At 40.2% G+C, this 113953-nt stretch overlaps 2 protein-coding genes and 1 pseudogene across 2 annotated transcripts; all 3 read right to left on the reverse strand.

Annotated features, from left to right (window-relative positions):
- Positions 1-9129: 9129 nt before the first annotated feature.
- LOC127645736 (zinc finger protein 135-like) lies at positions 9130-52104 on the reverse strand. Its single transcript, XM_052129398.1, has 8 exons — positions 51687-52104; positions 50406-51336; positions 46062-46174; positions 34631-34731; positions 34463-34526; positions 24085-24234; positions 23159-23308; positions 9130-12165 (listed from the first exon to the last, which is right to left on the reverse strand). The coding sequence occupies exons 1-8, from the start codon at positions 51778-51780 to the stop codon at positions 11147-11149; spliced, it is 2622 nt and encodes an 873-aa protein (XP_051985358.1). The 5' UTR covers positions 51781-52104; the 3' UTR covers positions 9130-11146.
- A 5180-nt stretch (positions 52105-57284) lies between these two features.
- Positions 57285-84170, reverse strand: LOC127644883 (zinc finger protein 431-like; annotated as a pseudogene).
- A 7301-nt stretch (positions 84171-91471) lies between these two features.
- On the reverse strand, positions 91472-109051 carry LOC127644910 (zinc finger protein 239-like). Its single transcript, XM_052128357.1, has 2 exons — positions 108678-109051; positions 91472-93895 (listed from the first exon to the last, which is right to left on the reverse strand). The coding sequence occupies exons 1-2, from the start codon at positions 108769-108771 to the stop codon at positions 92889-92891; spliced, it is 1101 nt and encodes a 366-aa protein (XP_051984317.1). The 5' UTR covers positions 108772-109051; the 3' UTR covers positions 91472-92888.
- Positions 109052-113953: the final 4902 nt, after the last annotated feature.

Below are 113953 nucleotides of genomic sequence, written 5' to 3' on the forward strand. Positions count from 1 at the left end.
GAAAACTGTTTTGCAGACCGCAGTACAGACCACGAAAATGACGTGCGCATGCGTTTTTGCATATTAAGCATGATGACATCATCAGTTGCACAAAAACAAACATGTGTTTCTCATTTATCCTAAAATCTTTTTATTTTTGTCATTGGAGTTATCTTGCATTAGGAACTAACCCTCCTCCACAGCGTTAAAGTCTGCTGTTTTAATCTTAATTAAGTTAATGTCAATGTTACTGGACACTTTTATTTCCTTTTTTTTTTCTTATTCTTTCTCAAAAAATGCTTGTCCTTCTGAGTCATGTGGCTGTCTTCAAGTTCTCTAGGGGAGGCTCAAATGAACCCAATTTGAAAACCCCTGTTCTTGACAAATTAAACCTACTAGATGTGCCAAACAACAATTTAATTGAACTGTTGCTGTTCTTATTTTTTTAATATTGCCTTAGTGAAGACATTTCCAAAACCAAATTTTATAAGTGACTCAAAAATAAACTGATGCTCTACGGAGTCAAAGGACTTACAGAAATCAAGAAAAAGAATAAACCCATTATCTACATTAAATTCAGGATAAATCAAAATATCTAAAACTAATCTTATGTTGTTTGTAATATGCCTATTCCTCATGAAGCCAGATTGTGTTTTTCGATAATTTAATCTAATACAGCGAGTCTTTTAGCAAACATCAGGGCAAATACTTTATAATAATTTTTCAGTAAACTAATTGGATGCCAATTATCAAGAAAGAGTAAATCCTTTTTTGGTTTGGTATTAATGTGTTTAACCCTTGATTCAAGGTGGATGGAAGTCATTGATTACTGATACATTCATTAAACATCTTGAGCAAAAAAGGGGCCAAATATTTAGTAAATTGCTTATAAAATTCTGTGGTCAAACCGTCCGTACCTGGCGATTTATTACTTTTCAAATGATTAATTGCCTTAATCACTTCCTCAACAGAAATGGGCATATCACAAAGTTTATTTTCGTCAATAATTTTCACCTCTGTGGAACTCAGAAAATCATCAGATACCATTTGAGAATAATTGGATGTAAATATTTTCGCATTCATATCTAATTTACTAAAACTGTTATTAGGATGGTGTCTCTCTAAACTAAAGAAGTATTGTGAATGTTGTTCACCTTCTTCGAGCCAACATCTCCTTGATTTGACAAATCCACAGCTTTCTTTCAATATAGTTCATCTAGTTTGATTTGCAGATATGATAATAACCGTAACGTTCTAAATCCATCACCCGACTCATACATGCCCTAGTTGTTTGTTCGCACCTGTCCATTCATTTCTCCATGTAAAGCATTTTGATTTTTAGTTTTTTATTTCAGCAAAGGCGGTTTGCACCATTGTTTCCAGGGCATCACTTCTTGTATTGATAAGATTAGCGAGAGTTATTACGATCTCATTGGGATTAGATATATTTCCAGCATGAACTTTGATGAATGGCAAGTGGAGGTTTGCTTGGAGATACAGGGCATGGCGGAAAATAGCAGGCACGCGTGAATCAGGTTTTCCGGCTCTTTTTTGTGCAGATTTAGGCATGTTTTTGGGTCAAAGATATCTTAGATTGGTTAAAAATACCTTATGATCTAAAGCATATATAAATTTAGCTGACAGCTACGTTAACTGCTTTCCTATTAGACGATTGGCACCGAGAGCTCGAAACTTTTGACTGTTCACCCCTCCATCTTGCAGGAACCTCCTTTCCTCGCAAACTTCACTCCATCTCATGAACTCGGATGTACATCACTGCTTATATTGCGTGAGTGTCCACTACTAGCGCAACCTGTGCAATGGGTTTAACTGGAACACCCTTAACGCTTGATCACTCGGAGCATGTTGAAGGCTGATGTCAATTTGTGGAATTATTTAGTGATTTTTACACCTGAGAAAAACATGTTTTTGGAGATTGATTTCAGAGGCTTATGCATAAATCTTGAATGTTTAATTTTTTTTCTTCATTAGAATTCATTGTTAGAAAGGATTAATCAAGATTTACACAAACGAAAATGTTAACATACCAATGAACACATAGGCTATAACTGTGTGACAAACAGTTTAAGGTAGCTACAAGTATTATGCTGTTTAATCTCAATATAACTTTTCTAAACTGCTTAATTGACCTAACTTCACTTTTATTATACATTAGAGTTGTGTGGGGGTGTGGTTTATTTAGTGCAGTCTGCTATCGTATCACAATCGAGTTGCATTATGGGATATCAGCTGCCTGTACGTACATCAGAATAGGCTCACTCGGGAGGGGGGTTTCAAGATGGCAGAGTGAGTCGCAGCACTTTTGCAGGCTCTGGTTAAAAGCTCTTTATTTAGTCCTTGAAATGTGATTAACTACACAACTACAACTTGATGGCTCTCCAAGAGGCATGTGATAATATCGACATAGATGAAGAAATAGAGGCGGATGAACATTCCTCCAAGGAACACAACATTAACAAAGAACATACACCAATTAAAGATCCGAATCCCAAGGAACAGGAATACCGAAGTGAAATTGAGGATGTGAACACTGGCGTGCAATTTTCCAACAGTAAAAGCTCTGACCCGAAAAATGGACGAGCAGACTGAACTTTGACTGATGTATTGAAGCTTACACAACCGCAACGAGGAAAAAATAACGAGAGGAAATCTGCATGCTTCAGGAAAAAATCGGAGACCTTCAGAGAGAAAATAACCTGTTAAAAGAAGCATGTGCTGAACAAACCCAGTACAAAAGAAGGTGGAATCTGAGGATGATTGGTCTCCCTGAGTAGGCTGGAGAGGACACGAGAGAAGTCGTCCTCGGGATACTTTCAAGAGTTGTCCCAATGTCTGTGGAGCAGCTGCGAGACACAGTAGACAAGGTTCACCGGCTGGGAAGAAAAGGTGATGTCGCTACATCAAATAACACACCGAGAGCGATCATAATTCAGTTTGGAAAGAGAACGGGAGGAAGTTTGGAAGAAGTCGAAGGTTTTTTTTTTCCCCTTTTGCTGCTTGCTGATTTTTATAAATGTTTTTCTTTTAAGTTTCTTGATATGGTAGTCTAACAGTAGGTGTATAGTTGCTACAAATAAGGAAAATACTACAATTACAAATCTATAGGCTTATGTTGAATTCATATTTAAATAGACATTTGCTACAATAACCGTTTAAGAATTTTTTCTTTATGGTGCTTAAAGGGTTATTTAAGTTACCAGTTACTCATTCCTGCACATCGTTATACTCTTTTTGCATTGTTTAAAGGTTAATTACTTACTACATAAATGTTGTCCTTTATATCTTTAAATACTAGGGGGTTGAAAGATAATGTAAAACACAAGGATATCTTTCTTTTCTGTAAGGAGCATATCATATCATATTCTTGATGAGGCAGACACTACATTTTGGAAATTGCAATGGGGAGATTCTATCTTTTTCAGTCATGGAACGTCACATTCAGCTGGAGTGATGATTTTATTAAATAGTTCCCTGGGAGGATTATTGACCACAAAAATTATTTCAATTGTTACTGGCTAATGGTCACTGCAGAATTAATGGGATAAACCACATTTTATTATGAATGTATGGTTACAACAGAAAAGCACAGAACAAAAATCTCTTCTCATTCTTGAGCAAGTGCTTAGAGGAAAGAAAAATACTTTATTGAACGGATAAAAGTAATAATTGGAGGGGATTTAAATTTGGTCCCTGATCTTTGGTTAGACCGTCTACCATCAAGGAGAAAGTGCCACTCATTTGATGACACAATAGTTGAATTGATCACACAGGCCAATCTGATTGATAATTGGAGAATGAAAACCCCAACTAGAAAATAATTTACCTGGTTCAATGCATCTAATAATGGTCAGTGCTCAAGATTAGATTATTGGTTAATTTCAGACAATCTGTATAATGAAGTAAATTGATGTGAAATTTCTGCGGCATCATTGTGTAACATCTTTGACCCTCTCTCCAGGCAGAAATGAGACTAACATAAATCATATATGGAAATTTAACAATAACCTATTGGAAAATACAGAGTTTTGTAATGAAGTTAAACAACTGATTAAATGGGTTTGGTTCAAATTCAAAGTTAAACAAAGAGCTAAGAATTGAGGAGTTAGACATAGCAGTTCAACAGATGTCTAAGGGGAAGTCACCTGGAAGAGATGGGATAACCATGGAATTTTTTTATTTCTTCTGGAGTGATATCAGGGAACTGCTCTATAACGCCTTCTTAGACTGTATTTCAAATGGTAGTCCTATTACGAAACACGGTCTCATCACTAATTCCAAAGCCTAATAAAGATAATCTTGTATTAGATAATTGGAGACCAATTACTTTACTATGTAATGACTATAAATTGATGGCACTTGTCTATGCTAATCGTCTGAATGAGGGATTATCACATATCATTGATGAGTGTCAATCAGCTTTCATAAAGGGCAGAAATATACATAATCACATCAGGTTGTTACTAGTGAAGGGTGAGGGTCGAAATCCCTTGTCTCTTCAGATATATCAATACATATATATATATATATATATATATATATATCCTTTTATATCAATATCTATCTATATTCTGTTGCTCAACTTCTTTAAAGGTGGGGTATGTGATTTGCAAAACGGCCGGCAGATTTTGAAAATACATAACTCATAAGGTCCAACCTTCTCTCCTCCAACGCTGGCCCTGACTCCACCCATTCGAAAAACATGGACGCGCAATCATGCACGAGCGAAAACTCAGATGCGCGAGAGCGAGCCAGGCTAGCATAGGTTGGAGTTTCTGCATGACGTCACCATGTACCTGCTAAGACCGTCAACATGGCACAACATTCAGCGGTAAATTGCACCAGATATTATTAACATTCAACAGTCACATAAATCATTAGTATTGTTAGAAAATTGATGTTTTTGAAACGTAAATATATATTGTATAAATATATATAAAATATATAAAAATATATTGGACGTCCTGGTTGTCACCGAAGTTTATGGCTAAATATAGGGCTGACCGATATAACGTTATCAGATGAGATTGTTATGCGCATCGCGTCAGTAAAGCACATAACATAAAGTGCATTCATTGATTAGTAAATCGCCATTAGCTGCTTTCAGATGGAGCGGCGTATACTACACAGAGCCGTAGTTCACTAACAAGCTGGGCCGTGATAATGAAGGGTAAATTGCCCAGCTTGTCAGTGATGAACTACAGCTTTGTGTAGTAAATGCCGCTCCATCTGAAAGCAGCTGATGACGAACGGGACACGCGCGCCAGGGTGGTGGGGGGAGGGGGGCATGGTACGACCGTTTGATTGACACATTTTCTGTCCAATGATTCTAGATGGTCTTGAAAATGATCGGCTGGAGTTTTTCGAGTCCTGCCCGTTCCACAGATGATTAAATTGCTTAATTTTCATTTCAGTGCTTCTAATTTACAGCCAAGTGGGTTAGGAATAAGATTTCAAGTTATTTTGAAAAAATGGTCAAAAAAGAAAATCACATACCCCACCTTTAATAAAATGATGAATTAACTATATGCATGATCACATAATCAATTTTGTTTTTCTTATGCATAACTGAAATATACGCTGAATCATATGTGTGTTAAGAGTTAATTTTGATTTCATGCACATTCCTTGAAGCCTCTCTCTCTGTTCTGCACGGAGGCTGACTTGAAGGTCGTCTTGGGAATAAGCTTGAGATGAGACACCGGGGAGAATGTTAAACATATGTTCCAGATGTATTCTGTGGTTGATTTTTACCTGTCCATGACTAATTATATGATTTAAAATCCTATGTGATAGCACTTGAATAAGTAGAAGTGTAAATTTTCTCTTATTATTTCTTTCCTCTCCTTTGCCTGAGGGGTGAATATTGCTTATCTCACTGTTTTGGTTAAAATGACCTGATCAATGTGTGCTCTGGTTCCCTTGTGCGCAGAGAAACACTGTCGTTCGTCAGTGTTTAGGTATGTGCGTATTGACCTTCTACCCAGGTTTTGAACCCAGGGAGACACAGCAGGCAGACTTCGAAGGCGCCGAGACCATCTGCGAGGTCACTTCAGATGTAAATCTCGGGCCAGGGCGACAATTGCGCTGATTAATGTTGATGTGCTATAGCTATCTATATGTTGTGACTTTATGCTCTGTTAGCCAATCAGGAGTGAAATAATAGAATGTACTCCTTGCAAATGGTATAATTGATGTAAGATTTTGTGTAATGTATGAGTTAGCTTTCGATCTCCTCGTGAGACTTTGCCGCTGGCTGTACCAATTTCACTGCAAACTATTCTTCAGTAAATTTTGGATTCTTTAATTGAACTTCTTGACTCCTGGTTTTCTTTCTCCATATCTGGTCTGGGTCATAACTGTTATACCCCTAACACTAGACATGCTTGATTATCGAGACCTTATTGATACTGATGCTTTTATTTTATTTCTTGATTTTTATAAGGCATTTGATACCATTGAATCCACAGAGAATCCACAGTAACTTCCAGGACAGCTGCGACACGCGGCGCATGTGGCAGGGCATCCAGGCCATCACCAACTACAGGACAACATCAGTTGCCTGTGACAAAGATGCCTCCCTTCCAGATGCGCTGAATGACTTCTACGCTCTGGATCCTGGTCCAGTCCGGATCAGGAACAGCATCTCCACCCCACCACACTGAGCACTTTGGCCCCCCAGGGCTGTGTGCTCAGTCCACTGCTGTTCACTCTGCTGACTCATGACTGTGCAGAAATTACTAAAGATCTATTGGCCGGATTGATCCAGGCAAATAGCCAATGTGCGTTCGGTAATACCTCTGGCTATGAATCACAGATCAAAGTGTTGGTGGGCTCAAAATACGTGGAAGAGTCCACAGAATAGGACAGACATTGATTTTGATAGCATAGAAATATATTAGTATCAATATTTTATTGACATTTTAATTACAGAAACAAAAATAGAGGATCGGTTGTTTTTTCCCCATTTTACCTGCTTTTTTAGATGTTTTGGATAAAATGGTTGAGTCCATTTTCATCAGAGGACCTTCAAAATGGAATGCATGCTGCTTCTTCAATCATTGGATCGGATCGTATGTAGAGAACATGAAATATAAGTACTGTTGCCCACGTTGCATGCTTTAAAAATGCACTCTTTTAACATTTTTAAATGTTTTTCACTGTAATGCTCTAATTGCAAAATAGACTGCAGAAGATTAAAGTGATTTTAAGCTTTAATTTTATATCAAGTTTGTGAACATTGATGAAGTTTTTGATATAAAACAAAGCATTTGTTTTACAGCCACACTCAAACTCTTGGGCTCATCATTGCTGCTTGCAGCTGTATTTAATATTATTATTATCATCCATAGTAAGGTGCATGTTAGATAAAATAATATATGGTTCAATGTTTCTGCAACAGCTTTAGGGCTCTCTACTTGTGTGTACTTCAATGTCTGAAATCGCTCTGAAATTGTTTACTCCTTGCTAATATAGTGCGCTCAGAAGTTTACATACACCTTAGCCAAATTAATGTAAACTCAATTCCTGACATTTAATCATTAAACTTTGTTAGTAACTGGTAGGTAGTATTGCCTTTAAACTGTTTAACTTGGGTCAAACTGTCAGGTTTTGTGGTGGAAATGACAAGATTCAAAAGCAGAGTAGAGTAATGGGCTTTTATTTAGCAAAAACTATTCAGAAGGGGGAAAAAACAGATGACGGGCTGGGGTGGATCATGGCTGGAACAGAATAGGACAATACAAGAACTGACAACAGGGAAACATCCAAAGGAAGATCCATAATGAACTGGCACAAGACAAAAAACATAATGGGGTTAAATAGGGAAGGACACAAGGAGATAACAAGGAGGGCAAGTGAAAACAATCAACTAAAAATCAGACAGATAACAAGGCAAATGAGAGGGCAGGGTAATCACTTAAGACAGACACAAATGCACAAGGGAATGAGACAACACAAACACAACTGCATCCACACAACACAAGACAAAACACAAGTGCCTGGATTCAGCCACAGAGCAAAGAAATCAAACCAACTGAAGTGGCCGAATCCAGACACAAGACATAAAAAAGACATAGAACATATACATGTCAGGGCTCTGCTACAAATCGGAAAAAACCCAAAACTAAGGGCAGAACCCTGACACAAACATTTTGGGTAGCCTTCTACAAGCTTCTCACAACAAGTTGCTGCAATTTTGGCCCATTCCTCCAGACAGAACTGGTGTAACTGAGTCAGGTTTGTAGGCGTCCTTGCTCGCACACGCTTTTTCAGTTCTGTCTACATATTTTTTATCGGATTGAGATAAGTATGTCCACTCAAATACCTTGACATTTTTGTCCTTGGGTCATTGTCCATTTGGAAAACCCATTTGTGACCAGGCTTTAACTTCCTGGCTGTCTTGAGATGTTGCTTTGGTATATCCACATAATTTTCCTTACTCATGATACCATCTATTTTGTGAAGTGTACCAGTCCCTCCTGCAGCAAAGCACCCCCATAACATAATGCTGCGGTTTGGATGGTAGTCTTCAGCTTGCAAGCCTCACCCTTTTTCCATTTTGAACCATTTTAATGAGCATTTTATTCAGTCTGGTTCTTTGTTTGACACTGCTTGTCCTTATACTGTGACACCTTGTAGAGATGTACCAGTTTCTACAAGTGTCTTCAATCTAACTCCATTCTTAGTGGCTGACGTTCAAAAAGCATTGAAAGGACTGGTTCCTGAAAAACCCCCAGGACCTGATCTTATAAAGCCCTATTTCTTAAAATTAGCTGCTGATTGTGTAGCACAGCCTCTAACGTACCCTTTTAACCTTACTTTAGAGAGCAATACTATTCCCAAAATATGGAAATATGCATTTGTTTGTCCATTATTGAAAGGGGGTGACTCGTCAAACTTAAATAATTACAGGCCAATTTCTAATTTGTCTGTTTTGGCCAAAACACTTGAATCCCTGGTGAGTGATCAGATGAAAGACTTCTTGCATTTACAGGACATTTTATCACCATTTCAGTCAGGTTTTAGGAAAAAACATAGTACCATCACAGCTGCAATGAAGGTGATAAATGACATCTCTGTTGCTCGTGACAAGAAGCAGCACTGTGCATCACTTTTTATTGATTTGACAAAAGCTTTTGACACGGTTGATCATGATGTATTAGAGATTAGGCTTCTTAATTCAGGGTTTTCAAAGAAAACTGTATCTTGGTTCTCAAACTATCTTAGTGACAGAACTCAATGCATTAAGCATGATTGTGTTCAATCTGGTATTTTACCAATCCTAAAAGGGGTTCCACAAGGCTCTGTATTAGGCCCTCTTTTATTTACTATTTATATAAATAATCTTAATTGGCATGTGTCTGATGCAAACTTTCATTTTTATGCAGATGACACAGTTATTTATTGCTGTGCACCCTCTCTTAAACAAGCCATTGCACATTTACAGAATGCCTTCAATGTGGTCCAAAACACTTTGCTACAGTTGAAACTTGTGCTCAATGCAGACAAAACAAAATGTATGCTTTTCACAGGACCTCGGAAAAGACCACTGAATGTTCCCTCAGTGATTACTCTTGATGGACGTGAAACACAGACTGTTACAACTTATAAATATCTTAGTATTGTTATTGATGATTGCCTATCATTTAAGCCTCATGTTCACTGTCTAGTGAGAAAGTTGAGGCTAAAATTGGGTTTTTACTTTCGAAATAAGCTGTGCTTTTCTTTTAAAGTTAAAAAACGGTTAGTGGCATCCACTTTTTTATCTGTGCTGGATTATGGTGATATATTATATATGCATTCATCTGCTCAATGCCTTCACATGATTGATGCAGTCTATCATGCATCGCTGAGATTTATTACTAATTGTAAAGCTCGCACACACCACTGTGAGCTGTATTCTCGTATAGGGTGGTCTGCTCTGGCCACACGGAGGCTTTGTCATTGGTATACATTTATATATAAGGCTATTCTTGGTGTGCTCCCATCCTATTTATGTTCACTTCTTATGAAAAAAAGAGCTGGTCATTACTCTCTCCGTTCTCAGGCTGTTGTCTTGTTTTCTGTTCCACATGTCAGTACTGTGTTGGGTAAAAAGGCCTTTGTTTATTCTGCTCCCTTTACATGGAATTTGCTGCAGAACAACTTAAAACTTAGTAAATTGATTCCTTTGAGTATTTTTAAGTTGAGAATGAGATGCTTTGAGTTGGACTCCCTCACATGTCAATGTTTTTATTGAGATTACATTGTAACTGCATAACTGGCTTTCATTTGTGTGGGGGGTCCTGACCCCCCGAGATTTCCGCCTATGTAAACAACTTGCCAAAACTATAGACTGCTAATATTAAATCTGTGGTGTATAAAACAATGAGTTTTAATGACTTCAATGCCTTAAGCTGGGTTGTTTTGCAAGTACACAGCCAAAATTCTAGTGTATTACGAGCTATGTAAATTCATGGATTCAAACATACAGTATGTACTACATTATTGAAGTATTAAAAACAAATTCATCAAAATATGGGAACGTGTTGGTACATTTTAAGTATTATACATGCTTTCTGCCATGCAATTCATATAAGCAATAAATGCTAAACAACTGCTTTCTAATGTAATGACAAATTAAAAATACAAACAAATGTTCCTCAATTATTAAATGATTATTTACTTTACACCACTGCCAAACATATGATCAAAACATGGTACAGATTGGAAAGTTCTTGCGTAGAATACAAAAAATATTGTGTCACTCACGTACCAAATACAGTATATATTTAGTAAAAGCCCAGAGAGAAAAAAAAAGCTGGTTTTACAAGTTATCTTTTTGTTGCATTTGCAAATGCAATGTGATATGAAGCACAGCTTAAAATAATCTTGGAGAAATGCGACACCACCTCTGATATATTTTTTTGACATGCTTGGGGACGGTCTCTGGTCATAAAGCAGACCAATCACAGTCGTTGTGGTCTGCGTTGACATAAAGCTTAGAAAATGTTATGTCAGGCTATGGAGTATGTTCGACACAGAAGTATAAATTGTCCGTTAGACAGAATGACAGCTCAATCAACATTGTTCTTTAAAGAGAAATTTGACCTTTTTTTTTTTTTTCTGCATTTCATCCAATTTACATACACATGAAGCTGAACTTTGCTTACTGTGACAACCCCGGACAATTCTTTTTTCTATGAGTTAGCAGAGATCCTGATTTGGTGAAACTCTTCCCACATGAAGTGCAGTGGTACAGCTTCTCTCCAGTATGCACTCGCTCATGTGCTTTCAAATTTCCTGAAATAGAGAAACTCTTTTCACATGAAGTGCAGTGATACGGCTTCTCTCCAGTATGCACTCTCTCATGTGCTTTCAGGTTTCCTGAATCAGAGAAACTCTTTTTGCAATATGAACATTTATAAGGTTTTTCTCCAGTGTGAATTCTTTTGTGGCGTTCCAGGCAAGAAGCTCTGTAAAAAGCTTTTCCACACTCAGAGCACACATGATCTCTCACAGTGGAATGAAATCTCTGGTGCTGTTTTAAATTCTGCAGAAATGAAAAACTCTTTCCACAAAGTGAACACAAGTAAAGCTTCTCAATTTTATGAATTTTCTTGTGCTTTCGTATGCCTGGTGCAGAAGAAAATGTTTTGCCGCACTGATCACAGCTATATGACTTTTCTCTAGAGTGCAAGAACAGATGACTTTTGAGACTCCATGACTCTCTGAAACTCTTCCCACACTGAACGCATTTGAAAGGCTTCTCTCCAGTGTGAATTCTCATGTGCTTAGTAAGAGTGTCTTTATGTCTAAAACTATTCCCACACTGATGGCATTTAAAAGGCTTCTCACCAGTGTGAATTCGCACATGCTTAGTAAGAGTTTCTTTATGTGTAAAAGTATTCCCACACTGATGACATTTGAAAGGCTTCTCTCCAGTGTGAGCATGAATATGACACTTAAGACCTGCTTTATGTGCATAACTCTTTCCACACTGATTGCAGGAGAAAGAAGGTTTTACTCTTGTACTTTTCAATCTCTTTTGTGAGAAATTATTTCCTGTCTGTAAGCCACTAAAAGACTTCGGTTCTGTTTTGAAACTATAAAGTGTCTGATCCGGATGGTGTTTCTCCTCCTCCACTTCATTCAGTTCTTGACTTTCCTCTTTCACCTCCATCAGATCTAAAATGAAAAACACAAAATGTTCTTTAATTTCAAATGACAAATGTTAAAATTAAGGAAATAAAACTGACCCCAAATCTTATAGCAGGAAGCTGCATGTAGCCAATCTTTTCTTTAATATGATCTGAACAGAAATGTTTAAGGAATTCAATGCTTTGTGCATTTTGTTTTACTTTTAAAGGTATGCAATTTACAGATAAAGTTTACTTTTAGGGCTGCGCCTAACAATTATTTTGATAATCGACAAATCTAATGTTTATTCAAACAATTATTTGATTATTCGTGCGATTATTGCAATGATTATGCATTAGTATTAGGGAGGTAGTTAGGGATAGTACTGACAAGCACATAAGGTGAAGCCCAGATGGCGTCATTCACCTGTGTGGAATAACAAAGGTGTGCATGCATCAGACATTGTGGCCGGTGGTTTGAGTGTGGAACTCGGCCTGTCAAGAGTGTGAAGAAATACGGCTCTGTGTGAATCACTCTACCTCTTTTCTTTTATGGTGATTGTTTTCGTTTGAGGAATATCACTGGTTTTAATACCACCACTAAGAAACGGAAACTTATTTCATTTTAAAACTGAACTTTACCGACCAACACCTGGGCTGGACTGGGGAAACCCGATCTCCTAGCCGCACCACACCGGGTCAGAGCAACACCAAGCCAACAGGTGAGTGGCCTCTCTCTGGGTGACAATTTTGCTTGTGCCTCAAGTTAAAATGTTGGATTAAACAGGCTTATGAAAAATATTAGAGAACAATTAAATAATTTAAAAATAATATTCACTGAATTACAGGATTTATTTAATTTTTTACAAAAAAAAATAACTGAGAAAAAAAAAAATATTATGAAGTGCTTTAGTCTAGATATCCATTTAAAAATATCTAAAAATCCTTAAAACAAGATACATTTACCTGAGAAGCAACATAAATTATATTTAGACTTGCTTTCAAATAATAAATCTTGAATATACAGTGCATCCATAATGTATTCACAGCGCTTCACTTTTTCCACATTTTGTTATGTTATAGCCTTATTCCAAAATTTATTAAATTCATTCTTTTCCTCAAAATTCTACAAACAATACCCCATAATGACAACGTGAAAGAAGTTTGTTTGAAATCTTTGCAAAAAATAAATCACATGTACATAAGTATTCACATCCTTTGCCATGACACTCAAAATTGAGCTCAGGTGCATCCTGTTTCCACTGATCATCCTTGAGATGTTTCTACAACTTGATTGGAGTCCACCTGTGGTAAATTCAGTTGATTTGACATGATTTGGAAAGGCACACACCTGTCTATAGAAGGTCCCACAGTTAACAGTGCATGTCAGAGCACAAACCAAGCCATGAAGTCCAAGGAATTGTCTGTAGACCGCCAAGACAGGATTGTGTCGAGGCACAGATCTGGGGGAAGGGTACATAAAAATTTCACACAGTGAAAGCACAGTGGCCTCCATCATCCGTAAACGGAAGAAGTTTGGAACCTCCAGGACTCTTCCTAGAGCTGGTCGCCTGGCCAAACTGAGTGATCGGGGAGAAGGGCCTTAGACAGTGAGGTGACCAAGAACCTGATGGTCACTCTGACAGAGCTCCAGCGTTTCTCTGTGGAGAGAGGAGAACCTTCCAGAAGAACAACAGTATATGCAGCACTCCTCCAATAATGCCTGCATGGTAGAGTGACCAGACGGAAGCCACTCCTCAGTAAATGGCACATGACAGCCCGCCTGGAGTTTGCCAAAAGGCACCTTAAGGACTCTCAGACCATGAAAAACAAAATTATCTGGTCTGATGAAACAAAGATTTAATCTTTTGGCCTGAATGGCAAGTGTCATGTCTGCAGGAAACCAGGCACCGCTCATCACCTGGCCAATACCATCCCTACAGTGAAGCATGGTGGTGGCAGCATCATGCTGTGGGGATGTTTTTCAGTGACAGGAACTGGGAGACTAGTCAGGATTGAGGGAAAGATGAATGCAGCAATGTACAGAGAAATCCTTGATGAAAACCTGTTCCAGAGCGCTCTGGACCTCAGACTGGTACAAAGGTTCATCTTCCAACAGGACAATGACCCTAAGCACACAGCCAAGATAACAAAGGAATGGCTACGGGACAACTCTGTGAATGTCCTTGAGTGGCCCAACCAGAGCCCAGACTTGAACATCTCAGGAGAGATCTGAAAATGGCTGTGCACCGATGCTCCCCATCCAACCTGATGGAGCTTGAGAGGTCCTGCAAAAACGAATGGGAGAAACTGCCCAAAAATAGGTGTGCCAAGCTTGTAGCATCATACACAAAAAGACTTGAGGCTGTAATTGGTGCCAAAGGTGCTTCAACAAAGTATTGAGCAAAATGTGTGAATATTTATGTACATGTGGGTTTTTTTTTTTAATACATTTGCAAAGATTTCAAACAAACTTCTTTCACGTTGTCATTATGGGGTATTGTTTGTAGAATTTTGAGGAAAATAATGAATTTAATCAATGAGGCTGTAACATAACAAAATGTGGAAAAAGTGAAGCACTGTGAATACTTTCCGGATGCACTGTAATATCAGTGGTTGAGGAAAATATTTCACCACCAGCTGATTTCACTGAGGGAATGGTAGAAAAACTCTCTCCATTTTATATATCTTGCCAAATATATAAGCTTCCCTGATTTGTCCACAGACTCAAAAGTATGACTGTCTTGCCCTCAATAGCCCAAACTCCACCTTCCACAAAAAATTGTATTACATCTGTATTTTAATTGGGTCAATTCCCTGAGGCTATTAGACGACATTCCACGCTTCAGCTCTGCCTCTGCACTTTTAATATTCCCTCAAGTTCTTGTGTTTTAGATTTTTTGGTGAATGTGGCATATATTATGATCTGGCCCCTAACAACTGCCTTAAGTACATCCCAAGCCATGCCCACAGAGGATACTGAGGACAAGTTGGTCTCCATATAGACATTGATTTCAGCCTTTAGCATTTGTTGGAATTCAGGATTTTGCAAAAGGGATACATTAAAGTGACAACTACATGATTTCCTTTTCCTCGTTGGTGGCAACACCTCTAAACACACCAGGGCATGATCTGAGACTAAAATGTTGAGCAATCAATGACAGATGAAATAAGATAAATCTTATGGACCGATGAAAAAAATCTATAGTCCCTACCAGATGGGTTTAAAAGTCTCCAAATATCTGTAAAATAAAGATTTTTACACATCCTTTGAAGCATCAGAGTAGTTCTAGGGGGCTTGCACACATTTGCTTCACTATGATTAAGGACCGAGTCCATCAAAAGATTAAAGTCTCCTCCCAATATTATATCATGAGGGGTGCCAGTGCCTTGCAACATCCCTTCAAGATTTATAAAAAAGTCCTGATCATCAACGTTAAGTGCATAAATATTAGCCAAAATAAGACTTTGTCCCTGAATTTCAGCTAAAACTATAATGACTCTTCATAATTTATCTTTACTCTGTTTGAGACATTTGAATTGTAGATATTTACTTATCAGTATAATGACTCCCCTGATCTTACTCTAGCCAGCACTATAAAAAAAATGCCCACTCCATACTTTCCCAAATTTTTCAGCTTCCTGCAGAGAAAGATGCATTTCTTAAAAAGAAAGGCTATATCATATTTCTTACGCTTAAGAGAAATAACCTTCTTTCTTTTTATGGGGTGCCCCAACCCATTCATAGTCCACGTGGAGAGAAACAATGCACTTAACATTTGACATTTTGACATGTATAAAAAATAGACAGTGTGTCAAAAACAAGATTATAAAGACCACATTCCAAAATTACTGCGACAATCAAAACCCAAACATCCCCCAGAACTAAACAAACAGAAAAAAGAAAAACAGCACCAACTGGCATCCATCCCTATAAACTCAGTCCAGGTACGACTACGAGAACCCCCACCACAACTCTGCCATCAGACTGCTCAAGTTTGATGTTTCTATAAACATTTTGTGATACAGAATTACACAGCAAAGATAATCTATAAAACAAACTCCAGCCAATAATGGAATAAGCACAAAGAGCATGTAGCTTCATCCATAAAACTGTCCTGAAGGTGTGACACTCTACAAAATAAACTCCAGATGCAAGGCGTAACCAGCACAAAAAGGGCGCACAGAATCCTCAAACAGTCAATCGAATATTCAGTGAGCCACTCGGCTGCAACATGAGTACAACAAGATGGCCTACTCACTCCATTGTCTTTGCAAAAAATACTCCACAAAACAAACTCCAGCCAATAGGATGAACAAGCACAAAGAGCATGTGGGTTCATCCATAAAAGTGTCCCGAAGGTGTTCCACTCTACAAAATAAACTCCAGCCACTAGGCGGAACCAGCACAAAAAACAAAACAAAAATGTGCAGAATCTTCAAACAATCAAGCGAATGTTCAGTGAGCTGCAACGTGAGTACAACGAGATTCCTTTGCTCATTGACTTTATGAAGGACATCGCTTACTGTGTTTGTTTTACGACCATCCTTAACATCTATTCGCAAAAGTGACCTGTGGCTCTTCCAAGAAAGCCTTCTTTTACTCTTCACGTAACATGAGATCTCAGAAATCTGTCCAGAATTGATCGGGGCCCTCCCCTTCTGCGGATTGACGAGCAGGAGCACTGTGAGCTTCCCTCCCTCCAGGACATCTATAACACAGGCAGTGTGTGAAAATATGTGGCAACATCTCTAAACACACCAAAGCATGATCTGAAACTAAACGTTCCCAATTGAGCAGTCGTTGGCAGATGGAATAAGTTACTTAGATATAAAAAATAATATTCTAGTTAATCTTATGAACTGGTGAAAAGGTGGTCGCTCCCAGAAGGATTCAGAAGTCTCCAAATGTCTGCAAGACCAAGACTTTTACACATCCTCTATAGCAGGAGTGTCAAACTCGTTTCCTGGAGGGCCACAGTTCAGTAGAGTTGAGCACCAATCCTAATTAAACACAGCTGAAGCAGCTAATCAAGGTTTTCAGGAGTGCTTGAATATTATGAGGCATTTTGGAACAGGGTTGGAACTAAACTCTGCAGGGCTCCTTCAGGAACTGACTTTGACACCCCTGCTCTATAGTGTCAGCTTTTCTCTAAAGGGTCTACGCACATTTGCATCACTATGATCAAGGACTGGATCCATTAAATTAGATTGAATTCTCCAAGTAAAACCATATCATGAAGGATCCCAGCTGCTTGTAGCTTTCCCTCGAGATCTATAAAAACGTTCTGATCATAAGCTTTGGGTGCATAAATATTAGCCAAAATGAGATTTTGCCCCCTGTATTTCAGCCAAAACAATAATAACTCTTCCTAAATTATCTTTAATCTGTTTGAGACAATTAAATTGATGAATCCCCTTCTCTTACTCGAAACAGCACTACAAAACACATGCCCATCCCATGCCATGCCAAGTTTTACAGCTTGCTGAAGATGTTTCTTGATGGAACACTATATCACATTTTTTATGCTTAAGAAAAGATACCACCTTCCTTTTTATAGGGTGCCCCAGCCCATTAACATTCCACATGGAGAGAAATATTTTACCTATATTAAAGTGTGACATATTGACATCCAAGTCATAACATTGATGTAACCATAAAATCCTTTATAACCCATAGAACAGAAAAAACATGCACTTCAACCTCATTTATACAGTCCTAAATGGTGTCTATCGCTCGGAAATCTGACGGTCCATGCACACTCACAAGCTTTTCCGTGAAACTATTGCTACCAGATTGCTCAAGTCCAGTGATTTTTACATATACTGTATAAATATACATATGTACAGTTGAAGTCAGAAGTTTACATACACTTAGGTTGAAGTCATTAAAATAAATTTTTTAACCACTCTACCGCAGGAGGGTAGAGTTTGTGTGAGGGGTGTGTGGGGTCGTCAACAATGCTGGTTGCTTTGCGGATATAATGTTTTTTGTAAATGTCTTTGATGGAGGGAACACCCCAATGATCTTCTCAGCTGTCCTCACTATCCTCTGCAGGGCTTTGCGGTCCGAAACGGTGCAAATCCCAAACCAGGCAGTGATGCAGCTGCTCAGGATGCTCTCAATAGTCCCTCTATAGAATGTAGTGAGGATGGGGGGTGGGAGATGTGCTTTCCTCAGCCTTCGAAGAAAGTAGAGACACTGCTGGGCTTTCTTGGTGATAGAGCTGGTGTTGAGGGACCAGGTGAGGTTCTCCGCCAGGTGAACACCAAGGAATTTGGTGCTCTTGACCATCTCCACAGAGGAGCCGTCGATGTTCAGCAGAGTGTGTTCACCTTGTGCTCTCCTTAAGTCAACAACCATCTCTTTTGTTTTGTCGACATTCAGGGACAGGTTGTTGGCTCTGTTAGCCGCTGCACCTCCTCTCTGTATGCTGACTCGTCATTCTTGCTGATGAGACCCACCACGGTCGTGTCATCTGCGAACTTGACGATGTGGTTCGAGCTGTCAACAGAGTGAACAGCAGTGGACTGAGCACACAGCCTTGGGGGGGCCCCAGTGCTCAGTGTGGTTGTGGTGGAGATGCTGTTCCCGATCCGGACTGGCTGAGGTCTCCCAGTCAGGAAGTCCAGGATCCAGTTGCAGAGGGAGGTGTCCAGGCCCAGCAGGTTCAGCTTTCCAATCAGGTGCTGAGGAATTATTTTGTTGAATGCTGAGCTGAAGCCTATGAACAGCATTCGAACGTATGAGTCCTTTGTATCTAGGTTGGTGAGGGCCAGATGGAGGGTTGTGGCGATGGCGTCGTCCGTTGAACGGTTTGGACGACACGCAAACTGCAGTGGGTCTTGTGAGGGGGGCAGCTGGGTCTTAATGTGCCTCATGATGAGCCTCTCGAAGCACTTCATGATGATTGGTGTGAGTGCGACGGGACGGTAGTCGTTAAGGCAGGACACTGAAGACTTCTTTGGCATGGGGATGATGGTGGTGGCCTTGAAGCACGTTGGAACTACGGCGCTGCTCAGAGAGATGTTGAAGATGTCGGTAAGAACATCTGCTAGCTGGTCTGTACATCCTCGGAGCACTCTGCCAGGAATGTTGTCTTGTCCAGCTGCCTTCCGTGGGTTGACTCTATGTAGAGTGGCTCCTGCTGGCCAGGTTTTCACCTGCTTCTGAAGCGGTTTTGTGCGTCTGGCGAGCGATCTGTATGCTGGAATTAACATAACAGTTATGTGGTCTGAGTAGCCGAGGTGGGGGCAGCGTTAAGCACAGTTGTTGCACATAGCGCTGCACTTTGCGCACTCTCGAAAATAGAGCCTGAAATCTCCGGCGAAAATAAACAGTCAATCGGGGTGAGCATTCTGCAGTTCGCTCATAGCCCCATACCGTTCACAGAGCGCATCCTTAGCATTAGCGCTGGGAGGAATGTAAACCCCGGTTAAGCAAACAGTGGTGAATTCCCGTGGTAAATATAAAGGTCTGCATCTAACAGTAACAAGCTCCAACAGCGATGAACAGTAGCTAGAGACTAGCATAGAGTTCTTGCACCATTCCGTGTTGATGTAAACACACAAGCCACCAACGTGAGTCTTACCACAGAAAGCTGTATTTCTGTCGGCACGAAACGAGGCGAGCCCGTCTAGCTGAATGGCGGCGCCCGGAACTCTGTCGCTGAGCCACGTCTCCGTGAAAACTAAGATGCAGCAGTCTCTAAACTCACGCTGCATAGCCTGCTGGAGTCAGATATAGTCCAGATTATTGTCCAGGGAGCAAACATTTGAGAGCAGGATAGATGGGAGAGCCGGCCGGCTAGGGTTTGTTTTTAGCCTAGCATGGACCCACGCCCTCTTGCCGCGCTTCCGCTTTCTCGCACACCACTTACGACGTCCTCTCCCCCGGCCACCGACATCAGGCTACGCCGAGGACTGGAGGCCTGGTCTCCGCAGCAAGCAGAGTACGCGTAGCGCCTCCTGCAGGTCATCATGCAGCTTGGTTTTTGCATGAGTCTTATATTTCAGTAGTGTGTAGACACGAACACCGGTTGCTACGATGTCCATGTGCCGCAAAAGTCGGGCTTTTTTAACAAAAAAAGCACCATTTTGGATCCAGAGTGGCCGCTGCGTGCTACCGCACCACCATCTTGGATCTGATGGCCATCATAGATGCCTTGTATGTCCTCAGCTGACAGTTTCATTGAATCCTACCCGCACAACACCCGTTTTGTTTATAACAGTATAGAGAAAACTAAAGGGTGCGGGCCTTATGGGAAGAATTGCAAAGAAAAAGCCACTTTTGAAGTTTAAGTAGTTCTGAAAAAACAATGTCAAATTGTAATAGTAATTATTCATGTTATTAATGTCCTGATTATACATTGTGATAAACTGAATGCCACTTTGGTTTATAAAAGTACCAATTTCTTTCCATAGGAGCAAAATCTGTACATTATTCCAAACTTTTGGCCGCCAGTGTATATATATATATATATATCAGCCACAACATTAAAACCAGCCACAACATTAAAACCAACTGCCTAATATTGTGAAGGTCCCTCTCATGCCGACAAAACGGCGCCAACCCACATCTCAGAATAGCATTATTATAATAGCATATTCTTCTCACCACAAATGTACAGAGCGGGTATCTGGTTTACCGCAGACTTTGTCAGTTCTATCCAGTCTGGTCATTCACTGTTGACCTCTCTCAACATCAAGGCATTTCCGTCCACAGAACTGCCGCTCACTGGAAGTGTTTTGTTTTTGGCACTATTCAGAGTAAATTCAAGAGACTGTTGTGTGTGAAAATCAGGAGATCAGCAGTTATAGAAATACTTAAACCAGCCCATCTGGCACCAACAAACATCCATGCAATTATCTAATCAGCAAATCATGTGGCAGCAGTGCAGTGCATAAACTCAAGCAGATATGGGTCAAGAGCTACAGTTAATGTTCACATCAACCATCAGAATGGGGAAAGAATTTTGATCTCTTTTGAGCATGGCATGATTGTTTGTGCCAGATGGGCTGGTGTGAGTATTTCTGTAACTGCTGATCTCCTGCATTACATGAGCCAATCTCCATCCAAATATGAAACTGCACTTGTCTCAAACACATGAAGACACATTGATCCGATCAAGTTGAACTCATAATGGATACATCGTGATTTTATTTGGATTTTCTACATCCTAGACACTTACATTGTCCACTTTCATTGTCAGCAAGCATCACAATAGCCTATCATTCTTACAATACGAATTTAACCTTTTATTGTGCTGCATTTCCCACAAAAAATTTTGCCGGCCAAATGGCGAGTAGATTACTCAAACTCTGGTCATTTTTCTCCCTTGATATAACATGTCTACAGAAGCAGAATATGTGTATGAATGAACAAAGTCAGAGCTGTGTGGCTTTCAAATAGATTTGTGAGTGCATATGACATGCACACTCTCTGAGCGAGTGTAGGGAGATTTCATAGAGCAGCGTATATTTGAGAGCACGCGTCCAGTTTTTAACAAGAGCCAAGGACATCCGTGTGCGAACGGAGAAATTCCCGCTCGCGCAGCCTGTACATTTCAGTCAGAGCAGATCACTGTTTCACTTTCACTATTGTCACATTTTTACCACAATGTATCGTGCCACCATACAGCGGTACACACTTAATTGGCACGCACTTCACTTCTACTGGTCGATTTTGAAAAATTACATTAATTTATTGAACATGAAAAAATTAAACAACAAATATTTCTAAATTCAAATTAAACTTCAAATTAAACGAAAATGTAAAACAAAGTGATGTGATTAAAATAATCATACCAAATCCAAAAATATTACCCACTCCAACTTCTTTCATCAGACCCTGTTACAGTGACTTAAAAATCAATCTATATGACAACAGGTGGAAAATTACCAATACAAATTAGATCAAAAATACAATCGTAAATACAAAAATAATAACAACAACTGAAAAATAAACCATGATCTATGGATAGTTTACCACAAATCTCATATTTTTTGGTTTCATAAAATAGCTACAACAGTGATTTTTAGGACATTATTTGATGTTTCAATATATTTTAAGAGTTTGGACATAAACTTTTTTACCACCTGATGGTGGAATCTCCAAACTGCAAAATGTAAGATCTGAATTTAGACTTTGTGCTGAAAACAGACATGCTTCTCAGACGTCTCAGCACAATGACCTATTTCTCAGGAAAACAGCTAATTGCCAACAGCTTTAAACCACTTCCTTAACATACAATAAACCCCCAGTTTGCATGCAAACACTTGGCCACTTGCTGGTACGAAAATTGAACAAGAAGTTAAGCACAGTTGTTGCACATAGCGCTGCACTTTGCGCACTCTAGAATATAGAGCCTGAAATGTTTTATCGTTCAGTGTTTTAAGAACGTTCCCATGTTGTCACTTTGCCATTTTAAATTCCCTGTTTGTGCATGGCCAGTCTCCCATGAGGCAGCAACTGAGGTAAATCTAGATAATTCACCATGTTTTTCAGTTATTGGAGAAAGGCAACTTCAACACGAGTTTCACACAGACCATTTTCATATTTATAAACTTTATAAACTTTAACTATAGTTCATTCATTAATCTGAATCACACACACGAGCAAAATTCTGAAGTTTTTTTCTTCATAATACTTCTTTTATTGTTGATTTTGTATCATATATCTCATGAAAACCACATATAAAATGTAGAAACATTTACCACATGATCAGTGGACTTCTCACAATGATGCTATTTTACTTTAAAATTACAATTGTGAGTTTAAATTACATCACATGACCTCAGGGACTCTATTTTCAATCATTCTCACTGAAATTTGGCCAACTTATTTATTGCTCTTCTCCCCCGCCTCTCAATTAATAATTAACCCACAGGATAAAAAAAAACCTTTGTGGTGTTTATAGACATCAGAAGAGTTATTAGTTCAACAGAAGGAAAGCAAACCAATCACATCTATATTACATTTGTTTTCAATGGCATGAACAACATTGATTCAACATGACAAAGAATAAAGAATGGACACAAACCTCTTTGTTCTTCAGTATCTTCATTTTTCATGACATTTGAACTGCATGATTCTGGATAACTCATGTCCTCACTCTCTTCTTTAATAAACATCATTTTACAATGTTTTATCCCGCAGATCTCAGTTGAAACACCTGGAGTTATTCCTGTTCCTGTAGAAACAAGGATCAGGATGATTCATATCCCACATTTTTTAGACATTCTAGTCATTAAAACTGCAAAACATAAGATTTATTTTTTTGGGTTAAAAATACAAATACAGTGTCCGCAAACACTAGAAAGAAGTACCGATTGTCACATGTTCCGTCTTCAGTTCAGCTCAGTTAAGTAACACTCACACAGTTCAGGATGGCATCGCTGCAGTCTAGATGGATGTTTATCTGTTATCCATTTGGCAAAGTTGTTTACCTGCTATAATGCTTGGATACAGTATTTTGTCGGGTAGGGTTGTCATGCTTTTATGAATCGAACATTACCCATGTGTTTACCATTTGCAATGTATCTACGTTGTTGGAGGAAGTTACTATGCATTGTAACTGATATGTAAGACTTTTTGTAATAGTTATATTGAATATATAAGCATATTATTTTCATGTTTAATAAAGTATTTTTTTATCCCCATCATCATAGCTTTTATGTTTTAGTTTACAGTGTTATTACAGATTCATGTACTTTATCAACTGTGGCTGTACCAGTGTTCACTTTTCCAGTTTATAATTTGAGTCATAGTTTGAAACTTTTGACGAAAAATAGTCAATATTTTTCATGCCATATTTATTAATTCATAAAAAAAATATTTGCTGTTTTCGTCTGATTAAATATAAATTATTAATTAACTACAGACATCAAATGAGTTGAACTGGTTGATATTTTATCACTTCAATCTTAATGAACAGACAATAATAAATATTAATAAATGGACACCAACCTCTTTGTTCCTCAATATCTTCATTTTTCATGACATTTGAACTGCATGATTCTGGATAACTCATGTCCTCACTCTCTTCTTTAATAAACATCATTTTACAATGTTTTATCGCGCAGATCTCAGTTGAAACACCTGGAGTTATTCCTGTTCCTGTTGAAACAAGTCTTCGTTTAGTTTGATGAGAATATTGGCGACATTTATAAACTTGAATCCAAACTTACATATTTATTTAATGCACCGTTTATCCTGTATGCAGTTAGCTCATATTATTCAATGTGGGATGCTGGATATTTCTATTTGATCCAGTGTTCAATCATGCGGCGGTCTATTGTCCTATAATGTAGAATAAACAAAACAACAATGCCAGCTGTTTCTGCAGGTTTACAAGGAACAATAAAGACGGTCATTTACAGGTTTGAATGTCTCTGCAAACGTACGTGTGCTAAACATTATCTAATACGGAAACCTAAAGTGAATGTTTATTATAACTCTGCAAATCTCTCAGAGCGCCGCCATGTTTGAGTGACGTCATACAACAGCATCTCGGAGGTGACAGTCTGAACAGCTTGTCGTGAAAAACGCTTAAAGGGGTCATGACATGAGAAACCAAATTTGCCTTGATCTTTTGGTATATAAGAGGTCTTTGTATCATTAAAACGTCCTGCAAGTTTAATATTTTAAGACGTCCTCCCCATTCTAAACGAATCATTTATTTAATCAAGCTCAAAATACAGCTCGTTCTGGATTCATGGTTAGAAGTGACGTGTCGGTTAGAAGTGACGTAACAGCGTTTGCATATGACCGCCTCCAGCACAAGATAACTACGCTTTAAGCGCAAGACAGCTACGCTCATTTCGTATCGCCGTGCGCCTCACAAGTGTTCAGTCGATGGACAGCGAGCTCTGACAGAGACTACTTGTGCACAGGAAAATTACGATGCCACACAGATGTGCTGTTCCTGGCTGTGGTCAAACAAAACCTCTGAATAAGCTGCCGAAAGATCCAGACGTCAGGGAAAAATGGATGCAGTTTATTTTTTGCGGACGTCCCAGTCACGGCAGTGTTAACTTAAGCGTTTGTTCTGTACATTTTAAGGATGACTGTTTTGAGAACAAATCTCAATATGATGCTGGCTTTGCCAGAAAACTGTTGCTCAAAGATAAGTCCGTGCCGACTATTCTGGGAACAACGACGACGCAAACTGTAAGTAATCTATTTTAAACTTTAAACTACTTTTTAAAGCGCAATTTCATTCATTATGAATAATCACAGTGTTTTTACTTAGTTTACATTGCAAGAGCCATCGCTTCGCATGCATCACTCGCTACTAAACAGTTACGCTGAATCCGCAAATGTTCTGGCTGGGGGCGTCAATAATTGATACATAGGCACTGACGTTAGCCAATCATAACAGTGGGCGTTAACACTGAAGTCTTAAATGGAAAACGCCCCCAAAACAGACTGTTTGAATCAGAGGATGAGAAACAGGGTGGGAAAAGGTCATAAATCACTAGATTTTAAAAGTTTTTCTTAAAAAAAAAATATATTAATACTATAATTGCACCTAAGGGAACATAATAATACAATAAAAAAACCCATGTCATGACCCCTTTAACATGTACGTACTAGAGGGCATGGGCCTTACAATGAAACCCGACCCGAGACCGTATGGCCCGGCCCGAACAATACAGTCAGATTATAAACCCGAATCTGAAATATCTTTATCACTATCTTTATCATTTCTTCTCCTAGCAAGTGCTATTGCAATAAGCTGTATTTTATGAAAGCATATAGGCAACATTCAAAATAGTATTTAAAATGCAAAGATACAGATTTACCAAGACAAGGCAGATCCTCAGTACACTAGAACATAACGGAAAAAAGCATCACCTTACCGTTTATGTGCTGAAATTTCACCTGCTGCAGAACAATCTGGAATCCTTTGAAACAACTGAACAGTCCTCTCTATGTGATTTGAACGTGTTTAAATGTTGAATCTTTGTGACAACTGTGCAAAAAAAAAATCTAGATGCAGCGCAAATAATGAAACAAAGCGCAGCTGTCTCTACATGCTTTGTTTTTTTGAACAATTTGAAGTTCTTCTTAACTTGTCATGGTGTTTAAAATATGCCAGTCCTGCGCGAGATGCTCAAAGACATTCATCCAGAATGTGTTTAAACAATGGGGAAACAGAACAGACGTGCGAAAAACACGTTTGTTGTGAACGGCCCCTAACTCGCGCATGTCTGAGTGAGAGTGCATGAGTGAAACAAGTTCAGTAGGCCTGTTTATTTTTCACATCATATCTCTATCAAAATATCTTTGTTTGTGTTCCACAGAAGAAAGAAAGTCACACAAGTTTCAGTTGGCAACCCTGACTCAGGCTGTCATATGCATTAGATGCACATGAAGTGAAGCTCTTCTTGGTTCATAAAGAGCTCTTATCTTGATGGACCTTGATTTGTGCACAGGGTCATTGTCATAGCACACAATGGACTAAAAGCAATTCTAAATTTTTTTTTTTTTACATCACACAGCTCAAGATGAAGCTTAGAAAAATGACCTTTTACTACAGTAGCCTGCTGTGGCAGTATCATGGTACAGTGATGGTAAAACTACGGTACTTTGGCAATATACCATGGTATTTACACGTTGCTCCAAAGTACATGTCTAATAAACATGGAAGTGCCTTTTTAATTTTTATTACTTTAATGTGCTTTTGAGTAATTAAGGGCATAGCCAGGAAATTACTTTTAGGTGGGCCTCAATTAAAATGGATGGGCCAAATTTTCCAGGTGAATTTTCTCTGATATTCTGCCCACCCAAAGTAGACCCAGACCCACCTTGGCCCATCCTTGGCTACTCCACTGTGTGTAATGTAAGTATTTTGATTCACTTTTGGTTGAAGAATGTCTTTACAGATGGTATTCATTCACACGCATATGTTCATGACAAATGATAAACGCATTTGCAGTTTTTGTTTCAATTGGTTGTAGGTAAATATCTCTTCATCCAGCATTAAATTCTTCTAATGCATCCCGTTAGTGTTTTACTGAGTGAAGTTTCCAAATGATTTAATGAGGTATTTAAGGCAACATAATGTAAGATTGTTTTGTTAGAAATGAACAAAATTTCATTAATGAGCAAGTACACCAACAATCCATCTTCCAAACCATGTTTTTGCCTTACCCTGATTCACTATGATAAACGTAAAATAATTTTAAAATGTTATAGCTGTCAGGACGGATTTGGTGGGAAATGTCCTACATCCATCAGTCTTCTGTGCGTGTTAATGTCATGTCCGTAAATAAATAAAAGAAGGTCCAGCTATACAGCACGTGTATATGTGAGGTGATAGGTGTGGTGGTGGTAGTTTTAATCCGAAAGCTTGTAGGAAAAACACATGAGCAACATTGACATTTACATTTATTCATTTGGCAGACGCTTTTATCCAAAGCGACATACAAAATAGGAAAACATAAGCAAATAATCTTAAGGAGACAGTGGTACAAAACTGCATATTACAAAGTTTCACTAGCATCAGAATAGTATTCAAAACATATACAAGTGCAATTTATTTATTTATTTTTATTGACTAGTTAAGTGATTTTGGAAAAGATGCATTTTAATTTGTTTTTTGAAAACAGAAATTGAGTCAGCTTCACGGATTGAATTGGGAAGGTCATTCCACCAACGCCGTACGATGAAGCTGAAAGTCCGAGAAAGTGTTTTGGTGCCTCTTTGTGTTAGTACAACAAGGCGATGTTCCTTAGCCAAACGCAGGCTTTTAGTGGGTGTGTAGCTCTGCAGAAATGATTGTAGGTATGCTGGAGCAGACCCAGTGACTATTTTGTATGCCAGCAGTTTCAGAGCCTTGAATTTGATACGTGCATCAACCGGTAGCCAGTGGAGAGAGACCAGGTATGGTGTAACATGTGCTCTCTTTGGTTCATTAAAGACCAGACATGCTGCTGCATTCTGGGTCATTTGCAGAGGTCTAATTGCACATGCAGGGAGGCCTGCAATGAGAGCGTTACAGTAGTCCAGTCTAGTTATGACAAGTGACTGAACAAACAGTTGTGTGTAATGTTCAGAGAGGAAGGGTCTTATCTTCCTGATGTGTGTAAATCTACATGATCTTGCAGTCTTTGAGATGTGGTCTGTGAAATTCAGTTTGTTTGAATGGTTATGAATGCTACCTTTTGAAGGCGTTACTGTAGTCGAACCCAACTGCATGGTGATGTTGTGACATTGGCCATGGATCATTCAAAATGGTAACCTGCCATTTTCAAAATGAAGAAAACTTAAAACGAAAAGAGTCTGCAAGCAAAAATGGAAAGTGACAGAGTCCATAATAAAACATGAAACAACATAGGATTGTTTTTTTCAGAGGTGGCGACAACTCTGAGATCTGAAAGGTTTTAAAACTGATCCAGAGATGGAGTTTTTCTTGCTCGACAGGTAAGATATTTTATTGGACCAATAGTTAGCCAGGTAGCTCTCATAACATGGTAGATCATTAGCTCGCATTAGCATCTAATGGGGCATTTTATTGTGGATTGTGTACTGCAATGCTTGATTTCATTAACAAGGAACAGGGCCGCCGCTGATATGATATGAGCTGCGAAGCGATCATCTGTGTTCCGCAACTGCTTTTGGGTCCTTGAATAACGTATAACGTGCGAGTAAGGTTTGTGGTGCCCTCCTAGAGTAAGATGATGCCCCCCTAGGGAGTTGGTTCCCAACGGTAACTGTGAAATCTGCCTATAGGGAATGGCGGTACTGACGAGGAAGGACCATGGACATTTTTTTTACTTTATGTCGGTAACAATGCAAATCTCGAAACAAGTTACTACCTTATATTTGCCTGCTTGCTAAGTTATAACAGATTCCACCGTTTGACTTTCTGATATGACTAGCAATTGTTGTCTCATGTCAGCATTGCCTAACTTTTGTAATACTATTTATTTTAAAACAATTGTTTTCAATAAGTCAAAACAACAGCAAAAGCTAATTACCTGCTAATAAGACATATTTTTCAGATATCCCTATTTTTCTTTATATTTTTTATTTTTTTGAGGGGAGGGCGAGTTTTGTTGTTAATAGTGACATTCACTCTGATAAGTTGATCATCTCTATGCATTGTTACACCGGTGGTATTCAAACAATCAGATTCACCAGGAGAGCAGAGCAAAGCCCAACTGACGTAATTACCAAAACAATGTTCCTCTGCAATTAACTTGCAGTTCTATGCTTTAACCGCTAGATGGCCAAAAGTTACATAGTGTAGATTTAACCACTGGAGTCATATTTTATCTTATCGTTTTAAGGATGGTATTATAAAGAGATGTGGATGGAGTGGGCAGTCAGAGAATAGCTTAAAAAATAAGATGTGGACATAATTTCTGATTATTTGATTAATTAATGAATACATTTTTTTTTATTTATTCAAATTTGTTTTTTAAACCATAAAAAGAAAATATGACGATCTGCACATGTATCAAAATAATCCAAAATTTATATCAGGCTATGCAGGTGGTCAACAGGGCTTTTCAAGAATGACAGAGCAAAACATGGACACACTGACATCAAAGAATGTGAAACTCGGACTGGAAAATGGTAAATGAACACATTCAAGCTGGGAATTTATTTTCCGTTGAAGCTTTTTCAAAGGTTTCTGGGCCTCATGGCCTCCTCAGCAGCAGTCACTCCACTGGGACTACTGGGAATGAGACCTCTTTAGTGCTGGATAAGATCAAAGGTGCCTCATCATTCATGGCAAACAACACCAAGGGGGAGTTTGATCATGCCCAATGAAAAACTTGCTACATCAGCTTCTCATCTGGTGCAAGAAAAATCTATCGATTCATGCATGTTCTGGTCCACCTGAACCACAGCGCTGATTTGTTCTCGTGATAGGGTGTTAGACAAGAAGAATGGAGACTTCACCCTCAGACAGTTCTGATGATATTGGATCAATTCAGGGAAGTCGAAATAGATCTATTTGCATCCCTGGAGACCATGCATTGTTGCCTGTGGAACTCCATGACTCATGTTCCGCTGGGCATGACTCATGCTCCACAAAAGGCCAGCGGGATGCAAGTATGCATTTCCTCCTGTCCACTTCAAGTTTTCTGCAAAATTTATGAGGATAGATACTGTACTGCTTGTTGTGCCTGAATTACACAACTGACTATGGTTCCCGGAGTCAACAGAGCTCTTGGATGCCCCGCATGTAGGATTCCACTGAGCAGGGATCTGCTCAAGCAGGAAGGTGCCATGATTTGGCATCCACATCTGGAATTGCGGAAACTTCACGTCTGGCCCCTGAAATGTCTGACGCAAACTGGCTCTCACAACCGTATTACAGGCCAGAGCCCCCTCAAAGAGATGTTTATACACCTTGAAATTGTGAGTGTTCGCTGATTAGTGTTCCTCTCGAGGCAAGGAGCTTTAATGCACTGTACAGCATATACATCACTTTCTGTATGAGTGTTTGGACACAGGTTTTATCCCTTCAGTGCATAAAGTCTCTGCCACTGTGATAGAACCCAGATACTCCGCATTGGGCAGTCTGTCAATAGGCACACATACTTTGATTGTGAAATTCTTGCATGGTACGAGGCAGTTGAGACCTTGCCTCATTACTGCTCCAGTTTGGAACTTGGCGCTCGTGTTAAAAGCACTCACTGGCTGTTGACTCGAGATCTGCTGTCCTGGGATCAGTGTACTGTTGTCTCAAGAACTGCTGTAAACGACTCAGTATACTGTTGACTCAAGAGCTGCTGTCCTGGGATCAGTGTACTGTTGACTAGAGGTCTGTTGCGACCGGATCATCTTCATACGTTGATAAAATGGTAATACAATCAAGTCATACATATATGTCCAGTATGCTTTATTTGTGATATGTTCTGCTGTTCAGTAAAATACACTAGAAACATACATTTCACCTTCCCTTAATGACACGGCCATAGGCGGAAATCGCAGGGGGTCGGGGGGGTCAGGACCCCCCCTATCTGAGGGTTGTCCCCCCCTAAAATATCATTAAAACATGTGTATTGTAAATAATATAATGACATATTCTTAAAATAATTGTTTAAGAAATTAAATAATACAAATGCAAACGGGGCAACAACAAAAAAAAAAACCTTGGTGTCCCCTTCAAAAATTGCTCTTGATAATTGTTATGTTTATTGTCTCCCCCAACATTTTGATGAAATTTTCGCCCCTGGACACGGCACTTCCAAAAGAGGTGATTCTCAGTTCAATGTACGATACTGTTGACTCGAGAACGGTTATGAGCAACTTATTGTACTGTTGGCTCATGACGCAAACTGTTTCAAATGGTTCAGTCACCAAAGTGTTACCAAAAGTCTACTGAATTTTTGTTGTAACACTGTTTACTAGCTATAGCAAGCCAGTTGATAAGTCACTTATAGTCAGTTAAATATCCTGACTGAAATTGTTCATATATTCAATTTCTCTGTAGAAATTAACATAGTTGGGAGGACACTATCTTTTCTAGTATTTTTAACATAAACAGGTGATTTGAAATCAGTCTATAATTAGGCAATTCTCTAGGAATTGAGAATAACTGCCATTTTAAAGTTTCTTGGGACATGTATTAAGGATAGCGAGTTAATAATGTTTAGAAGAAATTCTAAGATTACTGGGAATACCTCTTTTAAGAGCTTAGTTGGGATTGTATCTAACATATACACTCACCTAAAGGATTATTAGGAGCACCATACTAATACTGTGTTTGACCCCCTTTCGCCTTCAGAACTGCCTTAATTCTACATGGCATTGATTCAACAAGGTGCTGAAAGCATTCTTTAGAAATGTTGGCCCATATTGATAGGATAGCATCTTGCAGTTGATGGAGATTTGTGGGATGCACATCCAGGGCACGAAGCTCCCGTTCCACCACATCCCAAAGATGCTCTATTGGGATGAGATCTGGTGACTGTGGGGGCCATTTTAGTACAGTGAACTCATTGTCATGTTCAAGAAACCAATTTGAAATGATTCGAGCTTTGTGACATGGTGCATTATCCTGCTGGAAGTAGCCATCAGAGGATGGGTACATGGTGGCCATAAAGGGATGGACATGGTCAGAAACAATGCTCAGGTAGGCCGTGGCATTTAAACGATGCCCAATTGGCACTAAGGGGCCTAAAGTGTGCCAAGAAAACATCCCCCACACCATTACACAACCACCACTAGCCTGCACAGTGGTAACAAGGCATGATGGATCCATGTTCTCATTCTGTTTATGCCAAATTCTGACTCCACCATCTGAATGTCTCAACAGAAATCGAGACTCATCAGACCAGGCAACATTTTTCCAGTCTTCAACTGTCAAATTTTGGTGAGATCTTGCAAATTGTAGCCTCTTTTTCCTATTTGTAGTGGAGATGAGTGGTACCCGGTGGGGTCTTCTGCTGTTGTAGCCCATCTGCCTCAAGGTTGTGCATGTTGTGGCTTCACAAATGCTTTGCTGCATACCTTGGTTGTAACGAGTAGTTATTTCAGGCAAAGTTGCTCTTCTATCAGCTTGAATCAGTCGGCCCATTCTCCTCTGACCTCTAGTATCAACAAGGCATTTTCGCCCACAGGACTGCCACATACTGGATGTTTTTCCCTTTTCACACCGTTCTTTGTAAACCCTAGAAATGGTTGTGCGTGAAAATCCCAGTAACTGAGCAGATTGTGAAATACTCAGACTGGCCCGTCTGGCACCATCAACCATGCCACGCTCAAAATTGCTTAAATCAACTTTCTTTCCCATTCTGACATTCAGTTTGGAGTTCAGGAGATTGTCTTGACCAGGACCACACCCCTAAATGCATTGAAGCAACTGCCATGTGATTGGTTGATTAGATAATTGCATTAATGAGAAATTGTACAGGTGTTCCTAATAATCCTTTAGGTGAGTGTATTTAGATTTTTTGATAAGTTTTGTTAGCTCTTCATGACCTATGACAGCGAAGGATTGAAGTTGCTTGTAAGCAAAATTATGAGACACTGTTTTCTGAGGTGCTGTGACAGTTGAAAATTGGACAGTTCAAATTTTATTTCTGATTATTTCAATTTTATCAGTAAAGAAATTCATAAAGTCATTATTATTGTGCAGTGAAGGAATATCTGGTTCCGTTGATGCTTAATTCCTAACTAATTTAGCCACAGTTTTGAATAAACACATATGATTGTTGTGGTTATTTTCTGTGAGTTTGCTTAAATATGTTGACCTGACAGCTTTTAATCTGTAGACACTATGCTTCCATGTCCGGCCGCCTCGTGAAACTGTAGCTAGTAGCAGTGTTTGATTGTTCTAGGCATCCAACTGGAAATGCCCCAAAGTATACTCCAGACATCTACATTTGGAACCATCTGGGAAGGCAAATGAAGCTCTGTAAGGACACGGAGAGATGGTCCAGGTCCTTTTGGTGGCTGGAACGAACAGATCCCTTATTCATGCCAGTGCCACCAGGAATGCTGCTCTGCCTTGGCGGGAGGTCTTCTGCCGTGACAAGGGCTCCTTAGGGCCGCAATCTTGCGTCTTGGCCAAGGCCACTGGGACCTCAATGGAGGCTCCATGTCCATCTTCTTAGGTGTGGGGCAAGAGGTTTTTGTATGCTAGCGACTGTTTCTGAGCTAACTGGAACCTTTCAAGGCACTTATGGTGAGAATTTGGGGCATCCAACAGCATAGCTTTGTCTTTGTCACACATCTATGAGTAATTAAGCCAGATATGCGGTTCCGCAGACACCAGGCTACCCATCGAAATGCTGATGGATTGAATAGGGAATTTGGTAGACTGGAGTGGCATATCAGTGGCACGGCACCGTTCCATGAAGGACTCTGGAGTCTGGCCCATATGCATCCATTTAACATAGCAGGTCAGCCTGGTAAGCTTGCCAAATCCACCGCTACATAGGCTTTTCCCAAGAATGCAGATGTTAACCTGCAGGGTTTGGATGGGTGCGCAGGTCTGGTCTTCCATGCTGGGATAGAGGAGGGACACAAGTGGGTTGCTACTGCCTCTTCCACCAGGGGAATCACAATATACCAATGCTGCCCAACGCAGTCCATAATCATATAGAATGCGGCCCCTGAGACGAGTGTTCGCGCAGAGTACAGCGAATGCCACGTCTTGGTGAGCTGTTCGTGCAGCTCTGGGAAGAATGGGACAAGTTGGCGGGACACAGAATCACACTGGCTCAGATAAACCTGATCATTGAGCTAAGAACTCTAATTTGAGCTTCTGGACTGCTTAAGAGAGGGCCTGGGACAGCTTTAGAGACTAATGCACAGTTTTCATCTCCTCTGAGAGATATACTGGTGAGATCATCAACTGACTGCATCCAGGCCTCACCTTCAGGCACCATAATGGACATATTGTTCCTGTCTTTGAAATAACTGCCGAACCTGGTGGTGGCCTGCATGGCAATATTTAGGCGCAGATCATCACAGGTGTAATCCACAGATGAAGATGTTTGAGGGGTGGTGAGGATGGGCACAAGACTTGCGCTGGTGAAATTACCTCAAACTCTCCAAGCTCATCATCCAGCCCTCGCACACCTATCTTATGTGATCCGTAAGTAGCCACAAAAGGAGTATGGTTGGAGGGGATTGGCATCGTCTCTTAGAAATAGGGTGAAAAGGTACATAATTGTGTGAGTGCAAAGTTTGTGCAAAACCTGATGCTCCATGTTGTCCAGCATCATTTGTGAATGTTTCACAGAGAATCTTAAACAGAAATAAGAAAACTGACCTCTTGTACAAACAGATTCTACACAGTTTATGTCACAAATTTGCAGCATTGTGCATATACATCAAAAGTTGTGCTTCAAATCATGGTTGTACCTATAAGACTGCAATGTCAAGATTTACAGTGAAAAGGGAGTTACATTTTGGTCTGTTTCTCACCCAAAGCTAATCGTATTGACTAAAATAATTCAGACAGATTGCTCCCTGCTAACCCTTATCTGAATAGTAGTTTTGTTTAGTCCCTCTAGATCTGCATACACTTAAAGTAACACTATTCTCATCAATTGGGAGTGACTAATACTATCTGGATAGGCCAACCTAGTTTCCTATATTCTTTTAAACTGGAATAATATTATTGGTAATCAGAGGTAATGATTAACACTATTTAGAAAGGTCAACCAACATTACGTTGTTCTAAATTATGATTATATTTAGTCTCTACAGTCTAGGTAAACTTATTTAATGCCAAATAGTTAGTCAGAAATAGTGATGGGAAGTCTGATTCATTTCTGCAAAAGTTTTTTTTGGAAAGTTTGTGTCCATGAACCAGTTCTAAAATGTATTCAGTGGTTCTTTTACATCACGTAATGACGTCACTAGTATGTACTTCTAACATCGTAGAGACACGGTTTTCATGCTCAAACATTTATATAAAGCCGTATGTGAACGAATATTGCTGATTATTAACTTTTATTCAGTTAAGTTATAATATTAATTGTGTTTAATATTATTAGTGTTGACAATACCTAAAGTACCTAAGTACCCAATACAGACACTAATGTACAAACGCGGATATGTTCTGCATGCCTAAAGAGAATAAACTATTCTCAGTCAGCTCACTGCCATGATTCAAGTTATAACAATTTAAAATATTTAACATTTCCAGTACATTTTGTTTTTCAATAAAGAAACTTACATTTTGCCCCTGTTCAAGTCCTAGATTCACGCATGCTCATAGTACCAGCAGCTCACTCATCAGTCACTTCAGTAATCCTCTGCAAACTTTGACAGTTCGTGGAACCAGCTCATTCGGCACTATTTGAGTCAGACACCACTGTAGAGATGAGTTTCGACAATGCCTGTACATTTGATACCTTCACTTCGAACGGGTTCTTTGATTCAAAATCCGGTCTAGTAACTCATAAAAGCCGCCAGCCTGTATGAGTCCAAATCGCTCATTTCGAACTCGGTCCCAGGCTAATTGTCATCTGCATTTAGTTTAGTTTTAGAATGTTGTTGCTGATACATACAGTAATTTAATGAAAATTAGATTCTATCTATTAAAATAGATTTCTTGAAAATATCCTTCACTGTTCGCTACACAATTCATTAAGCCTAATAAAAAAATACAAACACATTTAGAAAACGAATATATTATTAATCATTTGTGTTAATAATATCACTGAGTAAAAATGCCTGCTTAAGTCTCAAGACCTTCATTTGCAAATATTTTTCAATTATTAAAAAATAATACATTAACAAACATCTGTAGGTTTATAAATGTTTTATTCGGCTACAGCCATTAGCATCTCATCACATAGCAAGTCCTTGGTAATCCTCAGCTAATTTTGACAGTCATTGGGACTGGCTCATTTGGTCTTTTTTGGGTCAGACAGATCATGGTCAATTTATTTAAAGAGAACATTTAAAAACAACAAGTGTATATCGAAGTCCTGTACATGGGCAAATAAACAATGAATTAAGGTTTGATTGACATTAAAAACAATAAACAATACCATATACATTCATACAAAAGCCAAAGAATTTAGATATGTCTGCAGATGTGATTTCAAAATGTGAAGTGTATCTAATGTCCAGAAGTAGGTAATTCCATTGTCTAGGGCCAACTACGGAGCAGGCACAATCAACTTTAAATTTTAAGCATGAGCATGGTGTATATGAAGAAGTTGTTTATCAGAGGATCTGAGAGTCCTGGAGGATTGTTGATGACTAAGGAGTTCTAAGAGATAAGATGGGGTTAAACAATTAATAGCTTTAAAAACAAATAACAAAATATTTAAATGAATCCTGTATTGGACTGGTAACCAGTGAAGAGATACTAGAATGGATTAAATACTTTCCTTCATCCTTGTTCTAGTCAGCAACCTCGCAGCTGCATTTTGGACTAACTGCAAGTGATATAATAATTAATGACTAAGACCCATGTACAGTGCATTACAATAATCAAGTCTGGATGAGATGAAGGCATGGAGGAATAACTATCTCAAAATACTTAAATGAGAGCCATGGTTTTAATTTAGCAATCAACCTGAGCCACAGCACTTATTTGTTTTTCAAAATGTAGAGCCGTGTCAAAGATCACTCCCAAGTTTTTAGTAAAGGGGTGAACCCTGAGACGGTCGTTAGATTGCTAGTTGTGATGAGCCAGGCGAGGAATGAGGATCAATACAGCTTTATTAACAAAAAATAAACAAACTAACTCAGAATTAGGGCTGGGTATCAAGATCGATACATTTTAGGCACTGACCAAATTGCCTCTAAACAATCGAGAATCGAAAAATGTCTTGTCGTTCGGTACCAAATTTCGATACCTAAGGGGTTAATTTCGTCAATGTCAGTGATAAGCATGTAGCATGCTAGATGTGCCCAAATCTAAATTGTCAGTGATTGGCTGTGTTTAGGCATCAAGGAAAAACACATAATAGTTTATGCCGGTTATTATGGGCTGAAATATGTGCCACCAGAAACTGAATTTGAACCATTTATATTTGAATTTGAATGGCTAAACTTGAATAATTGCATTGAAAAACTGAATTTGAATCACATAATTTGAAATTGTATTGTTTAATTAAAATTGAATTTATTCAAAAACTGAATCTGAATTGTATCTTTTGAAATTGAATTTATTCGTTTGGAACTGAAGTCCAATAAAATTTGATCCTCACTGAAAATTAAACTCTCTATATATCTTCACATTCACTTCTCACAATTCAGATTCAGTTCTCAAATTCAATTTCAAGTTACTGAGACAGACATCCGGGTAGTTGGAGGATGAAGGAAGAGCAATCGAGCGCAGATCGATAGATAGCGTTCATTGGCGCACAGGACTCCTCTTGGGCCAATCAGCACCAATGTTTTGGAGCACAGTACGTTACCCGCCATGAAACAAAGAAGAAGTGCTTGCCTGACCACCACCATGGATTCGGCTGGGACAAATACGGTAATGATTTTTTTTTTACGATCTAACGATCTTTTGTTTAACTGTTGTTAATGTTATAGCTATTTTGTAGAAACAGGGAAATTAAATCTTTCTCCGACGTTGCAAACAGTAGCTATAATCCCACGTTTTATGGTAGCCTACTAGCTCTTGTAACAACATTTTTGCCTGGTGTTTATTATTTCTAAGCGTTTGCCTCTTCCTCCGGTGAAAATGTTGTTGCAAACGTAGCTAGTGTTAGCCGCCGCCAAGTAGACTGGTCATGTCTTCAGTGTGATTTTTTTCCCGATAACTTCTCCTCGTGGTTGTCATTGTCAGAGTAACGTTACTGCTTACTGAGAGGGAGAGAGAGAGAGTAGTAAGCGTGTAAGTTGTGTGTCGCTGTGTTTGGCAGGTGCTAGCATAATGTAAGGCCATAAACTTCAGGGCAATTACACCATAGCACTAGCCCTATTCATTTGAATTGAATGCATAAGTTAGTTAATTCCGTTTGACTAGAACACAAAAATAGCACATTTACACTTCGAAGAAAGCGATACAGCTTCCTGCACAACAGAGCAGTGCAAGTGGCTGATGCCATCACATGTAAAAAGGTAAGGTGACACTGTATTTTTTGGACACTGTAACTGTAGGCTAAATTATGATGTTAAATTAATGTTTATATTGTGCCCCTTTGGTTACTTAATCAGGCAGATTGCTTGTCTTCATCTAGCCTACATTTCATCTTCTTTTAGGGGATTTTCATTATATTCCATCATACCTAATGTTGGGGATTATTAAATTATTTCTATTCTATATTCTGCCTTAACATGTGTAGCTTGTGACAATGTGGTCAGTCACAATTTCCCTGTTGGACAAAGAGAAGCTAAGACAGCAAAGACCCACATAAACACAGTTTGGCATCTCAATCCTGTGATGATAGCCTTACCTGTTTTGCTCACAGCCATAGGATAAACGCCAGATTTATACTGCATATAGATATGTTATGGTTATGGACCACAGAAATGTGGACTTAATGATCTTCTTTGTGTTAACTTATTTTCAGATTCCTGCTGCTCCAGTAGCTCTGATCGACTTCTCTGCTAAAGCCAAAAAAAAAAAGCTTGACCGTTCTATTGATGGCAGGACAACTGAAAACCAGGTTGGGAAATCACTTTCATGCCCAAGAGTGAAGAGAGGGTCAGAAACATATGCTAGTTTTTTTGAGACTTTAAGCAAAAACTGTCCAAGGAGTGCAGCACTGATGGCTAGGGAGCCTTACTACAAAGAATTCATCCCCAAATCTAGTATGCTTCCTAAAACTGTTCTTGAATACAGAACACCAGAGACTCTGCAGCTACCCCCCAAAGAGCTTGGAGAGCTATGCCAGGTATTCCACCTAGAAGAGCTCATCATGTCCCAGGTCCAGGCTGTAGAGAGGGCAACTCGAAGTCAGAGCGCAAGCAGGATTTGGTTTAGGCAAAGAGCTGGACACATAACTGCTTCCAAGCTGAAACAAGCTATTAAGACCAACCCCCAGCAACCATCCAAGAGCTTGATCAAGGCCATATGCTACCCAGAAGCATATAGGTTCACCACAGCCGCTACAAGGTATTTAGGGTTTGAATTAGGGTAAGGCAGAGGTAAGGCCTCGTGTAAACAGTGTTTATGTCCAGAAAAAGAAACACTGACAACAGAGGGTATAATTTGGATAAAAAGAAGCTTGTCTATTAAGTAAATGTATCTTACTGGTGGAATATTAAATGAAATGTATAGTAACACATTGCTTTGGTGCACGTTAGTTATTAGTTATAGGGTTATAAGACTATGGTTATGCAGGAGTAGAACTAAGTATAGGGGTTAGGGAAATGGCATTTAAATCACTGAACTGGCTCTACACATCCAATACTAAGTAATCATTTCCTTTTCATGTTTTGCATGTGTACTGTGTACAGTTATGGATGCAAACATGAAGCACAAGCCAGAGGAGTCTATGAGAAGCTGATGGGTCGGGAGCATGCAGGCTTCTCCTGTATGGACAGTGGTCTCTGGCTGAACCCCAAGTGGCCATACATGGGGTCCTCCCTGATGGGATTGTTGCTTGTGACTGTCACGGAACTGGCATCTGCAAGATTAAGGTAATATTACAGTCTCTGTTGTAGTAAAGTCCCTAAATCTCGAGACTGAGTCGTGTCTCAAGTCCTAAACTGAGCAAAAAGGCAGAAAATATATTTGTTAATCTATTGTTCACGTGTCCTTCTCTCTGTGATTTTAGTGTCCACACTCTGACCAAGATGAAGCCAATCTGCGCTTGTGTGCTGGGGAAAAGGGCTTCTGCCTCATCAATGATGGGGATAATGTCATGCTGGACCGGACTCATGACTACTACTACCAAGTTCAGGGACAGCTTCACATTGTAGATGCTGAGTACTGTGATTTTGTTGTGTGGAACCACAATGACATTTTTGTTGAAAGGATTTTGCCCGATCTTGAACTTTAGGATGATGTTAGGCTTTTTTAGAAACGGTATACTTCCAGAAATACTGGGACAGCAAGTTACAAACTCACATGTGTAATGTAATGAAAGGATCCAGGCACTCTTGAAAGTGGGCTGTGTGATATTGCTGTTATATCAATACGGTTGTATGAGACAAGATTACATTTTGACTATTGTTATGAGTGTGGTCTTTGTGAGTTCTGGCTGTTGTATAATTTAAATGAAAAGATTAAATGCCATTGAGAAGACAGAATTATACATGGTGGTTTATTTACAAGATTAGATTTTTCAACAGTTGTTATAATAACAAGAACATGGTGTGCAATAACAGATTAGAATCCATTTCATTACATATAATACATATAACCTGTACAATTGGACTAGTGGATAAAAGTATTACACTTGTTGAAAACATACTAACAGACTGATATGTGTCGGGGCTCAGGTAGTACTACTCCATGTCCTCTTACTTATCATCATCAGAGCCAAGAAGCAGGGATCAGGTATTGGACACTACATGTGTGAGGGCTCAGGTACTGGACTGACTGATTATTATCCCTCTCCCTCCTCCTTACTCCAATGGGACAATAGACTCCGAAAGATTAGACAAGCGCTAGGACAACCTAAAAAGCCCCAATCAAGTCCATATTAGACTACCGGTAACTTAATAAGCATTACTAAGTAAATGAGCATTTAATGACAACCTAATGCTATATAAACACAGACACAAAAAACACGTTGGCTAGCTAACATACCTCCGACGAAGTGGTCGCTGCAGACACGGGCATTAACAGACTCTGCTCCTCCCGACCGCAGACGTACGTTAAAAATCAACTTTTACGGCGTTGTTCTGTGAGCTTTTACATTTCTCACCTTTATGAGTGACAATCTTCGGTACTCTATAAAAACCCTTTCCCTTTCTCGATTAGAACGATTGGAGCAGCCGTAAACTACACAAAACATTGGCATTTTGCCAGACGGCAGATCCTCAGCTATTTCACTTCCTGCCCTCCATCTGAATTGCGCGCCTCGCGATGCAGCAGCGTGACGCCACGTGAAACCAACCTATGAACGCTATCTATCGATCTGCGCTCGATTGCTCTTCCTTCATCCTCCAACTACCCGGATGTCTGTCTCAGTAACTTGAAATTGAATTTGAGAACTGAATCTGAATTGTGAGAAGTGAATGTGAAGATATATAGAGAGTTTAATTTTCAGTGAGGATCAAATTTTATTGGACTTCAGTTCCAAACGAATAAATTCAATTTCAAATGATACAATTCAGATTCAGTTTTTGAATAAATTCAATTTTAATTAAACAATACAATTTCAAATTATGTGATTCAAATTCAGTTTTTCAATGCAATTATTCAAGTTTAGCCATTCAAATTCAAATATAAATGGTTCAAATTCAGTTTCTGGTGGCACATATTTCAGCCCATAGGTTATGCCCAGAGACGGGGTTCACAGGTGAGACTGTAGTGTGTATGCGTCCTGTAATAGCAATTTTCAGAGGTTAATAAAAACAGCATCAAAAGTGTAAGAAAACTTTCAGGAGGCAAATTGTAATAAAGAGAAAAGGTTTATTCTTCTGAGGATTCTTTTCACAAACCGCAGCTACCGCAGCTGGAAAAGATCGAAAGTGTGGCTACATTTCACCATGCTCGATGCCAAATGTGCAATATGCAGTATTTGTGACCAGATAATTGCTGCCAAGACCTGCAATACAACAAATCGAATGAAGCACTTAACAATGCACGGAATAAACTTGAGAGCAGAAAGTTGCTCCGTCTTCGACTGCATGAAGACAGAACCGGTGCAGTCATCCTCAGCATCCTCCTGCCGCGGAGCCTCCAACATGCACACCACACGAGTCCTCTACCAAAACTACTGATGATGAATGCAGCGGCGCCATGACTGGGACTGAGACAGGTAAGGTTAACGTTTAGCAAACAAACCAACAAACAAAATCGGCTAACTTGTAGTGGTACATGCTTGTGTATTTGTTAAATTGACGTTTCTGTGTGTGGTGAAATAGTCCTATAAACTGGGACCTACGTAACGTTAGATATTGTTTGGATGTATGGCTAGAGATAGCCAGACATGGGGACTTGTGACTTGGTGACTTGGACTCGAGTCGACTCGAGTCGCTATTTTTATGACTTGTGACTTGACTTGACAAAAAATAAAATACTTGAGACTTGACTCGGACTTGGAAGTTAAAGACTCGGGACTTGACTTGACTTGAGACACGAAGACTTGAATGACTTGAGTGTTAATCACATCATGTTTTCAGTTTGAATATAAAATATGTACATTATTTTAAAAAATAAAGTTGATCCAGCTGGAGCGCAGGCTGAGAATAGTTTTGTCATGACTGGATCATGACACTATAGGCTATCATCAGCCATGCCCTCTCGTACCTTACGCACACCACGCACACTTAGATCAGATAACACATCAACATGTCAGCCGGAGGGGTAACGTTACCGAGGGTCATCGCTTTCGGCTTCAAAAATTATTATCAAGATGGCAAATGACGAACAGCGCTTTGCAAGACATGCAACGTTAAAATCGCGGACAGCCAGACAACAACCTCCAATTTCGTCCGCCATTTGAAGAGCCATTCTGCCCAGTAAGTGCTTGTCAATTTGTTAATTTTATCTGGTTAGTTGGTAGTTAGCTAATGTAATAATAGCAGGGTTCCCACGGGTCCTTGAAATCCTTGAAAGTTTGTGAATCTGAAAAATAAAATTCAAGGCCCTGGAAAGTTCTTGAAAATAAACATACATAGATACAGGTCCTTGAAAGTGCTTGAATTTATTTTGTGCAAGAAGTTTTCTGGAAAAAAAAAATCTGTCCATTAATTTTTTATTTCGCCAACACTTCGTGGCTTATGCTGCATACTAGCCTGCTTGATTTACGTTAGTTACGGGCATTTACGTTAAGTGTTTCCCGCGCGAGGTACATTGTTTTGTATGTTGCCATGACGTTCACACGCGCTGGTACCTCAAGGTGCAATACCTTGTAAAAGAGGTAATGACTAATGGATATACTCTGAGTGTGTGTGTGTGAGTGAGTGAGTGAGTGAGTGAGTGAGTGAGTGTGGGAGTGTGAGAGCGCGAGAGTCGAGAGTGAGTGTGTGTGTGTGTGTGTGTGTGTGTGTGTGTGTGTGTGAGCGCGAGAGTGAGTGAGTGGGTGTGGGAGTGTGGGAGAGAGAGTGAGTGTGAGAGTGTGTGTGTGGGAGAGAGAGTGAGTGTGAGAGTGTGTGTGTGAGAGAGAGAGTGTGTGAGAGAGAGTGTGTGAGAGAGAGAGTGTGTGTGTGTGTGAGAGAGAGTGTGTGTGTGTGAGAGAGAGAGAGTGTGTGTGTGAGAGAGAGAGTGTGTGAGAGAGAGAGAGTGTGTGTGAGAGAGAGAGGAGAAATGTAACAAAGTTTAATGTACGTAACTGTGTTTGAGAGAGAGAGAGAGGGAGGTGTTCAGAGAGGAGTCTGTTGGATGTTAAGCTGTTATTTGTTTTATGGACTCAATGTTGAAAATTTTAAACATTTCAAACACTGTTGGCAGAAGTGAAAAATAAATAATTTTATGAAGTTACAATTTTGTTTGATTCCATGATGTATTTTACTGAACATGAGTATTGTAATTTACTGACAGTTACTTATATCTTGTCTTTTCACTTTATTATGATCAGATTCTGCAGGTAAAATTACAATAATAAGGTGACTTGACTTGGACTTGACTTGACATAGCCTGTGACTTGACTTGGACTTGACTTGACTTGCCCAAGAAAAAAATACTTGGGACTTACTTGAGACTTGAAGGTTAAGACTTGAGACTTACTTGAGACTTGCACATGTGTGACTTGGTCCCATCTCTGGAGATAGCTAGCAAAATTGATGCTAAAAATGCTTTAAGGTTGACAGTTACTGATCAAGTTTAACTCACATTAAACTAGTTATCTTGTTAAACCGTGCTTATCCTTAGGGTTGGCTGAATTAACAGTTTAGCTTTCATGTTTTTTTTCCCTCTTCACATTAATGTTATAGCCTCTGCCCCTACAGACCCTGGCATGAGGAGACCATCAAGTGTCAATCCATTCACGCTGGCAGAAAAAGGGCAGAAACAAACTTCATTGTTAAAGTTTTGCTGCCTTTTTCTATAGTGGAGGCTCCATGGTGGATGCAAGTAAGCGATGTGTTGTTATTGTAACTTTACCGTTACGGTTGTTGGCCAGGTGTCTAGGTAATCTCTTAGCCAAGATAATGTTTTTATTTTTTACCTTTTAATAGTAAGCAACAATGATAAAACAATGCTATTTTTATGTTTTGTGCTCTGTTGCCAACGATAAGGTGATGATAAGGGCCTTAAACCCCAGATATCAGTCCCCCAGCCGAGACATGCTCTCAAATACAAATATACTGCATGGTATGCAGTAGAAAACGAAAACGTCAAGAAAGAGTTACAAGATGTGAGGGATGTGGCTGTGACTGCTCATGGCTGGAACAGCATTGTACAAGACCACTATCTGACATCATGAGTCATCTCACAAGTGAGAGAGCACTCCATGAAAGAGAAAGTCCTTCATACAAGGGCAATATACACATCCCAGACAGGGGACATTGTAGCAAAAGAGATTTTCTTGATGAATTCAATACAAAGGACAGAGAAGTTGCGGATAATAGTGGATAATGCAGCAAACGTGGATGTAGCAAACTAAAAAAATTAGCTGCTTTGCTCACACTTTACACTATACCCTCAGACTCACAGTTGGCAGGAAGGATCAGAGCAATTTTGGTGTGGCTGAAAAGGTCCAGCCTAGCTAAACCGGTCCTTAAGGAGAAGCAGCATCTTCTCGGTAAGTAGAAATCAATATAGATCAACCTTAGGGAAAAACTCTTTGGCCAAATAATTTAGAACAATCCTTTATATAATAATTTAGTAAAATATCTCTACAAATGAACAACCACTTTGATAATGACACACACACCAATTTCCTCCCTCTCTTTCTTTCTTTCTCTCTCTCACTCTAGGCCTTCCAGAACATGCTGTTATCCTGGATGTGAGGACGAGGTGGAATAGCCTGTTCCTGATGGTGGGGCCATTCCTGGAGCAGTTCCCTGCCATCCAGGCTGCCTCCATGGACCCCCGGCTTAAGAAATCAATGGAGAAGGACAGGTAAAGAACTTTGTCATTAGATTATACCATTTACAATTTGAACCATTGTGATCATAAAACTACAGTCCAGCTAAAAAAAAAACTGATTACATTTTTAAGACTGCAGAGAGTTTCTGATGAGGATTTCAGAAAAGTAGAAAATTTTGTCAAAGTTACAAAGATACTTTACACTTCAACCATATGCGTCTCTGCTGAAAGGAGCCCAACCCTGGGTCAGATTCTGCCAATCTTGGATAAACTCCAGCACCACTTCACAGTTAATGATGAGGACGCCTTCACAAATACCATCAAGGACATTATCTGGAATGACCTCTGTAGTGTAATCCTATTGATTTCTCACTTGTTTTCATTAGGATTATTCAGGGACTCATACTATGTTTTTGTCTTGCAGACAGCATCAGACAGTTCTCGTAGGAGGGCACAGCCTTGGATCCCAGATTTAAGTCAAAAGTGGCAGATAAAGTGTAGACCAGACTGGAGGAGGAGCTGATGAGAAGGACCTCAGAAGAACAGGTGTTAATTCTTCTACTTCTCTTTAATAGTAGATCAAAATATATGACCCTCATATTCTATTGAATACATACTCAAGCCCAGCAAATGGAACAGGGGCTCAAAGAGAGAGCAGGTGACCAAGATGACAGCTCATCTGATGAAGGCAGTGCATCTGCATTAGCAACACTGGTAAGAAAATATAAAGACATCCTATTTTTTACCCATTTAATTTTCAGAAGAAAATTTACTTCTTTGATTTTACCTTGATAGTGTTTTATATTTTTCTTTACTTATTTGTTCACAGAAGAGGCCAAAGCTATCTGCCCTTGGGGAGCGGTTTGCTGAGGAGGACATGGCAATGGAAGTAAGAACAGAGACCACTGTCAGCAGCACTACAGCGAAGATTCATGCAGAGATACAGCACTACAGATTACTTCCATCTACGCTGTCCTCAGTGAGTCCAGTAACCTGGTGGTGGGACATGAAGGACACTCTGCCAATGCTTTCTGATTGGGCAACAAGGTATCTGTGTGTGCAAGCATCATCCACAACCTAAGAGCAAACATTTTCTACTGCCGGGGACATTATCAGCACTGCCCTACAAAGCAAAAAGGCAGTAACTACGCAGAGTGCAGAACTGAGAAAAATGTAGGTAGAAACCTACATTTCCTACCTGGTTTCCTGACCAGCCTAAGTAGTTGTAGGTAGATTATTGGACATGTGGCTGTTTTGTTACTTTATATTAGCTTATTCTTTGTACATATCAATCCTCATATTTAATTTGATATTTTACCACTATTTTGCAGTTACTGTATTCTTGCTTTGTATTACTTACCAAAAACGTGGCACCATACCAAGGAAAAAGGCAGTAACTACAGATTCTCCAAAAACTATTTTGCCACAACTTGGGCTCTGGGTGTGTTAGACACACTGTATTTCAAATAATTGGAACCATTTGTTTTCCTGAACATGGATATACCAAACCCAAACTAATTTGACCATTTTAGGTCAATATTTTCCACCCGGAAGCTATTCTGATGCTGAAACGGCTGCTTAAAGTCTCACATTGCTAAGCTGTATCAAGGCCCAAATTGGGACAATTTATTTTGAATAGGACCACATGCTTTTCTAGTTATTGAATATTTTTCCACCGCTGGTTGGATTATAACTTTGTGACATGAACAACAAAATGATGACATGGCATCGGCGATGATGTGAAGTTACAGAGGATAAAGTTACAGCTAGGAGCAGGGAGAATCAGGGGCAGGTAAGCAAAGCTATTTAAAACATTGCCTGTCAATTAGCATAATGCTATCTGAATGGACCTCTGAGAGGAAGTCCCGCCCTGATGGCTGACAGGTGTTTATATTGTGATAGCCTAGCCTCTAAATGTTTAATTTGTCACTGTTACTTACCATTCTCCGGGTATTTTCTTTTCAATGTCAGTTCGACCATCTTCTTTCCCCAGCTTTGTGCCATCTCAAACAAAATTTGTGTGAAGTTAGAAGGGTGAAATCGCAAATGTTAAAACCGTCCCGTGAGGACGAAGTCAGCTGTGTGTGTTCACCATGTAAACAGTACCTTCACTGCGCAGCAACACGGTTATTTTTTGTTAGGTAAAACATAACAAGAATACAGTAATGGATGTTACTGTACTCATGCTTTGTTTCACTAGGGCTTTTTGCAGTTACTGTACAAACGACTACCATTTTTCTCCAAAACGACACACATTTGAGATAAGATGTTTTGTCACATAACAAAGGATGCCTTGAATGTCATGAAAATGATAATACCTCATTTTTGATAAAAAATGCAGTTACTGCCTTTTTGTTTTGTAGGGCAGAGCAGACATGCTATTTTTTTTAAGAAGAACTGCTGAGTGATTTAAAGATCTTATATATGCAGTAGTGAGCCTCACATACTGACTTGAAACTGTTTATTTTTAAACAGTAAAAACATTTGAACTTTATTAAAACTATTTGAACTGATTTACTGTGTTGGTTACATTTTGTTCCTTTGTGCTTTTTTTGTTCCTTTGTTGGAGCTGCAATAGCTCAGGAGATCAGGAGGTGGCCGCAGGGCCGAGACATGATCAGGAGGCCTAGGAGGCAGCCGCTGGGCTGAGACAGGGTCAGGAGGCATGGGAGACGGCCACAGGACAGGGTCAGGCGGTGGAGCTGCTGTAGGAGTAGTTGTCTCCGGGGAGCGGGTATGGCTGTGGAAGACTGATGGCGGTGCCGTGGAAGGCTCTGGGGGCGGAGAGAAGAATTCCCAATCCTAACACTCAGATTGGTTTACATCTTAACTTACAGATAGAATGCTAAGGCTGTGCCTTTAATACTAACTTCAAACCTAAGATGGTCAATGTATGATCAACTGTATTGAAAGCAGCACTAAGATCAAGCAACATTAAAATTACAGGTCTACCAGAATACAAAGTGAGTAGTAAATCATTTGTCACCTTGAGTAGTGCAGACTGTGCTGTGATGAACTCTAAAACCAGACTGAAATTTATCTAATATATTGTTTTCAGATGGGAATGAAGAGAGTTGAGAAACAATTTCGAAATAGGCCGGAAATTATTAAGGTTGGTAGGATCCAAATTTGGCTTCTTAAGAAGTGGCTAGAACACTGCTTGCTTAAAGCAGGATGAAAGAATGCCATTATATAAGGAGCTATTCATAATAGTCAACACACTAGAACCAACAGTGTCCAGTACCTCTCTGAGGAGCAGAGCAGGAATAACATCAACAGAAGAGACGGTAGGCTTTATCTGTTGGACTATATCTATCAGCTTAGTGAGATATATAGGTTTGAACTGATCAAACAAGTGGTAATGCAAAATCGTAAAGCATCAACTTTACCAATGAAGAAATCTAAAAACGCTATACAAGTCTCAGGTGGAGCATCAAGACAAGAGGTGGCAGAGGGAGTGAGCACTTTATTTATCATGTTAAACAGAACAGTCAACGTACTGCTTAGCCAGAGCATGTATTTCAGCTGTGCGTGCGTCTTGTGTCATCAACCCGGAACTAAAGTTCAATTCAGATTGTATTTGTGAACAGGTGTTGTACCAAAATCGGACTCCCAGACAAATCACACTTCCCTTCGCGTGCATGCACGTCACAAAGTTGATGCACAGTGTAGCGAGCTTGAGCACTGTTTTGTTTACCATAGCAATTTATCTATATTTTTCCACATGGCTAGCACCAAGAATGTACATGGAAGCATTGTCTAAGCTTAAATAGACAAGCAGAAATTACATTTGTTTAGATAAAGATGCAAAAACATGGCAGATCGATTCAACTTCGAAACTGCGGAGGCTTCGATAGCGTTAAAACTTTTAATTTCACATTAAAATGAATGTCATACTGCCGAACTTCATATACAAGACGTTTGTGCTGTTGACATGTCTTATTAATTCACAATGTGTTTTTGAAGTAACGTACTGTATTATTCACTCTTTTCCTGCATATGAATGTCATTAAAAATACTCAAATTGTATAGAAATGTATATTCTCATACATTGTGTGATATATAAGGCTATTAAATGTTTGCAGTTTGCAGGCCTGTAGATGGTATATTCTCAAATTTTTTTAAGTTTTAAAAGTGTTTTCATTACATTTTAAAAAGGAAAAACAGAAATAATTATTATTATTAGTCACCTCAGTGACGATACACCTTTAAAAGGCAAAGGATGTAAAGAAAGCTCAGATATTTGTTTTCTAAATTCATCAGTATTTTCCAACACATTTTTCAATTTTACATATAGTAGGCTAATTCAACTAAAATTGAAAAGACATGAACTATTGCTTTGCCATTTTTAAAGCTGCTGCCAGGTTACTTAAGTATAAAATGATTGAGGAGTTCATGTATGCCAGAGTTTAATACAAAGTCACTTGACTTCAGTATGTGCAGAGACAGACACATTACATTTATGTGGCTGACATCTTGTAATGCAGGCTGTGCCTTCAAAAGCATTTGACGGTAACTTCAATTGGATGGGTTTACCAGGGGAGAGTATATTTCCATAATGTTAACATTACACCTGCTGTTAAACTGTTGTCTTACTGTTAAGGTTCTTCAACCCCTTACACAGAATGACAGCTTAATCAGCTTTGCAGCTAATGTGGCAATTTACCCACTTAATTGTAATTGACCAATTGAGAGAATTTATTTATTTTTTATCCCATCTGCATAGCAAATAAAGCTGAACTTTGCTCACTGTGACAACCTTGGACAATGCTTTTTTCTGTGAGTTACTAGAGAGCCTGATTCGGTGAAACTCTTTCCACATGAAGTGCAGTGGTACGGCTTCTCTCCAGTATGCACTCGCTCATGTTTTTTCAGGTGACCTGACCTAATGAAACTCTTTCCACATGAAGTGCAGTGGTACGGCCTCTCTCCAGTATGCAATCTCTCATGTGCTTTCAGGTTTCCTGACCTAATGAAACTCTTTCCACATAAGGTACAGTGGTACGGCCTCTCTCCAGTATGCATTCTCTCATGTGCTTTCAGGTTTCCTGACGTAATGAAACTCTTCTCACATGAAGTACATTGGTACGGCTTCTCTCCAGTATGCACTCTCTCATGTTCTTTCAGGTGTCCTGCTTTAGAGAAACTCTTTCCACAAAGTGAACACGTGTACGGCTTCTCAGTTGCATGAATTTTCTGGTGTTTTCTTAAGAGTAATGCTGAAGAAAATGTTTTGCCGCACTGATCGCAGCTATATAACTTTTCTTTAGAGTGAGAGGACAGATGTCTTTTAAGAATACAAGCCTGAGTGAAACTCTTCCCACACTGATGGCATTTGAAAGGCTTCTCTCCAGTGTGAATTCTCATGTGATTTGTAACTTCGGCTTTACGTATGAAACTCTTCCCACATTGTTGACATGTGTAAGGCCTTTCTCCAGTGTGAATTCTCATGTGCTTATTAAGACTTCCTTTTTGTGTGAATGTGTTCCCACACTGATGGCAAGTGAAAGAAGTTTTGGCTCTTGTTCTTCTGGGTTTTTTTTGTGAGGAATTATTTTCAGTCTTTAAGTCACTAAAAGCCTTCGGTTCTGCTTTGAAACTATAAAGTGTCTGATCTGGATGGTGTTTCTCCTCCTTCACTTCATTCAGTTCTTGACTTTCCTCTTTCACCTCCATCAGATCTAAAATGAAAACACAAAATGTTCTTTCATTTCAAAGACAAACTTTAAAATTAAAATTTCATATGATATCTATTTTAATGTGATCACTGATGTGCTCATGTTAATGCAATCAAATAGGCCTAGAGGAATTAAATGACACAAGCATTTTGTCTTATTTTAAAAGATTATAATTTGTTATAATAGACACTCAACTAAAGCCAGTAAATTTGGTGAACATCTTTGTACGACAATGATTCAATATGACTTAAATGAGCAAAAAGATATTAGACTATCAGTAAAATAAAAAGGATCATTTATCATTTTAATCTTCATGCACAGACAATAATAAATAATGAAGTATGGACACCAACCTCTTTGTTCTTCAGTATCTTCATTTTTCATGACATTTGAACTGCATGATTCTGGATAACTCATGTCCTCACTCTCTTCTTTAATAAACATCATTTCACAATGTTTTATCCCGCAGATCTCAGTTGAAACACCTGGAGTTATTCCTGTTCCTGTTGAAACAAGTCTTCGTTTAGGATGATGAGAATATTAGCGGCATTTATAAACATGAATCCGATGCTCGAATAATGTAGAAACAAACAAAACAAAATGCCAGAAGAATCTGCAGGTTTATGAGTATCAATAGAGAATATCGTATATTTTTTTTAAACGTACATGTGGTAAACATTATCTAATACTGAAACTTTGGTATATTTATTTACTTAAAAGGTGAATGTTTATTATAACTCTGCAAATCTCTCATAATGCCGCCATATTTGAATGACGTCATACAACAGCATCTCGGAGGGGACATTCTGAACCGCTTGTCGTGAAAAACGCTTAAAGGGATAGTTCACCCAAAGTTGAACATTCTCAAATTCTCAAACAACAAGTTAGACCCCGCGTAGTGAATGCAGAAACGAAGCTACCAGAAACGTTAGAGTTAACTGAACCAATTGCTTTGGAAGATGAAAGAAACAAGGCACGCTGATGATATCTGTTGATCACAGGCGTGTAGCTGCTGGATTTACACAATACATTGGAAATTATTTACTGCCCTGTAGTTGTCATATACATTTCATGGTTCTCTACTGTACATACAATATCTTAACAGAATAAACAGATCTGTATTTATATATATATCAGTACTGTCGAAGTTAAAGCATTAATAGCGCGTTAATGCAAAATTCATTTAACGGCAATTGATACTCGTCTCGCACATAGCGTATTGGATAAATTGGATCTCGCGGCCCCGCCTTGCCTCCTCGTGTGAATCTTCAGGTATCACAGAAGAGGCGGGTGGGAGGGCGCGTCATGCTAAATCATCCCTCAGAATGAGGGTGATTTGAAAGCGTAGGGTCTTGAGACCAATGCCCTCACAGTGAGGACAGTCTGTTTCCATGAGCTGACTCTGTGTGGACAGTAAACGCAGCCCTCATGCTGATCTGATGGTGGGATGTGTCTCACACAGCAAGGGTGATTTCCAATCGAAAGTTATCCTCCCTGTGCCCTATTCACTCAGCTCTTTATCTGGGCACTCTGAAGGGAGCATGGAATTACTGTATGAATGTACTCTTCACTAGCAGTCTTGTGGAAAGGCCCTTTGTGGATAAAATAATAATAATAATATATATATATATATATATATATATATATATATATATATATATATATATATATATATATATATATATATATTCTTAATTTAATTTTGAGTGACCTTTCAAGTAGCATTCTCTTCTCACAGTGCCCTTCAAGGGTGCAAAAAAGCTATTTGGAAGGCGCCTGAATAAAGACAACCAAATACACATGTATGTATTAGATGCAGATATTGCAAATATTATGTGCTTTCCACATCTGTTCATTTTTATGTGTTCAGTTCACACATTCCGTGATCTTTTACTTTACACCTGGCTGTACTGCAGTAATTTAATGTATACATTTTTTGTTTAGGTTATCCCACAAAAACCACCCTGCAGCATTCTGGGAATGTTAGTTTATGGTTATAAAATAAAGAATAAATTAGTTCCCCCCAAAAATCACATACACTAACATTAAGGGAACGTTCTGTGTTTGCTGGATGTCAGGGGTGGAAAAAATACTGAAAAATCATACTCGAGTAAAAGTACTGTTACTTCCCAAAAAAACTGTAGTGTGAGTAGAACAGAAGTACCTGTCCTAAAAACTACTCAATTAAGAGTAAATGAGTAGTCCATCCAGAAAGAAGGAAAAATATAGGTATTTTTGACTGCCAACTTTTTAAATACATAATTTATCTATGATAAACACTACATGGCTAGTTTGGGATTGACAACCGTATTTACTTACACGTGTGAGTCTTGAAATCTTGTTCATACAGCAGCTTTCAGTAGCGGCTTGAATACTGTCTGTATGCCTGCATACCTTTGTCTCATCGTGGACTATTGTAATTCCCTTTAAATAGGTGTTTGCCAGTCATACATGTCAGGATCTAGAGTCGTCTAGGTCGCTAGAATTTATATTTTTAATGTTCCGGAGAGATATGCTGCAATTTAGGTTGGATTTTGACAAGGGAACAGCCATGTAAAAAATTATGAGCTTGTGATATGAAATGGGGAGCTCTGCAGTAGTCAAATTGGATCTGTTATGCAGAGTTTACACTACACGATTTTAAGCCCAGTTTTCGCTCACGGACAGTTTTGTGGAGATCGCCGACAAAAGCCTGAAATCATAGGCAAATCGGAGCTCGCTCCCGTGAGCAACAATGGCAATGTATGAACTATCAATGACAATATTTGAGAGAAACGCAGACGCATCGCTGATGTCAGCGAGATATCTAGATTGTTGAATATCTGGACCTGTCTGCGATTCCAAATCATGCAATGTGAAATATATTTTGACTGAATACATCTGCAGCGTTGACCTACAGCCAATGAGAGAGCAAGAAACGGGCACGGGAAGTTTCAGTGGGAGGAGTCCTGATGTAGCTGCAACAGAACATCAACTAGCATGGCTGCAGTATCAAGAAAGTCTCATTGGACCGAAGAAATAGAGGAAAATTTGTGGAACGTTGGCAGGAGTGACAGACCCATTGTAACGGTACCACAATCCGATGTCTTTGAAAGTCGTGTAGTATGTAGGATTAAGTGCTATTAAAATAATGGTAAAGAATTTTCATAAACGATTTCAGTTAACTAAATGTGACTTTTTTTAATTAAATGCATTGATAACAATAAAATATTATGATGGTAATTAAATAATATGAATAAATAATAACATTACCTTCTCTTTTGCAGTCTCAATAAGGCTTAAGGATGTGGTACTAAACATGGACTAACACAAAAGGGAGTGTTGCACAGCTCTCATGTACTTGGTGAGTATCTTATTACTTTACTACTCTGCTTTCTCTTTACTCATCATTCTCATCCTGTTTGCCCCCCTGTACCACAGGCCCTGTATCATTGATGGGAGAATGTGGGACTGGTATACCACTGGTAAGATCATTACATCAGACATAGAGATCTCAAGCCCCTCATAATGATGAATGTCTGTGGTGGATCTGATATCAGTAATCATGTCTTGCAAATACTCAGTGTGCATGTCACACATACACACGAAAATAATTTTTCTTTTTGCAGGTATAAACTGTTAAAATGCCAGCATACCCTTCCACTTTGTCACTGATTCATCCATGGAGAGTTATTTTTATGGAACAAAAACATGTTGAAAGTTGTGTTATTCAAATGGAAGTAGCAAATGTCTCGACTCCTTCCCCCAGACCTGTTCCTCATTCATAATTTGCTGCTCAACAATGTTGTCATAAAGGAAATAGCCTGCATGATGCAAAGTACTATGCTGTTTGGCTCTGCTTTATCAAGAGGCATAATGAATGACATATTGAATAATGATGAAATGTAACCTCCCGTTTATTGCAGTTATGGTTAAACAAAACAAAAAGAGGCAGGAAGGCTGCCAGTGCACCGATAACGTGGTGAACTGAAGCTGCCCTCTAATCAGGTTGATCCTTAATTGCAGGTAATCAGTGGCTTGTCCTATTGATAGTAAGTATATTCACAACACATTAGCTTTCATTAAATGAGATCAAAAGAACTGGAATGAACTTGCACACTCAACAAAGATTTTCATCATGTCAGATTTGTCAACAGCTCCCGTTTTTTTGTTGTACTCTATCACACAGAGTGGCTTTATCTTTCTCTCCCCTGTGATGTGGTCCGTCTTCTCTGTGGTAGACATTGTGGATTCTTGGTGATAGAGCTGGTGTTGAGGGACCAGGTGAGGTTCTCCGCCAGGTGAACACCAAGGAATTTGGAGCTCTTGACGATCTCCACAGAGCAGCCGTCGATGTTCAGCGTAGAGTGTTCACCTTGTGCTCTCCTAAAGTCAACAACCATCTCTTTTGTTTTGTCGACATTCAGGGACAGGTTGTTGGCTCTACACCAGTCTGTTAGCCACTGTACCTCCTCTCTGTATGCCGACTCGTCATTCTTGCTGATGAGACCCACCACGGTCGTGTCATCTGCGAACTTGACGATGTGGTTTGAGCTGTCCATTGCTGCACAGTTGTGAGTAAACAGAGTGAACAGCAGTGGACTGAGCACACAGCCCTGGGGGGCCCCAGTGCTCAGTGTGGTGGTGGAGATGCTGTTCCCGATCCGGACTGACTGAGGTCTCCCAGTCAGGAAGTCCAGGATCCAGTTGCAGAGGGAGGTGTCCAGGCCCAGCAGGTTCAGTTTTCCAATCAGGTGCTGAGGAATTATCGTGTTGAATGCTGAGCTGAAATCTATGAACAGCATTCTAACGTACGAGTCCTTTTTGTCTAGGTGGGCAAGGGCCAGATGGAGGGTTGTGGCGATGGCATCGTCCGTTGAACGGTTTGGACGATATGCAAACTGCAGTGGGTCTAGTGAGGGGGGCAGCTGGGTCTTAATGTGCCTCATGACGAGCCTCTCGAAGCACTTCATGATGATTGTAGTAGTAGTCGTTGAGGCAGGACACTGAAGACTTCTTTGGCATGGGGATGATGATGGTGGCCTTGAAGCACGTTGGCACGACGGCGCTGCTCAGAGAGATGTTAAAGATGTCGGTAAGAACATCCGCTAGTTGGTCTGCACATCCTCTAAGCACTCTGCCAGGAATGTTGTCTGGTCCAGCAGCCTTTCGTGGGTTGACTCTACGTAGAGTTTTCCTTTACACAGATTTATACAGTTAATCCGCCTGAAGTAGCTGAAGTTGGAGCTGTGACTTTAATCTTGAAATATCAGCTTGTCTTGGTGTTAAAAGTTTAGGACGATGAGTATATTGGTGGCATTTATAAACTTGAATCTGAAGTGCAGATTTTGTATAAACAAAATGTTTTTGCAGGTTTATGAGTATTAATAAAGATAATTTACCGTTTTGTACGTCTCTGCAAACGTGCTAAATATAATCTAATATGGACATTTTGGTAAATATTTTTTGCTTTCAAGTGAATGTTTATCATAACTCTGCAAATCTTACCAGCGCCACCATGTTTGTGTGACGTCATAGATCAGATTTTGAGATGTTGCACTGGATTTTGGCACTAAGAGACCACTCGTTTACCAATGAAAAGTCCTTTCCAATGTTTTGGAAGGTTCAGGGCCTTCTTTCTGTGGTGCCTGGCAATTGGCCTTAAATCTTATCTGATGGTTGCTTGGCAACCGTTTGTGTTGGTCTTCCAAGATACAATCAAAATGGAGCCACTTTTTCTTTCCTTGACAGTTTTGGGAGGGGCTCTGCCATGAACTGGCTCTAAAATGTAATTTTGTCCAATTGTTCAACACAACAGCTAACAACATATTGAATGGAGAAATTATTGACAAACAGAATAATTTTGTAATTTCTAAAATAATTTAGCACCATGGCTACTCCCAATCAGAGAAGAAAATATTTCATAGAAAATTGTTGCATTTCACAGCATTACAATAGTTTTATTCCTTCTAGTTTATTGAGAAAGTACAAATAACCTTCTACCTTGTTACATAGAATGACAGCACAATCAGACAACAGGTAATGTGACAATTCACCCACTTAATTGTAATTGTTATTTTCAGAAAAATATCCATCCTGTTCTTTTTTTTTAACTTCATACTATTTTGCCATGCAAATAAAAATTGATTAAGCTCAATGTGAAAAGACTGGATTTTATGAGTCTGAAGACAGCCTAACATAATTAATGTTTCATTATGTAATCCTTACATAATGAAACTCTTTTCAAATTAAGTGCAGTGGCACGGCTTCTCTCCAGTATGCGTTCTCTCATGTTTTTTCAGGTTTCCTGAAATAGTGAAACTCCTTCCACAATGTGAACACTTGTAAGGTTTTTCTCCAGTGTGGACTCTTTTATGCAGCTCCAAGTCAGAAGCTCTATGAAAGGCATTCCCACACTAAGAGCACACATGATCTTTCACACCAGTGTGTTTTCTCTGGTGGTCTTTTAAACTTTGCACATGTAAAAAACTCTTACCACAAATTGAACACAAGTAAGGCTTGTCATTTGCATGATTTTTCCGGTGTGTTCTTAAGATCGATCTTGAAGAAAATGTTTTGCCGCACTGATCACAGCAATATGACTTTTCTCCAGAGTGAAATGACAAATGACTTCTGAGACTACATGCTTGTCTGAAACTCTTCCCACACTGATGGCATTTGAAAGGCTTCTCACCAGTGTGAATTCTCATGTGCTTATCAAGACTTGCTTTACGGGTAAAAGTATTCCCACACTGATGGCATTTGAAAGGCTTCTCTCCAGTGTGAATTCTCATGTGGTTTTTAAGACTTTCTTTACGTGTAAAAGTATTACCACACTGATGGCAGTTGAAATTACTTTTGTCTCTTGTTCTTTGTGTTGTATTTTGTGAGGAATTCTTTTCAGTCTGTGAGCCACTAAAAGAGTTTTGTTCAGTTTTGAAACTATAAAGGGTCTGATCCGGGTAGTGTTTCTCCATCACTTCATTCAGTTCTTGAATTTCCTCTTTCACATCCATCAGATCTGAAAACACAAAATGGCCGCATTCAAATAAATAAAATTGACCCCAAATTTTATAATAGAAAGCTTCAGGGGTCAAGGCATTTATTATTACTCCATGTCATGCATTCAGGATGGGAAACTAGCTATAGAAGAAGCCAAACTTAAAGGGGTCATGACATACTCTTTTTATTTTTTTTATATATATAATTATTATCTTACCTGAGGTCCACTGATAATTTTAAACTTTTTTTTGTCACCAAAACTATCATGATTTAGGTTTACATGATAACTTTCCACCTGGTCTCTGGCCCTCCGTCTGAAACAGTCGGTTTTGGCTTCAGCTCCTCTGTAAACGCCCACTGTTCTTATTGGCTAACATCACCAGTCCCTCGAAAACAGTCATTGAAACTCAATCAGAAAGAATGATCCAGATCCACAACATTATTGTCACGATTCACTGTTGTCTGCCCTGTGTTTTGCCTCTGTCATCTGTTCCCCATGGACTACACTTCCCATAATTCCCTGCCCTCATGACTGCCAGCTGTCTTCCATTGTCCTCACCTGTTTCATTTACTCATAATTCTTTTTATATTTAATTCCCTGTTGTTTGCTCATTCCTTGTCAGATTTTATATGTGTTTTAACCTCCTGTGTAATCCAGTTCCCATCGTATATGCTTCCTTTGTTCCTGTGTTTTCCCATTGTGGATGTTTACTTTGTTCCTGTGTTTACCCCGTTATTCTTAACTTTAAGTTATTAAATAATGTTTAAGCTGCATTTAGATCCTGCTCCTGTGACATCCCTCCTTCTAACAGAACAACTGACCCACCGAAATGGATCTAGCAGCACCTTTCATTCAGCTGACCCAAGCGAACTTACCAGTCACAAAATATTCCTGTCTGTTTTGTGTCCTTGCCAAATGCACTGACTTTTCCGACTCAACCCTGAAGTCCATGTACTCAATCGGACTCATCGCACACCAGTGGAGGGAGTTGCCAGCAACAGGAGACTATACATGGGAGGAATACGTGAGTTTAACTCTAGAAACTCTTGATTCATAGGATTCTCCTCTCCCTACCCTGAATCCTGTTTCCAAGCCTCCCACACCTGAGTCTACTCCATGCAACATCATAGCCACGCCTCAGTCTGCTCCATGCCATGTCAGAGCCACTCCACAGCCTGCTCCATGCCATGTCACAGCCATGCCTGCTTGAAACCCTTCTTGGCCCTTGTCGCCAAATTAATTATCCACCACTGATGTCGGTGAATAGGGTCAAGAAGACCCTTCCTCACAGCTTGTCAGTACTCCTGCCTGTCAAGGCCAACGAGCCAATGTCCATGCCTGCCACGGCAAACGAGCCAACACACACGCCTGCAACAGCCAATGAGCTGGAAGATTCGACCATCCCAGAGCCAGTGCTGTCAACTTCGGCCTCCCAGAAGAGTTTCTGCCCATGTACATGACCACAGAGGTCGTTTCAAAGTCTCTGCCAGTGTTCACGACCACAGAGGTCATTTCCAAGTCTCTGCCTGTGTTCACGACCACAAAGGTCGTTTCCAAGTCTCTGCCTGTGTTTACGACCACAGAGGTCGTTTCCAAGTCTCTGCCAGTGTTCACGACCACAAAGGTCATTTCCAATTCTCTGCCCCGGTTCACGACCACAGAGGTCGTTTCCAAGTCTCTTGCCAGTGTTCATGACCACAGAGGTCGTTTCCAAGTCTCTGCCAGTGTTTACGACCACAAAGGTCATTTTCAATTCTCTGTCAGTGTTCACGACCACAGAGGTTATTTCCAAGTTTCTACCAGTGTTCACGACCACAGAGGTCATTTCCAAGTCTCTACCAGTGTTCACGACCACAGAAGTCATTAACAAGTCTCTGGCAGTGTTCGCGACCACAGAAGTAATTCCTGAGACTATGTTCATGCCTATGACCACAGAGGTCATTCCCGAGACTATGTCCATGTTCATGACCACTGAGGTCATCTCCGAGTCTCCGCCTATGCCTACTACCACAGAGGGCGTTCCTGAGTCTCAGTCCATGCCCACGGCCACAGAGGTCATTCCCAAATCACTGTATACACCCACGACCACAGAGGTTGCTCCAGAGACTCTGCTCATGTTCACAACCATTGAGGTCAATTTCCAGTCATCCACAACTCTTAGTCTCGAGCTTCCCATGGCTCTGCCTTCTACAGTTTCGCTCCTCGAGCCTGCCACAGCTCTGCCTTCTATGGCGGCTCCCCTCGAGCCTCCTATGGCTCTGCCAACCATGGCTCTGTTCCTCGAGCCTCCCATGGCTCCGCCTTCCAAGGCTTCACTCTTCAAACCTGCCACGGCTCCACCTTCTCCAACTTTGCCCCTCGAGCCTGCCATTGTTCTGCCTTTCATAGCTTTGCCCCTCGAGCCTCCTATGGCTCCGCCTTTTGCAGCACAGCTTTCCATGGCTTCGCCCCTTGAGCCTCCTACAGCTCTGCCTACCACGGCTCCACCCTCTGAGTCTTCCATGGTTCCAGTCTCAAGTCTGGGGTCACCAACCAGGCCTCCTGATCCAGTCCCTACTCTGAGGTGGTCTCCTGGCCGTCCGCCTGATCTGCTCTGGTCTTCTGGGTCTCCTGGCCATACGCCTGATATACTCTGGTCTTCTGAGTCTCCTGGCAATCCACCTGATCTGCTCTAGTCTCTATTTTGATTTTACAATCAACAGCCTCAATTTGCAATGCAATTGAACTGTAATACTACAATAGTATGTATTTGGACTGTAAACAATAAGACTGTAATATAAAAAAAAAAAGCAGGGCTCAACATTAATAATCGTCTGCTTGTCGGTACAAGTGGATTTTTAAATGGGAGAGTGAAAGACAATTTTACTTGCCCCACAGGACAAGTAGTCAGCTTTAAACGTAAATAACAAAAAATAACTGGCAATGCATGTGCTTTAATTTAGGCCTGTGTCTCTTGTTTCAAAGTTTATTTTTAAGTTTATATTCTTATTCTGCTGTTGAAAAGAATTGAGCACGCAATTTTATCATCCTCTAGCAATCTAGTAACTGTGTGCTGTTTGACTGACAGGTGGCTTATGTGTGTGCAGGCTTTACCTGTAGGTGCGCAGATACATGCCTAAACCGTCAAATACATTTAAAAATTCCGCCAAAATGCGAGTTATGTCTAAAGTGAACATAAACAGTGGGGAAAGCGGATTTGTATACAAATTTAGCTGCCAATTTCTATTGTGTAATTGTTATTTTCAGAAAGATTCTATCTTGTTTTTTTTTTATTCTATACGATATGCCATGCAAATAAAGATAGATTAAGCTCAATGTGAAAAGACAGGACAATGATGTTTTCTATGAGTCTGAAGAGTGCCTGATTGGCTGAATCTCTTACCACGTAAAGTACAATGGTAAAGCTTCCCTCCAGTATGCAATCTCTCATGCTTTTTCAGGTCTCCTGACCTAAAGAAACTCTTTTCACATGAAGTGCAGTTGTACGGCTTCTCTCCAGTATGCATTCTCTCGTGTGCTTTCATGTTTCCTGCCTTAATAAATCTCTTTCCACATGAAGTACATTGGTACGGCCTCTCTCCAGTATGCACTCTCTCGTGTTTTTTCAGGTTTCCTGAAATAGTGAAACTCCTTCCACAATGTGAACACTTGTATGGTTTTTCTCCTGTATGGACTCTTTTGTGCAGCTCCAAGTCAGAAGCTCTGTGAAAGGCCTTCCCACACTCAGAGCACACATGATCTTTCACACCGGTGTGTTTTCTCTGGTGGTCTTTTAAACTTTGCACATGCAAAAAAGTCTTTCCACAAATTGAACACAAGTAAGGCTTCTCATTTGCATGATTTTTCCGGTGTGTTCTTAAGATTGATCTTGATGAAAATGTTTCGCCGCACTGATCACAGCAATATGACTTTTCTCCAGAGTGAAATGACAAATGACTTTTGAGACTACATGCGTGTCTGAAACTCTTCCCACACTGAACGCATTTGAAAGGCTTCTCTCCAGTGTGAATTCTCATGTGTTTTTCAAGACTTGCTTTACGTGTAAATGTATTCCCACACTGATGGCATTTGAAAGGCTTCTCTCCAGTGTGAATTCTCATGTGGTTAGTAAGACTTTCTTTACGTGTAAAAGTATTCCCACACTGATGACAGTTGAAATAATTTTTGTCTCTTGTTCTTGGAGTTCTTTTTTGTGAGGAATTGTTTTCAGTCTGTGAGTCACTAAAATAGTTTTTTTCAGTTTTGAAACAATAAAGATCCAGATGGTGTTTCTCCTTCACTTCTTTCAGTTCTTGACTTTCCTCTTTCATGCCCATCAGATCTGAAATTAAAACACAAAATGGTCACATTAATGTCAATGAACAAATATTAAAATGAATGACATAAAATTGAACCCAAATGTTATAGAAGAAAGCGTCAGTGGTCAAGGCATTTTTTATTACTACATGTTATGCATTCAGGATTGGAAACTACCAATAGAAGAATCCAAACTAAAGTGGTCATGACATCCTCTTTTTTTACAATTATCTTCCCTGAGGTCCACTGATAATGTTATTTAAGTTTTTTTTGTCACCAAAAATGTCATGATTTATTAATACATGATCATTTTCCACCTGGTCTCTAGCCCTCAGTCTGAAACAATCAGTTTTGGCTTCAGCTCCTCCTTTAAACTTCAATGTAAACATCCACTGTTCTGATTGGCTAACATCGCACAGTCCCTCGAATACATCCATATTTGAAACTCGGCTGTTTAGATGAAATGATTGTTCCTCTGATTAAAAGAAAAACCTTTTATGCTATTTAATACAAAATAATTGATATATATCGAATATTGCTAGTTTGCTGAAAAATATTGTGGTATTTTTTCTGAAGCCATATTGCCCAGCCCTAGTATATAAATATAGGTACAATACTATTCTGTCACAGAAGGTAGAGTTTTGGTTGGACAAGACATAATATTTTAAGTCTGAGGACAAGGCAGGGAAACCTCGTGCCACATACATAAAACTGATTTTTCTTCCACCATTCCTTCAGTGAAGTCTTCTGGAGGCAATATATTTACTTCTGCCACAAATATAAATAAGGCCTTTAAATATTTATATTTCAATCTTTATAGTTTCACAATATTAGCATAAGGATATTAGCAATTTCTTATTCCTAAATTGACGAAAGGTCAAAAAAGACTTTCTCGACTCACATATTACTTTGGAGGACCTTGTTGAGGTAAGGTACCAAGGCCAGATGGTTTTGCAGCAGAATTTTTTAGGTCTTATGTCACAGAACTGGCTCCAATTATGTTCAAATTTTAGACAGTCATTAAAGAAAGGTGAACTCCCACCAACCATGACAAAAGCCCTGATCAGTCTCATTCTTAAATGAATGTAAAAGTTAGCGTCCAATTTCACTAATCCAGTTAGATGTAAAAATATTGTCTAAAATTCTAGTTAATCGTTTAAACAGAGTAATTACATCTTTTATACGTATAGATCAAGTGCCGTTTATTTGTGGTCATACTTCTGATAATAAGTTTATTATATATTAATATTTTGTGGTCAGTAGCGTATGATCAAACCCTGATTGCTGCCATCTCATTCGTGGTGTTTATTCATAGAGAAGTAAAAATGCATCCAATTATTTCACACTTACATTCAGTATCGACGAAGATTTCTCATACGTTCAGTTTTGATACTTCCCTAAATGTTTCCTTAAGTATATGGCTAAACCACAAATGATGTATTAACACCCCCTTTGCTGGAAAGAAAGGACCCCCTCTAGGTTGTTTAGGCTTGGTTTAAAAGACACACCAATCTGCTGGTGAGGGCAGTTTGAGGATGAAGACATAGCCCATGTTCTGTGTTTCTGCACTAAGATTCATGAATTTTGGGTAATAGTCCAGAATTGTATCTGTGACGATCTAGACACTCAAATTTAATTCTGCCCTGGACAATATATATTGGGTGATGGGGCAGGTTTTTAAAGGAGGTGAAAAATATACAAAATTCTGGGATCAAACAAGTGTAATTTGGCAGACAGATAATTCTTAGAGGATGGAAGTCAAAAGGGGCTCCCTCATTTCAAGAATGGTTCGCCGCATTGGGTGTCATATAAACAGCTTGGCAGATTAGACATGTATCGTAAGAAATTAGACAAATACAAGTTATTCAGATACTATTAATAGGGGTTAAAATGGGATAATTGTTGATTCTGTTCATTTATGTTGTGCTGTGTTTTGGATTTGAATCATTAAAAAGTGTTAATTGTAAAAAAAGATGCATATACACAATATATCATCCACTGATGGCTAGAGTAAATAGTCTTTGTCCTTTGATAATGATTTGGGTCAAATTTAGTGGTGTGTCGCTCCATGGCACTCCAGATTTTTGAGCAGTCTCCAGAGAATGTGAGTGATGGTGTGTATGTACCTTCATTGGAAATAATTGTTTAGAGTTTTAGAGCACACCATGTCATCTGTCAGATGCATCTGGGGGTGTATTACAGAAAACTTCCTATCTTAAGTCTTAACTTAATTATTACAGAAAGATAATAACTTTAGAATCCATTGCAATTTCAATTAGGGTCACATTTAGGACAAAAGTTATTAAAATTCTTAAATGCATTATCCTATCTTAACTACAAATAGGAAGAGTATTACAGAAGCATCCTAACTTGCCAAGAATCTTCAATAAGTGTCCTAACTTTAGGACAACCCTGCTAGCTTTTATCATACAGACAACAGGCACATGAGCCAAAGATGGATTGTCTGCATTCTGAGATAAACTGGTCCATGTGTACACAGTCTATACAGACATTGCTAATGCACCGATGTTTTCACACATACTGTGCATGAACCTATCTGGAACACGGAAAACTTAAGAATACTTTGGCCTTAGCGCGATACGCAAATCCTGCTAAACTAATGTACTGCAGGAACACAACAAACCTACCAGAACATATGTTAAGATAAAGCCCATGATATGCACTTCTTTTACTCTTAACTGGGGCATGAAATGCCAAATGTGCGTTGTTTTGCTTATATGTCAGCCACTGTGGTGGTCAACCTGTTTGTCTCAAAGTGACATTAGACAAGTGCTGCCATTGATTAGACAAATATTTGGTTATATATTGAAGAACAAATGGGAAAAAAAGGCTGTTGCTATCTAATTAGCTGTTTTTCAGAGGTTACCACTGAGTGCGTTAACATGCATGTTCTTACACAGATTTTCCTTAATAAGCCGACAAATTGTGTGTGGCAGCGGGGACATGGTCAAGCGTCTGTCCGGAGAGAGAAAAACTGTAAGGGCACTTGCACCTGAGCTAGATTATGTTGAACACCTGTTTCTAATTCCAGTGAGCATGGGGAAAGCGGAATATAAACAGCCAAGACACCAGAAGAAGAGAGAGAGTCTGGCACAAGGAAGGCCAAGGTGCTTCTAAAGATGTTACATTTAATCTATTGTGTCTGTGAAACTGATGTTTAAGTGACTACGTGCCTGTGAAGCTGTTGAGTTTAACTAACAACATGCCTGTGAAGCTGAAGAGTTTGTGAAGTTGTAAAGCACTGAAGTGGCTGATTAAAGTCTTAACTGAGCCTGGAGAACTCGCTTCCCTGTGTTCTTGTAAAGCATTACAATGTGTGGTTGTGTAAACTTAATAAAAGGCATTCCTTTTTCAGAGTAAAGTCATAAATGGGGCAAGAATTGACCAATCAACACAGGTAGATTATTGCAGATTTCTCATTCCCTGTAAAAACCTTAAAGGGCTGAATTAAGAAAAAGTTTAGAAAGCAAAATTTAGAAGGGAAAAACATTATGGTCTAAGGCACTCTGAAACTAGGTTAACTTGTGTAGTGCCTCTTGTGTACTCGCATGTGGGGGAAAGACACAACCTGTGAGGAGCGGGAAGCTGAGCACCACGCTCGAAAGGTGGATTGTAGGATTGACAATAAAGCTGATTCTGACAGTGGAAACATAGCCTGAGAAACTACTTGCATTTCTAGTGACACGCACCAGATTGTCTAGATGTAGAACATAGGCTAAATATTGAAAATTCCTCAAAAGCTTATCATCGATATCGTTGATTTCTTTAACACAATAAATATCAAGATTGTTTTATCACCCAGCTCCATTTGAGACACAAGAGAACTGAGGCACGCGTGTTAAATCAGAAAGAGCAATGCTGCTTACAAATCGGGAGGAACACTGCACAGAATCATAGTTGGTTTGATTTAGATCTGTATTTATTTGTTTCTTTACTCACAATGGTGCATTTGTGTTCTTATCCAGGATGTCTAAACCAAGCGAACGTAACATTAACGTTTTCTTCAAATGTGTTCTGGTGAAGAAAGAAAGTCATACACACCTGGGATATCACAAGGGTGAGTAAATGATGATAGAATTGCGGAAAGTCATTTAACTTGAATACAAGAACTGCGTGTAGAACTGAGGTGTCTTTGACTTGTGTTCAGTTTGCCTTTCCTGATTCTGAAACAGCTTCTGAATTTGAACCAGAGTTTTTTTTTTACTATAGCAAGGGCAGCAGAAAACTCTTTAAAATCAGAAAGTTTTGAATGATGTAAAATGTAAGATTTTACCTATTCTAGTAAAACTGCTCATTCTTGTGCTTTGAACTCATAATTACAACATTTCAGACTCCAGTTGAAGCGCACACAATCTGTGAGGTTGAAGAAATGTTATTTGCATTTTTAAAGAAATTTTACTTGCTGTTTTGTGTGATAAAATTATTAAATATTAACTGATAACACCATCAAATGTGTTGAACTGCTTCAAGTTTTATAACTTTAATCTTCATGCACAGACAATAATAAATAATGAAGTATGGACACCAACCTCTTTGTTCTTCAGTATCTTCATTTTTCATGACATTTGAACTGCATGATTCTGGATAACTCATGTCCTCACTCTCTTCTTTAATAAACATCATTTTACAATGTTTTATCGCGCAGATCTCAGTTGAAACACCTGGAGTTATTCCTGTTCCTGTTGAAACAAGTCTTCGTTTAGGATGATGAGAATATTGTTGACATTTATAAACATGAATCCGATGCTCTAATGCTCTAATAATGTAGAAACAAACAAAACAACAATGCCAGAAGTTTCTGCAGGTTTATAATTATCAATAGAGAAGAACGTTTAACGTGTGTTAAACACTATCTAATATGCAAACGTTGGAGCATTTATTTGTTAAAAGGTTAATGTTTATTATAACTCTGCAAATCTCTCAGAGCGCCGCCATGTTTACGTGACGTCATACAACAGCATCTTGGAGAGGACATTCTGAATCGCTTGTCGTGAAAAACGCTTAACGTGGTTTCATGAAATGCTATTTTTTTTTAACAATTAAATTACCTTCCCTGAGATCCATCGATAGTGTTAGCGATGTTTTTAGCACCAAAACAGTCAAAGTTTAGTAATAAGTTATACACAGAGTCTCCTTTAAACTTCAATTTAAAAGGGCACAGTTCTGATTGGCATCGTACAGCCCCTCGAATACAGGCCACAGTCATATTTGAAACACAGTGAGAAGAGTATGGACATGCTCCATAACTTTATGAAGCTACATTTCAGAGTTTACAAATAACACACATCCAACAAATTGCATCTGAATATATACTGTTCAAGCAAAGCAGCACCAAAACCATCAAACAGTCATGACAAATGAAATATTCATGAATGTAATGATTTACTTGATATTTAAAATGATGTTTTTGCGGTCAAGTCCAATTGTTTTTAACAGCACCATCCTTAAATATCAGTTCCTTGGCAAGCTTGTCATAGTCATATTATGACTGGCTCAAAAGCAGTCCACCACATTCATAGTCCATAGCACGATGAATTTACAAACACATAGTTGCACTGAGGCGCAGATCGCCAGAAACGTATGAATTTGAATTAAATGGTCAAAGACGTCGAGCTAGTCCATGTTTACACCAGCACCAACAATTAAAAATAGCGCAGATGGTCGAAAGAACAGCATCTTTCAAAAGCGGCATGATAAACATGACAATGGTAAAAGACAGTGTAAGAAATAGAAATGTTATTTCTACATCTCAGCTCTGTCCAAGAGAGATGCTGAGTTGCTGCATTCCTTTCTGTATGCATTATCAAACATCTGTTTCATATTAACTTGGAGTTGTAAGGAGCCCCCTCCTTTTCTTTCTCTGTCTATACTATATATGTTTGTGTACTTTATACGATTGTCTATGGCATGGTCCATCAGGCTCTCGTAGAGAGCAGACTTTTCATATAGGTTTTGGGCTCTCAACGTTTCGAAGGAGATTGTCATATGGAATTGTTATCTATGAGGTAATGTCTATTTCTATTGGTTTAGAGATGTGAACTCCCTTCAGTATTGTCATATATATTTGTATGCTATCCAGGAGAAAGCGAGATGCATACTTTGCTCCCCAACGTTGGTTTCATTACTTTGTATTGATTCATTCACGACTCAATAAAAGACGGAGAGAAAAGGCACTGCTATCGTTTAGAAGACTTTTATTTCTAACAATTGGGGGCTCGTCATCGGGAATCTCCAAACGGTAAGAATCTAATTTTCAGGGTTGATTCTTACTGTTTGCTGAGAAATAATTTTAAAGTATATGATTATAATGTTATGATGGTGCCGTATTGCGTTATTGAAAGACCGTATAGGTCATCAGAGATTGATGACTCCCCGTGTTTTAATTAATGCGGGAAGGGCGATAAAGGACATGATCAAGTTTATTTATCGTTAGTAGTGTACGGTCTCCTCGTATTTTTGATAAATGCGGGAAGGTTTTCCTCTGTTTCTAATGAAATGCGGGAAGAACAAAGAAAGAGAAATGGATCCCCTCTTTTTTGTTATGTGGAGTTCCTCGTAAGTTTTTGATAAACTACGGGACGAACGTAGAGAAAACGTGATCAATTTTCTTCGTTGTGTGATTTCCTTACTTTTGTAAGAAGGATTGTTGCGAGATATTTCATAAAAAATCTCTGTCGTTTTTTTGGGGTTTGTGAGTGAATCAATGCACAGTTTATTTTGATTTTTTGATTTTTTTTCCCCCTCTTTCTCTATTTTTCTTCTTTCTTTGCTTCCTTGACTAAAATGCTTTACTAACAATTGACACTGCAGATTTTTCTTCTTTGTTTTCTATTTGAAATTTGTTTATTCTGAAGAGGAGAACAATATTTTTGTGTGGTTTCAAAAATGGGAAATAAAATAAATCCACCTTTACTTAATGAATCTCCGAAAGATTTTATGGACAGAAATAATCAAGCCTTTTTTACGGAACCTTATCTATCAAATTTAGCTGGCTGGTCAGAGGACAAAACACAATTAGACCCGTTTCCACGTGAAGGATCTTTTAGAGATAGAGATATGTCTGCAGCAAAAGACATGATTTTCGAAAATTGGGGTGATCCAGAATGGGACTTTGATTATATGAAACAATCCTATAAAACTTGGGAAATTATGAAAAAGTACTGGGATCGCTGACCTGAGATAGACAAAGCGGCTGGAAAAAATAAAAAAGATCATAAATTTTCTACCCCGCGGGCTGATCTCAGTGCACAGTCAGTCTCACAGCCTGAGGAGAAAGACAAAGCTTTCTCTCACACCGCCCCCCCTCCGAGCTATGAACATCTTCAGTCACCTTTAGCGTGTGCGCCCGTGAAAAATAAACTGTATCCTGATTTGAAGGCTACGACTGCATTTCCGTTCGTGGAAACTGCAGAAGGATTTAAGGTTCACCCGATGCCTCTTGCTGACGTTATAGCTATTGCTAAAGAGCTTCCTGATCCGTCTAAAACACCTCATCAGTATGTTTCGGTTTTGAAGCGATTGACAGCTTATAGTCAATTGACAGGGCGTGATTAACTAAAACACTCCCTCCTGAAATTACGGAGGACGAATTAATTGAAGAAATTGATTTGTTAAGCCCGACATATGATACACCATCACCTCGTAACATTTTGACAATACATGCAGAAGAGTCTGGTGATTTGTCCGGAACTTTCCGTGGCGTTAGGATTGTGGATGATCATGATGACGATGATGTCGATTGGGTTTGGGCCAATTCGGGTAAGCTTAAACTTTTCTTCAAACAATTAGTGGCATTTTTTGCTGAAGTTGTCATCTGCTAAACAAGACATCTCACATGCGGCTAATGCAAAACAAAGAGCTGGCTAGAGTCCAGTTGCTTTTTTCAACAGATTTAAACGTGCGTGGATTGAAGAATCGGCGATTCCGGTTGATGATGATAATTGTCAGTTGTTTGTGAACACGTTTCTAAATAACATTCATGATGACACTGCACAATTGATTCGTATTACCACGAATAATTTTTTACGGATGTCAATTGATGATCTTGGCAAGCGTTTACGTGAGCTTTCCTCTGCTGGAGCCTTTGCTTCCTCCAAAGGAAAAACTCAGATAATGTTACAAGTTGATGCTGCAGCTCAAAAACGTCTTTTTGAAAACGTTTTTTTCACAGAACAAAGCCTGTCAAATGTTATTGTTGCGGTCGCTCCGGACATGTTGCAAAGTTTTGCAGACAAAGAACTGAGCAGCAGCCTAATAGAAGCCAGATGCGTAAGCGCTCTAGTGACTATGAGAAAAATTACCCTCCTTCGCTTTCTCCTAACCGGAGACAGAGTGTAACACATTCAGATAGATATCCAACTGAATGGAATCGCGCCTGACGGTGCGAGAGCAAAGAGTCTGAGTTTTCACTACTTTCGATGCAATATCCAAATAAATCAAATGTTTTGCCATTCCTTGAATTAAATGTGGACCATAAACCATACATGTTTTTAATTGATAGCGGCGCTTCGGTGTCCTCGTTATCTTCCGATGTGTACTCAGGCTCTGTCATGGGAAAGCAAATTAATTCTGTAGGGATTAATAATGTTCCTGTGAAATGCGAATTGACGCCCACCTTACCAATTACTTCTAAGGATGTACCGACATTGTTTAAAATGCATTCATTTGCAATCATACCGAATTCTCCATTCTGCCTGTTAGGTAGAGACTTGATGCATAAACTTGGTATGAAATTTAATTTTGATTCTAACTCTTTGACACTTCTGTTTCCTTCAGTTTTTTCCATTACAACCGACACAGGAAGTGCTCTTGTTGAAGATTCGTCTGCAACTGTGCTGCTACCGGAAATTTCGGGAGTCAACCCTCAATTGTGGGCGGAACACAAGGATGATGTAGGGTTAATAGATATCCAGCCCTACAGGGTGAATTTGATAAATACTAAGCCTGTGTTTCAGAAACAATACCCGCTTTCAAAGGAAAAAGAGGAGGGGCTTAAACCTCTCATTACTCGATTTTTGGAACAAGGCATTCTGGTTCGAACTCATTCACCTTATAATACACCAATCAATCCAATTAAGAAAGCTAATGGTACTTGGCGTTTAACGCAAGACCTAAGAAAAATTAATGATTTGATCAAACCACTTGCTCCTATTGTACCAGAAGTTCAGGCTATAATTAATTCTATTCCTTCAGAACATAAATTTTATTCTGTTATTGATTTACGCTCCGCATTTTTCAGTATTCCTGTTCATCCTGATACTCAGCCACTGTTTGCATTTTGTTTTCAGAATTGTCAATACAGTTGGACACGTCTCCCTCAAGGGTTCAGAGATTCTCCGGCTGTTTTCTCCGCTGTAGTGCACGATACACTGAAAGATGTCAAACTACCCCCAGATACCTGTCTGCTCCAATATGCTGATGACATTCTTGTCACCGGTGCCTCTGAGGACATGTATGCTGCTGCTTCAAAGATTGTTTGCAATGTCCTGGCTGAAGCTGGTTTCAAGGCCTCTAGAGACAAACTTCAATGGGTGCAGAGAAATGTCCATTACCTTGGACAGGAACTGTCACAAGGCCAAGTTCGTCTGTCTGCGGACAGGATCAAAGCCATCGCTACATTTAAGCATCCATCCACATGGAAGCAAATGCAAAGCTTCCTGGGACTGGTAAATTACTGCCGCCTGTGGGTGCCTAATTGCTCCATGTATGACAAAATCCTGCGAGAAGCTACGCTGGGTGACAAAGACGATATTACATGGACAAGTGAGATGAATCAAGCACTCAAACATTTGCAATCATCACTCTTAAGGCCGCCTGCCCTTGGCCTACCCTGTTACACACAAGACTTTCATCTATACGTGTACGAAAGTGGTGGCACAGCCGCAGCAATCCTGGCCCAAGAGCGTGGGGGCACTTTCCGTCCAATAGCTTATTTATCTAAGACCCTTGATTCGGTCGCTAAGGGACTTCCGGCTTGTTTGCGTGCAGTGGCTGCCACAGCAATCATGATACAGGATGCTGAAAAGGTTGTTTTGTCACATCCTCTCATTGTACATGTTTCTCATCAGGTAGGAGCCATTATGCATAATAATTCGACTCAACACATGACTGCCCAACGCCGTTCTGGCTATGAGGCTATATTGTTAGCTACTGCTAATGTAAAGTTGAAAGTAACTTCTGTTCTTCATGGCCCTACTGTACATTTGCATAGGTTGCTGACACAAGGTGAATTTGAGAGCGACGACCACGACTGCCTGAACAGGATCCAAATTTCGACTGCTTGCAGGCCAGAGGTTTCCACGTCTGTCCTGGAGGAGGGAATCCATTGGTATATTGATGGATCCTGCTTTAAGCCAAACGACAGTACATATTTGTGTGGTTATGCTATTGTTGAATTGCCTAATAAAGTAATTGAAGCGTATTCACTGCCACATAAATCAGCACAAGTCGCAGAACTGATTGCTTTAACAAGAGCTTGTCAATTGGCAAAAGGTCAGTGTATCAACATATATACTGACTCCAAATATGCGTATGACGTAGTCCATGATCTTGCTAAATTGTGGGAGGAAAGAAATTTCAAAACCTCCGAAGGAAAACCAATTTCGCATCATAACATTGTGGCTGAGCTGATTAGTGCAGCACAGCAACCATCGAAGCTTGCTGTAATTAAAAGTAGCTGGTCATAAAACAGGTGAATCTGACGAGGCCAAAGGTAACAGATTTGCGGATGAAGTAGCAAAATGGGCAGCAAAAGAAGCAATACGTAGTCCGCATGTAAATGAACAAAACAGTGAAGTGCCAATGATGAATTCATCGTTGATTAATGATTTGGATGTTAAAATCTTACAAGCGAATCCTACTCAACATGATTTGACTCATTGGGCAGCCAATGAAGTAAAACAAGATCAAGTTGGTATTTTAAGAGACAAACAAGGTAGAATCGTGCTATCAGCATCTACTGTTGTAATGCTGTGTAGGCATTATCATGGTGTATCACATGTGTCAAAAGAAAAAGTGATACAAAATTTGAATCAATCATACTGCATTGCGAACGTTCGAAGAAATACTTTGTTGACATTGGATGCTTGCCTGGTGTGTGCACAAACAAACAGGCACAAGGCAATCAGCCATGATGCTTTACCGCATCCTGAACTTCCTTTCCAATATTTACAGATCGATTTTACACACATGCCTCCATGTGGAAATCACAAGTATTTGCTCGTGATTATTGACCGATTTACTAAGTGGCCTGAGGCTTTTCCGTGTGGAAAAGAAGACGCAAAGACGGTAGTGAAGGTTCTTGCCAAAGAAATTATACCGCGTTTCGGTATTCCAACTGTTATAGCAAGCGACAATGGAACTCCATTTGCTTCTAAAGTAACACAATTATTAGCTAAAGAACTTAGTATTAATTGGCATTTTCATATCCCGTATCATCCTCAGTCTTCGTCAAACGTGGAACGTTTGAATAAAACGATAAAAGAACGTCTTAATAAAGCGTGTCTAGATACGGGCAGAAATTGGGTTGATTTATTGCCTGCTGTACTGACGGAAATGAGAATGTCTCCGTCAGCCACTACAAAAATGTCTCCCTTTGAAATTCTCATGGGTAGACCTTTCCCGACCCCTTGGGTCAGAGGTCGCGCTGGCAATCTCTCCACAGGTGACACGGAGGTGATCATCGCGGATTATGTGGATTCCCTAGTTAGAACGTTAAATGGCATAAATGGTGATGTTTTTCTCTCTCTCCCTCTGCCTGCAGAAAGTCCTACTCATCCATTTGTTCCGAATCAGCAGGTTCTGTTGAAGTATCTGAAACCAACGAAGGTGGGTGAGCCAAAGTGGGCCCAACTACTGTACTGCCGGTGACCCGAACGGAGGTGCTGACTGATCTTCAACCACAGTGAATCCACGCAAGCCGCGTGAAGCTTGCTCCAGAGGAAGGCCTTACTGATTCAAGGTGAACGGTGAAAGCACTGGAGGAGCTGAACACGCAGCGCCAGTGCCCAACCGGAATCTTTGAATTAGGAGGACCTGAGGAGGGACCCGGAACAGTCAACATGAAAACACTCCTACTGACACTCTGCATAGGGCAGGTGTTCGTGCTTGCCTATGCCTGTTCAGTATCAACACAACAGCAAGGAGTCACAAGTGTAATTCTAATTCCTAGAAATAATGTATGATGGTTTATGTTTTATGGTAATGTTAAAGGAAGATGTTTTTGTTATGAAGGTACGGGTAAACACCCGGAAACGAAGGTACATAGAATGTGATGCCGCAAGTGACCCTGAAGTATATCTAGACAGTGTTGGACAGCCAAGAGGTATTAAATGTTTGGATTAATTCTTGGCTAAAGATGGAGTAGGAATATGTAAAATATTTGGTGATAAATGCTATACATACATCCTGGGTCACATTGATGATGATGATGGTGAATTCATGAAGGTATGAAAGGAAATGGATAAGTTGAATAAGGAATTAGCTGATAACGTCAGGGAATATGGGGACATTTTCCAATGTGTTTGGGTGGTTCGCACCCTGGATGTCTTCCATTATATCGATTGCTATATGCATTCTACTTATGTTATTATTTGGTCCATGTGTGCTACAATTACTAATGCAAAAGAGTGACGGTTATGTTTGTACATATATACCAGAAAATGATGAAGATGGTCATATCATAGCTGAGGGTATAAATAATATGACAAAAATTGTTGATGAATTACAGAGAAGAGAAGTGGATGATAGAAATGGGTTTGGAGATTGGATTACAAGTTGGAAACAATTACTTGTATCTTCTCTAATACCAATTGGAGTTATACTGTTAATTCTTTCATTTATTGTTTGCTGTATTATTCCATTCATTAGGATGTTGATTTATTGTTCTATGAATACTTTTGTATTCTCTCAAATACTCCTTAGCAAACAGAACTATCAAGTACTAATGACTTTGGAAGAAATGTTTGATTGAAATATGTTTCATGTATTATTCTGTAATAATGGACATGCTGAGAATAATGTAATGTGATAATTATGTTATAGTATAACTGTCATTATCAAAGGGGGCACTGTAAGAAATAGAAATGTTATTTCTACATCTCAGCTCTGTACAAGAGAGATGCTGAGTTGCTGCATTCCTTTCTGTATGCATTATCAAACATCTGTTTCATATTAACTTGGAGTTGTAAGGAGCCCCCTCCTTTTCTTTCTCTGTCTATACTATATATGTTTGTGTACTTTATACGATTGTCTATGGCATGGTCCATCAGGCTCTCGTAGAGAACAGCCTTTTCATATAGGTTTTGGGCTCTCAAGGTTTCGAAGGAGATTGTCATATGGAATTGTTATCTATGAGGTAATGTGTATTTCTATTGGTTTAGAGATGTGAACTCCCTTCAGTATTGTCATATATATTTGTATGTTATCCAGGAGAAAGCGAGATGCATACTTTGCTCCCCAACGTTGGTTTCATTACTTTGTATTGATTCATTCACGACTCAATAAAAGACGGAGAGAAAAGGCACTGCTATCGTTTAGAAGACTTCTATTTCTAACAGACAGAGATACAGTAAAATACACTAGTGGCAAATGAGGGAATTTTCTGGTGGAGGCTGATATGTGAATATTAATTGACCAAACCAAAAAAAGAGTGCATGTTTTATTATATCTATTTGCTGATAATTATGCAACAGATGAGCTCTTTCTGATATCTTAAATAGGATGGGTTTCCCAAGAACATTGCAACTTAAGATTTTATGACCATCTCAACTAACGTCACTTGTTATTTTATGATGGAGTGACGCCTGTTTCCCAAACCAGCATGTAGATCGCTCGTTATAAAGTATTAAGTGCTTTGTTTTGGGAGCTGTCCGGTCCAAAGGTGAGGATCACTTTTCTCAGTGTGTCTAGGTGTTTGTCTTTTATTTATGACGCTTGAGGAATGTTTTGCAAAGTACAAAGTTGAAATTATAAAATGAGCACAAAGTAAATTATTTGAGTGATTAAACTTAAATCAGCATAGACTAGACTATTCATAGACTAATCATTCACTCTCTTAATGATTTCAGTGGATGGAAGTCTTTGATTATCACACTGGGCACCAACTGCAATGAACTGGGACTGAGACAAGACTCCAAAGTATGTGGTGATTTTAGATCACATGTCACTTAAGGCATATCATATGGGCCCTCCCTCCATCCCCGAGGTACCAGATAAAGAATATCACTTTTAACAGTACAAGAATGATCCAGATGGACCATTCAATAAATTAGATATATGTAAATTGAAGAGAGTTGGTCAACTGATTCCTCTGCAGGATTTGTGAGATTCGACCCAACCTTTAGAGCCCTAATGTATTAGGGAGATAGAAAACCGAACAATTATTAGATGGTACCAATATACTAAAATATAACATAAATTAATAGGTAAATAAAATGCATAAGGGGTTGGAAGTATAGCAATGTTAGAGGATGACTATTTTTTTATCTTAAAGAAAGATAAATTACTGTTTCTATGTTAATTCATAAGGTGAAGACCTTAACACATAGCTCAAAGATTATTTGCTAATCATCTGATACACAGGTTATGCAATCTAGAGAACATTAGAAAATCACAAGCATAGTAAGTAATGCTAAGGTCTCTGGAGAGAAGCCTGGTTAGTGATATATCTACCGTCTGCTTGATCGATCGATGGGTTCGGTGGTAGCGAAGTCTTCTCCTGCTGGTTCAGAAGGTTTGCTTGCTAGAGCTAAATCTTGTTGCTAGTATCTCTGTAGTATCTCCCTGGTATGGGGACACCAAACTTGTCGTTGCCACTGTCACTTGCTACTTGGTCGATCTTCTACTGACTCTCTTGGATGGAGATTCAGAATGTTGGAGTGTTATTGTTATTGCCTCCTGGAGCAGAGACACAGCATTTGAAGTGAGGTATTCTGTTATTGTCCCCTTTCTCTCTGGAGCCAGAACAAAAGCGTGGCCATCCAGAGGATAGATTTATACCTTTCCAGTAAGGTGGGCATTACAATCTGCCACCTTTCCATTCCAGCAATGTTGTACAGCTGTTGTCATCAAAAGTAGCCACAGTATTGCCCACCCTGGTGTGAAACATATTTACATACTGTATTTTAAAGTACACAGTTGGATCAGTAACCTTAAAGTTTATCTGCATTATTTCTTTTTCAAAACACTTCTAAAATATTCTTGCCATTGTTCTGAATGCATAGAGTTTAAATATGGTACTGAAAGATTAAATAGTATCCATGCATTTGTTTATAATTTAACAGTTCAATCTGTGTGAACTGTTCTGCTAATCAAACAACTGCAATTTACATAAACAGTTCTGTGAACAAATATGAAGTGGATGTGTTGCAGCTGCTGTCAATTTAAGGCGTTTGTTTAAAGATTTGTTTTTGTGGCTCCCTTGTTTCAGCTTTTTTGTTGCACTGGATTGTGGAAAAAAGAGATCACTCGTTGACCAATGAGAAGTCCCTTCCAATGTTTCCAATGTGTCACACAACAGATTTATGTGAGGAACTGACCGAAATGGCAAATGGGTCATTCTCAAAAAAATGACTTTCCAACTTTCAAAATATTGAAATTTTCCATTTAGTTCAGTTTTTGCCTATAAATGCTGAGGGTAAACATTTTGTAACATGTTTAGTTAACACTAATGAGGGTTAAATGGGTTACAACACCACATTTTGAAGGTTCAATGGGGTACAACACCAAATATTTTTGAGTGAAAATATTAGTTAAAATTTGACTTTACTTTTTAAAAGTTTTTTGACTTTTTTTTTGAAAAATCACTATATGCATTTTTAAGCAGCCTCTTAACTTAAACTTTAAAAGTTTCCTTTTCTTTGTTTGCCACACCCCCAACAGGCTGCGGTACCCACATTGTCACAAAAGTGTCCTCACTCCCTGGGTCACTTAGCCGGTTCCCACAACCACCGTTCTCACGGCGATCAGACACCAAGCACTTGCAGTCGGGCCCCCATGAATGCGGACCTTCTGCCTTCACGTGCCCAACTGCACCACACTCGCACCTCAGGCCGGCAGTTGGTGACGAGTCTAGAGACCATCTCTACAGAACCTCATCTTCAGTCGCCAACCCGACCCAGGCCGGGTACGTGGAGCAAGGTAAGTGCTTCGAGCTTCTCCTCAGCACAACCACCTCGGGACGAAGCAACGCTCACCGACGTGACTTCGCCTAATACCCCCTCCGCGAGGCCTCACCTCCAGGTACGTCACACGTGATCGACCCCTTAGTTCCCATCGCCCGGATCTTGGACGCGTGGCTTACGCTTTCCAACCCGTCGCGGTGGCTGGCCAGGACCATCCAACTCGGCTATGCGATTAAGTTCACCAGGTGCCCGCCCCGCTTCAACGGCGCCTGCTTCACCTCGGTGCAGGGTGAAAACGCCTTCACCCTGCGTGCGGTGATCGCAACCCTTCTGCACAAGGACACGATTGAGCCTGGCCCTCCAGCCGAGATGCAGAAGGGGTTCTACAGCCCCTACTAATCGTACCCAAGAAAGGCGGTGGGTTGATGCCAATCTTGGACATGCGAGTTCTGAACCGGGCCTTACTCCCTTTCAAGATGCTGATGCAGCAAAGTATTCTGACATGCGTCTAGCATCAAGATTGGTTCATGGCGGTAGACCTGAAGGACGCATACTTTCACGTCTCAATATTACGCCATCTCAGACCCTTTCTACAGTTCACTTTCGATGGCCAGGCGTATCAGTATAAGGTCCTCACCTTTGGTCTGTCCCTGTCCCCTCGCGTCTTCACGAAAGTTGCAGAGGCAGCTCTTGCCCTGTTAAGGGAAGTGGGCATTCGCATACTCAACTACTTTGATGACTGGCTAAACCTAGCACACTCTTGAAAGTTGCTCTGTGCACACAGGGACCTGGTGCTCAGGCACCTCAGCCGTTTAGGGCTTCGGGTCAGCTGGGAAAAGAGCAAGCTCTCCCCGGTTCAGAGAATCTCTTTTCATGGCATGGAGTTGGACTCAGTCTCAATGACATCGTGCCTCACAAGCGAGCGCACGCAGTCATTGATGAACTGCCTGAGTACGTTCAGACCAGGCAGGCTTGAGTCCCGAGATGGGCATGGTGCCGCGGCACATACCGTGTGACCTCGCACCTTCCTGCCATCACTTATTCAGCCCTTGGACAGACCTCTGTTTTCTACAGGCGGAGGTCCCCCTACAGCAGGTGTTCAGACGCATCGTAGTTACTACAGACGCCTCCTAGTCGGGCTGGGGCGCCGTGTGCAATGGGCACGCAGCCGCTGGCTCCTGGACAGGGCCACGGCTGGGTTGACACGTCACCTGCCTAGAGTTGCTGGCTGTATGTCCTGCGCAGATTTCTGCCACTGATCAAGCCCTTATTGATCTGCTCAGACAAAACAGCAACAGTAGCATATATAAATCACCAAGGCGCCGTTCACTCTCATTGCATGTCGCAACTCCCTCGCCATCTCTGACTCTGTTGGAGTCAGCAGTGGCTGAGGTAGCTGCGCTGAGGTCTCAGTTACTGTCGTAACCTCCATTGCCTGATGGAGGGAATGAGACGTTGTGTCCCTCTTGCCACAACACTGTTGACCGGGACCTTACTCTCGGCTCCTAAGCTCAAAATCTGTCTGAACATAAACACGCTACCCTCCTTTTATACCCGTATGTCTGGGGGAGAGGCATGCAAATTCTGGCCTTTTCTCAAAGATAAGAGGTAAAAGAGGCTCTCAAGAGAGAACCCTAGTGTCACTACATCGACACAACTTCACGTTCCCTCCATCAGGGAACGGAGGTTACGACAGTAACCGAGACGTTCTTAGTCCCTTCCTTAATGGCAAACTTGCAGTCTTGCAATGGCTGCCATGTGCACATGTCCATGAGAATTTACCATTTTCGGATTCAGGAGGGTGCTCAAGAGCACACTTCGGTTGAAACTGCTCAGATGTGAGTCTATGCAACATTAAGTCACCAAAGTTTGGACCTGGAGAAGGCAATTAGGGTGTCATTTGGGACAGGGCCATTAATACGATGGGCAGCATAGAGTGCCTTAAAACCCTCTTTTCGTTGGTAAAATCACTGTACCACACAGACTCCTGTGGATTATTTTTTTTATAAAACAGTTCCAACAGCAGTGATAAAAGACATCAAGTCCTTGCGTTACAGTGATTTTACTCAAGCTTAAGTGGCTTATTGCTTTTATAAACCAGCGACAACAGCAACATAATGCAAAAATTAAAAGTTATAATAATCAGTTTAATTAATTATATATAAAAAATAATTTGTCCATTCATGCTTAAATTCAGAATGTGCTATTCCAGGTGTGTTTATAGTAAGTTTACAACAGTTTACAATCAGAATTCAGGGTCCAAATTTAATGGCAACAATACTCAACTTTAGATTTCTTCAAAACCTGATAGGATTTCACAATTCTCCAAATTAGAGTGTATCAATGAAATAAAAGATAGGATGGCCAGAAATTTCCTTCTACTCAATTGGACCAAAAACTTCTAAAAACAAGCCGCTAAAATATAATTTGACTCTTGATGGATGTACTGTTACATCATCTTCAACAGCGAAAAACTTTGGTATTATATTTTATTCCAATCTGTCCTTTGAAAATCAAATTACCAGTGTTTGTTAAACAGCATCTTATGGAGTTTTGAGTTCCTTGACAGTCACATTCAGCTTGCTCACTGGGGTTATAAATACAATTATTGTTTAATTACTTATTTTTAAAAACAATTCATAATCTATTTTATCAAACTACACAATGATGACTCATAGACATTATAGATATTACAGTTTTATCTTCTGTTAATGCATGATCTTCTGTAAAATTGCTTTGAAACGATGTGTGTTGTGAAAGGCGCTATACAAATATAAATGACTTGACTTGAAGAAATCCAAAAATAATTGTTTTTCTTTTTATTTCATAGCTTAAAGTATACATGGGCTTTATGGGTGCACTCACCCTACATTGATTTGTTGAACACATGCTAAAAAAAACGATAATGTCTCTTTATAGATGCACTCAGTCATTTTCAAGTTTTGCTTCTAAAGAAATGAACACAAATTTTCAAACATATGTATAAGATTATGACTGGTCATGTGAGATGATGAGTTCCATCATATCAGTAACCTTATAAAAGCTTTTTTTTTATTATACTATACATAGAGAGGGTCTGCTCATGTGGGCTGCCATGTTAGAATCACATGACCAGCCGAATTCTAATGGCTTAATCTCAGTAACAACATTGTTATTGGACACTTTTATTTAGGAATTAAATTAATCCTGGCTGACTATGAATAGTGGCTTTCAAAAATGTTATCTGTAACTATAAAAACAAACGGTGTTTGAATGATACTGCATTCACGCCTCGGAGTCAGTGTAAGTCCAAGACGGCATTTTCAAAAAAATTTCACCTTTAAAAAAATGGCACTTCTTTCATGTTAATGAGAGAGAGACTCAATGACTTTATATCATCTGTGCTATGCGTGATTGGAATTAAATGTTTCCTTTTTGTTGTTTTTGATCAGCTGATGGTAAAGAACAGAACGGATATAAAGAGACATTATTCAGGGACAAATGGATTATGTGGATCTCGTCTTTGTATACACAGAACAAGTTAAACCAAACTTTTACTCTCAGTGAAGTGGAGTGCACATAGAGTAAAAGTCAATTGTAGGATTTAAGACTAGAGATATTTTTACCCACCCCTAAAGGAAAGGAAATGAGAAGAACCCTAGTGCTTCAACTATCTTAGTTTGTTTAATAACTGAAGTTTTTAAAAGAAACAAAGGTTCTTCTACCCCTTACACAGAATGACAGCTTAATCAGCTTTGCAGCTAACATGGCAATTCACCCACTTCATTGAAATTGAGCCATTGAGATAATGTTTTTTTTTTTTTTATCCTAGTTGCATGGCAAATAAAGAAGAACTTTGCTCACTGTGACCCTGGACAATGCTTTTTTCTATGAGTCCTTAGAGTGCTTGATCGGACAAAACTCTTCCCACATGAAGTTCATTGGTACGGCTTCTCTCCAGTATGCGTTCTCTCATGTTCTTTCAGGTGTCCTGATTTAGAGAAACTCTTTCCACAATGTGAACACTTGTAAGGTTTTTCTCCAGTGTGGATTCTTTTGTGTAGTTCCAAGCCATAAGCTCTGTAAAAGGCTTTTCCACACTCAGAGCACACATGATCTTTCACACCGGTGTGTATTAACTGGTGCTCTTTTAAATTGTACAGCTGTGAAAAACTCTTTCCACAAAGTGAACACGTGTACGGCTTCTCAATTGCATGAATTTTCTGGTGTTTTCTTAAGAGTAATGCTGAAGAAAATGTTTTGCCGCACTGATCGCAACTATATGACTTTTCTTTAGAGTGAGAGGACAGATGTCTTTTAAGAATACAAGCCTGAGTGAAACTCTTCCCACACTGATGGCATTTGAAAGGTTTCTCTCCAGTGTGAATTCTCATGTGATTTGTAACTTCGGCTTTACGTATGAAACTCTTCCCACATTGTTGACATGTGTAAGGCCTTTCTCCAGTGTGAATTCTCATGTGCTTATTAAGACTTCCTTTTTGTGTGAATGTGTGAATGTGTTCCCACACTGATGGCAAGTGAAAGAAGTTTTGGCACTTGTTCTTCTGGGGTTTTTTTCTGTTTCAGTCTGTGAGCCACTAAAATAGTTTTTTTTCCATTTTGAAACTATAAAGTGTCTGATCTGGATGGTGTTTCTCCTCCTTCACTTCATTCAGTTCTTGACTTTCCTCTTTCACCTCCATCAGATCTAAAATGAAAACACAAAATGTTCTTTCATTTCAAAAGACAAACTTTAAAATCAAGAACATAAAACTGACTCCAAATTTTATGTGAGAAAGTATCTATTGATGTGCTCATGCTAATGCAATCAAATAGGCCTAGATAGGAATTAAATGACACAAGTATTTTGTCTTATTTAAAAGAAACTTTTCTTTGGTGTTTCTTTGTATGAACGACAATGATTCAATATGACTTCGATGAGCAAAAAGATATTTGACTATCAGTAAAATAAAAAGGACGTTCTGGTGACCTTTTTTGTTATCTTTATAACTTTAATCTTCATGAACAGACAATAATAAATAATGAAGAATGGACACAAACCTCTTTGTTCTTCAGTATCTTCATTTTTCATGACATTTGAACTGCATGATTCTGGATAACTCATGTCCTCACTCTCTTCTTTAATAAACATCATTTTACAATGTTTTATCCCGCAGATCTCAGTTGAAACACCTGGAGTTATTCCTGTTCGTGTTCAAACAAGTCTTCGTTTAGGATGATGAGAATATTGGTGACGTGTAGGCTATAAACATGAATCCGATGCTCGAATAATGTACAAACAAACAAAACAACAATGCCAGAAGTTTCTGCAGGTTTATGTGGACCAATAGAGAAGATTGTATATGATTTTGAAACGTACATGTGGTAAACATTATCTAATACTGAAACTTTGGTATATTTATTTTCTTAAAAGTGAATGTTTATTATAACTCTGCAAATCTCTCAGAGTGCCGCCATATTTGAATGACGTCATACAACAGCATCTCGGAGGGGACATTCTGAACCGCTTGTCGTGAAAAACGCTTAAATGAAAATGATAATGAGCTTTGGTCACCCCGCCCCTCCGTTCTGGAGTTATTGTCCGTATAACTGTTTTTTTGACATTACTTCTTAATCAGTAACATACAAGTAAACCAGGTGTAACTTAGTGTTACCATGTTAACTGTAACACCTGCGTACACAGTTTTTAATAACACAATAACCATAACGTGTTGTTCATTATAAACGTGGGATTATGAATTATATTGATAACGTCGTAACGTTATGGAAAACATGCCGTAATGTACCCTGAGTGTAAACATTAGCCACATTCATTGTGAAGCGTGCAAGCGATTTGCAAAGATTAATATAAAGGTTAATAAAAAGTTACACTTACTTCTTCTGGAGGTGCAGAGGGAATATAAATAGTTGGTACCGAATCTTTTTTCAGCAGCAGCTTCTTAGCAAAACCAGCTTTATACTGACCCTCGTTTATAAAGCAGTCTGGTGAAAAATGATTCGCGCAAACATGGGGGTGGGGGTTCAGATTTAGGAACATCAAAATGACTGCTGTGTTCGTTATTACACCGAAGAACAGAACACCACAATCGCTTAGGCGCCATTCTGCTCCAGTGTATCAACAATGATGACGGACTATGATTGACAGCTCGCTCACGAGCGAGGGCGGGTCTGTGTTGAAACACTGCTGTCAATCAACAATCCTGGGAGGGGCGTCCGACCGTGTGACGTCAAAAACATTAGGTGTGGCCAAATCAACTGTTTGAAACATTCTTAAAAAGAAATGCACCGGTGAGCTCAGCAACACCAAAAGACCCGGAAGACCACGGAAAACAACTATGGTGGATGACCGAAGAATTCTTTCCCTGGTGAAGAAAACACCCTTCACAACAGTTGGTCAGATCAAGAACACTCTCCAGGAGGTAGGTGTATGTGTGTCAAAATCAACAATGCTCATATTCAGCCAAATGCTTCAGAACTCATTGAACGGCGCTTCACAGTACAGATGGACAATGATCCGAAGCATACTGCGAAAGCAACCAAAGAGTTTTTTCAGGGAAAGAAGTGGAATGTTATGCAATGGCCAAGTCAATCACCTGACCTGAATCCAATTGAGCATGCATTTCACTTGCTGAAGACAAAACTGAAGGGAAAATGCCCCAAGAACAAGCAGGAACTGAAGACAGTTGCAGTAGAGACCTGGCAGAGCATCACCAGGGATGAAACCCAGCGTCTGGTGATGTCTATGCGTTCCAGACTTCAGGCTGTAATTGACTGCAAAGGATTTGCAACCAAGTATTAAAAAGTGAAAGTTTGATTTATGATTGTTAATCTGTCCCATTACTTTTGGTCCCTTAAAAAGTGGGAGGCACATATACAAACTGTTGTAATTCCTACACTGTTCATCTGATTTGGATGTAAAAACCCTCAAATTAAAGCTGAAAGTCTGCAGTTAAAGCACATCTTGTTCGTTTCATTTTAAATCCATTGTGGTGGTGTATAGAGCCAAAAGGATTAGAATTGTGTTGATGTCCCAATATTTATGGACCTGACCACAGGGTTGGGAGGGTTACTTTTGAAATGTAATCCACTACAGATTACAGAATACATGCTTATTTATTTACTAAGTAGTATGAAATAACAAACTATTAACTATAAAGAACATTTAAACAACCTTTTGTAGGTTAAATAATGTGTGAGTGTGTGGTACTCCTCAAAGCATGGAGTAACACACATGGGAGTGTTGCACGGCACACAAATGTATTTTGTAAAGCGCCTCTCCTTTGTCTTCCATGTGTTGGAGAGGCAGACCTTGAGGTGCCACCTGGTCCTGCTGCCCTGGGAAGTGGTTTGAGGAACTTCAGAGGGGAAATGTCTGGCTGTCAGACGCAGGGATTGTCTGAGGCAGGGCGGCCCCCACTGCACCGATACTGTGGTGAAGTGTGCTCCTCAAGCTGCCCTCTAATCAGGTTGATCCTGAAATGCAGGTAATCAGTGGCTTTTCCTATTGATAGTAAGTATATTCACAACACATTAGTTTGCACTGAATGAGATCAAAAGTACTGGAAATATAAATGATAGTTATATTTACCTTGATGTGGAGATTCCTCACCTGAAAGTTGGCAGTGAATAATGTGGCTGTTGAGAATCACAGCGTCGAGTAGAACATTTTCTTAAGAAAACGTTCTTACACCATTTGTGGTCTTGCACACTCAACAAAGCTTCCCTAAGTAAGGGGCCAATAAGGACATGATGATGGACCCAGAGATCCCAAGCCCCTTGTAGTGGTGGATGTCCTGTGTAGACACTCATGTCCTGCATGTAACCACTACATAACACATAATAAAAACTTGACCCTTCCATTTCATTAGTGACTCAGCCACACAGAGATCCTTGAATTGCACAAAGATGTTACGAAATGAGGAAGTGACGGCTGTACATATGTTGTTATTTATGCAGGGAATTGCTGACATTGTCACTAGCACTGCTGCCTAAGTGCAGGAAACGGAGGAGGAGGAAATGGTCTTGGGAGCACAAGGACCTGAAAAATGCGTTCAGAAGCATGGGGTCTGTGCTCCAGAATTATTTTTCACAATTACCATAAGGACAACTGTCACAAAAAATGTGTACATCTCATTGACATTAGTCGGAACCCATTTTGCCAGGTTTTGTTTCCCTCCAGGTGGTGTTTCCTGCACTAGCTCCTAAACAAGCTCCCCTATCATAAACATTTTAAAACACTGGACCTCTGTGGTGAATGCAGGTGGGGCCTGAACTCCCGACATTACAGGATAAAAAAGGAGGGGTAAAATTGCTTATAGCCCTCCAGCAGTAAATGCTTACCTCCTCCACTTCTTTTGGTGGTGTGTGTGCAGGCGTAGAAGCAATGGCTGAAGCATCTACATCCTCAGCTTACTCCACCACCTGCGAGAGCACCACTCTCAACCCCCTGTCTGAAGCATCCGTCTGTAAAATAAAAGGGAGAGAGAAATAGGGTGAATGTAAAAGTAGTCCACCACAAAGTGCAGCTTTCACCTGCGTAAATGCCTGTTGACACTGCTCCATCTATTGGACCTGGTGCTCCCTTTTAGTGAGATCAGTCAGCCGGCTGGTGGCGGCCAAATAATTAGGGACAAACCTTCTATATTAGAATAGTATAGCCATCCACCGGAACTGTCTCTCCTCCTTTTTGGTCTTGGGTCTCAATCGCTGCAGTTTTATCAATTTAGGGACGCACCTGCCCGTGACCCAAGTGGAACCCCAGTTACCATACCTCCACCCATCCAATTGCTCACTTCTTGAGGTTTGCTTTGTGTCCAGCTCAGCTCAGCTCAGAACAGCCCACAGATGCTGACTGTGCTGATACCAATCGTTACAGTATATACTGATGTCATCCAGATAGGTAGAACCTTAAGCAGATTGTGGTCTTAGGACTCTGTTCATAAGGTGCTGAAACATAGCCGGGGCCCTGAACAAACCGAACGGATGTGTCAGGAGTTGGTGTAAGCCAAATGGTGTGGAGAAAGAGTTTTTTTCACAGGACATCGGCATTAAGGGGATCTGACAATAACCCGTTGTCAAATCTAGTGTTGAGTAAAAGTGAGATGTGCCCAACCGATCTAGCAACTCATCAATACGAGGCATTGGGTGTGCATCAAATTTAGACACCACATTGACTTCTATAATCCACACAAATTCATACCCAGAATTGTCACGCTTAGGGACTAGAACTACCGGGCTGGACCAATCACTGTAGAATTCTTCCATTACTCCCATATCGAGCATTGCATCTAATTCTTCCCAAACCACTTTTTTATTGTGTTTGGGAAGCCGATAGGAACAAGTGTGTACAACTGCCCTGGGTACCCCGGCAGAGGTGAGAACACATCTGCAAATTCTTTTTGCAACTTGGCAACCTCTGTGACTTGAGACGGCAAGAGGTGGTCTCCACAAGTTACCAGGGTGATCTGATTGACTTTTAACTTTACTTCCAGCCTGAGTTCCTCCCTCTCCAGAACTACCATCATCTGTCCATAATTTGAAGAGGTTGAGATGGTATATTTGACATGCGTCGCCTCCATCTGTTCGCCTAACCTCATAATCGAGATCCCCTACAAGTTGTGTGACTTCAAAGGGCCCTTGCCACTTGGCAAGTCATTTAGAGCTTGACGTTGGGAGTAATACAAGCACTTTATCTCCCGAGTGCCCATTATAGAGTCGGCTTTGACGTTGGAGCAAATTTTGCTGTGTTAGTTGACCCAAAGTGTGGAGATTTGCTTTAAGATCAAGAACATATTGAATTTCATTTTTACAGTTTGAAGGTCCCTCCTTCCAAGATTCACACTAGATGTTGAGCACCCCGCACAGTCGGCGCCCATACAGTGCTGGAATGGGGAAAACCATGTGGAGGCTTGCAGGACCTCTCAAACTACAAATAACAGGGGATTGAGGGATTCCTAGCGTCCTTGTGAATGAACTTAAGAATCATATTTTTCAGGATTTTATTAAACCATTCCACAAATAGTAACCATAAACATTGGTGCAAATCGATTTAATACCCAACAATTTGTATAGTTAGTGTAGTGTACGTGACATGAACGATGCACTCTGATCAGTGAGGATTTCTTTTGGTATCCCCAATCGGGAGATTATTCTGAAGAGTGCCTCCACAAAACTACGTTCAGATATCTTGCATAGAGACACTGCTTCCGGATATCGCGTTGCATTATCCACCAGAACCAATACAAAGCGATGTCCGTGTGCCATCCACTCTAAAGGCTCAACGAGGTCCATGGCAATTGTTTAGAAGGAAACCTCGATTAATTGAAGGGGGCACAATGGTGCTCTTGGGGTGGCCAGTGGATTCATCAGCTGACGGCAGAGTGTCGGGGACCCGGACCAATGTTCCCAGTTTCATCACGGGGCATTGGTCCCAGAAATGCCTGGGTTCCTTGTAACTATGGCAGGACAGCCCAGGCTTTACATGTACACCTGTGACAGCAGGTTCTGGCAGCCAATTGGACGACCTCAGCCAATTGCACGACCTCCTCCAGCAACGCCAGGCTGCGGCACTGGACCCACTCCACCGTTCCTTTTGGCAGACAGCAGATAAACTGTTCCAGCACCAATACATCGATGATTCCCTCTGCGTCGCGGTCAGCACATAAGACCAAGAATGCCTCCGGATCATCTTCTGCCCCCATTTTCATGAGGGCGACCAGAGGCATGGGGTTGCTGTGTCCGGGGTCATGGCCGGAGCTTTCTCCTGTTGCAGTAAGCTCTGGGTTGCCCACCGGTCCTCTCCTTGAGCATGGAGCACCTCCTGGAACTGGTGCTCATGGTCCTTGTGAAGCTCAAGCAGGGTCTGATGTTGTTAATGGTGCATGCTGATGAGAGATTGGACTACCCCACCGCCACAAGCATAAAAAGGTTGGGTGGGGAGACGAGGACACACGTCCTGTGATGAAATGCTCAAAAAGCTCCAGCATCCCGTATTTTTGTGACATTCAATTCTTTATTACGTTGTGGTTTCTCGCAATCGGTATTGGTTATTGCATCTTAGCTCATCTCATTGGGTAAATTAAGCCAATGTCTGTATTATTATAAGACGTTTGCAGTGCTTTGCGTGCCCTGTAACATATAATTTACAGATTGGTGTGTTTCATTCAGAAGTGATGATCTCTATGCTTTCTCGTCGCAAAACCTGATGTATAACAAGTGTCGCACACAAATGATGGAGAAAAAAACACACTTGAAATCCGATTTGGCCATTCAGACCGAGATGCATTAAGAAAAATACGAAAATCGGATTCCAAACCACCTACGAATGTAGTTTGGATTAATGTTTATCTTTCATCATAAATTTTTTTTTCTTTTTGTCAAAATATTTGTTGATTTGATATGGAACAACCCAATAAAGAAGAATGAAGTATGGACATCAACCTCTTTGTTCCTCATTATAATTTTTTTATGGCATTTGAACAACATTGTTCTGGATAACTCTCTCTTCTAAGATAAACAGCATTTACAATTTTTCATTGTTCATGTTGAAACAAGTCTTTGTCTCATTTAGGATGCTATCTATATCTAATATGGACATTTTGGTGCATTTTATTTGCTTTCAAGTAAATGATTATCATAACTCTGCAAATCTCACCAGCGCTACCATGTTTGTGTGACGTCATACAACAGCATCTCAGATATTCTGAACCGCTTGTCAAGGAAAACACTTAATGTGGCTTAAACAGGGGTTCTCAAAGTATAATAAGACCTCAAAGGGCATGAGCTGTGAATCATAAGGAGCTCTCATGAGCTTAAGAACACACTTTATAACTTTCCAGTAGGTGGGCATTGCAATCTGCCACCTTTCCATTCCAGCAACGTCATTGGCTTTTGTCAACAGAAGTAGCCACAGTATTGCCACCCTGGTATGAAACTTATTTATGTACTGTATTTTAAAATACACTGTTGGACCAGTGCCCTTAAAGTTTTATCTGTGCATTACTTCTTTTCCAAACCACTTCCAAAATATTCTTGCCATTGTTCTGAATGCATAGAGTTTGTATGGTACTGAAAGTTGAAATATTACCCATTCAGTAGTTTATAACAATTTGTGTGAACTACTGCGCTAATCAAACAACTGCAATTTACATAAACGGTTCCGTGAACAAACAAATGGAGTGGTCCATTTTAGGAGTAAAAGTTTGTGTTTAAAGATTTATCTTTGTGGCTTCTTTGTTTCAGATTTTGCCACATGGTAAGTTAATGCTGCTTTGAGGGGTATTGAGGAATTTTTATGAACTTAGCTCAAGCCATAGGATGGGGTGGTGGTTGAGATGTTGCACAGGAATTTGGCAATAAGAGACCACTTGTTTACCAATGAAAAGTCCTTTTCAATGTTTTGGAAGGTTCAGGGCCTTCTTTCTGTGGTACCTGGCAATTGGCCGTAAAGCTTAGCTGATGGCTGCTTGGCAGTTTGTGTGGTCTGCCACAATCCAATCAAAATGGAGCCACTTTTCTTTCCATGAAGACTCTGCCATGAACTGGCTCTAAAATGTCACAACAGCTAACAACATATTAAATGGAGAAATTATTGACTAATAGAATAATTATGTAATTGCTAACATCATTTATCACCATGGCTACTCACATCAGAGAAGAAAATATTTCATAGGAAATTGTTGCATTTCACAGCATTACAATAGTTTTATTCCTTCTAGTTTATTGAGAAAGTACAAATAACCTTTTACCTTGTTACATAGAATGACAGCACAATCAGAACAATAGGTAATGTGACAATTCACCCACTTAATTGTAATTGTTATTTTCAGAAAAAAATCCATCCTGTTTTTTTATTTTTATATCATACTATTTTGCCATGCAATAAAGATTGATTAAAGAGCACCTATTATGTTTTTTCAAATATTACCTTTCATGTAGTGTGTTATATTGCTGTTTGTGAATGTAAAAAAAAAATAAACTTTCATGTGATTTAAAAAAATCAAAGTGCATGACAAATGGAGGTATTGACTCCCAAAAGAACTGATACTGAACACCTGAAACGAGACGTTAGTAATTCCAGGCTTACTTCCTGTACTAACCTATGTAATTTGGTAAGAAAAAACCTGCCTCTGGTCTTCATTGGCTGGTTGCAAACAGCTTTGACCCACCCTCAAACACTATACTAAGCGGTAGACCAATCACAACAGACTGGGACATCTGACCAATCAGAGCAGAGTAGGCTCTCTGAAAGGAGTTTAGAATGAATACTTTAGAACGGATCATTGAATGAATCGTCTTTGACACTGGGGAAAAAAAATGTAATGGCTCAATTTAAATAATGAGCATATTAAAGTGTTTTTTGATCTTGGATGCATGTAAATCTATTGTATTTGAGACTTTTAAAACAAAATCAGGCACGTTTAAAAATCATAATATTTGCACTTTAAGCTCAATGTGAAAAGACTGGACAATGTTGTTATCTATGAGTCTGAAGAGAGCCTAATGCGGCTTTTCCACTGCACGGTACAACTCGACTCTGCTCACATTTTTGGGGGTTTTCCACTGTGGATAGTACCTGGTACTTTTTAGTACCACCTTGTTCAAGGTTCCAAGTGAGCCAAGCCGATACTAAATGTGATGTCAAAACCCTGCAGATCACTGATTGGTCAGAGAGAATCGTCACTACCAGCATCACTGGATTTTAGACACGGGACATCAACCCGCTAGTTTTAATGTTAGCTACAGCGATAGCAGTATCATTTGTTCACGTGACTTTCGATTTATAAAAACAAATGGCTGTGCGCAAAACCAAGCCATGGTCAATAAATGAGCCAATTTAACTGTTACACTTGTGTAAAATCACCATGCAACAACTGCTTTATGCACACAATGAGCTAGTAGCTAACAGTTAGCTGTCGTGTTGTTGTTTATTGTTTTGTGTTGCGTTTAAGATGATGTCACGGCAGTAGAAGTGGCGCAACTGTGATGATCAGCCTATAATCCCACCCATGTTGAGGCGGCACTAAACAGCAGTGGAAAAGGAAGCTCATAAAAGTAAAGCGAGTAGAGTCGAAACTGTAACGCACAGTGGAAAAGTGCCATAATTGGCTGAAACTCTTCCCACGTAAAGTGCAGTGTTAAAGCTTCTCTAAAGTATGCAATCTCTCATGTTTTTTCAGGTCTTCTGACCTAATGAACCTTTTTTCACATGAAGTGCAGTGGTACGGTTTCTCTCCAGTATGCACTCTCTCGTGCGCTTTCATGTTTCCTGCCTTAATAAATCTCTTCCCACATGAAGTACATTGGTACGGCCTCTCTCCAGTATGCACTCTCTCGTGTTTTTTCAGGTTTCCTGAACTAGTGAAACTCCTTCCACAATGTGAACACTTGTATGGTTTTTCTCCTGTATGGACTCTTTTGTGCAGCTCCAAGTAAGAAGCTCTATGAAAGGCCTTCCCACACTCAGAGCACACATGATCTTTCACACCGGTGTGTTTTCTCTGGTGGTCTTTTAAACTTTGCACATACAAAAAAGTCTTTCCACAAAGAGAACACAAGTAAGGCTTCTCATTTGCATGAATTTTCCGGTGTGTTCTTAAGATCGATGTTGAAGAAAATGTTTTGCCGCACTGATCACAGCAATATGACTTTTCTCCAGAGTGAAATGACAAATGACTTCTGAGACTACATGCGTGTCTGAAACTCTTCCCACACTGATGGCATTTGAAAGGCTTCTCTCCAGTGTGAATTCTCATGTGCTTATCAAGACTTGCTTTACGTGTAAAACTATTCCCACACTGATGGCATTTGAAAGGCTTCTCTCCAGTGTGAATTCTCATGTGGTTACCAAGACTTTCTTTATATCTAAAAGTATTCCCACACTGATGACATTTGAAAGGCTTCTCTCCAGTGTGAATTCTCATGTGGTTTTTAAGACTTTCTTTACGTGTAAAAGTACTCCCACACTGATGACAGTTGAAATCATTTTTGTCTCTTGTTCTTTGAGTTCTTTTCTGTGAGGAATTCTTTTCAGTTTGTGAGTCACTAAAAGTGTTTTTTTCAGTTTTGAAACTATAAAGATCCGGATGGTGTTCCTCCTTCACTTCATTCAGTTTTTGAATTTCCTTTTTCATGTCCATCAGATCTGAAATGAAAACACAAAATGGTCACATTCATTTCAATGGACAAATATTAAAATTAATGACATAAAATTGACCCCAAATGTTATAGAAGAAAGCTTCAGGGGTCAATACATTTATTAATAATACATGTTGTGAATTCAGAATGGGAAATTAACAAAACACAGCAGTGGATACAAAATCAGACCTCCATCTGCTACCTCCAGAGTTACTCTGGTCCCCAGAATCGAGTGAGTCAGCCAGTCCGACAGGAAATGCCCGTCGCCGCGAGCGTAAACAAAGACTGGGTAAGCGTGGCGGCCTGCGGGCTAAGCTAAACCCACATCGCCCAGCGCTACAGAGCATCTTTCTCACTAACTACGGCTTCGGATTACTCAGCGAAGGTTTTTGGACTGCAACTTTATGGTTTTCACGGAAACTTGGCTCAATAGCACCATTCCAACCAGTGCGATTGAGCTAGAGGGGCGCAGTATCCATAGAGCTGACAGAAAGGCTGTGGACTCTGGTAAAAGCAAAGGTGGGGGTGTTTGCATCTATGTAAACAGAACTTGGTGCACCGATGCTGTTATTACCAAATCCCACTGTTCTGCTGATATTGAGTACCTCTTTATCAAGTGTAGACCATTTTACCTGCCCCGTGAATTTACATCTACCATAATCGCTGCAGTATATGTACCCCTGGATGCTAATGCTAAGCTAGCCATGAAGGAATTCCCTTCTGTTGTTAGTAAACTGCAAACAATGCATCCGGACGGAGCTTTTATCATTGCTGCTGATTTCAGTCATGCCAATTTGAGGACAGCACTCCCCAAATTTTATTTAAAAAACATTTTTTTGCCCTACAAGAGACAACACTCTTGATCATGTTTATACAAACATCTCTGATGCCTACAAAGCCACCACCCTCCACCATGTTGGACAATCCGATCACTTATCCCTGTTCCTATTCCCCAAATACACCCCATCATCAAATGTGTGAAACTCACAGTGAGGACTGTAAAAGTGTGGCTGGAAGTAGCAGACTCTTCACTACAGCATGAGTTCCAGAACACAGACTGGAATGCGTTTGCTTCTCAGGCCAACCTGGACTCCCACACTGACATTAACAGCTAAACAAATTCTGTTCTGCAACACATCAACAGGTGTGTCGACATGTTAACCACCCATAAAACGATTAAAATATACCCCAATCAGAAACCCTGGATGAACAAGGAAGTCCGACTCCTGCTGAAGGCATGTGATGCTGCTTTCAGATCTGGTGACACTACACTTTATCCAGGGCCAATCTGAGGGGAATTAAAGCAGCAAATTACAACTACAAACTGCGGATTGAGGACAATTTTATGAACAATGACCCTGACGTATGTGGACAGGCATCCATGACCTCACAAACTACAAACCAGCGAACAGCACCCCCCCTCCAACCAATACTGCCACCCTCCCAGACAAACTGAACACCTTTTATGCTTGCTTTGATCACGGAAAGAAAGAAAAACCCATAAAAGCTGAGCTCCCAACTGATGATCTGCCACTCCCTTTTTCCTCCAGCGACGTGTGCTCGACCCTGAGCAGAGTGAATGCACATAAAGCTGCTGGCCCTGATGGCATCCCGGGCCGAGTGCTCAGGGTCTGTGCAGAACAGCTGGCTGACGTCTTCACCAACATTTTCAACCTAACCTTGGCCCAGGCCATTGTCCCCACCTGCTTCAAAACAGCCACCATTGTACCAGTACCAAAACATGCTGCTGCAGTGGCCCTCAACAACTTCTGCCCCGTTGCTCTTACTCCCATCATAGCAAAGTGTTTTGAGAGGCTGGTCCTCTCCCACCTGAAAACATGTCTGCCCCCAACACTGGACCCATATCTGTTTGCCTACAAACCCAACAGGTCAACTGAGGATGCTATCATCTCAGCTCTTCACCCCGCCCTGACTCACTTGGACAAAAATAACACGTATGTCAGGGTGCTATTCATTGATTTCAGTTCTGCCTTCAATATCGTGATCCCATCCAAGCTGATCTCCAAGCTCACTGATCTTGGCATCAGCCCCTCCCTCTGCAACTGGACCTTGGACTTTCCTACTAACAGACCACATTCTGTTAGGATCAGCAACCAAAGGGCCGTGTGCGGAGTCCAATCCTCTACGCCCTCTTCACCCTCGACTGCATACCTGAGCATGGCTACAACTCCATAATCAAGTTTGCAGATGACACCACGGTGGTAGGCCTGATTAGCGGCAACGATGAGACAGCCTACAGGGAAGAGGTACAGCACCTGTCAGTGTGGTATGCCAACAACAATATCACACTCAACACCCAGAAGACCAAGGAACTGATTGTGGACTACCAGCGGAAAAGGACACACACACACCCCCATCTAACATTGATGGGGACGAAGTAGAGCGTGTGACAAGCTTCAAGTTCCTGGGTGTCCATATCTCTGAGGATCTTTCCTGGACCTATAACACCTCCACTCTGATCAAAAAGGCGCAATAATGCCTTTACTTCCTTGGGAATCTAAGGAAATCTCACCTGTCCCCCCACATCCTGCTGAACTTTTTATGCTGCACTATTGAAAGTGTCTTAACAAACTGCATCACAGTGTGGCATGGCAACTGCACAGTCTCAGAACAGAAGGCACTCCAGCGGGTGGTGAAAACTGCCCGATACATCACTGGTGCCCAGCAACCCTCCATCAAAGACATTCAAAATAAATGCTGCCTAAGGAGTGTGAGAAGCATTATCAAAGACACCTCTCACCCCAACCATGGTCTGTTTACTCCTCTCCCATCTGGGAGACACTATAGGAGTTGCACCAGCAGACTCAGGAACGGTTTCTTTCCCTCAGCTGTCAGCCTACTGAACTCTAAACTCAGGCGCTTAACACTACATCCCACCCGAAATACATATTTGTATTTTTTTTTATAATTTATACATTTTTCTCTCCGCACATTGCCTTGCACATTTCTTGCACATAACTTCTACATCCTGATGCCGCTTGCACTGTTACGGTCACCGGCCATATAAATATATTTACACAATTACATATTTATACCTCATTCTGTACAATGCACCTTCAGTTTTATGCTTCTTCATTTGCACCGTGTACTGAATTCATAGACATTTGCATTGAGCTGGTCTCTGCTTCTCTACATCATAAATTTGCACTAAAAAAATCCCATATTTTATATACTTATATAAATATATATATACACACACATATATTGCTATTGGCACTTCTGTTTAGATGCTAAATGCATTTCATTGGCTCTGTACTTGTATTTTGCACGATGACAATAAAGTTGAATCTAATCTAAAAAAAAATTATAAAATAGAATCGAAACTAATGGGGTCATGACATAATGTTTTTTATTTTTTTTATTTATAATTATTATCTTCCCTGAGGTCCACCGGTAATGTTAGTAAAGATTTTTTGCCACCAAAACTGTAATGTTAGTAAAGTTTTTTTGCCACCAAAACTGTCATGATTTAGTAATACACAATACTTTTCCACCTGGTCTCTGGCCCTCCATCTGAAACAAACAGTTTTGGCTTTAGCTCCTCCTTTAAACTTCAACATAAATGCCCACTGTTCTGCTTGGCTAACATCGCACAGTCCCTCGAATACATCCATATTTGAAACTCAATTGGAAGAGAATGGACTACCACAACATTATAAAACTACATTTCAGGGTTTACACATAATGCACATCTAACACATTGCATCTGAATATTTTAAACTGTTCACTTACAGTAAAGCAAATCAGCACCATAAACTATCAAACAGCAATGACATTTGAAATATTAAACCGTTTACTCACGGTTTTGCTATAGGGTACAATAGAGTTTTCAACTGCCCATCCATAACAGTTCCTTTGCAAAGCTTGTATCGTATTATAACTGGTTCAAAAGCAATTCATGCTAATATGAGCAGGGGAAAAACACACAAAGTCCAAAGCAAACCAGGGGTTCAATATCCACTCTATAATCTAAATAATATTGCTAACGATATAAAATTCAACAGTATTGTGAATATTGTAATGATATTAATGTGCACATAGTTTGGCCATTAAGTTACATAGAGTTATTCAGTAGACAAATTTCATGATCCTTCAGGGCTATATAATTAATCATCAAAATGGTGATATGATCATATGTGATTATCTAACTGCCAAATTCTGCGATTAAGGACAGATAAATATGGTCTGTGTGTGCTTCAGAATGAACCAGTGATGCACATATCTGTATGCACACACGGGGGCGGCAGGGCACATTGGGTTAATGTTTTTATCTCAGGTCACCTGCATGAATGTGTGCAATTCCAAACAGTAACAGCTAACAGAAACAGTGGAAACCTGATTTAAACATTAATGTAAAATAACTGCCTATATTTGTGCTTTAGCCTAGGCCTGTGTCACTAATCTCAAGTTAATATTCTTTGCTGTTGAAAATAATAAAGAGCACATCATTTTATAATCCTCTTGTGATCTAGTAACTGTGTGCTGTTTGACTGACAGGTGGCTTATGTGTGTGCAGGCTTTACACCTGCACGTGTGTGGATACACGTCAAAGCGGTCAAATACATTAAAAGATTCCACCAAAATGCCCGTCTTGGTGAGGTGTTCATGTAAACACAGAGAGTTATGTCTAAAGTGAACGTAAACAGTGGGAAAAAGCACATTTGTAACAAAATTTATGACGTGTAAGGGTAAATGTGACCTAATACATCTCCACTTTCTAGTGTGTCCTTAATATTAATCAAACATCCATAAAACCACTCACTGCTCTTGGCTGGATAACTTTAGTATTATAAAACGGACTCTAGAAAAGTATTAATGAATTATCATACAGGGAAAACCAAAATTAATTTGATGTCGAATTGAATGTTTATTGAATGTTTACTAGAATAACTTGACACTGCTGTTAAATACGTAATTTGTGTTTTTTGTATTTGTTATAGTGTTTTTCATTAGTTTCTATTCATTGCTTTACTTTTGATTATTTACTACTGACTGTTTACTACTCTTGAATAATTAATTGAGAACTTGAACAATTCTCATATATTTAACAAATTAGTAAGAAGGTTATTAATTGTTGTGGTATTGAAGCTAGTATCGAAAATCATATACAGTGGATATAAAAAAGTCTACACTCCCCTGTTAAAATGCCAGGTTTTTGTGATGTAAAAGAATGAGACAAAGATAAATCATGTCAGAACTTTTTCCACTTTTAATGTGACCTATAATGTGAACAATTCAATTGAAAAACAAACTGAAATCTTCGTGGGGTAAAAATGAAAAACCTTACAATAACCTGGTTGCATAAGTGTGCACACCCTCTTTTAACTGGGGATGTGGCTGTGTTCAGAATTAACCAATCACATTGAAACTCGTTAAATAGAAGTCATTACACACCTGCCATCATTTAAAGTGACTCTGATTAATATCAAATAAAGTTCAGCTGTTCTCGTAGGATTTTCCTGACATTTTCTTAGTTGCATCTCAGAACAAATGCCATGGTCCGCAGAGAGCTTCCAAACCATCAGAGGGATCTCACTGTTGAAAGATATCAGTCAGGAGAAGGGTACAAAAGAATTTCAAAGCATTAAATATATCATGGAACACAGTGAAGACAGTCATCATCAAGTGGAGAAAATATGACACAACAGAGACATTACCAAGAACTGGACATCCCTCCAAAATTGATGAAAAGATGAGAAGAAAACTGGTCAGGGAGGCTTCCAAGAGGCCTACAGAAACATTAAAGGAACTGCAGGAATTTCTGGCAAGTACTGGCTGTGCGCTACATGTGACAACAATCTCCTGTATTCTTCATATGAATGGGCTATGGGGTAGGGTGGCAAGACGGAAGCCTTTTCTTACAAAGAAAAACATCCAAGCCCGGCTGAAGTTTGCAAAAACAAACATCAAGTCTCCTGAAAGCACGTGGGAAAATGTGTTATGGTCCGATGAAACCAAGGTTGAACTTTTTGGCCATAATTCCAAAAGGTATGTTTGGCGCAAAAACAACACTGCACATCACCCAAAGAACACCATACCCTCAGTGAAGCATGGTGGTGGCAGCGTCATGCTTTGGGGCTGTTTTTCTTCAGCTGGAACTTAGTAAGGGTGGAGGGAATAACGAACAGTTCCAAATACTAGGCAATTTTGGCACAAAACCTTCAGGCCTCCGTTAGAAAGCTGAAGATGAAGAGGAAGTTCACCTTTCAGCACGACAACGACCCAAAGCACACATCCAAATCCACAAAAGCATGGCTTCACCAGAAGAAGATTAACATTTTGGAATGGCCCAGCCAGAGCCCAGACCTGAATCCAATTGAACATCTGTTGGGTGATCTGAAGAGGGCTGTGCACAGGAGATGTCCTCGCAATCTGACAGATTTGGAGTGCTTTTGCAAAGAAGAGTGGGCAAATTTTGCCATGTCAAGATGTGCCATGCTAATAGACTTCTACCCTAAAAGACTGAGTGCTGTAATAAAATCAAAAGGTGCTTCAACAAAGTATTTGTTTAAGGCTGTGCACACTTATGCAACCAGGTTATTGTGAGTTTTTTTTTTCCTCAAAGATTTCAGTTTGTTTTTCAATTGAATTGTTCACGTTATAGGTCACATTAAAGGTGGAAATGATTTATCTTTGTCTCATTCTTTTACATCACAAGAACCTGGCATTTTAAAAGGGGTGTGTAGACTTTTTATATCCACTGTACTTTCACAACAGACTACTTAAGTATTGGTATTGTGACAAATTATATATAGTGTATAGTAAGTCTTGGTGCAATGACATGATGAAAAAGTAGATTTCCTTCCATAGATCTGTGATCATCCTGCTGTAAACCATGGCAATGGAGGCTTTTCTTTATTAGATTACTGTGCGTAACAATGTAACTACCATTTGACAATAACCTCATCCCTTACCCATTGCATTTTACATTTCTGTCCAGGAGAATCAGGGTGATTGCAGAGGTATCCTATTAAGTTGGGCATTTGTTGTAATTTTAGAAAACATACAACAGAATTCTGTTGTATTGAAAACATACAACAGAATTCTTTCTTACTTACAGTAAGTAAGAATCTTACTTACTGTAAGATGAGGGGGAGGAGGAGAGAGGAGGAGAGGTGGAATGTGGAGGGAGGGGAGGGAAAGAAGGAGGGGGAGAGAGTAATGTGGTAAATTGGCTGTGTGTATTACTGAGAGTTGATTAAGAATGCACAAGTTTGCAAAACTGCAGCAATGTCATAAAATACTTCGAACTCATAATAATTAGTAAATTTTACACAGTAACTCAAAATGAACTCTATTAAACGATGCAAACTGTGAACAAACTGTAATCCCCGAATGATTTTGGATTAAAGCATTACAGCCAATATAAGCTTCTACAACCCTACCATAAAACATATCCATGCATTTTAGCAAGTAAACAACACCAGCAGACAGCTAACAATTAAATATTAAGACAAAATGTCATCCCGCTGCTGTCCACAACTGTGACTGATTGATAAGCCATTGTTTCCCCAGCCAACACACATGACGCAAGCAGTAGCTGATCCTTGCTTCAGAACTTGGGTCATTCACCCTTGCGTGTTTGTCATGTCTAAGTCTGCTATTTCACGCCAAAACAGTCCAACGGCTCTAAATAAAATCATTATTGTAGGCTTATCATAGGTAATATTTGTGCATTTTAGTGAAATCCAGCAGTTGGGAGTTAGACATGATATAAGGCTCAGGTATACTTCGTTTTTTCAAGTCAGTCGAGCTCTCAGTAGGCTTGTCATAAAATATTTATATAATCGACTATTAATCAGAATTTTATTTTATGAATATATGTTTGAGGCATCGATATATTAAAATTAGCCAACATTTAAATTAGAATTGTAATTTGCATGCTTTCTAATGCACTCAGTTGTGTTTCTGTTGATTGTCTGGCATAATAACGTTGGGAAACCACAAGTCAAGTCAAGTCAAGTCAAGTGGTTTTTATTGTCGTTTCAACCATATACAGTTAGTACAGTACACAGCAAAACGAGACAACGTTCCTCCAGGACCATGGTGCTACATAAAAACAACAAAGGACCAACACAGGACCACATGAGACTACACAACGAAATAAAATACCTATATAAACTACCTATATATACCTATATAAAGTGCACGTGCAAACATGTGCAAAAAGTACAGGACAGTACAACAAATTACTGACAATGAACAGGACAACAGACAGTGCAGCGCCGACCAGTACTCAGTAGTGCAAAAAGATGACAGTTTCTAAAAATGTAAACATAACATACTAATATAATAGATAATGTTCTATGCACATAGCAGTTATTGAGGTAGCAGACAGTTATAAAGTGACAGTTATTAAAGTGCAACTCAGGACACGTGTGTGTCAAACCAGTCTCTGAGTATTGAGAAGTCTGATGGCTTGGGGGAAGAAGCTGTTACACAGTCTGGCCGTGAGGGCCCGAATGCTTCGGTACCTCTTGCCAGACGGGAGGAGGGTAAAGAGTTTGTGTGAGGGGTGTGTGGGGTCGTCCACAATGCTGGTTGCTTTGTGGATACAGTGTTTTTTGTAAATGTCTTTGATGGAGGGAAGAGAGACCCCAATGATCTTCTCAGCTGTCCTCACTATCCTCTGCAGGGCTTTGCGGTCCGAAACGGTGCAAGTCCCAAACCAGGCAGTGATGCAGCTGCTCAGGATGCTCTCAATAGTCCCTCTATAGAATGTAGTGAGGATGGGGGTTGGGAGATGTGCTTTCCTCAGCCTTCGAAGAAAGTAGAGACGCTGCTGGGCTTTCTTGGTGATAGAGCTGGTGTTGAGGGACCAGGTGAGGTTCTCCGCCAGGTGAACACCAAGGAATTTGGTGCTCTTGACGATCTCCACAGAGGAGCCGTCGATGTTCAGCGGAGTGTGTTCACCTAGTGCTCTCCTAAAGTCAACAACCATCTCTTTTGTTTTGTCGACATACAGGGACAGGTTGTTGGCTCTACACCAGTTCGTCAGCCGCTGCACCTCCTCTCTGTACGCTGACTCGTTGTTCTTGCTGATGAGACCTACCACGGTCGTGTCATCGGCGAACTTGATGATGTGGATTCGAGCTGTGCATTGCTGCACAGTCATGAGTCAGCAGAGTGAACAGCAGTGGACTGAGCACACAGCCCTGGGGGGCCCCAGTGCTCAGTGTGGTGGTGGTGGAGATGCTGTTCCCGATCCGGACTGACTGAGGTCTCCCAGTCAGGAAGTCCAGGATCCAGTTGCAGAGGGAGGTGTCCAGGCCCAGCAGGTTCAGCTTTCCAATCAGGTGCTGGGGAATGATTGTGTTGAATGCTGAGCTGAAATCTATGAACAGCATTCGAACGTATGAGTCCTTATTGTCTAGGTGGGTGAGGGCCAGATGGAGGGTTGTGGTGATGGCATCGTCCATTGAACGGTTTGAACGATCACGCAAACTGCAGTGGGTCTAGTGAGGGGGCAGCTGGGTCTTAATCTGCCTCATGACGAGCCTCTCGAAGCACTTCATGATGATGGGTGTAAGTGCGACGGGCGGTAGTCATTGAGGCAGGACACTGAAGACTTCTTTGGCATGGGGATGATGGTGGTGGCCTTGAAGCACGTTGGAACAACGGCGCTGCTCAGAGAGATGTTGAAGATGTCGGTAAGAACATCTGCTAGCTGGTCTGCACATCCTCTGAGCACTCTGCCAGGAATGTTGTCTGGTCCAGCAGCCTTCCGTGGGTTGACTCTACGTAGAGTTTTCCTCACATCTGCCGTGGTAAGACAGAGCACCTGGTCGTTGGGAGGAGGGGTGGACTTCCTCGCCATCACGTCGTTCTGCACTTCAAACCGAGCGTAGAAGTCGTTCAGCGCATCTGGAAGGGAGGCATCTTTGTCACAGGCAACTGATGTTGTCCTGTAGTTGGTGATGGCCTGGATGCCCTGCCACATGCGCCGCGTGTCACCGCTGTCCTGGAAGTGACTGTGGATTCTCTGGGCGTGTGCGCGCTTTGCCTCTCTGATTCCCCGTGACAGTTTGGCCCTAGCTGTTCTAGGGCCAAACTGTCACAAGGGGGTAATATAACATTTACTGAATAGGTGGTCACAAGGAACAGTTATCACAACATAGGACCTGCATTTTAGAGCTCCTTGCATAGGACGCATACACACAAAAGTTGCTAAGGATTTTGTACTTCTTCAGGAATGAAACTGACATTGATGAGTTTGCAGGTTAGTGCAAAAAAAGTCATGTTACTGTTGTAACCTCCGTTCCCTGAGGGAGGGAACGAGACGTTGTGTTGAATGAAATGACACAAAGGGTCTTCCTTGGGAACCTTGCGTACCTCTGAACTTGAGAAAAGGCCCATGAGATATTGGCAGACAGAATTTGCATGTCCCGCCCCAGACATAGGGGTATAAAGGAAAGCGAGCGTGCATCTGTCAGTCAGGTTTTTGCACTGAGGAGCTGAGAATAAGGTACGGCCGTTTACAGTTACTGGCCTTACCGAGTTCTACCGGCTCGGACCTGACAAAACACGGGACGAGACCGACTCAACCATGAGATTGTAAAATCTCACAAAAGTATTGTGTGTTGTCCAGCCGGTGCTCTGCAGAAGTCTGCTAGGGAGGTGCCATTGGCCAGTGCCCACGAGGATGCCACTGGCTTGGTTGATCATGTCTACGACTGCAGGTGGTAGATCACTCAGATCTTCCGCATCCCATCCAGGGGCCAGACGTGGAGGTTCCGAAGTCTGGGCACGGGTGCTGTAGTATATTTTTATCAAGTTAATCAGGAATAATCAATGAAAACATTGTTGATTTATACCACAGTTATGTCTGAGGGACAAACATGCAGTTTACTGTATGTAAAGGCCTGTGACGTGATGAATATGTGCTCACATATGTTTGACTATTTGACTGTGTGTGCAGAAACATAAATAGCATTACTTAGGGGGGAGAATTGATCTCTTCCAAAGGACATTCTGTTACTTCTTAATATGGTCAAGACCAGAGTCAATGAAGAGCATGATAATGCGTGTAACCCCACCTTGTTTGAGGAGGTGTATTTAAGTAAAACCAAACCAGAGATGGTTTAGTTGTTGTTGGTACTGTGGTTTCACCGTAGGCAACTCGGCTTTATTGTGTGATAATAAAGTCTATTCTTCTGAAATCAAAACCCCAAAGATGCTGAGTGATTTTTCACAAAATTGGCATGAAAACTACTACAGTGCCAGAGGGTGCCCCGTCCCTGAGAAACAAGGTCCTTCTTCAGAGGGATTTTCCAGGGAGGTGCTGTCACGAGGAGCGTAAGATCCGAGAACCAGGTCCGGGTGGGCCAATAAGGAGCCACCAAGGTGACCTGTTCCTCGTCCTCCCTGATCTTGTACAGCACCAGTGCAAGAAGGCTCACTGGGGAAATGCATACTTGCGCAGCCCCCGGGGCCAGTTGTGTGCCAACGCATCTGTCCGGAGAGGGGCTTCTGTCAGGGAGTACCAGAGCGGGCAGTGGGTGTTGTCCTGGGAGGCAAAGAGATCTATCTCTGCCATGCCGAATCAGTCCCAAATCAGCTGGACCACCTGGGGTTGGAGCCTCCACTCTCCGCTGGGCGAAACCTGTCATGACAGCGCTTCCACCATCGTGTTACATTTGCCAGGGATATGAGTGGCGTGCAACAACCTGAGTCGCTGCGGACACCAAAGGAGGAGATGGCGTTGTGACATATGACGAGAGCTCACGGCGCGTGGCGATTTATGTACGCTACCATTGCGGTGCTGTCTGAACGGATTAAGACGTGCTTACCCCGAATTTGAGAGAGAAACATCCACAGGGCAAGAAATACAGCCAGCAACTCTAGGCAGTTGATGTCCCAACGCAGCCGGGGCCATGTCCAGGAGCCAGCGGCAGCGTGAGAGACATCTGTGGTGACCACGACATGTCTGGACACCTGCTGAAGGGAGACTCTGGTCCGCAGAAAACAGAGGTCTGTCCAAGGGTTGAAAGTCTGATGTAAGAATGACATATGCCCCAGGAGCCTCTGGAATTTTTTTAAAGGAACCGCTGTGCTGGGCTCGAAGAGAGCGAGGCACCTGAGCACTGAAGGTGCGTGCTTGTTGGTGAGGCGCGGACATTGAGACTGAGTCTAACTCCATGCCGAGAAAAGAGATGCTCTGTACCGGGACGAGCTTGCCCTTTCCCCAGTTGACCTGAAGCCCTTGACGGCTGAGGTGCCTGAGCACCTGGTCCCTGTGAGCGCATAGTAACACTCGAGAGTGAGTCAGGATGAGCCAGTTGTCGAGGTAGTTGAGTATGCAGATGCCTACTTTCCGTAACGGGGCAAGGGCTGCCTCTGAGACCTTGGTAAAGACACGAGGGGACAGGGACAGGCCGAAGGGGAGGACCTTGTACTGATACACGTGGCCGTCGAACGCGAACCATAGGAAGGGTCGTGTCGAGGCAAGATGGAGGCGTGGAAGTACGCGTCCATCAGGTCTACCGCTGCCAACCAATCAAGCTGTCGAATGCAGGTTAGAATCTGTTTCTGTGTGAGCGTTTTGAGCGGAAGTTTGTGTAAGGCCAGGCTGAGAACTCGCAAGTCCAAGATTGGTTGCAACCCGCCACCTTTTTTGGCTAGGATGAAGTAAGGGCTGTAGAAACCCTTCTTCATCTTGGCTGGAGGAATGGGCTCTATCGCATCCTTGAGAAGCAGAGTCGTGATCTCTGCCTGTAAAGCGCTTGCTTTTTCACGCATACAGAGTTGGAGCAAATACCGCTGAAACGAGGCGAGAGCTGGGCGAACTGAATCTTGTAGCCGAGTCGGATGGTCCTGGTAAACCAGTGCGACGGGTTGGACAGTGAAAGCCACGCATCCAGATTCCGCACCAGGGGCACTAAAGTGACGATTGCTTTTGAAAGAGATTTTAACTTGGCATTGGAAGATCCTGCAGATGAATCAGATGACCAACTCCCTTCAATTTACATATATCTAATTTATTGAATGGTCCATCTGGATCATTCTTATACTGTTAAAAGTGATATTCTATAGCTGGAGCCTCGGGAATGGAAGCAGATTTTTGAGCAGTCTCCAGAGAATGTGAGTGGTGGTGTGTATGTACATTCATAGGAAATAATTGTTTCACCTGTCTGTCAGATGCATAATTGTTTTTTTTTTTTTTTTCAAATTGGCAGAAGAAAAAATAAACCCTAAATGGTCAAAACAGTCACTATAAACTGCGTTGGAAGCCCAGCGACAACCAAAACAGTGGGGTCTGAGGGATCTTTTCCCAAAATATTTTAGGAAGTTGATCAATTGAGTGCATTTGGAAATTAATGTTAAAAGATCATAAGTTTGTTTTGAAGCATAATGACAGTAGTCCAGTATTTGTTGGAATATTTTTACATTCAAATGATATATATTTATTTATATTCAGATAGCCAAGTATGGAGCATAGAAGCCTTTGTGTCAGAGGAATGATACTGTTCAGGGGTATCCCCTGAGAGAAAATATAGAAAACTTAAAATTTGAATGGAAATGTTTTTATAAAGTGAGAAAGACTAGACTACCAACAAGTAATTTTATTGTCTTTCCTTGTCATCTTTGCCAGAGATGATCTGATTCATTTTCACAAAATTAGAAAGAAATCTATTTGTTTTTTTATTGAAGGCTTGTGATATGCTGACTAATAAAGCAAAGTTTAGAAGGGAAAAACATTATGGTCTAAGGCACTCTGAAACCACATTAACTTGTGTAGTGCCTCTTGTGTACTCGCATGTGGGGGAAATACACAACCTGTGAGGAGCGGGAAGCCGAGCACCACGCTCGAAAGGTGGATTGTAGGATTGACAATAAAGCTGATTCTGACAGTGGAAACATAGCCTGAGAAACTACTTGCATTTCTAGTGACACGCACAAGATTGTCTAGATGTAGAACATAGGCTAAATATTGAAAATTCCTCAAAAGCTTATCATCGATATTGTGGATTTCGAATTACAATAAATATCAAGATTGTTTTGTCACCCAGCTCCATTTGAGACACAAGAGAACTGAGGCACGCGTGTTAAATCAGAAAGAGCAATGCTGCTTACAAATCGGGAGGAACACTGTACAGAATCATAGTTGGTTTGATTTAGATCTGTATTTATTTGTTTCTTTACTCACAATGGTGCATTTGTGTTCTTATCCAGGATGTCTAAACCAAGAGAATGTAACATTACGTTTTCTTCAAATGTGTTCTGGTGAAGAAAGAAAGTCATACACACCTGGGATATCACAAGGGTGAGTAAATGATGAGAGAATTGTCATTTTTGGGTGAACTATCCCTTTAACTTGAATACAAGAACTGCGTGTAGAACTGAGGTGTCTTTGACTTGTGTTCAGTTTGCCTTTCCTGACTCTGAAACAGCTTCTGAATTTGAACCACAGTTTTTTTTTTTTTTTTACTATGAGGGGGCCTGGGAGTATGCCCATCCAGTTTTGTGGATCTGGAAAATGTTTTTTTTTTTTTTTTACTATAGCAAGGGCAGCAGAAAACTCTCTGGTAAAACTGCTCATTCTTGTGCTTTGAACTCATAATTACAACATTTCAGACTCCAGTTGAAGCGCACACAATCTGTGAGGTTGAAGAAATGTTATATGCATTTTTAAAGCTATTTTAAATGCTGTTTTGTCTGATTGAATTATGGAACTGATAATAACACCATCAAATGTGTTGAACTGCTTTAAGTTTTATAACTTTAATCTTCATGCACAGACAATAATATATAATTAAGTATTCACCAACCTCTTTGTTCTTCAGTATCTTCATTTTTCATGACATTTGAACTGCATGATTCTGGATAACTCATGTCCTCACTCTCTTCTTTAATAAACATCATTTTACAACGTTTTATTCCGCAGATCTCAGTTGAAACACCTGGGGTTATTCCTGTTCGTGTTGAAACAAGTCTTCTTTTAGGATGATGAGAATATTGGCGGCATTTGCATCCGATGCTGGAATAATGTAGAAACAAACAAAGAAAAAATCCAGGTTTATAATTATCAATAGAGAAGATCGTTTAACGTGTGTTAAACAAGATCTAATATGGAAACGTTGGAGCATTTATTTGTTTAAAGGTGAATGTTTATTATAACTCTGCAAATCTGTCAGAGCGCCGCCATGTTTACGTGACGTCATACAACAGCATCTCGGAGGGGACATTCTGAACCGCTTGTCGTGAAAAACGCTTAACGTGGTTTAAAGGAGTCATGGAATGCAATTTTTTTAACAATTAAATTACCTTCCCTGAGATCCACTAATAATGTTAGTAAAGTTCGAATACAGGCCACAATCGTATTTGAAACACTGTCAGAAGAGTATGGACAAGCTCCATAACTTTATGAAGCTAAATTTCAGGGTTTTACAAATAACACACATTCAACATCTGAATATCTTATACTGTTTAGTCAAGCAAAGCAGCACCAAAACCATCAAACAGTCATAAAAAAAGAAATATTCATGAACTAAACTAAGTCACGCTGTTGCAGTCAAGTCCAATTGTTTTTAACAACACCATCCTTAAATAACAGTTCCTTTGCAAAGCTTGAATCATATTATGACTGGCTCAAAAGCAGTCCACACACATTCATAGTCCATAGCACGATGAATAAACAAACACACATAGTTGCACTGAGGCACAGAACACCAGAAACGTATCCAAATGGTCAAAGACGTCGAGCTAGTCCATGTTTACACTAGCACCAACAATTAAAAATAGCGCAGATGGCCGAAAGAACAGTATGTTGAGCAGTTTGTGATCAGTACAGCAAGTGGCAAAGCAGATGAAAGAATCTCCTCTTCCAAGTTGTACCTTGACAATGCAAAAAACATAACAATGGTAAAAGACAGAGATAGAGTAAAATACACTAGTGGCAAATGAGGGAATTTTCTGGTAGAGGCTGATATGTGAATATTAATTGACCAAACCCAAAAAAAAGAGTGAATGTTTTATTATATCTATTGCTGATAATTATGCTACACAGATGAGCTCTTTCTGATATCTTAAAACGATTATCGGCCGATAACGATCAGTGGTCAATCGATCGGAGCACCCTTACAAACAATTATTAAATGGTACTAATATACTAAAATATAACAAATTAATAGGTAAATAAAATGCATAAGGTGTTGGAAGTATAGCAATGGCTATATCTTATCTTAAAGAATGATAAATTGCTGTTTCTATGTTAATTCATAAAGTGAAGACCTTAACACATAGCTCAAAGATTATTTGCTAATCAACTGATACACAGGCTATGCAATCTAGAGAACATTAGAAAATCACAAGCATAGTAAGTAATGCTAAGGTCTCTGGAGAGAAGCCTGGATAGTGATATATCTACCGTCTGCTTGATCGATCGATGGGTTCGGTGGTAGCGAAGACCTGCTGTTGGTTCAGAAGGTTTGCTTGCCAGAGCTAAATCTTGTCGCTAGAATCTCTGTCGTATTTCCCTGGTATGGTGACACCGAACTTGTCGTTGCCATTGTCCCTTGTAGTGAGACTTGCTTCTTGGTCGATCTTTTACTGACTCTCTTGGATGGAGACTCAGAATGTTGGAGTGTTACTGTTATTGCCTCCTGGAGCAGAGACACAGCATTTGAAGTGAGGTATTCTGTTATTGTCCCCTTTCTCTCTGGAGTGGAGACACAGAACAAAAGCGTGGCCATCCGGAGGATAGATTTATACCTTTCCAGTAAGGTGGGCATTAAAATCTGCAATGTGATTGCCTGTTGTCATCAAAAGTAGCCACAGTATTGCCCACCCTGGAGTGAAACATATTTACATACTGTATTTTAAAGTACACAGTTGGATCAGTAACCTTAAGGTTTACCTGCTTTATTTCTTTTTCAAAACACTTCTAATATATTCTCGCCATTGTTCTGAATGCATAGAGTTTAAATGTGGTACTGAAAGATTAAATATTATGCACGCATTTGTTTATAATTTACCAGTTCAATCTATGTGAACAGTTCTGTTAATCAAACAACTGCAATTTACATAAACAGTTCTGTGAACAAATATGAAGTGGATGTGTTGCAGTTGGTGTCTATTTAATGAGTAAATGTTTGTTTAAAGATTTGTTTTTGTGGCTTCCTTGTTTCAGCTTTCTTGTTGCACTGGATTGTTGAAAAAAAGAGATCACTCGTTGACCAATGAGAAGTCCCTTCCAATGTGTTGGAAGGTTCAGCAGGGTTCGTACAGATACTTCAAAGTTAAATTCAAGGAATTTCAAAGACTTTTCAAGCAAATTTTTATTTGTTTTCAAGGACTATGCTCGAGATGTCATTAAAACAAATAATTTTTGTAAATTTTAAATAAAAATATTTTACCCATTTATTTAATTTATTTTGATAAAACACCACTTATTACAAGTACAACAATGAGCATCTTTAACTACATATTCTTACAGTAACAATTCTTGGTTAATTCATGACAATATTGATATGCAATTGTAATGTGCTCTCTTAAAACACACTTTGCTTTCCAACAAAAGTGAATAACTGGGTCCGTAAACATGAGTCCATATGACGCATACTGTGTTTCATGTTTTCTAAAGTCACACAACAGATTTATTTGAGAAACTGACCGAAATGGCAAATGGGTTATTCTCAAAACATTTTGACTTGCCAACTTACAAAATATTGAAATTTTCCATTTAGTAAAATTTTTGCCTAAACGCTGAGGGTAAACATTTTGTAACAGGTAGACATTAATTTTGTTCATAAAGGAAAACTTGGCTGTTGTTCTTTCTTTTATTATTTGATTTTGTTTCACGAACAAAGCATGTTAACACTAATGAGGGTTAAATTGGTTACAACACTACATTTTTGGGGTTCAATGGGGTACAACACCAAATATTTTAGTGTGAAAATACTAGTTAAAATGTGAATAACTTTTGAACATGCTGGAAAAAAATCACTATACGCATATTTAAGCCAACTCTGAACTTAAACTTTAAAATAATTTTCTACAACTTTTTGTATTTAAAAAAAAAAAAGGTTTTAACATTGATAAAACCAGTAACATGAAGTCGTCATGGTTACTGTTGTAACCTCTGTTCCCCGAGGGAAGGAACGAGACTTTGTGCCAAATGAGGTGACACAAGGGGTCTTCCTGGGACGGCAAACGTACCTCTGAACCTGAGAAAAGGCCAATGTCAAGTTGGCAGACAGAATTTGCATGCCCCGCCCCGTACATATGGATATAAAGGGAAGCGGGTGCCAGTCAGGATTTTGCACTGAGGAGCAGAAAATAAGGTAGGTCTAGTACTGTGGCAGGAGGGACACAACGTCTTGTTCCTTGGAGGTTACAACAGTAACCATGACTTTCCCCTTCTGTCACTCACTCGATGTTGTGTCGAATGAAGTGACACAAGGGGGCCCATATAAAAACGCCACGCACTGACTGTGTTACGTGAACTGCAGAGACAGGTGCAAGCAGGCTATTAGAGGCAACTGTGTCGGCTGCACGTAGCCCTCCCCAACGCCCCCAAAGAGGTGTCACATACAGACTTTAGGTTCCCTGCAACCCTGAGGGGGGAAAAGGCGCTACATGACTAGCATGAGAGCAAGCCTGGCAGCCACGCCTTTTCTCTCACTATGTCTCTCACATAGGACGTGAAGTGGCTGGGGCTAACTTAACGCTATTAAATGCGTCGAGGAAGGCGGTTTTTCCCGGTCTTATTCTTTCAGGGGGAAAAGACCCTATGGAGGCCGCATCCTGCCCAGTCTAGGGGGAGGTAACATGTGGCAAATACAACACGAGAGTTGTGAAGCCATACGTGGGAAATGGCGTGGTGGTAGGTCCAGTCTAATGAGGGGGGACTCTACAAGCACGCCGACCGGGAAGCGGGGCTGCCCAAGGGAAACGCAGGTTCTCCGACAGGGGGACCATACCGCGGGAAATACATCACGGGGAGTTTGCCTGAAAAGGGAACTGAGCCCGTGGAGCCCGACCCCAGTGCAGAGCACCTGTGACTCGTAGTGAGAGTCCCCCTCATGAATTGCTCCGCATGACGCTTAGTGGCTAACCTGGGATAGAAGGCGTACTGGATCAACTTGGTGAAGGGCACTGTGTGCAAGCGGAACACCCAGTCGGTTGTGCAGAGTTACCGAGTTCTACCGGCTCGGACCTGACAAAACATGGGACGAGACAGACTCAACCATGAGGTTATAAAATCTGGTAAATGTATTGGGTGTTGCCCAGCCCGCTGCTCTGCAGATGTCTGCTAAGGAGGTGCCATGGGCCAGTGCCCATGAGGATGCCACACTTCTCGTAGAGTGTGCTCTAACCCGCAATGGGGCGGGCATGGCCTGGGTGTGATAAGCTAAGGAAATAGCATCAACGACCCAGTGAGCTAATCTCTGTTTGGAGACGGCATTCCTTTTCCGCCATCCGCCGAAGCAGACAAAGGGCTGCTCAGAACATCTAGAGCTCTGCGTGCGGTCCAAATAGATATGCAAAGCACGTACTGGACAGAGCAATGAGAAGGCTGGGTCTGCCTCCTCCCGGGGCAGCTTGCTTGCAGGCTCACGACCTGGTCCCTGAAGGGGGTCGTAGGAACCTTGGGCACCTAGCCCGGTCGCGGCCTCAGGATAAAGTGAGAATGTGCCGTCTTAGGCTCGAGAAGAACACCAATTTGCGAACAAGCGTCACTTTAGGGCATAAAGGGCATAAAGTTGGCTGGTGGAGGGAGCTCTGGCTTGGTTGATCGTGTCTATGACTGCTGGTGGTACATCCACTTGATCATCCACATCCCTTCCAGGGGCAAGGCGTGGAGGTTCCAGAGGTCTGGGTGCCAGAGGGTGCCCCGTCCCTGAGAAAGAAGGTCCTTCCTCAGGGGAATTTTCCAGGGTGGTGCCGTCGCGAGGAGCGTTTGAGGATGCCATATGCCCCAGGAGCCTCTGGAATTGTTTTAGAGGAACAACTGTGCCGGGCTCGAAGAGAGTGAGGCAACTGAGCACTGACTGAGTGCGCTCATTGATGAGACGCGCTGTCATTCGTGCTACCACCAGGAACC

This window comes from Xyrauchen texanus, chromosome 6, assembly GCF_025860055.1.
Source record: "Xyrauchen texanus isolate HMW12.3.18 chromosome 6, RBS_HiC_50CHRs, whole genome shotgun sequence".
Classification (NCBI taxonomy): Eukaryota; Metazoa; Chordata; class Actinopteri; order Cypriniformes; family Catostomidae; genus Xyrauchen; species Xyrauchen texanus.

What these genes read in the sequence shown, in the direction of transcription:
- LOC127645736 (XM_052129398.1), bottom strand. Translation starts at nt 51,780, where the DNA reads ATGATGTTTATTAAAGAAGAGAGTGAGGACATGAGTTATCCAGAATCA. An exon ending in CATTGTCCAAGGTTGTCACA is followed by an intron (nt 46,175 to 50,405) that starts GTGAGCAAAGTT and finishes CCTTCTCATCAG; the next exon opens with CTCCTCCTCCAGTCTGGTCT. An exon ending in GTCTGCAAGACAAAAACATA is followed by an intron (nt 34,732 to 46,061) that starts GTATGAGTCCCT and finishes CCTATTTCTAAG; the next exon opens with AGACGATGCCAATCCCCTCC.
- LOC127644910 (XM_052128357.1), bottom strand. Translation starts at nt 108,771, where the DNA reads ATGATGTTTATTAAAGAAGAGAGTGAGGACATGAGTTATCCAGAATCA. An exon ending in AGATACTGAAGAACAAAGAG is followed by an intron (nt 93,896 to 108,677) that starts GTTGGTGAATAC and finishes TTTTCATTTCAG; the next exon opens with ATCTGATGGACATGAAAAAG.